The 135,257-nt window shown below is 41.8% G+C and overlaps 2 protein-coding genes and 1 long non-coding RNA gene across 4 annotated transcripts; 2 read left to right on the forward strand and 1 right to left on the reverse strand.

The window, feature by feature from the left end:
* Nucleotides 1–15,711: 15,711 nt before the first annotated feature.
* Nucleotides 15,712–16,700, reverse strand: LOC126640518 (uncharacterized). 2 transcript variants are annotated; one of them, XR_007629082.1, is made up of 3 exons: nt 16,565–16,700; nt 16,045–16,179; nt 15,712–15,910 (listed from the first exon to the last, which is right to left on the reverse strand). It is a non-coding gene; the product is annotated as an uncharacterized LOC126640518 (long non-coding RNA). The 2 variants fall into 2 exon arrangements; XR_007629081.1 differs by having other exon boundaries at nt 16,050–16,179; nt 16,565–16,699.
* Nucleotides 16,701–23,605: 6,905 nt separating this feature from the next.
* OSTM1 (osteoclastogenesis associated transmembrane protein 1) lies at nt 23,606–33,670 on the forward strand. The gene is made up of 6 exons (XM_050316353.1): nt 23,606–23,944; nt 26,771–26,885; nt 28,368–28,465; nt 29,453–29,617; nt 30,433–30,598; nt 30,905–33,670. Exons 1-6 carry the CDS (start codon nt 23,606–23,608, stop codon nt 30,958–30,960), a joined length of 939 nt encoding a protein of 312 aa, XP_050172310.1. The 3' UTR covers nt 30,961–33,670.
* Nucleotides 33,671–59,728: 26,058 nt separating this feature from the next.
* On the forward strand, nt 59,729–121,582 carry SEC63 (SEC63 homolog, protein translocation regulator). The gene is made up of 21 exons (XM_050316348.1): nt 59,729–59,920; nt 78,821–78,920; nt 79,706–79,820; nt 83,491–83,603; nt 86,199–86,260; nt 89,332–89,390; nt 90,107–90,157; nt 92,734–92,842; nt 95,343–95,437; nt 98,040–98,172; nt 99,345–99,437; nt 105,262–105,416; nt 107,244–107,391; nt 109,163–109,245; nt 110,786–110,845; nt 111,059–111,217; nt 112,065–112,223; nt 113,152–113,253; nt 118,298–118,396; nt 119,230–119,334; nt 119,905–121,582. The coding sequence occupies exons 1-21, from the start codon at nt 59,797–59,799 to the stop codon at nt 120,046–120,048; spliced, it is 2,268 nt and encodes a 755-aa protein (XP_050172305.1). The 5' UTR covers nt 59,729–59,796; the 3' UTR covers nt 120,049–121,582.
* Nucleotides 121,583–135,257: the final 13,675 nt, after the last annotated feature.

Consider the following 135,257-nt stretch of genomic DNA (forward strand, 5'->3'; position numbering starts at 1 on the left):
TCTCAAGAAGATTTATATTTTTAGTAAATAACTGGGTGCCAAACATGTCAGCATCAGCTATAAAGAGAAGGATGGGAATATTCAGCAGGAAGAGATGTTGGCCTTTACAAATAGAATGAAGGTAGTTTGTAATCATGCAAAATGTCCTTAAAGGTGAATTGGAAGGATCCCTGCTTAGGGAAAAGCAAAAGGGGGAAAAAAAGTACCTCCTTCTGTTACTTACCACATTCTGACCATGAGATGCTATGTTACAGGCTTGCCAAGTAGGCAAATGCAATTCTAAGTTATATCAAATGAGCTGTTTCCAGTAGAGAAAGGAAAACAGGAATGCTGTGCTCTGCCATGCACTGAGACTTCCTGTGGAATTCTATGAACAAAACCTGCAGAAATGGAGGCTATCACAAGCAACTAAAATGAGGTCTAAAGACCCGAGAAAAGAGCATGAGACCTTGCAGAAGGGATTAAAGCAACATCTGAAGGCTTTGCTGAAAGGCTTGGGAGATGGCCTGAGACTGGAGGTAAAATTTTTTAGGGGCAGCAGAAGCTGGAACAAGTTCAAAATAAATGAATAAGGAACCAGTAACCAGATGGCTGAGAACCAGCAGCTTTTCTGGGGACAGGGAAGGCCAAAGAATCTTTGGCAAGCTTGGAGGTTACTAACTGAGCAGGACAGCAGCGAGGATTAAAAAAGCTAAAAATACCAACAGCACAAGGAAATCAGAAAGTTGCAAAAGTCAGAAACCTGATGTGGAATGAAGGCTGCCAGAGGACTTCTGCTGCCTAGCCTCATAACACTGTTTCAACTGCAGAAACTGGAAGGGAAGAAGTTGAACAAACTGTACCAATACACAAGAAACTGGCTGAAAAAGTTGCAGTGAATGATCTGAGAAGGCATGACCGGAACCTTTATGCCAGAGACGATGGACAGCAACAGTGTTTCCCAGGAACCAAACAGGTCTGAAACATTACCTGCAGGGGAAAAAAAAAAAAAAAGAAAAAAAGGAAAAAAAAAGGCACAGCTTAGTTCCCAAATTGGGGCACACTTTCTAAAGCCAGAAACCATAAACCAACCCAGTTGACTGGGGCTCAGTAGGGGTCTTGGAGAAGAGAAGGGGAGAATCTACCTAAGCTGAGGAGAACCTGAGGAGCCTTCTCTCCTGGCACAACTCCAGCAAAGACTGCCAAGATGCCTTGGCCATGGACCAGTTTAGAGGGACTCAGCTGGACTTGGCGTGGCCTGCAAAGACCAGTGAAAGGAGGCCAGAGCCGTTCTGAGAGGTGCTGGAATTTGTCACGGGGCTCAGCTGCAGCTGTACACTGAAAGGGGACATTACTGTGGGAGAGAGAGAGATGCTCAGTGCTGCAGACACGGTGAGTATGGGCAAGAGTCGGACACACAGGATAGGAATCCTCCTGATGGCACTTCCGAGTGACTAGAAGGAATGGTACAGTTGGTTTGTGTGACTGGGAAAATGGTTGCTAAGCCCTGTTAACTGTGCACTTAAGGGGGGGGCAGGTAGAGAAATACCACAATAACCATAGTCTGGCGTGTGGCCAAAATGGAGTAATTGGTGGCACCCAGTGAAAGCCCTTGCCCACCTTTGAAGAGGAAGAGGTGCAACTTCTTGACTGAAAGTATAAGGAACTACAGGGGTCAGAGCTGTTGACCTAAACATCTCAGGAAGGTGTGTTGGCTGTGGCCAAATGAGTGAGGGCTCACCAGTTGTAAGTACAGTGGGTACCAGCTGAGCATACAGGTCATTGGGTGGGCGTGGGCTGAAGTGAGGAGAGACCACAGTGGGCACCATGCAGCCCACTCTGCAGCTTGTTGTGAAAGGCCAGTGTCTCAACAGTGGGGTCTAGACTGTGTGGATGAAGTAGATGAGCTAAAAGATCTGATCTGTAGGGCATGAATGACCTTGCTTAATAGGAGAAGAAGGTGTCACAGCAAAGACTGCACTCTGCTAGTAAAAGGAAGCTGAGGAGGATCCAACATGTGCCTTGAGAACTGGGAAATCTTGTCAGTGAATGCTGCTGTGGGTCAGGGGTGGCACCTGCATAAGCAGGTTGCTTTGGGGCAGCAGTGCAGGTTTGAAGCTGATCCCACTATGACCCCCATTTGCTGCAGGCTGGCTCAGTGACAGAGCTGCCCTAGTGGGTACGAGCTTGCCTTCTGTCAGAGAACACTACTCGGGCAGTACCACTTGTGTGGTGGGGTGTTTGGTCCAGAGAAGCTGGACCCAGCCTCCCCAGGCTGCAGGCAGTGTAGATTTGGAAACCAGTAATTGTTTCGGTCCCCTGTTGAGCCAAAATTCTTGCTGACACCAACACAGCCAGGACATATGGTAACTGTGCATTTGTGAATTATGGGCAGCAAACAGAGAGAGGGTCAGCGCTGGGTCAGGACATCTTTTAATGACTCTAGTTAATGAAAAAGGCTATGAAACTGTGCCTCTGGTAAGGGATCAAGGATAGTTCCTCTGAGTCCTGAAGTCACTTGTTCTACTTCATAATGAAGACTCAAGGCTCATCTTTAGAGGCATTGACCCATTAAACTGCCCCACACTGTCTGGGGAGAAGGCATTGTACAGACCACTGAAGACCTAAAGGTGCCTTCAGCAGTAACTTGGATGTCGTCCACAGGTCTGGTGAAGGGAGGCAGTAGTGCGTGCCTCAGTACAGAGTAGAACACACTGAAAGAAATAACACCGTGGCAGGTGCAGACACTGTCGTGAGAGGATAACACCTGGGATATTGCGGTCTGGTTTCCATACTCGGTTTTAAGAAGAATTGGCAAGTGGCAGTGGAAGCAAAGAGCAGGGGTGAAGGGCAGGAGACAGCATTTCTACTGCGTCAGTAAGCAGCACTTGAAAGTGCCGGCTCCTGGCTGACACTGAGTGATCTTGGAAACAGTCGCTGCAAAATAGGTCCCTCTCAGCCTGTCTGCTCAGCTGAGATGGCTCAGGGCACACTCAGAGGCTGCTGGTAAGAAAGACTGCATTTACAACTAGCCTGGGATCAGATCAAGGCTACCACTGAACTTGAGCTTCCTGAAATGAGAGTTGCTCTGAAAAGGGACTACTTCTCATGGACACACAGCTCAGCCAGAGAGAGTTTTCTCTCACAAAAAGAAAAATATGGCCGTGCACAGGACTGGGCAGTTTCCCAGGCAGTCACAGATGTGCAGAGTTTTGTGGGGCTCTGCCTTTACTACGAAGGCCTTGTTTGTGGATTTGCCAATATTGCAGACTTACTACCTAAACTGGGTAAGAAAGAAACACCAACTGCAGAGGCATGTGAGATTTAGCCATTTCAGAATTAGGGTTTTTCTTTTGTCTTGGCAGATACAATTTGAAAACCCCTTAGGGGTTTGTAGCCCCTGTGGGTCCATTTGCAGGTCCCTGTAAATGGGAGGCTGCTCTGAAAAAAGAATACATAGGCTATGTAAATGTGAAGATTTAATATTTAATTTGTATCTAATATCAACAATGATCTAAGTAATCTAGAGCCATTCAGAGAGGCAGGTTGCCTACAAATGGGAGAAGTAGTGGAATATATAGTCACACCCATGCCCTGGAATAAGAAAAGTGCTACAGACAACTTGTCCCAGCTGCCTAGTGGAAGTCAGTTTCAAATGTTGCCCTGATAGAGATTGCTCAAGAGAGGCACTCTAGGAAAGAAGATAGTCCCTCCACTTCCATAACACGCTCAGGTTGAAAGTTTTCTGATGCCTGTCCTGAAAACTACTACGGGATCAGATATGCTGGAGAAATGTAAATACTTCCCAAAGTCTCTGCCTTGGATGTAACATGTTGAGTAACTAGAAAGTCTGTTGGCAAATGTTCTCATCCCTGAGTACCGGAGAACTGTCACTGTGGGAGATATTAAAGAGAAAATTATGTAAAAGGTGGGAAAACTTATCTAGAAATGGTTCTGGTACAAACTGATGATCCTAAATATCTCATAGCTCAGTCCTGAGTCACACATGAGTTTTGAAACTTCCAGATATGTGGAGAATGCAAAAAATCTTAGACAAATATTAGAGGACTTGTGCTCAGTAAAATACCAGCAAAAAGCACGAAAAATTTGGCAATAAATAAGGTCTTTGCAATAACTAGGCTGTTGGAATAGAATAGATGTATGGATTAAGGAAGAAGCTGGCTAAGAGTTTATTAGAGAAGGGATTTAGAAAGGGAGCTCAAGAATTTCTTTCAGTCTCCTGAACTCCCCCTGCAAACAGGAACATCCCCAATGAGGGAGAGAGTCTGTCACATGGCTGTACATGGCAAGTGTTATACAGCTAAGGTCACGTCATCAGCTGGGAGAGAGCAGCACAGCTTCATTTTCTTTAGTGAAACAGCACCCGCTCCCCCAGCTGCAGATTTGATTCCTCTGTGCTCTTCTGCTCCAATAAGTGAGTAGGTTTTCCCAGCTAACTTGGTTTTTTGGCTGTTGCTTTCTGCTGTGGGCATTGGGAGGAGAGCAAGATGCATCTTCCAAGAGCAGACTTTGAAAATAAGAAGATAACTCCTTACACAGCCACCCTTTTGCCTCCTTCTCCTTCACCTGAGGTCAACACAGCATGCCTGGTTAGGGCAGTTCTCTTACACTCTGCTGCAGAGAGGGAGCTACCTTCCTGACTCCTGTCAGCTCTGCAGTGTGTTTAAGACCTTAATCTCAGTCTCAGGAAGAAGAAAATTTTGTTTACTTTTTTAGGGAGTGAAAAAAAATTGAGATGGATTCTCTAAAGTTACCTTGTTCTGATCAATCCAAGTCCCTATCTATCCCTCCAGAGCACACAGCCAAAATAAAGTTATGAATAGAGTGAATAAAATGTAACCCCACCTGCTGCTGTGGGACTGGATGAGAGGGAAGACTGGAAGGGGATAGAATAAACTGAGAACATGAGGAGAAGACAGTGAAGGGCAGAGACCAGTTTGTCTCCTACATCCTGTAGACCACCTCACCCAATAACTCTGACAGCCAAGGGAGTGTGAAGCTTTTCTATGGCATCTAAAACTGCTGAGGGAGTTTTGGTAGGACTAAAGATATGGAACCATGTCCCTTGAGCTGGGGGGATCTGGAAGGGGCAGAGGCACCCACAGGGGAGGGAACAGAAGTTGGTAGGTACAGATTGAGGCAGGATGGCAAGTAGGAAGGGAGTGAGAGTATGTCCATTTTGCAGCACTAAGAGACAGTTCTGGGGATGGTTCTGTGGACCCAGTTGATGTGGAAAAGAGAAATCTCTGATTGAAAGGAACATCTGCAACTCAGTGTCTCTCCATTCTGACTCTGTTCAGCAATGTCTTCTGGTACTTCAGGATGAGGGCAGGAGTGCTGCTGGGAAACCTCCTTACGCCCCACAGGGGTTGCTGCCTCAGCTCCCAGTCCTTGCTCTGGCAGTTCCTGGAGGTCCTAGGGGAGCTGGGGGAACCTCTGTGCTTAGCATCCTTTAAATGTTAAGTGGGAAGAGGGGAGAGTGTTGCATGCCTGGGAGGGCTGTCCTGCTCCAAGGAGACCCAAGAGAGATACAGGCTTGCACTGAGAACATGCTGCTTCTCAATCAATAGCACTTGCTCTAACAGCCTGCAGAACAAATGCTACTTCCTACCACGCCATATTGCTTACAATATTGCCACATATCAAATAAACTGAAATTCCAAACTTCCCAGGTCGTGAACTCTAGGCTGTTGCGGGCTGTGCCAGGGCACGCTAAAGCTCAGAGCACAGCAAACCTCCCAGAACCAGCAATCACCCCCACAGCCCGAGAAGGTGGCTCACTGTTATCCAGAGAAGCTGAGGAAGATCCGTTCCTTAACTCCGGTGGGCTTGGGATCAGGTTTATATTTCTTTTGAAACCCTTGCCACATGTGCAAACAAGTTGCACTGGGTGGTGTAATCTGAGAGTGAAATTAAATGAAGAGGTGACGCGCCAACTGCATACACAAAACAAGGAAAGCGTTTCCAAATCACAAGCTGCCACGGAGCAACGAGTTTTTACATAATAACAAAATTAGGGTTTGGATGACTGGTATTCTTCAACAAACTTTTCAGAAATATTTCCTGGAGCAAACCCAAAGAGAGAATCCTCATTTACCCTATTCCTTTCAGAAGTAATTGAATTCACTTGTTTAGGGTTTCTGCCTCCTCCACCTTTCATTCAATGGCAATGTGAATTCTGCTAATCTCTCTACAAAACAGTCAATCTCCTCTAGTCTCACTAACCATCATTCAGCCACCCAGTAATGAAAAATTGCTTTGATCCTCTCTGTTTGCTTCCTCTCACAAAAATATCTCCATTTAAAAAAAAAAAAAAATTAAAAATCTTTAATAAACTCTTCCACCCAAAGGAATGTCTATGATTAGTTCGGTGGGTCTTTTTTTTCCCCCCTTGCAATGGGTTGTTTGAGAAATCCTGAGAGCTAAGAAGATTGCAAAAGTGGCTCATAGCTTTGGGAAAGCGTATACAGTGTTAACATGGGTGTCCAAATGGTTATGCAAGCCATGGAAAATTACGTAGAGGAGAAGAGAGAAAATGCAGGGAGCTGACTAGTAAGCACTCTTTCTGGATACCACATTTACAAGTATATGGGGGTTACAGATTTTTCAGACTACAGCCTTTCTGCTGTGTGCAGCTACCCAGTACTGTATTCACACCGTAATATCCTTGGATAAGCAGGACGGTGCTTTCGACATCTATTCGAGGAGGAGATCTGAAAACCATCTCCCCGGGAGATTACATTACTTGTCAATCATCTATCTACAAGCCAGAAACTTTCCCCACAATTTTTTTCAGGGCAGCTTACTGCAGCCTGTCCATCTTCATTGAATGTATACTTTTCTACTGGTTCATTTTCAAATATGAATTTTCACAGCAATCAGAAGAAATTAAAACCTGTTCTTGAAAAAACACCACACTCCTTCTTTGTTTTTCTTGGGAAAAGTTCAGAATTGAGGAAAGCATGAAAAATACTGTACTTCTGTCTGAGAGGAAGTAAATAAAAATCAATTCCTCCCAGTTCTCATTTTGTCCAGTTCTGTGGAAGGCACAAACACAGTCATTTCTTCACTAGTGAAAGAAGGTGCTTTTTCTCATTCCCCTTCATTCCTTGGAAGAGAGTACAGCCAGCCTCATACAACACAAATCTCTGTTAATTTCTGTGATGAATTTACAGGCTAATTTCCTCCTGCCTACTATTCTGAGCCATTAGATCATGAGATCTGCTGCTGTAAAGTACTCTGTAACACCTGGAAAAAAGTTACTGTGCTTTGAAGTCATGTAGCACTCTTCAGGAGAGAATCGCAAGGCACACTGCAAACACTTGGAGCCAGATCAAGGGAACGCTGCAAGTGAGTCATTTTACTTGAATGAAACACACTTTCATTCCCCACACAAATATGTGTCTATATGTGTGCTTTTATTTTCCTAGACACATTAGTTTTAGTTATTTACCCATTTGTGCTCCAGATAATTACATGCTGTGGATTCAATTGGATGCAGATTTATTCTTCACTTCCTGTCCTAAATTCTCTGCAATTAAACAGCTGCTGTGTGCTTGGTGTAATAAATTTACACAAAATCTGGGATGGTTTGGCATAGCAGAAAGGTTGTTTGGCACAGGCTTAGGACAGCTACATTACATACAACTGGCAACCCCTGTGCAGGTTATGCTTTCTCTAGCAAATGAGAATCGCCCTACTGCAACCAGAACAGGCCATTTGCATGACAGAAATGTTTACAAATTTATAACTTGTTTTACTTGGCTGCTTTGAATGTTCTCTCCCAACCTGAAAAAGAAAATTTCCTTGGCTTTCCTGAGTTAAGTCTTTCGAAAGACTTAGTTGAAAAGGAAAAAGAGGACTAAATTCTTCAGGAACTCTGTGTCTGCAGAAATACCTCCACATTTTATCAGGTGGAGCTTTCTTCCTCCACTGATGAGAAGGGTGGGAAATATGGGAGGGGCCCTTTTCACGTGTTTCTGTGTACACCATAATATTTTCCAGCATTTTGCACTAACATTAGTCAAACACACAGATCAGATGGTGACCTTATCCTTTGTTGGGGCACTCGCTGGCCTCCACCCTGTTCTGATCCTCTTCCCTTGGGAGCAGATATCACAACCCCAAGTCAGGAATCTCCCCGTTGATATGTGCCCATCATCCACACAGCATCCTCATCTCCTACGGCATTTGTGGCCCCAAATGGCTGTGGTCTGTGTGCCAGCATGAGCAACACACAGTTCTTTTGCGGGAGCAGATGTAAGGTCCGCTCTCATGGGGCCTGCAGTCTGGAATTAGAAATGTACTTCTGTTTATGAGTTAGCACACGTGTCTTTTTGTTTCCTGATACCTTCTGCATAATGAAGTCAATGAGAGTTAAACTCCTCAGCTGTGATTCACATATTCATTAATCCCCTGCAGTAACAAGTACGAATTTTACAGCACATACAGTGTGCTTATTACCAGTGTAAACAAATTGCTGCATCCAAAAAAAGAGTTGAAGGAATTAGGTCCCATTGTATCAAAGTGAAAGGAAGAAGGGTTAGAAAAATATGCTATGCACTGCTACCTAGTCCAGAACGGCTGTGATCTGGTTATTGCATGGCAGTAGTTCTGGATCTTGGAATGAGAGCTGCCCCACGGTTTCCACAAGTGTCTTTGGGGTTTGCGGAGGCCCTGCAGGAATTAACAGGGATTTAGCAAAGCACAGGAGTTGCTAAAAAATGCCTAGAGAAGCAACACATCTGAACACAAGACAGATTATTCATTTAACTTATCAATTCAGTGGTGAAATGATGTCCAGGCAAAAGTGGAGGGCAGATCATGTTGGTCTTCTTCAGGAGGAGTTCCAAGGTGGTTTACTTTTCAGAGGTCGCCCCAGAGACTGACTTTTTGAGCCATATGCAGAGGCATATCCCTCTCCCAGAGGGCTCTGAAGGCATTTCTGTGCTGTATCTGCTCCCAACCCATCTCCACAGAGTACACTATTGTGGTTCCCTTCAGAAACCCACACGTGGTACTCATGCAGCTGCAGGATCGCAGATGCCTCTGGGATTAAAGGGAATATGATGTGCCCAGGGTAATCTTTCATAGGAAAGGCTGAAGAAACTCACTTCTTTCAAAGAAGAAACATCCATCGCTTTATTCCCACTCTTTCCACAGCCTGTGACTGTTTCTACTCCTTCCCTGGGAAGATCCATGTTGCTTTGATTTAAATAAACAATAAGTCAAGCACCCCCTTGGCCCTTGGACATTTGATAAAGGATCATTTTCCATTTCCCAAACCATTTTGACTCAGGTCCTGTTCAGATTATAGAGGATTTTCCCTACTTTTTTCCCCCCAGCTGAGCTGAAGAGGAACAGGATCAGGCTCATGATATGATACAATTTCTCTTGTGTGTTATGCTCTTTAAAGATTCAACTCTAATCCACATTTTCTTCCTCTTGTGAAATGAAGTCAGAATTATCAAGTCTTCTGGTCCAGCTACGAGGAAGGTCTGAACCACATAAAAATACTGTGTGGATGGGAGCAGGTAGCAGGTTATTAGCTCGAGGCTGCCTATAAAGATGTATGGAGAGGAGCATCTCTGCAAAGGCAGCTGACATGTTTAGTGACATAAAGTGGCTTGACTGTTAGCTCCCTTTTTTTTTTTCCCTTTCTAAATGACAAGACAAAGCCACCTCTGCTCTCCTCCAACTCCCCTCACCCTCCCAAGCCATCCTCTTGCCCCTAGATGCTTGGTGTTTCTTCTCTTCGAGGGGAAAAGAAAGAAAAAAAAAAAAAAAAAAGAAAGAAAGGGAGAGAGACATTTTCTTTCACACAAGCCCTCAGAATTACAGTTCATGAACTATTCAGTAAACTGACCGGCATGAACCTCCCTTCAACGGCCTAATCTAAGGGGTGGATCTATGTGTTTTGTTGCTTGTCAAAAACAATCACTGCTCGGCCCATTACATTTACAGCACGTCGTCCTTTAATTGGTGTAACACACTGAGGGCTGAAAGGAAGAAAGTCCTACAAAAGCCCCCGAGTGAATGAACCCTGACTCACACAAAAATACTCTTCAGAAGTTCAGAGCTGGGCACTAACAAGGGAGGTAGAGAGTTAGTTTGAAAAGGGGTTAAGTTCAGAAATGTGCCACCTTGAAGACCCTCCCATCAAAGCCATGATAGCATTGACAAGATGCAGGGGGAAAAAAGTTAATATTCCGGCCTTTCGGGTTTGAAGGGAACGCAGGGAAGGACTGGAGATTCCTCCCGGCTCTCCTTCCCGGCCTAACCCTTTTCACTTCAGGGCCGTTCTCATTGTGTCCTTCGACTGCTTAAGAAAAATACGAGAGTAAAAAAGAAAGAAAAGAGCCCCACGAGACGCGAAACGCAGCCCAGGCCGGGCCGGGCCGGGCCGGCGGAGCGCTGACCCAGCCCGGGACAAAGCCCACTCTCCCCGCAGAACGCCACCTCCCGCCAGGTTCCCTCCCAGGCCCGCTCTCCCCGGTCCCTAATGATTAGACTAATTAACAAAATCGATGTTTAAACGCCCGAAGCCACACTTCAGGGGGAGGCGGGGGGGCTCAGGGTGCCGGGCCCCGGGGCCCCACCGCTGCTTCCCGACGCCCCGGGGAGACCGGCGGGGGTAAAAGGGCTCGGCGGGGGCCGGGGCAGGGCCACCTTCTCTCTGGCCCTGTATCTCTGCTGACTCCTTCTCCTTTCTTTCTTCTTTCCCCTTCTCCTCTCCTCCACCTCTTACACGGACCGTTGCTGCCGCGGGATTTTTTTAACCTCTCTAAAGATACAATAACTATTTTGATGTAAATGGCGAGCCTTGGGTGGGTCCCTAGGGTAGAGAGTTAATGATTCTTCTTACACCGGGCTGTTCTTTCACTTCTCCTGCGCGCACCATGTTAATAAATTAATGCACCTTTCATTACTCCTACACGCATCAAACCTCAGCTTTGTATTTTGCGGCCTGACCCTCGTTCCTACACTTTTGTGAGCAAGTTGCCCCCATCCTAAGGCTGGGGCGCTTTTAAATGCAGTCCCATAGTCCTACCCAGGTTTGTAATCCGTCAAAAAGCCGTTGATTGCTGCAAGCGTTACTTTTCATTAAGAAAACTTAGAAGCAATTTGGAAGAACCCTTCTCAATGAATACATTTACCCCCAAATGCTTTTTATTCTTTGCCTATACTTGATGAGTTTCTCTGGCACAAATCAGTTCTTACAGGCACAGAATGGGCAATCCCCTGATCCCCATCAATTGTCATCCAGAGTTTGGGCCACTTTGACCGCCAATAGTGGGGAAGTCAGAGCTAATCCTCAGAAGGAATCACGGGAAAAGAAAAGCAACAATAACCAAGTCAAGCGTAAAAAATGAAAGAGAAATCTCTATTATCACTCACTACATTTCCCAGCGATGTACTGAAAAAATCAGCTCGTTTGTCATTCGAGTCAGACACCCGGAGAAGAATATGGGGTCGTGGTGGGTTGGTAGACTCACACGACGTAAGGAACAATATTTTAGAGCAAAAGGCCTCTTCATTTGCCAAATCCTCCTCACATCCGCCATAACCATTAAATACAGACTGACTTTATTCTCTATGGGAAGAACAAGGGGAAAGGAGCCTTCAGCCACATAGCCAGACAAAAGTCCAAAGAGCCGGGAACCGGGGAGGCGAGGCGGGAGGATAGCGGCCACCCTCCTCCGCACCGGCCCCGGGCCCCGGCTCAGGGGGTGTGCGAGGGTACAGGGGGTGTCGGGGGTGGGAGGAGGTTTGTGAAGCGGGGTAATTGTCTGTCTGTCTGTCTGTCTGTCTGAGGGCGTGTGAGCAGGTGAGCTTGCAGGGAAGGTGGGGCTTATGTGCATGTGAGTGTGCTGGGACGTGCAAGGGGGTGCCAGGAGGTGCACGTGGGCGGGAAGGGGCTTTGGGAATGCGAGGAATCTGTGCACCCGAGACGGCGACGCGCTGGTGTGCACTCTTGCTCGCGAGTGTGCAAAGAACGGAGGGGGAGAGGGACTTTCGCGGGTGGATACACGGGCGAGGATCCTGTTCGTGAGCGGGAGATGCGGGGTGGGTGAGGAGGGACACGTGTGCAGAGAGAAAGGTGTGAACACAGGTGAAAGTGAGAGGAGGCTGTGAGGGGTGGGTGTAGCCGGGGCACCTGGTCCTGCGTGTGCAGGCAGGGCTGTGTGCGGCGGGGCTGGCCGGGGAGCTGCTGGGGGGCGAGAGAGACAGTGAGACTTTTGAGAGGCGGCAAACATTGCCGCTTTCCACGCTGACACCTACAATTAGCCCAAAGAAGGCCGTGAATCCTTTACTCCCCGGCCAAGCGAGGGGCAAAGTTAGCGCTGACAGCCAGCTGCCAAGCCTCCCGCGGCTGATACCTTTCGAGCAAGTAAACAAGTCGATAGCCATCAGCCCACTGCTGGCCCCCCGGCTTCTGAGGGAAGCTTCCCCAAAGCCCCACGGGTGTCCTTCCTTCCCGGAGGGCTGACTGAAGCTGAGTAGTATTGCTCGGGTTTGGGTCTGTCTGTGGGAGCGGGGGGGGTGTGGGGGGTGTGGGGTGTGAGACAAGACAGGGGGAAAGGGGGAAGACAGTAACCACGATGAAAGGAGGGGGCGATGGCCCCACTAGTGCTCCGTGGGGAAGGAGGTGCCCGGGAGCCCGCAGGCAGCGGGAGGGACTGGCGGATCCCAAGCTTGTCTCGCCTCGGCGCGACCCCCTGGACTGTGGGATCCTGGGGGCGCTCCCCGTTCTCCACAGGGACGCGAACCCTGCTCGCAGGTCGCGGCGAAGCGCTCTCCCTAGTTTTTAGCAACCCGCAGGCTCACGGGCTACCTTAGTGCAGATTCTATTTTTCATTGGTGTGAGGCTTATTTGTTTTCACTTTTTTTTTTTTTTTAATAGAACCTACGAATAAACTTTTAAGCACAGCTACGGGTTTTATTTTTGTTTTATTCCCCCTCCCTTTTTTTTTTTTTTCTTCTTGCCCTGTTGCCCCACCTCGCAGATATCAGGGCAACCCCGGCACCCGCTGCAGCCGTGTTTTCCCCGTTGTTGCCCGGGCTGCTCTGGGCAGCCGGCGTCCCGCAAGCTCCATGCGGAGGCGGCCGTACACACCGGAGCCCGGAGAGGCCCTGGGGATCCGGCCCGTCCCCGTTCGGCAATCCCTGCCGGGGAGCAGCACCCCGGTCGCGGTGTCCTGGCCTGGATTTACATAAAAGTGCGGTCTCTTTGCATCATCCCTCATCTCGAAAGGGTGCTTGAAGAACTCGAGACACTCTGCAGTCCTAATTAGTGATTTTTGTCCTCTTGTTACGGGGCTCAGCATCTCATGCAAATGAACTCTTCATCGCCGTCACCATTACTACTGCGCCAGAATTAACTGACTCTTATCTTTAATGATATGCCGCTGAACTTCTCGGAGCCCGGCTAGCTTTTTATCTTGATTACTCTAATCAATAAGAAATGATAGAGTAAAATTATAAACTCTATTGGCTTTTGAATGTTGCCGACAAGCCCTCTAGATGCGCTCCCCTTTCATTGTTATTTATTAAAATGATCTTTAGCTAACTGCGGATGCAAATAGAGAAATGAACTGGCGAGGGGGCCTGGCACGGAGGGATCCCCCTCCCACTCCTTTAGGGAGCCCCGTCGGGTGGGCTCAGATAGGGGCAGAAGGGCTTCGTAAACAAATGGCTCTTTTTTTACCAGAAGCGCGAGTGGAAAAAAAACCCCAAACCAACCCTACAAAAACCCCAAACCAAAACAACAACAAACCAAACCACAGCCCCCCAAGAGCTCTCCTTGACAACAAATTAGGACATAAAGTTTCCCCTGCTCCCCGAGGCCCGAAGCCCACGGGAGCTGCCCCGCGGGAGGGGGCGAGGGGAGCAGGCATGGGTGGGAAACAAGGATGCTGCCACTGGCTGGACTCTTCCCGTAGGGGCAGCACACGCAGGGCCCGATCCTGGCCGACCTCCTCCCACCCTAAAGGAGCCAGAGGCAGGAGTGCAGGATCCGGCCCGACCCCGCTGATTCCCTCAAGGCCAGCAAACACCCGCTCCTCGCCGGCGGTAATAGGGGTTCAGTATTAAACCAGCAGCAGCCATAGTCGCCGTGGCGGAGACCTTTCCCCAGACTGATCGGTGCAGGGCTGGCAGGGAATGCGCCCCGCACTCTGCCGCCCCCTCTCCAGCCCCATCGGTCCGCCCGAAAACATCTTTTCTTATCTGTCAGCAGTAATTAGATATCCTTGTGGTGACAGAGGGATGCACGGCACCAGCACTTTGTCTCGGGGGAAAGGAATACGTGGATGTGCTCGCACACACACATAAACAGAGAGCGCCAATTTTGCTGCTTTCCTTTTTTTTTCCCCTCCTTTTTTTTTTTCCTTTCCCCCTCCTTTTTTTAGCCCCTAGGAGTGGCACTGAGCGGGTCCGGCGGCTTCCCACGGGTCCCGAGGGCTCCCAGCGTCCTCTCCCCGGCGGCCCGAGAGGCTTCTCGCCCGCAGCGGGGACAGCTCCTGCGAAGGAATTTGGGTACATCCCGGGCTGGCAGCACGGATCGGTGCTCCGCAGCCGCTCGTCTGTTCCTCCCCGCTCCTTTCCTTCCTTCCAGCGAGGAGTCAGCTTGCTGTCAGTGCTCGAGATTTTAGCTAAATTGTTGGATGAATACGAGGAGTGGATTTAGGTGAAAATTTTTAAGTCTATCGAACAGAAAAGGATACATTTAGTTATCTGCATGAAAAGGAAACCTCTCTAAAACGAATTTCTAGAGCAGAAACACGTTGACTGTAGTAACAGTGGTCTGAGGGCCGTCATTTCGTCGTTGATAGGCGAATTTCACGGCATTTCAGAACGGGGGGCTGAAGTTCTCAAATTCCCAGCTCTTTACGGTCACCCATCGGAGAGACTCCACATATTTATTTCCACTCCTAGTCCTTAAGCCTGTAGAATACCAGCGCCTGCCGCTTTTTTTTCCTTAAGAGTTTAACTACTTTAATATTTTCAGTATAAACCTGTTCTTATCTCTTAGGGAGAGAATTAATCAGAGCAAAGAAAGACTCACAATATCCAAGATGAGTTGGACGGCTAAAATAAAACTAGAAATCCATGAGGGACAAAATTGTTTTTCTTTCCCTATATTGGACACAAGGTGGGTTATTTTCTAAATGTTCAGACGACACACAGGCACATAAAATATGTAATTGGCGTATAATGGAGTAGTACACAGGGGAAGATTAACAAAGTAGTCGTAAGCATGAAAATTGAAGTTCTGTGCCACAAAGGCAGACCCTTCCATGGGGGAAGGGCTGAATGTAGCAAAATCATGTAAAAATCTCTGTTCTCAGTAACATCTCGTTATTAGGAATGATGACTAAACCTCCAGGATTATTCTGGACTGTAAGTTATCAAGAGCCCACTAATTTCACATTAAAACCCATTGACTGCAACAGCGTGATTGAAGGGTTTTTAACAATTAACATAATCAGAAAATGAGCGGAGATAATTTTTATTCAACTCATTACTTTTTAATCATGTATTTCTTTTAATTAATATCTGCTCCGTGAAAATAACAAAAAGCCGAGTCCCAGAGCGGCCCCGGGCAGGGGAGGCGACCCCGGCGGCGGCGGCGGGGCGGAGCCGGGGGCTGGGGCGGCGGGCTCGGGGGGGCCCGGGGGAGCGGGGCCGGAGGGCGGCATTGCTCCCAAAGCCACCGCCGGAGCCGCTGCCACGGCCGCTCCTCAAAACAACCCCCGCCCCATGCCAAAAAGGCCCGGCTAGTATCGGGCTCTGGGACCCCCGCCTCCCCAAGCCCCGACCTCAAGGGGCGCAGGACAGCCTGGGCATATTCCAGATCCCCGACGCTGCACCGAGCGAGCTCTCCCCAGCCTCTACCCGCGGCCTTACCCTGCCGAGGAGAAAGGGATGGAGGGTTTAGAGGGGGAATGGGAAGCCGCCTCCAGCCCCGGGAAGGCTGCCTGTGCGGTCGCCGGTGTCAACAGGTTGCTGCTGCCGCTCAGCCCCACAGCCCTCGGAACGCACCTCACCTGTGACAAGGGGCAGTGTGCCCGGCTCCCGTGTGCGTGAGGCTGAGGGGAGGGGGCCCGTGTAGCCCTGCGTGCGTGCCGGGTTTCATCGGCGCTTATCCTTTCCTTTCATGAGCTGTTTAAGCCTCCCCTGTGACAAGTTCAGTTGTTGTTGTGAGGAAAGGAATACCTGACTTGGAAAAAAACCCCCAAACCCCCTAAATCTGGGCTCCGGATATCGGCGCTCCGAGGGAAAAAAAGTCACAGCAGTTCTCCAGAGGTCTGCGTGGGAGTGAAACCCGGTAGGCTGCCCCAGCACTGTCCTCGTCGAGACAGAGCCGTGAAGAGGGGAAGGGTGCACCTGAAGTCTGTCCATCAATCTGTCCATCCGTCTGGATGGACATCCTATCTATCCTCTCCACCCCCACCTGCCCCACTGCTCGACGCCCCCCGGGGTGCGCGGAGGGGATGCGGGGGGAGAGCGCCTGTGCTCCCACGGGCGCAGGAGCTCCACGCGCGACGCCGGGGCCACGCACCTTGCAACAAGGAACCATGGAGGGAGAATTCCTACGGCGGGTGTCCGGCAGTTGGACGGAGCTCACAGAAAGAGGGAGCTGGCCCCAGTCGGTGCTGGGACTGGCCGATGTGTGCGTGTGTGTGTGTGTGTGTGTGTGTGTGTGTGTGTGTGTGTCCCCGCTTTCACCGCGAGCGAAGATGTTGAAAATCCCGTGGGAATTTTCCGGGATCAACCGTTCCTTATTTTTTTTTTTTTAATCATTTGTCGACAAATGTACCCAGGCTCTGAATAGCTGGAAGACAGTGAGACATCAGTGCATGTAAGACAATCTCAGACATTCACAAACTCGTGCTGCTGACAAAGGCTTGCCCAACATGATGAAGAATTGACAAGTTCGTGTTGAATAAGTAACTCCTCTCTTTCAAACACTTAATACAGTGTAGAAAGAGTAGGGAAATCAAGATTTTATTCTTTTATAAAACCCTCACAGCCTGACCTCTTCTCTGTCTCTAGAGCCTCTTCTTGAAAATTTGCTTGGGGTCCTTTGCCCCTGGAAGGAGCCAGTGCAACTGTCACCTTAAATGTGGATTAGAGCTAAATCCTGCCAGCCAGAGACTTCAGGGGTGTGGTGTGGGCAGGGTGGCCAGGTTGCCTGCACTGGCCCTGCAGGTACATTTGTACAGTTCCGCCCAGCAGACAAAGATTAAGTATGCAGTATTAGATCAGTTTTAAAACTGGAAATGAGTTGTGGGTTTTTCATCTGTTGCTGTTAGTCAGTTAGTTTGGTTTTTTTTTTTTTGAGAGGGGGTGGAACTAGCTTTTTTTCTTAATAAAAACACTCTAAATGGAAAAAAATAATTTTAAAAAGAAGCTATTACAAGTAAAACACCCATAAATACAATCTCAGCACTGTGAGTTACATTCAACTACATGTGATGTTTACAACTGGGACAGTATTTGCTGTTTGGTTTTTTTAATATAAATTCCATGTGAACTCTTGGAAGGCGGTAAGTGACTTTCAGGCCACAGCAGCAGGCTGAGGCTGAAACATGACAATGAACACTGTGAGGTGTGAAGGCAACTGTTTACAAAATTTCATCCAGTCTTCAACTGCCTGTAGCCTTTTGGAAGTGCCTGTTTGTTCCTGCTAGCCATCTGGTACTCAGCATTATGTTTATAACCTCTTGACCAGAGCACACTCCCTTTCTTGCCTGCATGCAACCTCGGTGAACTCAGCTGAGCAGATTTGCAAAGTCACAGATGAGGAAGTTTGGTCCTTTGTGGAAACCACAATGGACCAGTGCTGGTGACATATCCCAGTGCAGGAACAACGCTTGGCTCTTCCCAGGTTCCTCACAGCTCACAACAGTGCGGAGCTTACAGCTGACCGAGGCCTGGTGGGACAATAGACTTCTCCTCCAGAGCTATCTCTGCCAACTCTTCACCAGCAGGCACCTTGTTGTTACAATAACCTAAAATTGTGCTGAATATTTCTATATTTTTTTTTTTTTGCTTTTCCCATAATCAACATAGATTAGGATAAGCAATGCTTAAATTTCAATACCTTTACTGAAATAATCTGTCATGTTTATGCTACTTTCTCTTATGGCTCATCTTGCTGTGATCTTTTATCCAGAGAAGAAAGAAAAAACTTTTTTTTTTTTAGGAAATTATATTAGTAAATAGATAATTTTCTACTATAACGGATGAAAGGACGTACCTAGGTACAATGCAAAGAAGAGATGTAAAGAAAGAACTCACCAGGACAGACTTGGAGACACCTGTCAAAATATTCTTTTTCCCTTAGCTGATTAGTTCAGATGTTCATGTTGGCTCCTGCATCTTTCCTTCAATCCTGACCATGTAAATGCAGGAGGAAAGGACTTCTGCTTCTGGAGCGTGTCCTCCACTGGCTCATCCTGGGGGGGCTGTAACACAAGGAGTGAAACGTGATGGGTGCACAAGTGGATCCAACATCTGCTGAAGCCCAGCCATTCTTTTCTCTTATGAGCCATGTTTTAGGCCTGTGCTTTGGGAACTTGGTAAAATTCAATGGATATATATGACCAGCAAGAAACAATCTGTGCAAAAGGGAAGAACAATTTTGGTTTGCTTCCTACTGAAGAGGAGAGTGGGATGATACCACACTGACTCCAGGGTTACTAAAAGCAGAATTTGGCTCACTGGATATTTTTTGAACATGGTCAGTCATCCACACTATGAAAAGAATATACCTTTCATATTATTTGTGTCAATCAAGAAGTTATTTGTGGTAATTTCACTATTATGGTGCTTCTAATGTTTCTGCTATGTTTTAAACATTATCTTCAAATGTTTTTTCATTCCTGCATACTTTTTTCCCCTATACATTGGTAATTTCATCAGTATCATCCTATTTTACTGTCATGAAAAATATGCAGTCTAACAGCTCTTCTTTCATTTCATAACAAACAGCACAATTAAGACTTAATTAGACTTAATATGAGTAAGGAAATGGCAATGCCACCCAGAACCTTAAATGTGATATCATTCAATTGCTCAAGTGCAGTATCCTGAAAAAAAAAAAAGCACCAAACAAAAAATCCCATCAACTTATTTCTAACTGTATCTTTACAGACTGGCATGATTGTCTGCTGTCAATTATTGTTTTTCTAGTCACGATTCTAAAAATATAATGTACTTTTTTTTTCCTTTCCACAGCAAAAACCTCTGACAGGTGCATGGAAATGATATTTCTCTGTTCAATGGATTCATAGAGAGGATAATACGCAAACATTTAAGGTCTAGGCAAAGATCATACAGCACAATATATGATTCCTGAAGCTATGATGTTGTTATACACTTACAGAAAATAAGAGCCTTCATACAAAGATGTGGGGTGGTTTTCTCTCTTCAAAAGTGTGCTGGTTTTAAATAGGAAGCGGGTTAGCTGATGTCTGTCTCGGTGTTCTCGCTCTATCTCTTTGGGAATGGGGAACTTATTGATGGCTTTCTGGCTCACCATCACAGGTCACTTCAACGCCTCCTGATACCTTAGCCACAGGGTCAGGACAGTGTCCAGGACTCCTCTGCTGAGTTTGTCCCAGCTGAATGTGGCCTAAGTATTCACAAGAGGCTACAAAGAACATAGGCTTCAGAAGCAGGTGGATATGGCAAATGGATCCTGGGTAGTCTCTAGAGGATGTTGGGTGGAGGTTCATGATTCTCCAAAACGAGAATGTGGTGATTTGGCTTAGAAGAGCAAATAGTCTGCTTCACACTTTGCCATATAATTGCCCAAAACAAACACATTGCAGATCCTGGTTGAGTTGGACAGCCAGGCACAGTAGATGCAGTCCCACCTCTTTGGAAAACTGTGATGCTATTAGTCTTTCCTTGTTTCATTTGGCAGTTCTGGGAATAAAATGATTTTTGCAGAACATTCTTGAAAGAGCATTCTGTATGCGTCACTGACACACTTTTTCCATAAGTCTAACATTGCTGAAGTTTTAGTTGGTGCTAGCAGTTTCTTGAACTCACCCAGAGAACGAGGTTCCTGAGTTTGTCTTCACATTTGGAATGGACTGGATGTTGATGTCTGTGTGCCCTTTATTAATTACATATGTGGTACTGTTTTCTGGACCACTTTCTGATGCTCTGTGGAATCTGGAAAAAGTCATTTTAATTGGGATACCTGTTGTTAGGCTTTGACATCAGTCACAGCCAGCACATGAGGGAGCCAACACTGGCCCTGTGAATTAATAGGGACATGAAGAACTGTAATGGTGATGGGGAAGAAAAGCTTTCCATTGGCAGGTTGCTCAAAGAAGATATAATACACAGATCCTTTGTTCATGTTAAGCTTTGTCATCTTTGCAATAAAATTGGTCAAGAGATTTCCTTTTTCACAATGCCAGAAACAGCTCTCTGTGGATAAACCTCACACCTTCCTGTTCTTGCCAGCCCCTATTCTGTGCTGCAGTTTCAACTTCGGAGGCAGAGCCCTTTCTCCCCTTTCTTCCTGCCCTCTGAGCTGTGGCTTGCCCCAGTCTCCCTTTCTGAGGCAATACCACTCCCCAAGCACTTAGCCTCCCAGTCATGCCTGATTCCTTTCTGTCTTAGCCATCACTTAATTTTCTGTCACTACCTTGATATTTATGGTCTGATCCTCTTTTCCCAGCCCTTTGATGAAAAGGCTTTATCCAAGCCACGATCCTTCAAAGATAAAAAGAAAACTTGAAAAAAGAGTTTGGCTCTCAGCTCACAGTGGCATAAAGCAGGAGAAAGAATACTGAAGCTAACAGAGAGACAATCAGAAGTGAGAACCAGGTTCACAGCTTCAAACTGTTAGTTTTCCTTGGTTCACACTGCCATCTCCACAGATCCAGCAAGATGGCATAGGAAATCAATACTCATTTGCTATGTTCAATTTCTGCACTTTTAAGGTAAGACTCTTCCTCCTGCTGAATTGTAGTCAGGGTAGGTATTGCCAAACACACATGGATGTGTTTTCAAGAATAATTGGGACTATATAACCTCACAAGGTTTCTGATATTCTTAGATATTTCTGAGATCTGCTGGCCAAGGCCAAATTCTGCTTGCTTTAGTTGTGAGCACAACCCCTTTGATGGGGCTGAGCAGTAAGGTAATTTCACCACTTCTGCCTCACAACAAAATTCATCTATTATCAGAGAAGGGGTCCATGCCTTCTTTAAGTCCTAGTTCTGAACCATAGCTGAAAAAGTTAGTGACTTGCTATTTTTGCTTTGTAATACCATGTTTATTACTGATAATAAGGAGAAGTATTTAATGACCAGACACCTTAGAGGTCTGCAGCAATGCATGTATTAATGCCAGAAATGTTTATACTCCAGTTATACTTCGGAGATTTCATCTGAAAGTTTTGAGCTTGGTTGTCGGGGTTTTTAAATTCTCCTCCCTCCTCTTTTTCTTTTTTCTATTTTTTCTTTCTCCTTTTCCCCTTCCTTTTTTTTTTCCGTCTCCCCACCCCCTGAGACCAGTTTCCACACGGAGGAAGAAAACGTTCTCTCGCAGAAGAACATTTAAGTTTCTCAAGACGTGGGTAAACGCATCCTCCTTGACCCGCGAAGATGAAGGTGCAGCTTTACCCTCTCCAGCCGGTCTTCCCCTGTGCCCGTGCAGAATCACACGACGGATATCTCTGGTGAGGATGGTAAACGAGCCGTCCGGGCGTTTTTCCATCTCTTCCTCGGGATGCAGGTGCTGTCGGGGCTGTGTGGGACACGCCGAGGGCCCTTTTTAGCCCCCCGCCGCCCCTCGGTGGGCGATGCGGGGGAGTTCTGCTGCCCTCTCCCGGGGGGATGCGGGCAGCCCGGCCGTGCCTGGGGTCCGCACTGCGGGGACATCCCGCTCCCTGTGGCAGGACAGCGGGGGTCTTTGGTCGCCGGCTGGGCCGAGGGCGGCTTAGAGGTGGCAACCGGCCCCTGTTCCCGTCTCCTGGCTGCGGGCGCCGGCTTGGTGCGGGCAGCACCGCCGCCCCAGGCTTTCTCGGTGCTGAGGCTGCGCCCCTGCTAGCGAGCTAAGGAAAAGTGACCATCTTCTGGCCACGCGGCCACCCGGCCACACGCGTCCTGCTAAGCAGCTTCAGGCTTCCACACGTAGTAGCCTTGCTAGACATGGTTCCCAAAAGAGCAGTCCCCGTGCAGGAGGGTATTGTCTGGCGTCGAACAAAGTCTCGGTGGGACCCGCTCGGAGACCGGGCAGAGGGGCTCTGGGAAAGTCCAGGACCCAAACTAGGGCTCTCGCCCTGATCATTTGCAAGTACAAGCAATGTGATACTTTTTTAATCAACTCTCGCATTTCTCCGTGTCAAACTCATGATGTGGTTTTCATTTGTTTTCATTCATTGCTTTGGAAGCTGGTTCTTCAGAGCTGAGGCATTCAGCCCACTCAGAGAAGCCAGATGCTCTCTGTTGGGTGCTCTTCAACTGCCTGATGGCATCTTTATTGCCTTTGCTGTTGTGTTTTCACAAATCTATCCTGGATATTTACATGCTGTGACATTAGCTACATGACTGGCATAAGCCAGCACTGGGTGGGCCGGGTGACATGGAGCTGCTGGAGCTGGGTACAACTGTGTCTGTGGGGAGTTTCAAACAATCCTGAATTCCCAGCAGCTACCACTGTTGTGGCACAGTCAGCCAGCACTGTCTCCTGTCACCGGTGCCATGTGTGCAGTACTGAATCAGCTGCAATAAATGGATGGGGCCATTTCTGCTTGGCTCTGTTGTTCCTGAAGGCACCGTGCTATGGAATTGCAGGGCTCTGCTTTGTCTCTCTGGTGCGACTGACCAGAGCACTATAAACCCCAGACTCAGTCAGAAGCCCATGGAAATGGCTGAAAAGAGTTTTAGTCGGATGGGAGAGGTATGGGGTCAAGGTGCTGCCAGATAGCCTGGCACTTCAACCCCCAGCGAGGGGTTACCTACTGCTCTACTCTCTTCTCCTGAGTTGAGCAGAAGAGTTTTCCTTTGATGGCTGCGGTTTTACTCAGAATCAGCCACGGGGAAGTTTGGAGCTAGGTACCAACAAAGGTGGTACCTGAACAAAGGTGTACAGCTCCAGATAAGATGCGGGAAATACGTTGCCTGCAGAAAGTTGCAGTTTATTTCTCCATCATCAACTCTTTCTCTGTTTGGGGATTTTTTTTTTTAATTATTATTTACTGCTGTATTCCAGCATATTTTGAAGTCGCTTCCCATGCCGCAGATACCCTTCGATTCCCTTCGGTTGGAGAGCGCGCTAAATAAATGAAACGCACGTCACAGACACCGCGCTCCACGCGGAGAGGACACGCATCCGAGGCAGGTGCATCCCGTGGGCACAGGTACGCGCTCCCGGCCCTGCGGACGCCCCTGGACGGGATCCCGGTGCGGGATCCCATTCCGAGCCCCCTCCGCTCCCGCCCCGCCCCGGGCCGGCCGGCCGCCGCCCCCGCCCCTCGGCCCCGCCCTTCCCACCGCGGCCAATGAGCGGCGGCGCCTGCGGCGGGGCGGGTCCTCTCCCGGCGCGGCACTTCCGGTTCCCCGGCGCGGCCGCCATGGCGCCGCCGCGGTGCCTGCCGCGGGTGCCGCTGCTCGCCCTGGCGCTCGCCCTGCTCGGCCCCGCCGCCGCCGCCGCCGAGGGGGAGCCGCGCTGGGCCCCGGCGCTGCAGGCGGCGGAGGGGCTGGCGGAGGAGCTGTGGGGCGCGGGGCTGCCCGGCGACCTGCCCGAGCTGGAGCCCGAGTGCCGCAGGCTGCTGGCCGCCTTCGCGGAGGGCAGCGCGGCGCTGACGGACTGCCTGGGCCGGCGCGCCCGCCCGGTGCGGCTGTGCCAGGGCTGCCACCAGCACTACCGCCGCCTGCTCGCGCTGTACGGCGGCATCGCCCGCGCCGTCGGGGTGCGTCCGCCGTCAGGGGGGTGCGGGGCTGCCGGGGCGGGGCTGCGGGCCTGGGCCCTTCCCTTGGGGCTCCCAGCCGTGGGAGTTCGGTGCCGGAGCACGTCGGGTGGAGGTGGGAAGGCAGTCTGGGAGCCTCACCGGGGTGCGCAGGGCAGTTTGGCGGAGGCTGGGAGTGTGTGGGACTCGCTGCTGCCGGTGACGGCCGCCTCCTGCTCCGTGGGACGGCGTGGTCCGTGTAGCCAGCTCGTGGCGTGGCCAGGGGCGAGTAGCTCCACCTGCAGAAAAAAGCTGTGCGAGTGGAAAAACTTGAGTTGTTCTTGCTGAGGTAGCAGTGACTGGAGAAGTGCTCTGGCTTACATGTCGTACAGCACTAATGGGGAACGCTGCCAGAGCTTATAGTTGCCTGACACTCCTTGGAAAATGGATGGTCTCTGTAACTGTGCCGAGTGATGCACATCATCTGTGAGGAGCCATGGCATGGTTTTCTTGGCTCCGAAGGTGATGGGAGTGTGTGGCAGCAAACTAGAAATCTTGAGCCCTGGCTGGAGTCCATGCACTCTCCTGGTGGGAGAACCTTGACTGAAGCTGGGGGTCTTCAGACTTTGATCATACTTTGATTAGGTTTTTTTTTTTCTTTCATTTCTTAGTGTTGGATGTGGTTCATGGCTTGTTTTGTTTGCTCTTTCCCAGTTTATCCATTTGTAAAAGTTAGCTCCTGGGATGATGTGAGGATGACATTAGTGGGTCAGAGGACCTTTGATCTGTGATGAAGTGGGTGCCCTGTTAAGAGAGCACATTTATAGCAGTGTGCACCCTGGACTGTGCTTCCAGTCTTGGGATTTCTGAATCCCAAAGTTTAGAATTGCCACCGACGAGAAAAATCTGTTGGTTTTCAAACGCAGGGAAACTTCAGGTGCTGCAGAGTCCAGCTGCAAAGCCTTTCACAGCTTAGTTACCTGCTGTTGGAAAAGTGTTGCTTTTGGGTGGTGGTGGGTTTTTTGCCCGGTTCCTCTCACCACCTTGTACTGGAAAAGTGCATGGATGTTCACTTGGTAATTGCCCTTTCCAGGGCAAATATGTAGTCACTGGTCTCTTGTTTTAGTTTGCAAACATGTAGTCTGTTTTATCTGTTTCTCTTATGGAAACTGTTTATACCAGTGACTGGGTAGTGTGGAAGGGAAGAGTTTAGTATGCAGTTCTCATGGGTACTTTTAGCATGATATTTTGGCTAGGAATAGGCTGCCAAACGTATTCCAGTACTTTGAATATGTATGTACACACTGTAGCTGCTGTGCTTGAGCACTGGCAGCCTGGGAGGAGCACCGGTCCACTCTGTGGTCTGGAAGACACATCTGCGTGAGAGAGCATTTGTCTTTCCTTCTGTGTGTGGATTAACTAACCAAGTAAATAAAGGAGGTGACCTCTTGCAACCTCAGTCCACGATTACAAGTAGTCAGGTATCTGGTGTTTTTATCTTAACAATAGTTAGAGTGCAACGTGACAAGGGCAGCCAACTTGAGCTTTGGACATTTCTGAAATGTAAAATCCTCCTCACTAGGCTCATTAAAGAATCAATTAGGCAAACATACTTAAGGAATTATTTAGGTCTGCTTGATTCCGTTTTGGTAAAGTGTTTTTTCCTATTCATGAGCCCAGGTGGTGAGGAAATTTCACAGTTAGAGGCCTTTGTGAAGCAACCAGAATTTCCCAGATAAGCAACGTTCTTTCATATCTGTCACTTAGTAGAAATGAAAGTCAGCGAACACAGGAGTTACCAGATGTGGCAATATTTGACTTCTGCAGTTGAGCCTCCAAGGGAAAGTTCTTGTTTAACCCACCCCCCACCCCATTTTAACAAAGAGAGGCAGAAAGTGGATCTCTTGTAAAGCTCTGTAAGGAACGAGTTTCTCATTAAAGAGATTATTTTTTTCTATGTCCCACGTCACTTATCAAAGAGGCTTTTGGCAGCTTTGGCAATTTTGAGAAGTGCTTAAGTCAATTTAGCAGCCAGAAACCAGGAGCCAGAGCACGGCAGTCAGCTGACTGGAGGTCATGGTTCCGTATCTGAATTCTGATCAGGAGACTTCCTGTTTATTCTGTAACTGCTTTTAGAGTCGATCTCCACTTTTTTATGAGCTTGGTCTAGAGAATAAGTTGCTGTATGAGTTGTGCCAGAGCCTGCTGTGAGGTGCTGGGGTGGCTTGCTGAGAGAGATGAGCTTGGTGCCTGTGTGTGGGGAGGCTGAGAGCCCGGCCTGGGCAGAGACCTGGGGCAGTGAGTGCAGGCGCTGCTTCACAGAGGACTGTTCCTGGTATTGCTGCACTGGGGGGAAGTTTGCTGTCGGTACAATGGTTTTGGAGGCTGTTTTTCTGCTGTTTGGATTTGGTTTGTTTGAGGCCACTCCATTGCTTCAGCTCCCTCAACTGTTTCTTCTGTCTAACGAGAACAACCCTGTCCTTTTCTCTGGCTGCACATGCCTTGAACTGGCTCCTGGGGTAGCGGCCCAGGAGTGGATGAAAATGAGCCACCTGGCAGAGAAGGCCCTGTCTCTGTGCTCGTTTTCTTTTTCTTTTGTCATGTATTTTTGACTGACTTGTGTGCATTTCCTAGTAAGTCTTCAGAGACCATGTGCAGTAAGCTGCGTCACTCATAGTATGAGTTGGAGGATCAAAAGATTTTTGTTCTGTCAGTTCTGCCCTGCCTTTTCTGGAAATATTGATACAATGTGTGATTGTTTAGCTGTGCTTGTGCAAAATATATTTAATTTTTTTCCCTTCGTATTTTTAATACTTTTTCGCTTCTTTTGTTGCTTCCTTTTGTTTCCAGAATTCTTCTGAGAGCCACAATTGTGCCAAAAGCATCTTGACCTCAGACAGGCTGCAGATAGTTGTGACCCTTTCGGAGTTCTTTAACGAAACCTGGGAGGCAGCCAACTGTGCAAGTACGTGACTCGTTCTGTAGCTTTTGTGCTGCTGTTATGACTTAGCCCCAGAATTTGCACAGGTCAGAATTATACTTAATTATTTGAATACAGTCAGTAGATAACATGCAAATCCTATCCTATAGCCACTCCAAGAGTGTTTTCTTCTGTAAGGGCCAGAATTTGAGGGCAGTAATCTGTTGGAAAACTTAATTGTTATATAAATATTTCTTTTAGATTAATCTTTCAAAAAGTAGTCTTGCTAGTTTTCCTTGTGATTTACTTTGCTGGAGAATTTTTTTAGCTTCATTGTGGTTTCTCTTTTCCTATCTTTCTGTTTTTAAAAAAAACTTGCAAAAGAATCTTTTCCTTGTTTGTTAGTAAAGTTATTAACTCTGGGATCCTTACATGTTGAACAGTACCTGCCTCCACAGCCATGCTTTTGATTTCATTTTATGGGTGGAGGGTGTCTGAGTGTATGCCTGCATCTCACGGCCCGATGCTGATGCTGCTGTGCCATGCTAGCAGCGAAACTGTGGCTGTTTGCCATTCCCCTGGTGTGCTAGGTGGGACCCTGCACTAACAGGTGCACTAGGAAAGAGTGGGAATGGCACTATGGAGTTGAGCGTTAAAGATGCTGGATTCGCTGCAGAATCTCTTGAGAGCCCAGGAGAGTTTGTTCTTGTTTGTGAGTCTGGGCTGTGTGAGGGCTGGAAAGGCAGAACAGGAGCAGCTCTGTGGACTGTGCTGTCCTGCCATGCTTAGCCTGTGACCTGTGTGCTGCCTGCCCAGTGCCCAGCTGAATGCTTGCCCTCACTGCTGATGATGCTTGGTTCTTTCAGGAGCATTTTCTAGGATGTTGGCTTGCTCTCACAATGCTGTTGCTGAACACCTAAATTCCCAAATACTCTTGTTTTCAAAAGTTTGGCTGGTTAGAGCACCTAAAGCAGGGTAGGATGGATGGAAGCAGTAACATGGTAGGGTTGAGCCTATGACTGGGAGGAATGCCCCAGAGCTCCTCTCAAAGCTGATGAAAAGCTCAGCTCTTTTCTTAAAGAATAATAATCTACACTGTGATTTCTTCTATTGTGTTTGTGGTCTAGCTATTTCCTCGGTGCTCTCCGTTTCATTTCCACTGCTGGTGCACAAAATGGCTGCTGCTGTTGCTGGGCAAAGCCAGATTTGTAGGCTGGAAAATAAAAGTAATGTCTTGTTTTATCTCAAAGTCCAAAGATAATTCAGTCCCCCTCTTCAGAAAGCTCTTGATGATAGTCTTCATCTTTCACTTAATCAAGGCCAATTAATTCTGAAAAGTGTTCTCGATGAAGAGTTAGGTCAGCAGGTCTGAGACATCAGTGGCAGGCAGATGAGGAACCGCAGTGTTGACTAGACCTGTCTTTTATAGTCGAGAGCTCTTTTTACAGGACTGGAGTGTCTGGGGCTTGCCAGCTGTAGAAATGTTAGGAATTAGAATATCCTGATGTTTTTCTTTCTCTTTGACAGATTGTTTAAAGAATAACAGTGAGGGATTATCAAATTCTACTGAAGAATTCCTGGATTTATTCAATAAATCTTTGACATGTTTTGAACATAACCTTCAGGTATTTGTGCTGTGTATTTAAGAGAAGCTCTAAATCCTCTAATTGCTACCAAAATCTTATTGATGTTGAATAATCCACAGATACAGACCAGACAAATAAATTGCTGCTGAGTCTGTGAACTGTAGGCAGATAAAGCAATGATCTGTAAAATGCAGTTTACAGATTGAGAGCCTAAAATTAATTCTAATTGATACTCACCTTGACTTCATTTTGTATGTAATTGCAATGCTACTTCACATCAGAATATCTGAACTCACTGTAGTTGATAATTATACAGTAAGAAATATCATGTCTGCATGCTGTAAGTCTCTTTTTCTTTCTTTTTGTAGAATTGTTGTGTTTTGGCATAGAAATTCAGTCTATCCTTTTGATAATGTGGACTAGTTCAGAAAGGCCAGATACCTTAAATTGTTGTAACATTTCTTTTGACTCGTAAAATTGGGAGTAGTTGAAGTTTGGCCATATAGCAAAAGCAATATAGCTTCCTTAGTGAAATAAATGTGGTAATTATCCTAAGAGAAAATGCCCTATTATAGCCTAAGAAACAGTGCATATTCCATTTCAATCAGAAACTAGCCAAGTTATGGGATCATTCAGTAGTAGAAATGGAAAATGATGGGTATGGGACAATCTCTGAGGAAACTGCTTCTTTATTATTAATGCTTTCTAGGAAATGTGCCTTTATAGGCTGTGTTCATTTTATAGGCCTTGTTCTGCGTATTGATCACTTCAAGTGTCTAGACTAGAACTTAACCCCATGGTCAGTGGGTAGCTGATACAGCCATTACTGTGTTGAAATATCTTCAGAGATTGTGGTTTTGTTTTTGAGTGCATTCAGGAGGTGCTGAAGGCCACAAATGAAAAGGGTTACTTAGTATGACACTGTCTGTCCCTGTCAGTATAGCTCAGCAGTAGCAACCTAACAAATCAAACCAATTTTTTTGTAGTGCCTTAAACCAGCATTCACACAGAGTTTTATAACCCTAGGGACAAACCGTTTATCTGTCACCGAATAACTACACAGAAGTGTGTAAGAACTGCAACGAAACCTACACAAAGTTGAATGACCTGTATAACAACTTGCAGAGGATGAACAGGCAAGGTGGAGAGTCTGGGCACTCGGCACACTTGTGTATCGACGTGGAAGATGCAGTAAGTGTTCATTAAGACTCAACACGGAGGCGTGGGGGTCTTTATTAATCTCAGCCATTTGTGCTTGTCTGGCTAGGGATTGCCTTTTCCCTTTGGGTGTGGGGCAGCAGTGCCTTTGGCAGGCTGATGTCCCACGGTGGGAATTTAGCTTGGTGGGGCTGCCTTGCCGGGTCCTGTCCTCAGTCAGGGCTGCAGGAGCGTGACTGAAGCTCCTGATCTCTCGAGCGCGTTCCAGTTTGAACTGAATAGCTGCACTTTCATTTCTTGTTACTGTTAAAGGGATGGATTTAAAAAACAAAACCCCAAACCAAAACTCCTAATCTTCTGGCTTTTCATACGAAGCTTTACTGCTATTGTTCTAGCTGGTGTATTAATTGATTCCTTATTGCAGCAGCTGTTTCTAGAGGTCCTCAGCACTGATGACATATGTTTGGAAAAAGCTTCTGTATATTGTGGGGGTTTAAGTGGCTGGGCTAAAGGAGTGCTTGTCAAAAGTATGGAATTAGTCCTGTCCCCACAGGCTGTCAGTGAGGTTTTTGCCACATGCCTGTTTCCCAGTGTCTGCGTGTATCTGAGTAAAGTTGTGTTTTTGAAGCTGGTTAAAGTTTTGATATGAAATCTTGGCCTTGTCTAAATTGTCTGTTTCTAGATTTCCTGGGATTTTCTTGCTTTTGGGGGGAGTTCTGTTAAAGTGCTGTTTTCTGAGGTGGTATTTAAACACTTGAATGCCTTGAGGTCTGAGTGTTTGCCATGCCATGCTGCACAGAAAAAATGCATGTGCTTGTTTTCATGGTTTGCTTATGTTTTTCTTTTAGATGAACATCACTCGGAAGCTTTGGAGCAGGACTTTCAACTGTTCTTTTCCCTGCAGTGACACAGTCCCAGTGATTGCAGTTTCGTCCTTTATTCTCTTCCTACCTATTGTTTTTTATCTTAGTAGCTTCCTCCACTCAAAGCAGAAGAAACGGATACTCATTTTGCGTAAGTGGTGGTGTTGGCATTTCACTGTAAGAGCTGGGTGGTGCCAGGGATTCGCTTGGCTCGTGTGGGAGAGGGGCCCAGCCAGATCTGCCTGCAGCTGTGCTGACGGCGCTAATAGCAACTATTAGTCTGCTGCTGTCCCCTGAAGAAGGGTAGTAAAGAGCTTCAGCCGCATCTTTTCATTAAAGTTTCTGGACGTGAACAGAAAGCTGTTTGCGAGTCTGTGTCGGATAAATAGAGGGAGTGGAGAGACTGGTTTTGTGGAATTCTTAGTGTTTAATTTTCATATAATTTTTCCCTTTCCAGCCAAGCGCATCCAGTCAAATGCCAGTCTTGTGAACATCCAAGAAAAATACAGCTGAGCTGCAAAACAAAACCTGAGAACTGCTGCTGGTATACAGTGGGTACAATTGTGTTGGAATGAGGCCGGCACAAAAGAGGAGTTAATTATGGTTTAGTGTAATGATACAGAGCAACACAAGTTAAACAAAATGCTGTCTGACTTCTAAGCGAGGGTATTAACAAACATGACAAGGCAGGGCTGTGTGACACTGTATGGACTCTGGTTTTGAAAAATCTTTGGTGGTGTTTTTTTTTCAGTCTCGGGCTGAAGCGGGTGTTTTTCTGTTTCTAAGCTTTTGTAGTTCACATCAGGAGACCAGCTACACTTTCCTTGCGTGGTGTTTTCCTATATTCATCATATTTGTTTCACAAAACCTGAGATTTTGAATCCTTTTGAGGTGATTTTGAAAGACAGACAAAACTTGAAATAACGTTTGATGTTCCTGCTTAAAACATTATTTCTAATTTCACATAATAGTCAGAATTAGGATGGACAGGAAACCTTTAAAAAAGAAAAAGTTCCCATCTGTCCTATACCACTGTAAAGTCAAGCTTTAAAAGCATGGGATCTGTTAAAAAAAAAAACCAAACAAAACAAAACCAAAAAGGCATGAAAAATGAAGAGAAAGTGGTAATATGTAGTGTCCAAAACAGCAACAAAAGCAGCACAACTGCTAGTGCTGGACTTGAATAGTAATCATTGATGGCTACAGTATTCAGTTATCTCTGGAACAGGTGGCATATTTAGTCTTTTGCACACTTTAACCACTAAAATAATTGCTTTTCAAATGCTATATTTTCAGAGGTTTATTTTACGTGTCTGCTTGGGTAACGATGTTTCACTGTCTTTATTGTGCCATTTCCTTTCCTTTTTAAGTATAAAATGTTCTGGGGTTTTTTAATGTTTTTGTAGAGGAGAAGTGAGGTAAAGTCAAGTCACTGGAGATGCTGGATTTCCTGTTCTAGAACTTGCTATGGCTTAATACAGAGGTGTTTACAGGAACTTTGTAGGGGAGAAGTTGCCTTTTCTAGATAACATTTGTTTTAGCAGTAAGTGAACCAGAGGGTTCTCTAACTTAAAAAGTGTTCTGAAGGACAATGAATATACTGTGCTGGAAATTAGTGACTTTCAAGAAATAGTGTAAAAATATTATTCCTGTGAAACAGATGGATGTTAACAAATTTGAGCTTGCAGAATTCCAAAGCTGATGGAGAAATTAGTGCAATAACTGCAGGAATGGGTCGTGCTGCTGTCACTCTGTGGGCACAATTCAGTGGCTGCAGCAATACTGGCAGTTCAGTTTGTTTATTGTATTTCTGATCTGGGAGAGTGGTGGAATTGAAATGACTTACAGCAGTACCTGGGGTTAATGAATGTCAGAGTCTTTGCTCCAATTTTTAAATGTGTTTTCTCATCTTGAGATTAAAAAATAATGGCCATTACAGCTAAAAAAATTTAAATTTCTCTTGCAATCTGTCTGATGTCTGTCAAAACCCTGCATGAAATTGTCTTATCTATTTGATTTGCTTTGGAGCCCATAATGTTAAATTTTTTCTTTACTCTAAGGCTCAAATAAATCTATAACAGTGTAACAAAACAGTCCTAAAGCTCTTCAAATCATCGGTTTTCTTGTTTTCTTTTTTTTTTTTTGTTAGGACATACTGTTTATTTTTGTTAGGACATACTGTTTATTTTGAAGTCAAGTTAACAGTATATTTAATAATAAGTAAAATACTGTGTTAGCAATTGGTCCCACCCACAATTGCCTTTTTGTGTTTTACCAGTAAGAAGTATCTGTCTCCTGCTGCTTAACATGTGAATTATGAGATCAACTTTGTTTTAGGTAGCTTACAACAATAATATAAAACTGTTTCTCTTGCTTATTCCATGAAGTTATCTTCACGTGGCTGGGAGACGCATGCTGCCTTTAAATTAAAAAAAGATTATTTTTTTATATCTATTATTCTTAAACTTCAACTTTCTGGGACTTAATTCAGCTGCCTGCTCTAATAGCATTACATTGATTTGGGACATCATATGATTGAGAGCTGTTCAAAGGAATCTTTCATTCGTGCAGATAAAGCCAGTTTGAATGTGCAGCATTTCAGAATGACAGCTTTTATACTGTAAGCAGTGGCTTTTTGAGCACATTCATGTTAAGTAGGTCTGAAAGTCATTACTTTTGGATATGGTGGTTAAGCACTTTAAAAAAAAAAATCAGCTTTTCTTATTTTCCTCGCTCCTAAGCCAAACGGAAATACTCATGTGACTTTTGTTGTTTCTGATTTTAAAGCAGCAGCAAAGTTTACACTTGAGATTTTTAATAATACATCTACTATTTTCTCCTTTTTTCTTTTTTTTTTCCCTTGCCCCAAACTTTGTACTATTAACTTTCTTTACACAGTGTTATATTTTTGGTAGGATATTTCATACATGAATTGATTGAATTATCTTTATACTCTATTTGCTAGAGAAATGTGGAAGCACACAGACTGTGTTGAAAGAGAAATAGAATTCTTTTTGCTGCTAGTCTTTCATCTTGGTTTATTTTTTGCCTTTTTGGTATTACATGTATTAAGTAGCATAAACTTTGAAATACTGATTGTTTGTATCTTTTCTGTGCAAATAAAGATTTCTTACTGTGGGATAGCACTTTGATTCATATTTATACTTACTAGGAAACCTCTAAACATGGAAAGTCAGCTGTAATAAAGATTGTTGATATACAATGATCAGTGTGGTTACTTATTTGCTTCATCTATAGTAGTTTTATACTCCTGCTCTTCTGGGTTTGTGTCCAGAAGCACCTGTTTATTATTCCCCAGTATCCATTTGCCGGGAAACAGCATCAGAAAGATGCTTTCAAAGCAGTGCTGTGCTGAATTGCAGAACAAATCAATGGCAACCGCTGAGAAAGGGTGGAGTTTAAGCTGGGTCAGAGCCTCCTGAAGTCTATGGAAAGGCTCCTGTTAGTTGCAATGGAGTTTCTCGGGTGGGTGTGCGTGAGTAAGGCTGGTGGGGATAACTTACTGTCCTCGTGGGGAGCCTTTTGGTTGCCTGCACTGGCCACTTTCAGCTTCAGCAGGCACGGTGTTGGTGTTGGATTGCTGTTGGGCTGCAAGAGTTCTTTAAAAACGGCGGTGCAGTGCGTCACCTTGGAGAGAGCCTGGTGTCTCACCTGAGGGCAGGAGCCTTGTGCGCTGGTGTTGGGTTGTGGATTTCTCAAAGGCAAATTTAACTCTTGCAAGTGTATCCCTTGCAAGGGGCTTCCAGGAAGGCTGGGGAAATTGTAATGCCAGTGCATGAGGTATGGCTTCAGCTGGAAAACTAGGAACGGTTCTGGTTGCCTATATGCTTGGGGAAGAAGCTTGGAAGGGAGTCAGCTCAGGGGAAGGGCAAGTGGGAAGAGCAGAGGACTTAATTAATGAGTGGAGCAGGGGCTCTGAGAGTAACTGGTGAGTGGAACTTGGCGTCTGTAAACACACATGGAACCAAGTGCTTCTGAGGGAGAGGCTGCTCAGGTGCACGGGTGGTTGAAATATCCTGAGAAAAGAGGGTAACGAATGGGACCTTGATTGCAGCTGAGCTGGAAGGGTGATGCTCTGGCTTCTTGGTGGAGGTGGGCCTGGGGCTGGAGGTAGGGAAACAGTGCAGCTGAGCCCCAGGTCCTCCACTGGTCTGTGATGGGACATGGCATACGTAGGAATAGGAGGAAGTAGTAGGATGACAACAGGGACTTGCTTCTGAGTTACTTAAAAGCAACTGCTTTCTTCTGGTAGGACACCTGACTTGTGTGATGGTGTCAAAATAATCCTGGTTCAAAGGTTCTTTACAAAGCTTCTGTTCTATTTTGAGTTGAGTGAGGACTCCTGTTTAGCACTAAACAAGAGACTTTTCAAAACAAACCAGAAATAACTGGTTTTTTGTGTAACGGCTGTTCTTTCCATCCTTATTAAATACCTGCTACAATCACAAAATGGCTTCAGTTCCTAATGTTTTGTTTCTAGTGCTTTCTGTCCGGTTAATCAAGTACCGTCAAATCTTTTGTGTTTCTGCTAATTTATACCTTAGTTTTCGTGCCCTGAATGTAGAGTTTCTCTGGAATGATAAAATGTGTGATTAGCAAAATCACTGCACTCCTAATCAGAATGTATGAGTAACTTACCAATTTTGTTCATATTTCATTGTGAATTTTCCTTCGGAGACTGTTGTAAGCTTTTTTTTGCCTGATCTTCATTGAGTTTGTGCAGGATGCACATTCTGTGTCTTTGCCAGTGTAAAAAGTTACACACTGGAAGAGCAAAAGCCAGTAAATTCTGCAAGCTTCTCTGGAGCATTGCTTCTCCCAGCATTGTGATAGGTGTCTGTTGCTACTTGTTGGAGTCAGCCAGGATGATTTATGTGCAATTAGTGCATTAATGTGGCCTTGTGTTGTGCTGAGAGTTGAAATGCAGTTGCTATCTTGGAGGCCCTGGTCTAATCTAAGGCAAAAATAACATGGAAAGGAAGAAAACGGGAGGTGAAGTGATCAGTGACCACAATCAGCTGTGTGATAACCTTTTCCAAGCACAGGTGTTTGATACAGATACTAGCACCTCTGTTGGCCATTGTGAGGGTTCCTGGCACGGTCTGTACCCAGGACTGTGTGTGGGCTTAGGGAGCTGTCAGACCAGTGTCTTCTGCTATGGCACACAGCTTCAGTGCTTTGCTCTGCTGGAAAGTTGGTGCTGCTCCAAGCTGGTTTCCCCCAGCATCTGCTTTGGGCCAGAGGTGGTGCCTGGGGCGTTTCTGATTTGTGCTGGCTAAGGTGAGTGTATGGGAGCATCCATGAGCAGGCACACTTCTCCAGAGGTGCAGTGGGCTAAGATGGACCTTCATACCTTGCACAGGTTAGAGGTGAAGGAAAAGGGACGTTGTTGTTCTGCGGAGAGATTTTGTTACTTTCAGGCTTTTACAGAGAAGAAAGTGCTGTATTTTTTTGCCCCACAGACAAAACAACTTCCCACTGAATCCTTGCCTTGGTGTTTCGGTGTATGCTGTGTGGGACAGGAGCTTGATTACTGCAAATGTCATTGGTGTTTTACCCAGAGGTGTCCACTCTACATGGACAAATTGCTGAGGCTGAGGGGAGGCAATGGGGAGCCCTTTGCTACTTTACCTAAGCCTTAACTGTGTTTCTTCTGCTGCCAGCCCTACTTTGAGACCCCTTAAAGGTCACTAAGTTGCTGCTCAAGTATGGCCATCGCCAAATGGACAGACTCCAAAAGGACTCACTCCTCTGAACTGTGGCAAGGATAGTGCCAGGGAGCTGGTGCAGTGTGGGAAAGCAATATGGGAATACTCTGCAGTGTGGCTTTGAGAGGAGCCTGTTGCTTGAAGTGTGAGCTAGGTTTGGGCTTTTTTGCTTCTGTGCATTGTTTGCAAAGGGCATTGGGCAGAATAGGGCTGACTGGGCACAGGGGCAGCAGGGACATGGCTGCAACGTTTTGCCACGTCAGAGGGGCAAAGCTGTGCCAAAGTAAACGATAACTACTTTTTAAAAATAACTTAATTAGTTGTGGTGGAAACAAGTTAAGTAGTTACATGAACTCGGAAATCTTCCCTGCTCCCATCTGAAGTGAAAATACTGGAAAGCTTTTTCAAATATTTAATAAAAGGGAGATACTCGCTAGTGGCTTGGTTGAAGTTTTAACTTCTAATACTGAAAATTCCCCTCTGGTGCCAGCACAGTTAAGTATCATGGATTGCTGCAATTAAACCAGTGCATTAAGTTATTCATAATACTCTTTCTGGGCAGTGTTCCCACCTGCTTAATCTGTGCTATACAAGCGTTTATTAGAACTGACTGTTGAAAAACGCCAAGCTAAATCGGACACTAAAAAAAAAATATTGAAAAATCAATATGATGCCCTAAACTGGTTTAATATGTCTTTCCTCTTCAATAATCCTACATGTTACTGATTTATTTGCTGTAATGAACATGCCATTCAACCGAAACAAGATTAGCTGCTTAAACTGCAGCATTAAGCACGGAGCAACTTTAATGCTGCTTTATATTTCATTTTAATGCTCACTGCTTACAGTGGTGTCTCTTTCTCTCCTCTGCAATAATAAGTTCGTGTGAGGATCACGGAAGGCTCCAGAATGATGTTTTGATAAAGCATTTGAAACAGTAAATTTGAGTTGGGGGGGTTGCAGCGTGGCACCTCCTTCATCCAAACCTAAGTGGATCCAAACCAGTGAGCAGGATTAATGCACAAATTTATATTCTCTGCAGGATTTTTCCGGGGCTAACCATGAAATAAATGGCTTATGTCAAACTGATCTAGGTTAAGACAGAGAGAACAGCCACTGGCTATTCCTCTGGACTTCATTCAAATTTTTTTTTTCAAGCATTCCAAAGGGTAGCAATTTACTGTGCTGCAGAAAAAAAAAACCAAACTGCAAGGAGCAGGTATCTTGGCTTTGCAAGGAAGAGTCCCAAGATAGATGTGGTAAAGACTTAAGGTTTTCAAAGGGGTTTATAGCAGGGGACAGGGAAATAAGAGTGATACTGGTATTTTATACCTGTTCAGTATTGTATAATAGAAAGTCTGTTCTATTGTATAATACTAGCCAGGTCTGAAAAGCTTAAGCTCTCCAGTTTCCAGGTAAAACTATGTGGTGTTCTCTTCCTGATACAGGGGGTGACTTCAACTGGGGAGTCTGTAAGTCAGTGGGTTTCAGTTACTGTTTTGTTCTTTCCCTCTGTCATGAAAAGACATGCTTTAGATAATTAGCTTCCCTTCTTGTTGATTAAGAAGCAAGTTGTACTTGTTAGGTCATCAGTATATGCTCCATAGTTCTAAAGTTGCAGTGAATTTTCTGTTTGCAATACAGTGTTATGTTTCTTTTTCTTTGGAAGATTATGATGAGTTGCCAATACGTATTTCAGCAGCTTTTTAGGGTCTTGGAGTCAGAATATGAAAACCAGAGAAATGGGTTTCAACGTATTGCAGATGTGTGCTGAGTTGAGAGCAATTACTTAAACATGTAGAAATGAGAGAGAATGTGAAAAGTAGTGCATTTGCACTGTGCTGGAGTTGGTTTTCAAATGCAGGTGGTGGTTCTTACTCTGGAAGGTTCATGTTATTTCTGGTGAATGCTGCTTTTCTCCGTGTGACCAGAACAGAGAATTGAAAGTGATCTGGCAAAGGGATTGTTGAGGGATCGAAGCAGGCTATTTCTGAAGAAGGAAATGCACTCTGGAAGTCTGTTAGGAGGAGCAGCATCACTTTGCATTTTTCCATTAAAAAAAAAAAAAAATAGCCTGACGATGCTTTCAGAACATTTGCTTGAAGGGTGAGTACTGGGGTGCACAGAAATTTGCCACTGATATGACACTTCTTCATGGAAAAACAGAATCTCAAGGTGAATGTGATGGAGTGCCCTAAAAGGAACATGCATGCTTCAAGGGGAAAATAATGTCCTCAACAGCTCACATGAGCAACTGTAGGTCCCACAGTCATACTTCATTCAAAGGCCAAGTGATTTGTGTGCTCTGACTCACAGAGATGGAAGCATCTGGACTCACCTGTTTGATGTCCAAGCAAGCATCAAGAGAAGGGACAGTGAGAAGGAAGGAATGAGGGAGCAACTGTGAAACTGAGCAAGAGAAAGGAGGATTGAATAGTCCTGGGAAAGCCTCTGCCCTGCCTTGGCTTGTATAATGGGGGCTTATACAACACGTAACCCAATCTGACCCTTACCCTGCCAGTGCTCAGGGACTATATTTTTACTAAGATTAAGCTTTTCTTTTCTTTTCTTTTTTTTTTCCTGGAACAATTTCATTGGCTTTTAGCTTGCCTGTTGGCTGGCATGGCCAAAGCAACCTCGCCTGTTTATTTCTATGATATTTAGCCAGCTGCTTTCTGCAAAAGGCATGCACACAGCTTGCCCCCTGGAGTTCCACAGCAGCATCTCATCAGGGAAGGCCGCTGCCAGGAGGTTCACTACCCACCAGAAATGCTGTCTGTTCTCTGCTGCCAACAGCATTGTTGGGGAAGGAAAGAAAAATGTGGTAAATATAACAGCACCCTCCAGTTTAGCAAAGCAGCTGTAAACTCCCTAAGTCAAGTGGGTCTCTTGTTTCTTGAAATGCTACAGGAGTTGCCAGAGTTTAATTCCTCCAGGAAGCATAGGGTTTTCTGCCTTTTGGATTTTTATTCATGGTAACATGAGGGACTGGAGCCTCTGGCTTCAGCCTGGTGTCAGCAGCACTGTGGCATCTTTGTGCACTGGGAAGCTACTGGAGTCCAACAGACTGATGGGCCATGCCAAAGCCCAGCAGCTTTCCCTGTGACAGCTGTCCCGCCCATCTATTGCATCCATGAGGCAACAGCTAGGATTTCTGAGGGAACAAGTGACAACCATTTTCCCCATTAGTGACTTGGAAGTCCACACCTAGCCTTCAGAAATGTATTCAAACTCCCTGACCCACAGCACAGTGTAGCATCCCAACAGTCAAGCCACTTTGAAAACAGGACTTGGGCTCCTGTGAGACTTACTATTTTTGAATAATACTCCTTCTTTTTCAGCTGTAAGATGTTTTTGAAAATACTGGGTCAAGTTCAGCATTCAAATGGTCTTTAGTTCCTGCCTGTCAACCTTATTTCAATTGATAGTCTCCTGTTTTTTCACTAGTGGGGCTTTGCACTTACTTTATTCAAAGTATGCTGTACAGGTATGTGAACTTGCTTTTCCTGGTCACCTCCCTGGAGACCTTCAGTGCAATGTGTGGCACAGCTGAGGCTGAAAACCACAGCTCTAACTCAATCACAGGCCGTTAGGGTCAATGCAAGGGGAAGCATCATGACATCCCTGACTGGTGCTCCGTACCAGACCATCCTTCTCTGACTGTTTCTTCTGACTGTAAAATCTACAATCAACATCTTTCAGGTGTTCTGTTCTCCCAGGACTTGGTGTCACATCTCCTAGCTCTAAAATCCATGATGTCTGGTGGTTCTTCTACCCTTATACTACTGCAACGTGATGGAGTAACCTCTGCCATCTCAGAAAGAGTTTCTGCACCCTGTGATTGCCGCTCTATCTTTAATACCTGCAATCCTGATTCAAGCAGGGTGGGTGCAGCTTCACCAGATGGGAGCTGAGTTCTCACAATACTGCAAATAACTATGGCAGCTTTCCCTGAGGATGTGCTATCCAGCTGACTGTGAGGGACAGGATAGCAGAGATTCATGGCCACTAGGGTTGGGAAGAAAAGAGAAGTCCATGACCTTTAAGGATAAGAAAGGCTATTGGAGATGAAAGCAACTTTGCACAGACTGTCTCCCAAAGATGATCTTAGAGCAGAATCCCTTTAACACTTGATGTTTTGCAGCACAAGCAGATGGTGTTTTATTAGAAAGTGTTATTTATCTCTGTCTGGTATCGAAATACTTAAAAAAGAGCTCTACACCTGAACACAGAGATTCTCTTCCCAGTAACACAAGTTGCTGAATGCTACAAATCCTCAAGCTTTGCAGTGGGCTGCAGAGTGCTGGAGCCCTTAGTGAGAAGAGGCTGTTCCTGCACACCCACGGTGCACAGAGCTGCAAGAAAAGCTGCCCACAAAGCTAGTAAGGAAACTTCAACGTGGCTCTTCCTGAGCAGAGAGTAGGGAGGCTCTCCTCTCCTGCCTGTTATTGGTTCAGAGGCTGAAGCAGTGCTGACAGATTTCATTTTCTCTGCAGAAGCACCCGGCCTAACTTTGCAGTTTGGTCAGCCAGAGGCTCCTTGCCCTGTATGGCTGCTGCCAGGGCTCTAGCAATGATCCCACTGCCCATACCTGAAGGAGGGTCACAGGCACCAGAGGTTCACTGTGTGCTGTGCAGCACGTATCATAAAGAGGTTCTGATATGTAAGCAGACATCCAGGTCAGTAATGATAAGACCAATTGTTGGCTTTACATGTGAGTAGAGGCTTAGACAGTCCCGAGAAGCTGTGCCATCAGTGTGCATGTTTCTCTGCACCCTAAGAGCCATACAGCAGAGGCTGCTTTGACCCAGCACCCCTGAGTATGTCAGCCTTGCTGGGGAGTGTGTGGCTGTCTCACAAAACAGCTGGCTAGCAAGGAACCACTCCAAAAATGGAGTAAGTGAAGGGGCTTCCCATGCCTAGTTTCTTTATATGGCCTCTCTCTGGCTTTCCTTGGCAGAAGGAAAAGCTGATCCCCTGTGACTGGTAGCAGGGGCAGATTTCTGCTGCTGATGCACACAGATGTCTACTTACTTTAGTTCAAGTGAAAGCAACGCACTGTAATAAGATGTCGGAAGTAAAACCACGTGTTCTGCACTTTCTGACAACGATGCAGAGGGACTACAGCTCTGGGACAGGGACCAGGCTTCTCCCTCGGGCTTGGGAGTTTATCCCCAGGTGGGATAACTGCCCTGCAGCGCACACCTTGCTATACAGCGGTCAGCAGTCTTACATACAGGTACGTAAGCTCAAGAAAAAAGCAAAGCATATACAGCTGTGCTCTGTCTGATCTCTCCACTTCTCAAGGTTTTTGCTGCTGCCATGTCTAGAGGTCTGTAAGCAAAATGGCCACATCACAGAGATTTGGATACATTGCTGTTGAGCACAAGGATGCCAGATGTGACCCATGTGCTCTGCGCTTGAACCAGCTCTTCTAAATCAGCTTTAAGATCTTGAAGGCACTTAAACTGGGCAAAAACATGTTTTCTTCTGTGCTTTGGTTTCTATTTCTGAACATTTTAATTCAAGATCTGCAGGTTCCCCCCGCCCCCAAATTTATGTTCACCCAGCTGTGAGAGCTCAGTAAGGGAATAGCACCATCCTTTATGTGGTTGGGGCAGAAATCAAGCTGTAAGTTATCTTTATGGTCTGACATTATGAAACTCTCATATTTTTACCCTGGAAACTCATTCCAAGGGGACAATAAGCATAAGACAACAAGGACAGGTATGGAAGTAACAGATGAAGATGTCTAAAACACATCTATAAATATTTAGAATCTAATTCTTTTTCCTCTTAAGTTCACCTTCTTGATTTCAGAGCACATTGTTTCAAAGCTCCTATGCCATGAGTCAGTCTGTGAAATGGGGGTGCACAAACTTCTACTGTACTTGCTTCCAGCATCTGAGAGGGAAAATGAGGTAAAAGGGGGAAAAAAAAGCGCAGAGATTGTTAGACCTAAGACTAAGAAACCCCATATTACTCATTGGTAGAAAAAAATGCGTATGCTGTTAAAAGGGGATAAAAAAGAACATAAATTCCAGTCAGATGTACCTCTTGTGCAAAATGACTAATTAAATGACATTGGTAGCCTAAAAATAGACCTTGCTTTAATGGGAAAATAGTTTAGAGGTCATTTAGAAAGAAATCAAAAATCCAGGAAAGTTGAAGAGAGTATGACTGCCTGCCTGGGCTTTGTTATTTCTTAGAAGTAAATCTCATTTTGTGGGCAGCTTTCAGGAACAGCAGTTAAGCCCAGCACATGTACAATAGCCAGCCTCATACAAACAAGTGTGGTCTGGGGCTCACAAAGGGGCTGCAGAGGTCAGAAAACAAGTGCTGAGTCATTGGTAAATTAATTCAGCCTCTACTGACCCTTGGGCAAGCCTTATGGCACCTACCACTTTGAGACATGACCCACACAAGATTCGCCCCCCATGGAAGCAGGAGCCTCTCTGCCCTTACCCCACTCAGGGAGGCAGAAAGCTGCTGGCTCTCTGCACACAGTGGCAAACCCACGCTGGCCTGAGCGTGGCATCAGCCTGGGAGTGGCCAGGCAGAGTGATGGCTGCTGGAGCAGCCCAGCACTGCTCATGCCATGTGTAAGCACGGCGGGGCCTCTGCGATACGTTTCTTGCGTCATTGAAACATGGCCTGGGCATCTGTGGCTTCCAGGGATGGGTTTTGGGGTGACAAGGGCATAATGCCCACTGAAGAGAGTAGGTCATCTCAGCAGCCTGTCTCCACTGTGCCTGCCAGTCTTGGTACAATGGGGTAGGACTCATCATTTTTTTGTTCTTTCTCTCTGTGCTGGCTGGGATTTTCTAAGCCTTTGCTGTTCCTCTTCAGTAGCACACATGCCCCAAATAACTGTTTCTCAAACCGTGTGCTTGAACACCTGCAAGATGAGATTTTTAAAAATTAGTTTATATACTGAAAACATGAAAAGGATTAACGCAAAGGGGAAGCGTTTGATCTCTTTCACCAAATAACCATATCAAAAGCTCTTTTCAACGCCTTTTGTTGAAACATATAAAAGTCATGAACTCCTTGGCTGCTAGCCAGTGCATCAGAACATTGCCTGGTGTAAACTAATGTTGCTCTGTTGATCTCCAAGGACATGAACTGACTCTTGACATGCCCAGATTCAGCCTCTGGGGATTAACGGGGTGTTTGTATGTCCGACAGTGCTGCATGTTCTGCAATGAAACGGGATAAATATGTATGAAAACCTGTGAATGTATTTGAGAAGACAAGCTAGCTCCTGAAGTACAACAGATATTATCTCCAAGAGAAATAGGTTGATAGACTATCTTTGAGGTGATTAATAGGAAAAGAAACCACACTTTTTTAAAATAACCTGGGAGTTTTAATGAAAACCAGGCTTTGTTCCAAATACTACAATTTTCATGTCATGGTGCTTGCCAGGAAAGGCTGCTCTCCAGGAGAAGTTCCCTTCCAGTCTTATTATAATAACAGCAAAACTAATTTATGGGAAATTCTCCTTCTCTTTGCCTGAGCTGATGGTTCAAACAGAAAGGAAGACATTTCCTACTTTAATTTTTCACTCTGTGTTTTACTTCAGTGCTATTTCCAGCTAATTTGGAGGGGTACTGTAAATGACAAAGTTAAAATTATGAGGATGCTTTGCAACTACAGTGAAGTTTATTACCACGAGCAGGTAATGGCACAATCACTTGGTAAACATCAAGCAATCCAAGGAATCTCCTGAGTGCAGCCAGAAAAAGTTGGTGGGAGAGATTAACACTGATAGTTTTACAGGTCCCAGAACAACCACAGTCACCACAGTCCTGTGCTGCCAGCCCAGGGGCTCTGACCAGGAACCAACAGGGAGCCCAGGGAGCTGTAATGCCAAGGAAATCACTGCAGAAATGGGCAGGCACACGGAGGGGAAGCAGAAGCTCTGAGAGGTGCACAGGTCACTCAGGATTGGGTGTCCCAGCAGTGTTCCACTTAGGGCAGGACAGCCGGCATAGCTCCTGGAGCCTGCAGGGTGGGAAAAACTCTTCACTGTGTCCTATAAGCAGCTTCCTCTGCTTGCTTTTCAAACAAGTCCTTGGTTCTCCCCCCTAGTGCTTCCTTGCAGCATTTCAGCCATGTCTATGAGTAGCCCTTCATTTGCGAGCACCCAGGGTGGCTTTGAAGATTCATCCGTCATCACTCATAGGGTGGTTTAATTCCAGAATCACAGTCCTTACTTCGTGCAGGCTATGAAATAAATCCACAGCTCAGTATTGTTATACACATCAAATATGCACTGGTCCTCCTCACAGTATCACAGAATACTTGATGATGGAAGGGACCTCTGCAGGTCACCTGGTCCAACTCCCCTGCTCAGATGGGGTCACACAGAGACAGATGCCCCAAGGTAAGTCTATACTGACCTTCTTAGTTACCTGCTTTTGCAGGGGCACCTCTGAAAGTGAGCCCAGTGGCTCCAGGAAGGTGCTGAGAAAGGACTGCTGGAGGTCAGATCCCATGCCCAGCTCCTTGCTGGGGCAGTATTGTGTCCAGCATAATCCTACAAAAATCTCTTCTGGGCTACCCTGTGTCCTCCAGGAACTGTGGCTTCTCCTGCTTGTTAACCCCAGTCCAGAGTGAGATGAGAGCACCTGCATGATGGCATTCCTTCGTTTTGGGGCCAACTCTGACCCAGGTCCCTTCCTCACCATGACAGAAGCTGCTGCTGCTATTGCTGCTGAGTGACACAGTGCCTATTGTAAACATGGGATGCTTAAAACTGTGCTCTTTACATGGTATTTGAAGGGAAAAAAAAGCTCTCAATGAATGGCAGGGCAAGAACATTCCGAGCTTGGCTTTCTGAGGAAAAAAAGCTTGCATCTTATGGGGTTTGAATGAAGATTATGATCTCCTACATTTTGAATCTCTTGGCAAATCTTAATCAAACTGGACTCAAGGGAGAACATGCCATAGGAGTTCTCACAAGTTTGATGAAAAGGGCTGCTGAGGAGAGGAAAGAAATTACCCCTCAGAAAGGCAGCAGCTTGACCTCTCTGTTGGTTAGCTATGACAAAATCCCACAAGATGGAGCCTGTAAAAGCCCCAGCTGCAGGAAAAGCTAAGGTCAGATTTTGCATCTTCCTGGGCACCAGAGTCAATTGACCACAGGGCACAAGTGTGGTTTTTTTTAGTTCCAGTCCGTGAGGGCTACCTAAGCCAGCTTACCTGTTCTGGTTTACCCCCAAGTCTTTCTATGCCACACTAGCAGCCCTGGGACCCTCCTGGAGAGGGCAAAATAACCAACCCAAGGTAGTGGTGGAGCCACCTGTCTTTGGTAGGATCTTGGAAAGCTGCAGTCTGTCAGAAGTGTATGTGCCCACAGTGCTGACTACTGCTGTGTTTCTCAAATAAAAGGGGATTTTCTTTCCCCTTGGTACCAAGCAGTTCTATGCTGAGTTGACTGATTAAGACTTTTCGGCAGAATAACTTCCCTGAAATATTAGGAAAGTCAAATATTTCTTAAGATCTCTATCATGTCTGAAATGTCTTTATCCTGCATATGAATTACTTTTTTCCTTTTAAACCAATGCATGCACCAAACGTGAACCCAATGCTTTCCCTCCCAGCTGCTGCTGTTTAGCTACTCCCTTCTCTACTTAGAAATTTTTAGTTCATTTTTTTTTTTAAGGTGAGAGCCTGAGAGAGGTTAGCTGGAGCGCAAGTGCTCTGCTTTTCCCTTTAATTAGCAGAAGTGATGGCTACACATGGATTTCAAATTTGTTTCAGCTCTTACTGGGAGCTCTTTGCAACCTGAAGCAGGGATTGATTGTCTGTGAAGAGGCTCTGTGACAACAAAGGCAGAAGTCAGGCAGGGAAGGTCTGACATGTGAGCTGTCAGAGGTGGTGTCACTGCCAGCTGACCCATCATAAGACTGCCGGGAACAGCCAACCGGGTGCCCCGCTCGGGAGGTTCTAGTGCCCTGCTCCCTGCTAGTTTGTGCTTGGAAACAGATTGACTAACATAATAGAGTGATTTTGTAATCTGTCATAATACCATAAGCTACAGATCCACAGACTTTGACCCCTCACAGGTATAATGAGCTCCTTTATTCAGCTGCACATGCTCTCTCGATGGGGGAGAGAGAGGGGAGCCTTTTCTAATTATATATCCAAAGCATATGTTTTGCCCAGAAACAAAGCATTATATTCATTAGTAAAATCCTATAAGCTAGGCTCTTTTTATTAGCCAGTTAACTAATTGACAGTTAAGAACATGTATTAATATCATGGTGTAACCATGCAGTCACTTAATCTGACAGCTTTATTAAAATCATAGCATTGCTCCTCTAAGTTGCTACAGTGAAGGGCTGTAGCATTTGCATTAGAAACCCTGGTGTTTGGAGTTATATAGCTCAGTTGTGAGAAAAAAGTCAACAGCACACACAAAGTCTCAGCCTGGTGTTGGTCTCTGTTAATCCTTTGTCAGTGTCGGAGAAGAGCGCTAAAGGCCCTTGCATTGATCTTTAAAAATCTGCCCAATCAATTTAAAGTAGCTTTAGGGACATATGAAAACATGTGTTAGTACATTATCCTTTTCCCTTACTGCATCAGAGAATTATCTTGCAGCAAAATGCAGAGCATTACACATCTGCAGGAATAATGTGAAACACTTGGTGCAGTTCGGGCAGGGGGTGTGTGTCATGCCAGTGAGAGGGGAAGCCCAAGTACAGCTGTGGTTGTGGCACTGAACACTTCCATTTCCTATGATATTTTACAAAGATAAATGACCTGTAAATGGAAAAGCTTCGAAAATAAATAGTGGTAATGGAATTAATGTCATCACGGTATGATGACATACTACAAATCAATCTTACATCCTCACCTCACCAAAGTAATACTATCTATAGTAGCCCACGTCTGAAAAGGTTGAGGTTGCAGATTTTTGTCAAGATGTGCCGTGCTTTCATGAGGAATGGCAATAAAAGATCTACAGAATCACATTACTCCTTTCATTATGCTTGCACAGCCTCTGCATTTGGTTTACAGATCTTTATCATCTGGTGCCTGACATATAAGAAAGAGAGTACAAAACACCTCTGGGTTTGTCAGATTGGAAGCTACAGAGGGAAAAAAAAGTAAAAAAATGAAAATCAGAGAAGGAAAAATAAATATGAAAGCAGAGCTTTACTTCATATAGATTGGCAGACATCATGGCAAAAAAACCCAAAAGCTTTAAAATGCACCCCTGCTTAGCAGCAAGGCTGCCCACTGTCTGGGCCTGCCTTCCCCACTGCAGCTGTGAGAGTTGTGTTTGGCTGGGCTGCAGCTACTGTGCATTTACTGGCCTGGTGTGAATCACTGTGTGGTCAGGACTGCCTGGAGTGGTGGTCTGGCACTATTCATAGCAAAGATGTGCACTACCCCATCCTTGCTAGGCTGGGCAAAATCCCTCTGATTAAAACATCTACCTGCACTCTCTGCCCTCTGAGCCTAAAATGCCCATGACCATTATTTTAGCTCAGCGAGCTAGAAGACCAGAGTCTGGCACCAAAGGCCATTTTACTCCTGACACTGTGGGTATGAGAGACAGGCAGGCACTCAGCGTGCCCAAGAGGTGAGCAGCTATAAGCTGCTGATGTTCTGTTCTGTCATGTGTTGTCCCAGCCCCATATGGGGAGAGTCACAACCTGGTCTGCTGCTCTGATGCACCGAGACAGTTTTAGAGCACTCCTCGAGTCCACCGCTTAGAAAAGAGGCTCCTCCCCCTTCTTCATTTATTACAGACTTTCTGTCTTTTACCATGGGCAGCATAGAAATACACATCACAGAACTGTGTAAGCAGACTGATCTCACAGCCAGTTCCTGTTGCATGAAAGATCTCATCTGGAATGTTTTAGGACCAAGTGGAAATCATGGTGGCTGAATAAGATGGATTTGGGCTGGACATTTCTGGTGCAGAAACAGAGAAGTCGAAGTGTTTACTAGAGATTATTGATTACACAGCAGACAAGAAGGTTGTTCATGAAAAAAAGGTTAATGTTTTGAAGCAAAGAAACCTCTCCACCAGAAGTGGGCTGAAGTCACATGGGTACACATGGATACAAGCACACATGTTTGTTTTCACGGGGCCAAGGCTAATGGGAGAGAGCACATGAGCCTTGCCATCTTCTACAGTCCATCCCCCCCTTTCTCTGATGCATCTGGTGCTCCTGTGCTAGGGATATTCAGGGATATGTCCTGGCCTAGTCCTTTTAGTATCCTCCCATGGATCTATTGTCCATCTAATTCCTTTATCAACTTGCTGACAACCTGCCCTTTCTAAGCCACTCCCTGTGCAGAGTTCCAGCCTGCCTCCTTACTCCCTGTAAGATAATCTTCAGATGATCTCCTCGATCATTTAAGTTGTGCTTCCCTGTAACCCTGTGATTCCTCTAGTTCTGCTTTCTATCAAGAGTATATATCAACAGGTGTCTGCTCTAGCCACCAGTGGTAGGTGTAGATCAGTTTAGCCAGAAGGTACAAATGTTGAAGTCCCTTTTTTTCTTGCCATGACTTCTATTAGGCATTAACTGCTTTTTAATCTTAATGAAAAATGGTTTTTACCCTTTGCATTCTGACACGTTCATCTAAACCCAGACACTCTTGCCCCTTAAAAATAAGCAAAGACAAAGTAAACCGGGGAACTGTAACTAATTATAAATGGTTGATGAAAGCTAATAGAAACTCTCTGGAAGCCAGCACAAGTCTCTGTGCATAACATTGGTTAACACTGACAAGACCTGAGGGAATGACACAAAGCTGTGTCAGGGGAGGTTTATGTTAGATATTAGGAAAAGATTTTTCACCCGAAGGGTGATTGGGCTCTGGAACAGGCTCCCAAGGGAAGTGGTGACAGCACCAAGCCTGACAGAGTTCAAGAAGCTTTTGGACAATGCTCTTGGGCACATGGTGTGACTCTTGTGACTGTCTTGTGCAGGGCCAGAAGCTGGATGGGTCCCTTATGGGTCCCTTCCAACTCAGGGTATTCTATGATTGTGTTCTATGATTCCATTGATGGTTTTATAACCATTTCTTCAACAAGTCTTGAACTGGCAGCAGACAGGCAATGGTATCAATGTGAATTTTGCCTGATCACTGGCAGCATGAATGAGATTATTAAGGAATAAATAAAATGTCAAGGAAAGCCTCTCTTAAACATTCAAACAACATTCATTAACAAAGCCCAGCCATGGTGAACAGACAGCTGCTGTGTATTGGAACAGGCTTGTGGGAAGGACCATAATATCACACTTCCTGAGCATTTTCAGAACAGCAGAGGAGTAAACAATACCTCTAATGCGAAATCAGAGGTAAAATGAATTAGGTGGTGATAACCCTTGAAAAAGAAAAGGTATTTTGTGAGTTTCTGTACAAAGACCTTTTGAGCTCTAAGCTTCATAATCAGCTTGGAAAATAGTTTAACTTGCAGGAATCTTTGTGACTTACTTCTGTCTTCCCCAGTTTGCAAGGTCAACTATCAAAACAGATAGTGTTTGGAGAGCTCTGAATGACAATTGTTAAGCGTAATTTGCAAATGATTTTCCATTTCTAAAGGCAGTGCTATTGCATCATTTTGGGGCCATGGTTAACAATATGGCATAAATAGTTAATTTAAACAAAACCGGGAAATTCAGAGGGAAAAAGTGAGGGGGAGGACTTTTCAGATAATCTACTTACTGCATCTTTGTTGTGCCTATCCTCATAATACCCCTGAGTCCCAGTTGCTGGATTTAACCATAACACCAATTTCCAGAGAAGCAGCAGCCATGCTCTGGCTTTCATTGCTAATATTCCTGGCATTAGTGCCCTGTGAAACCCTGCAGCAAAGCCTGCACCTCCTCAAGGGCAAAACCCTCCTGTCCACTCCCCGTATGAAGAAAGAGGAGAAAGGTCAATACTTTGGACCTAGGTCAGTGGAAACCCTCAACCTCTAAAGCACTGCTCAGCTTCAGTATTGCATGCCCACAGTTACTCAGGAAAGAACAAAACAGCCCAAAATGCCAACCAGTTTGATTCCTGATGTAACTCAACCACTGGATTTCTGCTAAGGGTAAGAATCCAGGGAATCACAGCCCAAATGTCACGATGAACTTATGAGGTACGTAAGCTCTTATCTTCCCACTTTCCTGGTTCTTCTGGTAGGACTTTATTCAGGAGCACTGTGGGGTTTTTGGACTGCCACTGACCTCTACAATCTTGAGATACAAGCTGTCAGCAACTTGCTCTAGGACCTTTTTCCCAAATTTGTCACCTCTCAGCTGGAACTCCGCCCTCAATTCACTGTCATCTGAAATTACCCACCACATGAAATCCTGAAGTATTCAACACACTGCCCAGAAAAGCTCCATTTCCCCTTTGTGTAGGTTCTGGCTGGAATAGAGTTAATTTTCTTCACAGTAGCTGTAGGGGCTGTGTTTTGGATTTGTGCTAAAAACAGTGTTGGTAACACACAGATATTTTAGTTACTGCTGAGTGGTGCTTGCAGAGAGTCAAGGCCTTTTCTGCTTCTCTCTCCACCAATGGGGCCCTGGAGGTGCACAGGGAGTTGTGAGGGGACACAGCCGGGACAGCTGACCCCAACTGACCACAAGGATATTCCACTGTATGGTATCATGCTCAGCATATCAAGCAGCAGGAAGAAGGAGAAAGGAGGGGATGCTCAGAGTGATGGTGTTTGTCTTCCCAAGTCACCATTAAGTGTGATGGAGCCCTGCTTTCCTGGGGATGATGGAACACCTGCCTGCCCGAGGGAAGTGACGAATGGATACCTTGTTTTGTTTTGCTTGCACGTGTGGCTTTAGCTTTACCTGTTAAACTGTCCCAAGAGTTTTCTCACTTTTACTCTCTTGATTCTCTCGCCCATCTCACCAGAGGAGCGTGAGCAAATAGCTGCATGAGGCTGAGTTGCTGTCTGAAGCCAGTTCTGGTTCCATCACTGATGTTCTTGTCCTGGGTAATTTTTACTGTCATGTGGTTGATGAGGCATAGAGCAGCGATAGCAGTGATGACATACAGTATTATAAAGCAACTGCTCACCACCTTCTGACCAATGCCCAGCCAATTCCCGGGCAGCAGTCCCCAGCCAGCTTTCCCCTCTGTGTGTATACTGACTCTCATCCAGCAGTGCCTAAAGCCAGCTGGATAGCTTTCACCTCTGCAAACCAATAGGATTCACCTTGTCCTTCAGCAGACAGCTGCGGTTAAACCACGACATCCATCCTACAGATTTCCACACCACTGCTCCCAGTGCTTTGGTTTATTGATTCAGTGGAGGCCAAGTCAAACTCTGTTATGGTGGCTGCTATCGGTAATTTCCATAGCAGTTTGCCAACCCAGATGGGACTCCAGGCAACCACCACTGGATGTTGGATGCTCTCACCTCCAAATGTCCAGCTGCTGACATCGGGTGAGTTCATCTGGGAACTTTGGAGACAGGAGGCACTGACTGACCATTGCCAAAATTCCGCTACTAAATTCTGGACATTCTGGCTTCAAGTGGGTTCAAGTCCCAGTTCAGAAGCACGCTAGGAGAGGTATGCATGGCCTGATCAGAGTAAGGCACACAAATTTGGCATACAGGAATGGGGAACAGACCTGGGATAGAGAAGGGGATGCCCTTAATTGAGGTACTGGAAAACTGGAGGAAAACAGACAGCACTGCAAGTCCATCAAAAACCTGAGCAGTAGCAACGGGCCAGGATAAATAGCTGACAATGACAAGAAGCAGAGGGGTGTGTATTGGTGTGGCCCTATGAAGGATTCTTTGACCAAAAGAAATTAACTTTACTATGGCATATAGTGGGATATTCAAAACCTTATCAAATGGATTTTTGGCATGTGTGGGACAATTGGGCCTACGACTGCAGTAAAGGTGGTGGTTGGAAAAGTTCACAGAGAACCTGGGTTATGAATCCAGCTGCAGCAGACATAAGTGATCCAAAAGATATGCTTGTGGAACCTGCTCCACCTCTGCACTCCCCTCTCTGCTTTTTCTAACCCACGTTTTACTACTGCTTCTGCCACTCCTCCATCTAATGCTTATGCTAATGGTCTGCAAAATCCTGTAGCAGGGAAAACTAACACTCCTCCTCTAGCATTGCATGTACTCACTAATCAACCTTGGAATCCTGGAGATCACAGAATCATAGAACAGCCCAGGCTGGAAGGGACCTTGAAAGTTCATCTGGTGCAGCATTTCATGGAAAAGAGAGCCTAGATGAAATCATCTGTCTGGTCACATCTTGCAAACCTCCAGAGATGGGGACTCTACCATGTCCCTGGGAAGGTTGTTCCAGTGTGTGATTGTTCTCACTGTAAAATGTCTTTCAGTGGCCAACACTGTCACAGAGTTTACAACTAAAAGAGTGAGGGAGGGGATTTCCCTCTTGGAGAGAACAAAACAGAGCAGAGGCAAGCCAGATCAGAGATTTGAAAGAGGAATGAGAAGACATGGGATTAACTTGGAGGAAAAGTATCATTACTGTGGAAAACTTGGTCACTGGCAAAGAAAATGCCCACTTCATCCATGGGAGCTTCAAAGGGAACTGGACATGGAAGATTTAAGACAGGAATCATGAAGTAATATGCAATGACTGAAGGCAGGGAACTCAGAAGACTGTGGAAATTGGAGTCTATGGCATGTAGAAAGCTCAGCTGAATCAAAAGGGACATAAAATTAGGAAAACAGAGGGAGAGGAAGTTGAATTTTTAGTTGACACAAGAACCAACACTATCACTTAAATTTTGCACCAAAGCAAACTGTATCACAGGACAAGGTTTTAATTCAAGGAGTAACAGGAAAAACAGAACATGTTTTAAGTAAACTATTACTATCCACAAGAGGAAATAAAGGGCTACAGGGAAGATCTGTAATACCAGAAGTGTTCCCATCTTGTCTATTAGGAAGAGAACTCCTCTAAACCCTGGATGTGCATTTACATCTATCACCCAGGATTACCAATTTGACAATCGCAGGGGTATGAGTAACATCTGAAGCTCAGGATTCTGACCTGGAGATACCTAAACCCCTGGAAGCTGGTGCCCGCGGAATTGCAGTCAATCGGGAAATGAAGCGGGACTGCTGGAACACGCCTGAAAACAAAGCGAGGCGCGCCCTCTGCTGTGAAACAGCAGCCCATCCCCGGGAAGCAGGGAAAAGTATTCAAAAATAAGTAGCCCAGCACCCTGTCCGAGGAATCTTGGAAGTGTCTGAATTCCCATATAAAACCCCAGTGTTACCAGCAAGAAAAAACAGACTGGAAAAAGGTGGAGATGCTGAGTTTTGATTTGTTCCAGATTTGAGAGCAACGATGTCATTGTCTTACACCCCATAGCGCCAGATCCCACTCCTGTACTCTTGCAAGTCCTGCACTGGCCTTCGTGTTTTACTGTGACTAATTTGACTGCACTGTTATTCAGTATTCCCACAGATGGAGAAAGACATCCCTTGTTTGCATTTACTTAGAAGAGATGACAGTTGACATGAACTTGGTCTTCTCTATGAGTTTAATGGGTCTCCCACCATATTTTCTCAGGTATCAAAAGATTTCAAGGACATTGAGTCACCTGGTGAATCAGTTTTAGTGCAATATGTAGATGCTTTATTTACTAATAGCTAGTAGAAATTGTAATGACTGTTTAAAAGATACTATACATTTAGGTACTGCTTTAGCAACCAAGGACCTATCTCCATCCAAGCTCCAGCTGTGTCAAATGGAAGTATAACATCTGGGATTCATTTCAAAGGAAGGGCAGCAGGTAACAGATACAGAAAGAATAAAAGCTATAAATGAAACTCCTCTGCCAGTTACAAAAAAACTTCCCAGCTCTGAGGGTTTTGAGGTGCAGCTGGGTTTCGCTGACCATGGATACCAGGATTAGGGGAACTAATGTAATCTCCAACAGAAGCAACAAAAAAAAAAAAGAAGAAATAGAACCCATTATATGGAAGTCTTGGCTTTGTCTCCAGCTTTAGGATTTCCAGACTACACAGAGCATTTTGAACTGTATATACATATGAGAAAAAAAGAGGCTAGTGGTGTTTTAATGCAGAAATTAGGACCCCATCAAAGACCTGTGGTTAGTATCCTCTCCAACTGGATCTAGTGGCATCTGGAGCTCCATCATGCACTAGATCAGTGGCAGTGGCAGCTGGAATAGTAGAAAAAATGTCAATCTTTAGTATTAGAGCACTTCACCCAATTACAATCTGTGTGCCACATGAAGTCAAATTACTTCAGAAACACTGTGCAACACAAGCCTTGTCTCCCCAGTGAGCACATAAATATGAATTAAATCTTCTAAATGCAGATAATGTGACTCTAAACAGGTGCAATACATTGAACCTGGCAACACTATTACCAATACCTGGAGAAAGGGAAGAGCATCAGCAATGTGACACACTAATCCAGACTGTTAGTAAGGCATGAGCAGATCTCACAGACAGAATTCAGATCTTGTTTTATTCACAGATGGATCACCCCGCTCTTTACATGGGCAATCAAAAACTGGCTAAAAAATGTGGACCAGTGGAAGGTTGCAGATACCAGATCCCTTCCAGACACAGTTAGTCCTTAAGGGGCAGAGTTAATTGTGTTGGCCCGAGCAGCTTGCCTGGGAAGAGTAACTGCCCATATGGATTCAAAGTGTGCTTTTGGTGTATGCCAAACAAAAGGTGTATTGTGGAAAGAATGGAGGTTTCTCACCTCCTCAGGAAAAGCTATGGTTAATGGAACAGAAATTTGTACTTGGTGGACACAAACCCACTTCCCAGAGAAATTGCTGTGATTTGCTGTCCAGCCTGTACAAGGGACATTACTGTAACCAGCAAAGGGAGTGCCTTAGCTGATGCAGCAGCAAAAGCCATGGTTCATCAGCCTGTGGTGAACATTATGGCAGTTACTTCAGATAAGAGCTCATGGCTAGAGATGCTGACCATCCAAAAGAATGATACCAATTGATACCAACTGATAAATGAAGAAAAGAAACAGTGGGAAAAGTGGGAAGCAGTGGAGGATTAAGATGGAATACAAACAATAGGGACAAATCCTGTCTTACCGAAGAAATACCTGATAACTGGATGTTTCCACGAAGTTGTAAGAACTGGTAAAATTAATTCAATAAGTACAGCTGGACAATACTTCAGCAAGATTCCAAGAAGTATGGTCTCTTCTTCACCAGTACTTCACCATGAAGGATTGGGTCACCTCCTGGGTACCAGATTAGAAGCTTGGACAAAATGAATTCTTCAAGGATTATTTCCTTTTTTTCCTCTTTGTTTGTATTCGATGTTGTAACACTTGCTGTACTCAACTGTGCTCACACCTTAGGTGATACAAATATTCTGGTCCCATGTAACAGGAATGTTAATAAAAGCAAAAGAACGTGCTAGTTTAAATTTAGCACTAGAAGCTTAAACATTAACAGCTAGACTATGCAAAGCCGATAGACTGTGGTATATGAACTATAACAACCATATTACAGCATGTCGAATAGCTAACTACAGAACCAGATGAACACAACCTAAGAGGATGTGAAACAGGATACAGAACCACTGTATATTGTATAAGAAGATGATCACTTAGCAAGTGCTTAGTAATGAAACAGCAAGAAAATCAAACCAATAAAAAGCAAGAAGATCCCAGACCCCAATATTACCACTTGGACAAACCGTCGTGTGAGAGGTCAGCTTGGATTGTAAGGGAATGATTGCCCAGGGATTTCTTTGTTTGGGCGCCATCATCAGGGGTGCCCAGTTCGAGCTGTAGCGCTTTTGATAAAAAGGACTTCATAGAAGAGTCTCTTTTTGACTTACGGATTCAGCGGAAGCCGAGAGTCGAACCCTGTTAGGGTGGCTGCTTCTCATGATCTCTGGAGCACCATCTGCCGGCCAAACATTCCCTCCGGAGATCCCCGCTCTCCGGACTGTCAGCTGCAGGAAGGCACTCCACCAACTCACAGAACATTAGGAAGGTTATGACATGTGGGACACAAATTCCCCCAGCTGTAGGCGTATCTGCTAGGTTGTAATTTCCATTTTTACACTAAAATAACAAAGTTTTCCATTCTGTTTGGAAAGCACGTACCTGTTACGGCTAAATTGTTCTAAGTTTCATCATTCCTATCCACTAAACCAGCCTGACTGTCATCTTTGGCACCATACCAGGTTTGTAATTGTTTTTCTTCCACAGATATTATGGGATCTTGTCAAAGCGCACTTTCTTCTGACAGTGATTTGCGTCTCTGGCTTCTGTGGTTAGGAATTAAGGTGGGATTGAATTCAACAGCTGCAGAACCCATCCCTGCAGACCCTGCCCATGTGGAAAAGCCCACTATGACACCTAGTAGCATGATGGAGCTGTGTTGCAAAAAAGGCCACTTCTGTGAGTTGATACAACAGGTCCTTAAAGAATTTTGAGAGCATCTGGGGAAGATCAAACTCCTCTAGGTTAGAAATTATTATCTACTTAGGAGATGCTATAATGGTATCTTCACCTCCAGTGGACCAAGTTGCTCCTCAAGTGCAGGCAGATGGGGTTTATTTTGCCTGGGTGACCTTCCAGACAGGCCACGAGTGGCAACACCAACATTGGTTCTTCCTTTTTCCTGGGATGCAAGGGATCACCATCACTTTTTATAGGAAAATCAAGTGCATAAGGAATGGCACTCAAATAAACTGCTGGTCTTTAGGCTAGAATGGTCTCTGTTCACTACTATTCAATCATGGGGCATCCCCTCTCTTGGCTGGGGAAATCTGCATACTGGAGCCGACAGTAGGAATTATTTTTTTCAGGCCCTCCTTTCCAGTGGCTCCAGGCTAATGGCTAGAACAGGCTGGCAGGGAGAAAGCAGAGGCAGGATGAGGCTGAAAGCGTACCCTTAGGATTCCCTTGCTAGGTTCAGTTAATGCCATGGGCAACCAACACTCTCACATCGCCAGTGGGACAAAGGAGTGATGTTGCCAACAATGGTTAGAAAATCTGTAGCTGGGTTCTGAAACAATGGCATTAAGAAACCACCTGATTATCTGCAAGGTGAGTGATGCCGGCTTTCCTCCTGCTCTGGCTCCTGTGATCAGCTGAACGCATGGATTAGGGATTTTCTACAGGGCACTTACTCACACTGCCTCCCATGTGGATTTTACTGTGTCTAGTAAGATCTTGGCTCACCTACTGCTGGTCCTTCAGGCTGGTGCACTCATAAGCCTTCCTCATCTAACAAGTTGCTTTCAAAAAACCTGTAAGGAATGTAATCGTCTTTGAGAGTTTTGTCCCTTTTTTGTTCCTTTATCTGACTGAAGTAACAAACTCAGCAGATGAGCACAGCTGGAGAAAGAGCATTTCCTCTGCTTACAAAACTAGGGTTGACTATGAGTGTATGATTTTTACCTGTCTTACTTTTTACTTGCTGTACAGAAGCTTTTCACTGCCTCACTGTAAAACATTAAGGACTAGAAACCCAGAGGGAGGTGAGTTTCATGCGCTCAGGTGTCTTCCAAAACAACTACTGCAAGAGTTGCCATCACTGCAGAGCGTGTGCAATACTCAGTGTATGTAACAAAAGACATAGAAGGAAATATCTTAAACTTTGCCTGTGAACCTTAAAAGGATCTAACCGGGAGCAATTACAAAGAGTATCAATGAAAAAAAATAGGATCTTTTATTTTAAAACATTTACATTAACACAAAATCCTCTCCCAGGAAAAAATAGAGATTTTTTTCCATTTGTGGATTACCATATCATGGCACGAGGACATTTGGAGCCACTCACTGGTTGTGGCATTGTGTTACCTTTATCTCCACTTCCCACATCAGTCTTTGTTAATGTTGGGACAGAACTTCTTTCTAAGGAATGCCTAATGCTCCCCTTGCACATGATCATGACTTTGGTGTCACATTTTCCCATAGCCTGAACTTACAAGTACTAAAGCTGTGAGATCTGTAAGAGATTGTGGTTATGAGTGGTCACATGCTGGCCTGTAGAGCCACAGAGATGGGCACATTCTCATGAATGGACTTGATTATAAAGCTTGTTTTCCTCAAAGAGGTAACTTGCCATTAATGGTGCGATGAGTCACAGTACCTGCCTTCTGATTTCACACCTTTAAGGTCACAGCCCCTTGTAGCGCTATGATCATTCCTGCAACTGAATTGAGAATTAGACATATTTTAAATGTTTGTTCTCACGTGGCTGCTGAGGATCCACCCTCCAAATCCTGAGAAATTTATCGTGTCTGAAATACTTTCTTTACCCCAGGCTCTTCTCAGCTGTGCCAAGCAATAGGACAAGAATCAACAGGCAGAAACTGATCCACAGGAAGTTCCACCTGAACATAAGGAAGAACTTATTTACTGTGTGAGTGATCATACACTGAGTGATCTGAACAGACTGCTCAGAAAGGCTGTGGAGCCTCCCTCACTGGAGATATTCAAGAACCATCTGGATGCAATCCTGTACTGCTGAATAGATTCAGTGGGACCTTGATACGCTGGAGAATCGGGTGGAGAGAAACCTACTGAGGTTCAACAAGGGCAAGTGTAAGGTACTGCACCTGGGCAGGAATAACCCCAAACACCAGTACAGGTTGTGGGCCGACCTACTAGAGAGTAGCTTTGTGGAGAAGGACCTGGAGGTCTTGGTGGATGACAAGTTGACCACGAGCCAGCAGTGTGACCTTGCAACCAGGAGCGCCAGTGGTGTCCTGGGGTGCATTGGGAAGAGGGAGGTGATCCTTCCCCTCTACTCAGCCCTGGTGAGGCCACATCTGGAGCGCTGTATCCAGTTCTGGGCTCCTCAGTACAAAAAAAGGCAAGGAGCTACTGGAGAGGGTCCAGCAGAGGGCCACGAAGATGATGAGGAGTGTGGAGCACCTCTCTTGTAAGGAGAGATTGAAGGAGTCTAGAGAAGACTGAGAAGTCATCTCATTAATGCATGTAAATATCCCAAAGGCGGGTGCCAATGGGGTGGTGCCCAGTGACAGGACAAGGAGCAACGGCCATAAACAGCAAGTTTCCCCTCAACGTAAGAAAGAACTTCTTTACACGGAAGGTGGCAGAGCACTGGAACAGGCTGCCCAGGGAGGTAGTGGAGTCTCCCTCTCTGCAGACATTCCAAACCCACGTGGATGAGTTCCCGTGTCACCTGTTCTAGGTGTCCCTGCCTTGGCAGGGGGTCGGACTGCATGATCTCCAGAGGTCCCCCCCAACCCGAACAGTTCTGTGATTCTGTGCCATGTGCTCCAGGTCTGCCCTGCCTGAGCAGGCCGGCCGGACCACGCGCCCCACTGAGCTCCCTCCCAGCCTTCCCCATCCCGCGATTCCGTGATGGATCCCCTGTTCCCGACGGGAGGGGCTTTCCGATGAGCCAACCAGCGGCCGGGGGGGGGCTTTGTGCGGGCGGGCCCGTGACGCCACGGTCTCAGCTATGGTGGCTGAGCAGTGACACGTCTCCTTCTGGCCCGGGAAGGGGCGGGGGAGCGGGAGCGTGGGATCTCGCGGGATCCCGGCGCGGCTGGATCGGCCCCGGGGCGGCGACACCGGGGGGCCGCCGGCGGCAGCAGCAGCGGCGGCGGTGGGGACGGACACGGGCGGCCGGCGCGGCCATGGCGGGGCAGCAGTTCCAGTACGACGACAGCGGCAATACGTTCTTCTACTTCCTCACCAGCTTCGTGGGGCTCATCGTCATCCCCGCCACCTACTACCTGTGGCCGCGGGACCAGCACGCCGGTGAGCGGCCCGGCCCCGGGCACGGCCGGCTCCTCCTCGCACGCTCCGCCCGCCCCCCACCCCGCCGTGGCACAGCGGGGCCGGGCCGGGGCCGCGGTGGGGCCGCCCCGGCGGGGGCTCCCGGGCGGCCCGGCCCGGCCCTGCCCCGCCACCCCGAGGGGCGGCGGCGGCCCCCGCGGGGTGTTCGCCGTCAGCCACCGAGCGGTGCCTGGGGGGTCCGAGGGGCCGCCCCCCTCCCCGAGCCCGCCCGGCTCCGCGCCGCTGCTCCTGCAGAGTCATCGCTGCGCCGGGGTCCGGGGCTTTGTTCGGGGCTTGGGTTTTCCTGCCTGCCTTCCCGGAGTGTTTCAGGGCGGGTGACCTAAATTTTAGCCACGGGGAAGAGAATAAGCTATTGAGTTGAGGCCGGAGAGGAAAAGTTACTGGGCTCTGCTTTTATGTGCCATAAGGTCACGGCGAGTGTGAAAATCGGATTTAGTTTTTTCCCGCTACGAGTCGCGGTTAAATGTCCGAAGGGTTACATTTCAGTTCCAGCCTTCGAGGTGATGCTTTGTGTCACCGAGCAATGTTAGAAAGTTTCTCCTGATAGTTCAGAATTTCATTTCCAAAGTAATTTTAGTCTTTGTCTTTTCTGCATCCCTCTATTCTTGGAAGGAGAAGGCGTTTTGGTATATGGGCTGCACAGGAACACATTTTTAACTGCCGTTTTGAGATTAAAAAGGCTGTAGAAATTGTATTTGAAGGCCGGATAGTAAACGCTGAGTAAACCAGGGATGCTTGAGGCTGCTTCCCACGGCTGAAACCTGCGGACCTCTTAAGAACACTTGTGCCTTGAAATCTGTGAAGAATCCCTTTTGCTCCCTGCATCTTTTTACGTTCAGTATCTGGTGCTTACTTGGTGTTTTTGATGCCGTTTTAAATGGCTTGCCAGTTTCTGCTTAACTTAGTTTTATATATAAAAGAAATACTCAGCAATGAAATCTTAATCCTGTGCCTTCTGTTGGGGGAGTAAGACAACAAATGTTTTGGTCCTAAATAATAGCTGTTCACAGTCTCGATTGCTGACAAGATGTGCCTGTGACTTTTGACAGGGCCTCTTTGAAGGATTGGTCTCTGCTCTCCAGATACTGCCTGTTGTATGGCTGAGGTGATAGTGCTTTCTGCTGAAAAGAAAGGTTTCTCTGCCTCATCTTTCTGTGTCCTGACTGTTGCAAGAGGGAGGCGTTACTGTTGTTGAAGATGTTTTGTAATCTTTGGGTTGTATCTAAGGAGCAGGGGATCTGAGAGAGAAGATTACTTCTGTAACCTTTCTCCAAAACTCAGTATTTTTGTTTTATTTTTGTTCTGGTGAAGGGTGGGAGGCAGTGGGGGAGAAAATTGCTCTTTCTCTTGAATAATGCTTTATTTCCTCTGTAGTTCTTAAGAGCTGCTTCTTGGGAAAATGGTTGTGACTTACTTGAGATGCTGTGCAGAATGGTGTGGCCAGCAGGCACACTCAGTGATGTTAACTTCAGTTTCAAGGGGCTGACAGAAGCAGGAAAAGCTGTAGAAATGCTGTCAAACTTGGAAACACTTTACTCCCCTTACATATTTGATCTTCAGATATCCTTACAGAATGGCAGGAAGTGAGAACCTGATTTTGGAATATGGCTATATGGATTTTACTCAGTTTTCAAATAGGCCTGCCATTAAACATTACTAATTTCTTTCCTCTAGCCAGCATTGTCCAGTATATGGAGGGCCTGTTGCATATTGTTCTGCAATTAGTGCTAGATTCTTACAAGGCTATATCAAACCATACTTTCCAAAACAAAAGATAAATTTTATTATGCTGTTGGTACAAAAAAAAAAAAAAAGAATCAACTAAGTGAAAATTACCAGGCATAGCAATGAATGGAAGTGAAAGAATGATATCTGCCTCATAATTGTCTTCATGGATTTTAAAATGTAAATATAGTCCAATTTTTAGCATATAGATTAAAAGTGTGACCTGCAGTCTCCTGAGTGAGGTCTGTTCTGCAGACTCTTTTTAAATGAAGAGTTGAGGTGTTGTGCAGATCAGCATCAGGAACTAATGTTGATCTATTAAGTAAGATCTTACTAAGTAAGTCTGCTAAGTGGTAGAATATTGTGTTGTTTGAATTGTTTAAGTGTGTGGCATCTCCAGCAAAATCCCCTCAGTAGTTTTCTCACAGCTTTTTGTATTATTTCAACCATACCTGCCCTGGCATTTGAACCAGATTTCAAGAATAAATTAAAACCTTGTAATGATGCCAAGTACGGATTGTTCAGCCATAACTTTATATTTTCAGAGTAATTCACTAGTTTAAAAAAAACCAACAAACCAAGTCAAAACCAAAACACACATTTCAGAAACTGAGAGAAGGCCTATGTCTTGAGAAGTTTTCCAGCACTGTTAGTTCCTGATTCCTTTAGTGAGCAGGAATATCTGGACGTTGATATGAGATGTTTATTTTTATGTTCATTTTGAGCAGGGTTTCCAACTAGAGGGGCACAGTGCTGGGCCAAATTGAATAAGCTCTGCCAAGACCTGTGCTCTCTGTGCATAGAACTAACTAACATTTTTGTTGTGGAACTGTGTTTTACCCTGCCTGTGCTAGAGAACCCAGCCTTTGTGGCCCTGGGTGGAGTTGGTGAAGTGCAGCTGGACAGGTGAGCTGTTTCAGCTGCAGCTGGAGGAGAGCCTGCAGGCAGAGAAAAGAGCAGGTCAGAGGGAACTTTTGAAGCAGATCCAGATGCCTGCCCTCCTTGCTTCAAGACCCTTTCTGCAATGCAAAGCAGAGCGTCCAGAAGACACAGACCAGATTCCTTTTTTGGTAAAAACTAGGTTGGAAGATGAGCTTCAGCAACATTGTTTTGTAAGAGGAGACCAGAGCTAGTCTGAAGCAAGAGCGAAATGCTTTTAGTGTGGAGGTTGAACCGTTGGTGCTTGCAGTTGCCTTCTACAAATGCACTGCCATGGATTGCTTGGTATGTGATACAGTAGAGAGTGCCAGTGGAGGGAGAGGAACAGCAAAAATCTGGAAATTGCTGATGGCCTGTAACATTCTAGGATTTGTTCTGTACTGTAGTTTTGTAGTAAATGCTCATAGAATAAATAAAACCCCGAAAACCTCAGTGTTTGTTTTTGCACTAGTGAAGATTGGAGAGTAAGACTGTATCTATATTGCTTTACTACATCAAGGAAACTCAAAGTGTGTTGCCTGATGTTAGATTTTTAGTAGGATAACCATTAAGATTTTGCTGTTAGTGCTTCTTAAACTTCTGAAAGGCCTTTTCAGTACTACTCTTGGGAAGAACAGCATGATTTGTGTCTCAAAAGTCCTGAGTAAAATTTGAGCTGCTTTTATTTCCTGAGTGTCTAAACCTGCCTTCTCCAGACATTCTGAGAGTCCATATGAAGTGTTGCTGCAGCTTGCAGTAGGGATCAGTACTAATATTTGGGAGAGTTTTGCTGTGGTGTGCTAGTCACCCTGTGAACTGTCCTATAATTTCATTACCTCAGCTTTGATAAACTAAACAAGCAGATAATTGACTTTTTAAACTGCATTTATCCCAATGACTTTGCCTCCTCGGTGTTCACTCTAGAGCTAATAAGGATCTCATAAAAGGTTAATTGTACAACTTTGTGTCTTGGGCTGCAGTTTCATAACTACATCAAGGTAGTAGTGCTGTAACACAGTAAGTCTTGTTTCTCACCCTGCCTTGTGCCAGATAGAGCACTCGAGCAGTGTGGGTGACTTGAAGAAACTTGTTTTAGCTAAGATTAACTTTTGGCTTCCCCCCCCCCCTCTTTTTTCTTCTTTCAGTCTTACTTTTGATGTGTGTGAGTTTCTTGGTAGGACTTTCTGGATGCTGGGGGTGGTGCAGGATGTGACAGGTGAGGGAAGAAGATTGATGCTTTCAGTGGTGGTGATGGCTTCAGGTGATGGTGAAACTGCTATAATTGTTTATCCTTGACTGGTATCTTGAGAACATATATGTGTTTTATTACTGAAAGAATTTAATACTTTTTCTGGATCACCTCTGTTTTGGGAAAATACTGGTATAAATTTAGCCTGATTACTGTGAGGAAAACTATTGCAAGGAGTGCTCTCAATTTGGAACAACAAATATGATTGCTAAAAAGTTGTGCTGGTGCAGATTCGCTTCTTAATGAGAAAGTATTTTCTGCAAGGGGAATTTTTAAGTTGTCTTTCAACAAATTAATTGCAAGAGTTGAAGAAAAGATGTTTTTTTTTCTCAGCAGTTTGGGTGGAGGAGTGCCCATCAAAGTATCTTCTTATCGTTGGACTTGCTTTGAACCAGTTTCAGTGAAGGCTTATGTAGATTAAATGTCAGAATCTAGAAAGGAAATGGAGAGCAAGAGGTGAATGAGTTTGGTTGGATATTTTGCCAGTTGTTGCACAATTCTGATGTGTTTGCTGAACTTAGTGTACTTCCACCTGTGCTGCTGAACTGAGACTCATAAAGCTGTGCTGAAACAGGTGGTCATAGGCTGTGATGTGCTTTGTAGTTAGGTGCATCTATCTGGAAGTTTTTCATTTTATCCATTGTTTTTAGTTTATTTAGGTCCGTGTTAAATAAATTATCCTGTTTTAGGGCATTTGGTATTCATAACGTATTACAAAGTTGCTGGAAAGAATAAATGTCTCTATCCTGAGTCTTTTACAGTAACTTGAACAAAAAGATGATGTTGAAAATAGTTCAAAACACCCCAAGAATAACAGCTGTGAAGGCAGGGATACCATTAATAAAAGTTTGCAGTCTCTAATAGAAAAGAGGCTGTAGCAACTATTCTGCTTGGAACACAGATCTTTCTTCTGGAAGTGTAACAATAGAAAAACCTGCTGTAGGAAAGGAAAAAAAGAAAAAAATAAAAAAGATCTGCTGCATTTTTGTATGTAGGAAAAAGTAATAATATGAAATGGATAAAAGCTGTTCAGTGTACTTTCACTGTAATAGAGATCCATACAGAGTGTGTGTGTGTGTGGTTTTTTTGTTTGTTTGTTTTTAGTTGGTTGTTTGTGTTTAGTTTTTGTTGGGGGCGTTGTTGCTGTTGTTGGGGAGCCCTGGCTATATGCTGTCCTGTTGCTCTTTAACCTTTTTCCCTTGCACTCTACCCTCAAACAGAAACAAGTGTTTCTGTTTGAGATGTAGTAAAATTTTTTTGAAGAGCACTGGGTCAATACAAAGAAAACCTTTAAAAAAATCTGGCTAAAAGAGGCTATTCCTTGCCAATCTTTGAAGATGCCATGCCTCTAGGAAGTAGCACAGGCAGTTTGAGAGCTCTGGTTCTAGGCCAGCCTTTTTGCTTTGAGGCTGGGCAGAGTGCAGAAACATTTTAAAGATACAGCTTACTAGGTGACTAGTAAAAAGGGGGACTATAATGTAACATTGACATCTAAACCTGTTTTGTTGATTTTTTACTGTAATACTGTTTTGAAGCAGTGGTGGTTTTTTCATACTTGTGTAGTTAAGCAGTACTTGACACCCACTTTCAAAACCTTGAGTAGAAGACCTGAGAAAGATTTTCTGTATTAAGAACCATATTTCTCTGTATACCTGCCCACTATACTAGATATCTCTATGTAGTAGTGTAAATATGAAGGTTTCTCTGTAATTTTTTGGTACATTTTTCATCTGTGTATCTTGAGGCTGTTTTCAGAGATTCATATTAATCCCCTGCTTTAAGAAGGGAAAGTAGGGAAACGGAGGCTATAAAGTTTATTTGGCTCTCTAAGGACAAACAGTGAGTCTGCAACTTAAATGTTACTCAAGCCAGTGCAGAGAATGCAGGCAGTGATTCTTCTATTTTATCTGTAATGGATTAATGAGCATTTCTACCCCACAGCAGCTGGGGGAGATGATGCTTCCGCTCCTGGTAAAATTCTTCTGTGCTGCTTCTAATCCTCTGGTTTGAGATAAGATTGGTTGGAGTGGGTTATTTGTGATGCCTGTTTGTGGCCACAGCTGACTGAAATCTCATTAACCTTACTCCAGAAGTATTTCACAGCATTTTGGTATTTGGTAATACAGGATAAAGTACAGGATGCTGGTAAAGGACAGGATAAAAGGACAGGATAAAACCACAGGATACCACGCTCATTGCTACTGCGGTGGATAAGCACGAGTGTGAAAACTTGATATCTGTGAATATAAGCATTTTGTGCCCATATGTGTGTGTGCTTATCGTTTCCTGTTAATATAACCTTTCATCATTGTGTCAGGAAGTGGGAGGAGAGTCAGTGAAACACAGTTATGCATTTAAGAACTGTTCTTACATATGAATTCAGATTTTTGAGGTACTGAGAGGTTGAGTGTACCATGGTTGACTTAAACCATTTTAAGTTCAGAAAAATACAGCTTATTAGGTGACTGTTAAAAGGCAGAACACAATGTATTTGTGATGCTTAATGCTATTTTGGTAATTTATTTTACTATATTGCTATTTTGAAGCAGTAGAGTTTTTTTGAGAAACATTTGAAGAAGGGGCAAACATTATGAGATGTCACTAGTAATGCCTAGCAATTATCTCTAAAAATATTTTTCAAAACAAAGCATTTGTATAGAGTTATCCAAACTGCTCTGTTATTTCTGGGGAAAATAAAAAGCCTGTTATTACATGGAATTTTTTAAGTATTGTAATGTTATTATGAGCACTGTGGCTTCCTAGCAGTAAAATAAAATTAATAGCCCTTTGTTAGAGATTAGTTGAGCAGTTTCAAAACTGTCCAGAACACTTAACTCTGAAGAGCTTTTTGTGGCAAGTTGAAGACCAAACTATTACAAGAATTGTACTTCCATTGCCTGCACACGAAAATAAAGTAGTTTCTATTTTTAAAAAATTCAGCTTTTGTTACGGAAGCTTATGTAAACTGTGTCCTAAGTTTTATTAAACACCTTTTTCATTTAATACTTGCTGCAAGGGTATCTTCATTACTCACACAGATGATGCTAAACTATCAGGACATACAGGCTATGTATTAGAGAATTCAGGTTGGTGCTATCTAACCTGATAAATTCAATAGTAAATTGTGGTGATTCAGTTATGGTCTCAGGAGCAGTTAAACCATTCTTGCAGGGGGAGCAGGAATTTTGAGAGAGGAGCAAGGTAAATGACAAAAAATGGAATGAACGGTGATTCTGTAGGTTTTTTTGTGGTTGGTTGGTTTGTTTCGTTTGCTTGATTGTGGTGGAGTTTTTTTTTTATTTTTTATTTTATTTGTTCTTCAAATTCATGCTTGTGAAGAAGGGTTTAGATCTGCTGCAATTTGAATAAGTATAAACTAGGCTTCTGCTGCGTCCTTGCACCCTGCACTGCTACCTTCTCCCACTGTGGGGTTTGTAGGCCTTTCCCTCAGATATTAACCAGGACCTGACACCCACGTGTCTCTGTTTCGTGGTGAGGGGGGTCGTGCTGGCTAGAACATACTAAGAACAGGGAGAAGCCCCAAAATAAGTACTTAATTTCTTGCCTGAGCAAAAAGATTAGTGTCTGCGCCAGTTTTTAAATAATTGTACAATTAAGAAGATTGAAGAGGTGTTTTCAGATTTTCACTTAGTATTCCCCTTTACAGAAAATTGCTTACAAGCTTTTCAAATTCAGAAGATTCCTTTATCTTGCTTTGCTGGATGAACTGTTTGAAACTAGAATATTTGCAAGGATTGTGGCTTCTGTGAAGGCTACCAATAAAGTTTCAAATACCCTTTTTCCTTTAGAAACAAAGGAATGGATATTCCAGGTCAGGTCAGGTGTCTCTTTTATGCGGTGTTACAGAAGTGTATGCCTTAAGGAAGGAATAACAGGACAAGCATAAATGCTGCTTCCTTTGCACATTCTCCCTGTTTCCAGTGGTTTTCAGTTCAGCAGCTCTTTTATTATAGCATCTCTACCATCCTATGGCAAGGGGATCACCAGCTCAGCTGCCCACACTGCAAATAATCCTCTTTTGTTTTGCACCATCTTCTGATGTTACTTGACGATCCTTATTTCCTCTACTGGAAGAGGCAGTAAACGTTCAGTTCTGTCTGTCCTGGCCGTCACTTAGGTTTTTTACAGCCTTCTATTACCTCTCCTTGCACTTGACTCTCTCCCAGCTGGAAGATTTGTAGCTTATATCTTGGACATAAATCTTCTCGTATGTTTGATGACCCTTGCTCACCTTAATCGAATGTTTTCTAGTTGCCCCTCTTTGAAAGGTGGGGACTAGGACAGGGCATCATACTCGAGGTATGTACAACCTCAAGCTTGTACATGCCTCAAACTTATGTGGTGGAGTAATGTTCCCCTCCTTTCCTCATAGGAATGCTCTAAACATTTGCTGTGATTTTTATAACTAATAAGCATTCAGCTGAGGTTTATACAGAGCGGTTTTTCACAACACCAAAACTGCATTCCTGAGAGATAACGGTCAGCCTCAAGTTCACAGTGGTATATATAACATTAGGATAGTTCCCATTGCTCTTCACATTTTCATACCCTGAATTTCACGTGCCATTCTGTAGTGTACTCACTTGATCTTTACGATTCTTAGAGGATGCCCTTGTCCTTGTTACCCAGAGTAAGTTAAAATCATCCAGAAGCCTTATTTTACTTCTCACTCTTTTACTCAGGTTACTTGTTAGTGAAATGTGAGTGTTGTAGGTGCAATTCCTGCAGAGCTCCTGGTGATTTCCTTCTGTTGGCCGTTCACTCTGTCTTCTAGTCACATATTTATTTCTGCAATAGTTAGATGGTTGTCCTGAAAGACTTCGACAAGGAACCTTTCAAAAGCCTTTTGGAAACCACAGACTATGTCAGTAGTATCTCCTCTTCCATAAGTTTACTTCCTTTAGAGGATTTTACCTTAACAAAGGCCCCACTGATGATAAGTGGATGTATGGTACTTATTCCTGTGTCCACTAATTTGATCCTTTATTATAGTTTCTTTGAGGTGTGCATCAGAACAACACTGAACACAGGCATTTTTAGTGATTGGTGATATGCTAAATGACTTTTGTCGACATTTGTTTTGGATTGAATGAACTGTTTCCTACCACGCAAAACTGATAAAATCAAGCTGATAATTAAGAATGTGTATTCTTGGAGCCCAGCATTATTGTTGTTGGCTTCATCTAAAATTGTTAACCTTGACCCACGTGGATGTCGTTCCATATTAAAATGGCCAGTTTTCTGATTTCCTCTCAGATTCCATTAAAGTTTTGCAATACACATGTAGGTCCAGCCCTACTATAAATGTGATAATTTAGGTGATGTAACTTAAAATTTAGTATAGTTGTTCCCACTGATGGTTTTGTCAGTGCAAATAAGACAGTATACTAATAGGAAAGACAGGGTTTGGAAATGGCTTGATTAGGAGTAGTGCAGTGTGGAGCTGTGCCCTGAGACCAGCAAGGCTGACTGTAAACAGAAAGTTTGAGTAAGTAAACTCTGAAAAGAAGTTAACTTGCAAGATGTTGAATCATCTTATGTTGCTGCATATTAAAATTTTTAGTACGAAATGCTATCTTTTAGTCGGCACCTATGTGTGGAACTGTGTGAATGAAAGGTTACTTTTTGTCCCTTTTGAGCTCAATCCAGTTGCTGCAAAAGATGCTCTGGAAAAAGCAGCCTTTCTACTTAAGTCTTTCACAGGACTTCTTGTGGTTTATGGACTGCTTGGAGCTTTAATGTGACTCAAAACACGTGCTATTTTCTTGATTATTTCTATGAATATTTGCTAGACAGAAAAAATTTCTTTGAAAACAACTAGGGTCAGATTATTCAGTTGTAAATGTTGTAGTGAAGAGGCTAACTTGGACAGGACCTCTTTATAGCTAAACTCAAGGTAATGACAACAATTCTTACAGTAATAGACATTAAAGTTAGAAAGCAGATATTAGATCATTTCATTTTTCACTGCTACGGTCAGTACAAAGTCCTGAAACACACTGCTTTTGTCTTGTTTTTCCTCCTTTTTTTTTTCCTCCTTTTTTTTTCCTCCTTTTTTTTTCCTCCTTTTTTTTTCTCCTTTTTTTCCTCCTTTTTTTCCTCTTTTTTTCCTCCTTTTTTTCCTCCTTTTTTTCCTCCTTTTTTTCCTCTTTTTCCTCCTTTTTTTCCTCCTTTTTCCTCCTTTTCCTCCTTTTTTTCCTCCTTTTTCCCCTTTTTCCTCTTTTTCCTCCTTTTTTTCCTCCTTTTTTTTTCTCCTTTTTTTTCCTCCTTTTTCCTCCTTTTTTTCCTCCTTTTTTTCCTCTTTTTCTCCTTTTTCCTCTTTTTTCCTCCTTTTTTTCCTCCTTTTTTTCCTCCTTTTTTTCCTCCTTTTTTTCACTCTTTTTCCTCCTTTTTTTCCTCTTTTTTTCCTCCTTTTTCCTCTTTTTTTCTCCCTTTTTTTCCTCCTTTTTTTCCTCCTTTTTCCTCCTTTTTTCTCCTTTTTCCTCTTTTTCCTCCTTTTTTTTTTTCCTCCTTTTTTTTTCCCTCCTTTTTTTTTCCTCCTTTTTTTTCCTCCTTTTTTTTCCTCCTTTTTTTTCCTCCTTTTTTTTTCCTCCTTTTTTTCCTCCTTTTTTTCCTCCTTTTTTCCTCCTTTTTTTCCTCCTTTTTTCCTCCTTTTTTTCCTCCTTTTTCCTCCTTTTTTTTCCTCCTTTTTTTCCTCCTTTTTTTCCTCCTTTTTTCCTCCTTTTTTTTTCCTCCTTTTTTTTTTCCTCCTTTTTTTTTTCCTCCTTTTTTTTTTCCTCCTTTTTTTTTTCCTCCTTTTTTTTTTCCTCCTTTTTTTCATCTTAATGAAAGCACTCTTGGTCATTTGTATGCCTCTGGATTTAAGCAAGTGCATTTTAGAACACTTTAAAATCAATTTAATTTACTTCATGCCTCTTTAATTTGAAGTTTTTCAGTAGAAGTCAATCCTATTATAATAAGGTTTGAAATTACTTAGTACTTCAGAGGAGATGCTGACTTTGTGAGTTACTGTGAGTTTGAATCCTGTCTTTTAGTTACTGCTTTAAAACATTGTTATCAGTGTTTATTAGTAACTTTTTTGTAGTGTTTTTTCCTAACTCTGTGATTTTTAAGTTGTTCTAACAGTTACCATACCGTACTTAGTTACCATACTCCACATATGTGGATTATTATTTTATAATAATTATCAAGGAAAATAGAGTTAAGCAAAAATGGCCTAGTAAGGCAGTAGGGTAGCCTTTTCATAGTTGTATTCTTCAGCTTTTATCTGAGAAACGATTCAGTACTTAAAAAGTAAATTTGTTCCAAGATCTTCAGTTCAAGACCTCAGTAAATAAATTATTCATACAATTGTTTAATTTCTGTGATTGTTGAAGCAGGAAAAAGCCCAAGTCCTCAGATTTTGTGTATGGATACATATACATAACTGTTGAAAGTAAATGGGAAGAACCTATTTAGTGCATGGTTTAGAGGATTAAAACTGTAGAACCCTGAATAAAAACCAGCAAACCCAGAAACTCAAGAACAGTGTTTCTATTGAGCCTGTTGCCCTCTGTTTCAACAGAACAGATTTATGTTCAGGGCTGCAGTACTCTTGGGTTGTAGCCTTTACTCAAGACTTGCATGCTGTGTGTATTACTTACATCTCTTGATGCTTTCCACAGTACATTTGAGTGTAGAGAGAGGATGACATGCTGCAAATAAGTTTTGTGAAAGTTTGTTTTTAAAGTGATCTTTGCATATCCTAGGACTGCAGAGCTGTGTCACTCTGTGTTCCTTGCTGAAAGATGTAATTTTCTTTCAAAACCAAGCACCATTCTCCTTGGGATGAATTGTCTGCATCTGGTGGTCAGAAGGTTTCATGTGCACCTCTTCCTTCCTATTTTTCTTTCTCACAGGGTCCACTGGAGCTGTATTTTAGGCCTTCTGCCTTTGCTTGTTTTGGTAGCCTGGAGGTAGAAAGGACACAGGAGGCTAGGATGCATTTCTTTTCTGTCCTGCTGTTCGAGGTAGAATGATGGAAAACCAGTGGCTTCGGTGTATTCTGGGTATTAGATTTTTGGTAGCTTTTGGCTGTCCTACAAATTAACTATGATATTTTTAAACTTTTATATGCTTTATAAGCACTGATGCCAATAGTCTTATCTGTGGTATTTTTTTCCCTGAAGCTGACCTGTGTTTGTTGCAGCTAAAACAAGATTCTGGAGATTAAAACTTTTCTGTACAATTCCATGTGTACCTCTTTCCATTCTATCACTTCTGAAAGATTTGCCCACTTCCAATAAGTGTGTAATTCTTGTTTCTTTCCTAAGGAGGATGAAAAAGAGTCTCCCTTAGGTTTTCTTTTGGATCACTTCTTGGGACCTCCAGAACCTGGAGGTTAGGTCTAGGTAGGGATCATTTGTTAAGCATTCCTAAGGATTAAGTGTATCCTCCTGTTTCTTTGGAAACAAATATATAAGATGGGTGAACTTCAAAACCAAGCTTAAAAGTCAGATGTGGCTCAGTTGTAGACACAGTCTATGGAAACAGCAAATCCAGCCTGTGAATAGCTTCCCTCTGTGTTCATGTGTACTCTGTTCTTCACCCATTGTGTGATGGGTGAATGAACAGAGCTTGAGACAGATACGAGAAAAAGTGTTGCCTCATGAGGATGATCAGACTGTACAACAGGTTGCTCAGAAGGACAGTGAGCTCTCTGTCCTTGAAGCTACTCAAAGGCCTGCAGCCAGACCGTGAACAGGTGCTTTGTTGACCCTCTGGAGCAGCAGGATTGGATTAGGTGATCTCCAGAGGTCTCTTCCAGCCTGAAGTGTTTAGTTGTTCTGTTTTTACCCAGGAACTGTGTGGTCTAGGTTACCCACCTAGAAAAAGCAGATACCTCTGCATTACAGACCTGAATATTCCAGAGGCGTATGTAACTTCTGATCAAGGGGAGTCAATTGTTTACTTAAACATTCTCCACTGATACCCATGTTGTCACCTGGAATACAAAGAAGTGACTGCAATATCAACAAGGGAAGACCAACCTATGTCATCTACCTAAACTTCTGTAAGGCCTCTGTGACGGTCCCACACAACATCCTTATCTTCAAATTGGAGAGATAAGAGTTGAAGGCTGGACTATTCAGTGAATAAATAATTGACTGAATTGGTGCAGCCAGAGAGTTGTGGTCAATGACTCTCTGTCCAGGTGGAGGCTGGTGCTGAGGGATGTCCCTTGGGGCTCTGTCTCTTCAGTATCTTTATCTTTGACACAGTGAGATCGAGTGCACCCTCAGCAAGTTTGTAGATGACACAAAGCTGAACAGTGCAGTTGACACTCCTGAAGGATGGGATGCTATCCAGAGGAACCTGGACAAACTTGAGAAGTGGGCCCATGAGAACATCATGAGTTTTAACAAGTCCAAGTGCAAAGTGCTGCACCTGGGTCAGGGCAATCCCAGACATGAGTACAGGCTGGAGAAGAACTCATTGAGAGCAGCCCTGTGGAGAAGGACATGAGGGTTCTTGTGGATGAAAAGCTGGACATGAGCCCGCAGTGTGTGCTTGCAGCCCAGAGACCCAACTGCATCCTGGGCTGCCTCAAGAGAAGTGAGACCAGCAGGCTGAGGGATGTGGTTCTGTCCCTCAGCTCTAGTCTTATGAAACCCATGTCCAGGTCTGGGCTCCTCAGTACAAGAAAGACATGGACTTGTTGGAAGAAGTCCAGAGGAGGGCCATGAAGATGATCAGAGGGCTGGAGTGCCTCCTTTATGAAGATAGTGTGAGAGAATTGAAGTTGTTCAGCCTGGAGAAGAAAAGGCTCTGAATAGACCTTATTGTGGCTTTTCAATACTTAAAGGGGACTTAGAAAGAGTGAATATAACTACCACACAAGTGAATAGTTAAAGGACAGTGTGTCTGTGTGTTTTTAAAACAAGGAGAGATTTAGATTAGATGTTAGGAAGAAATTTGTTACTGTGAGGGTGGCAAGGTACTGAAGGAGGTTGCCCAGGGAAGTTGTGGATCCCCTGTCCCTGGCAGTGTTCAAGGCCAGATTGCACAGGGCTTTGAACAACCTGGTCTAGTGAGTGGCATCCCTGCCCAGGACAGGGTGTTTCAGACTAGATGATCCTTAGAGTCCCTTCCAACCCAACCATTCTATGGTGCTTTCTGAATAAATGACAGAGATGGTACACAGATTTTCTTTTGTGTCAGTACTAGTTGTATTTCTTGAGAACTTGAGAAGTGTGTTAAGATGTAGTTTTGGCTGGATATTCACATACATTTGTTAAGGTATTATACACAGGTACTTGTGAGAACCCTTGTGAGTCAGAATTGTATTGGCAAAAATCTGCTTGTGTATCTCAGGAACTTTGGACGTGTCCGGAAGAATTTGGAGGGAAATAAAGCAAGCGTGGGATGCTTCCCCAGATTATTTACAGAAGTGAACTGCAGTCGGCATCATCATCTGAGAGGGTGCTTTAACAATATCTTGATGAAAGGGTTGTTGTTAGTGAGATTAACTCAAAAGCCCAGGGATGTGTTATGCCTTTGCTTTTCAAGGCTGTTTAATACCTATTTTAAAATGTAGGAGAGATTCACTGTTGTTAAGGGTTTTGCCTGTCGAATGAGAAGTCGTTTTGACTGAAGGAAAAGCATTTCCCCCCTCAACCCCCCGCTCCCCTCCACTTGTCTCCCTGTAAAGATGGATCATCAAAGGATGTTGTCAGAAGTGCTCTTATGCTGTAACGGGGAGCAATGATATGGACCAACAAGAAACAGGAGAACTCTTGTCTGCTTTTCAAACTCTGAACCTCTTTCCCTGACAGAACAAGGATTCCAGAGCTAAAATCCAAAGAAGGTACAATTCACATTTCACTGCAGAACTTTATCTTGAGCGCTATGTAATGGTCCCTTTTTTTTTTTTTTTTAAATTTCCTGTCCTCTTTTTTCCTCTCTTTTTATCTTTTTTTTTTTTTTTTTTTTTCTTTTTATTTTTCCTGCAATCTGTGTCTTCCTAACAAGATAAGTGTTTTCTTTGCTGCAATCACATACATTGTCTGTAAATAAACAGGAAGCCTGTTTTTCCTGGATACAGTAGGAATATAGCTTTCTTACTCAGTATGGTATTTTGCCAGAGGCTTTCTGCCTAAACTGGGAGGGATACTCTCTGTACTCCTTCTTTTGCCCAAGTAACTACCTGTTTTTGAATTCCACAAGTTTATATGTGTTAATGATGACATGTGACAGAGGAAGTGCCTCAGGATACCTCTGAAGAATTTGAGTAGTCTGGACTTTAGACTCAATTTGAGTAGGATTTTATTCTTTCTTTGTATTCTGAACAGATAACTGTAAACAATCCTTCATCTTTTCCCTTCTTGGATTGATAGTCAGATGAGACCATTGCCATTCCAAGATCAGAAAGAGATTAATAAACTGCTTTTGCTTTGATATTGTTTAATGAACTGTAATTAGATTTGATCTAGAGCTATTCAGATGTGTGTGTAAAAAAGGCAATGGCTGCTTAGCATCATGCCTTACTTAATTCAGTATTTGGCTGAAGAGGTCCCCCTGTGCAGCAAACCTGCTCCAGGATTCCGTTTCCCAGTTTTTACCTGACTTAGGTGTGTGCTGTTTACATATTCACAGGGCTTAAATTTTGCATACACCACTTGCCTTGGGTTGGTCTTTTTGTTTTTCTTTTGGTGCTGTTGTCAGACTGGTCACAAAAAGTGTCTTCTGCAGCTGTTACTGCAAGACTGTTCCAAAACCTCAATTCTCTGATGATTATAAACCACAGTTAGTGGTCAGTTTTTCTTTGACTTTATGCCAAGTCTTCAGTTTATCTTGCACAACTGTTTTATGTTTCTCCAAGGTGCCCTTCTCTAAGGCATTTTTGGAAGGTTTTTGCACGGTAAGGTAAAGGGTACTGGTGGTTCTTGCAGGGAGGATGCTGAGTGGGGAAAGGAGAGAGTCATCTGGTCCTTGCAGGGCTGGCCATCAGCAGGTTTGAGAAGCAGGGCATTGTGGTGTAGGTTTATACAGACAAGGCACAGCAGCTTGTTAAAACATCCTAGCAAAACACTAAAAGGAGTCATATCCTGTTAGGCTTAGTTTTTACATGATTAAGTAAACAGAGTTCTGTTAGTCACCTTCTGTTTCTCCAAGAGCACTGGTACTGCATTTTCACGTTGATGTTAGGTATTTCTACAAGCAGTGTAGTCAGGTCAGTCAGGACGGTGAGCAAACAGCACTGCCTCTTGGTTGTGCTGCAGAAATGTCAGTGGGACTGTGATACAGATTGGAACAGGCTGAACTGCTGAACAGTTGGTTTCATCTTGCTTCAGCACCGAATGACTGAGTTCATCGACAATATTTGAAATGAGGGTTTTAGGCTTCGTATAAGCACGTGTGTCTTCTGTGACTGTTGTGATGCCCGATTTGTTCAACTATAATCAGTGACTTTTTCATAAAAGCATCACACTATGGCTTATAGTTGTCCAGTGACCATTGTGTAGCAGAGCTTTTTAGTCCTCATAAGTTGTGAGTCTAGTCTTTAATGGCATTATTTTTTTTGATTTTTTTGAAATGCCAATTTTATGTTTAGTTCTATGTCTCTTCAGTTTTCCTTTAAAAATTGTAGTTTAATTCTAAGTAACAACTCACTTCTGGTTTTGCCGGATCCAGTTCTGAATCAAGAGAGATCTCCCACAATTTTTGTCTTAAAAAAAAAAAAGAGAGAGAAAATGCCAAATGAATTTTTATTCTACCAGTAGGTAGTCATTGTTGCATTTTCACTGTCTACTGAACTTTTCCTTCACAGTGTTTTCTAAAGCCTTACATGAATAAAACTAACTGGACAATTGCTTAACCAAATTTTAGTCATATCCTTTCTGTACCTTTCAGGTACTAACTGTAGTACTTGTTTCAGGTATGTGAAGAATCTTTGCAGATCAGGGGAGCTGCACAGTACTTGTGTAGTTTTTCTGTTGCACAGAATAGTGAGGCAAGTTGGAAGCTTATTTTGATGCACTGCAAGAGTTGGTTCAGATGCAGGGGATTGAATTCTCCTCCTCCATTATTCCCTCTTTGGGGGTGATGAGACTACTAATAGTCTCAGGAATTGCATCAAGTTGTTTAATGTCATATTTTGAGTTTTGAGGAAGCTATACTTTATAGGCTTAAGTAGTTCAGAATAAACTGATGCACCTTTTTTTTTTTTTTTTTTACCTGGTTCTGGTACCTTTTCTCTACAAGCTTCAATTTTTGTCTGCTTTACTAATTAGTGGGTGGCCACGTGTCATCTGTGTTCCCACTCTCTGCCAAATCAACCAGAGTTTGAAATAACATCCAATGCTCACATCTGATCTGCCTTAAATCTGAAGTCATGGTTGATGTGGTACACAGCGTTGGCACTTATGGTCGTGTTTCTCTGCCTCAAGTGGTTTGGTGACTGCAAATTGGAGTTCTGCATTTTTCATCTGAATTACATTCTTGTTTAGAAATTCGAGTAGATCACTGAACACTGTATCCCACCTCCCAATACCTCCAGAATAACTAAACAGAGGTTGTCACTGCCTTCCATAATAAGTGTTTCCATGTATCATAACTACTGTTTTAGTTGAGATGAGTTTAAGGTCAGGGTGGGGCTTTGAGTAACCTGGTCTAGTGAAAGGTGTCCCCACCTATGGCAGGGAATTTAGACTAAATGATCTTTAAGGTCCTTTTCAACCCAAAGCGTTCTGTGATTCCAGGAAGACATCACCTGGTCAAAAGGCCAAAGGTGAGATTTAAGACTTAGTAGGATGTGATTGACATGTGCTTCAGATCAAAGTTGTTAATATAATTCCCATATTTAGATAATTCACAATTGTCTTCCTAAATTCAGTTCACCAGCAATATCTAAATGTATTGAGGCAGGATGAATTTTTTTTTCTCTTATTCCTTTCTCGTTTAGTCTGAAAAGGGCTAAGTGATCTTGTTCTTTTGCAAGCAAGGTAATTAATAGTGACCTCCTCACTTCAGAAGTGCTGCAGGATCAGAGTGCATAGTTTATGGATAGACAAGCTACTTAAACAGGACTGAAGTCACTTTTGAACATGTAATTTCAGTACTTACAGAAATTTTATACAAGCTATTTGCTTTCCACTGTACTTTTCTTAGCATAAAAGAATTCCTTGGCCAAGGCTAAGTTGGTCTTGATTAACTCTGAAATACAATTAAAGCTCTTAACAGAGAGAGCTTCCATGCCTCATCATGGTGAGTTTGACAGTATAAATACAATTTCCTTCCAGCCTTATCCTGTCCTAAAAGGACCATGGGAGGAACTCTTTTTGCCTACTTTGTCATGTGGATACTCCATTGCCAAGGGTAGGGATTACTGAGCTACTTGGCTTACAAGTAACTATTAATCTTCTTTCCTTTTCCTGTTCAACAGAAAAACACAAATGAAGGCAACTTATAACAGCAGATGTCACAAAGAACAGGAAAATGCATCATATTTTGAATTGAGGAAGGAACTGTTACTCTTGCTGCACTCTTTAGTTGTATACAAACACCAGTTTGGATGTGGGTTAGATTCTGTTTGTTTTCCCTACACGCAGCAGTTGACATACGGAAATGGGAAACTTGCTGGAGTTGAGTATAAAATGGCAGAAGCAAATTTTATAGGTGCATATTAGACAGGCAAAGGCTGGGCTCACAAGTGGTGGTTGCTGTGTGGCATGTGGGAAACAGAATGTGTTCCTTTTAGGTTGCAGAAAGTAATCCGACCCACTTCTTATGATTATGGATGTGCAGTGTCACTTCAGTGGATAAAAAGCATTCTTTCCTCCAGTGATACTGGACCTTTTGGCAGTCCTCCAACTGACCTTGTACTGCCTACTCCAGGGTGAAGTGAGCATGTTTGTTGTTCTGCGTTTTGTCAGCTTGCTTAATCACAATCTTTCTCTTAATTTTTACAGAGCAAATTCGATTAAAGAACATAAGAAATGTATATGGAAGATGCTTGTGGTACCGTTTGCGACTGTTACAACCGCAACAAAACATCATTCCTACAATAAAGTACGTATGTTTCATTTCCATGACTTTCATTAAAGCAGTTCTTACTGTTTTTATAAATAAAAATATATTTTTTGTAATCAAAGCAGCTGGAATTAGTTTTGTAGCATTGGCTTTTGTGTCACTAAAAAGACATTTGCAATTTGCTGTATTTGAATAATTAATAGTTAATCATTATTATTTAGTAGGGCTTGAAATCAAGATGGATACTGTTTGTCCTCTGTAAAGTACCTTCTAAATGAAACCAGTGAACCTCAGCAGTAAAAAAAATAAGTAAACAATGCATTTATTTACTTAGAAAAATAATTCTCCCTCACTGAAATTAGTAGTGCTAGGGATGTGTTTTGATTTAAATATTTAATATCTGAACATATATACTCAAATATAAAAGAGTAATAATTTTGTATGTTTGAAGTCAATAGCTTTATATCCATACTCCCACTCTGAAAATATTTTTCTGACTTTGTCTAGGATTGAATCGTCCTTTAAAAATATGAAATACTATTCAACTATCTGCTAAGGACAGACAGTTATAGAATGGAAAGATTCTTTGTGAGGGTGGCTTGCCTTTGTTAAAAACTAGGAAAAGAAATTAATAAGAAATCAGAGCAGCTCTTATCTGTGTCAAAGGTGGTATTGTAACTGAATTATTAATACCTGCTTTAATGTTTTTTGCTATTTTAGTATTGTTTCTTGAAGAGTGATATCAAATGGCTTCTAATGTTATTTGTAGAATGGTGCTAGAGCTAGTGGATTTCTGTATTTAAAAAATTCTTTCTTCCAATCAGGAAAATAGTCCTCCTTGCTGGCTGGGCATTATTTTTGTTTCTTGCATACAAAGTTTCCAAAACTGACCGAGAGTATCAAGAATACAACCCTTATGAGGTGTTACATTTGGATACTGTAAGTAATAGCATCTTTCACTAGTTTGTACTACTGTAATTGTATATTCTATGTCTAGATGCCAAATTTGAGATTGTTTTTTCAAAGTTAACTTCAGTGAATATATCTACTGTTTTTGTCCTTTTTTGACCTGGAAAAGTTGCTGCTGCATATTATAAAGTTAGTCATTATGTTTTTTTTGCCTATATCTGTACTAATTTATAACTTTTGTATCTAACTCCTTCAAAATTCTAACAACTTAATACAGTGAGGTGGTTTTTTTAACCTATTTTGAATCTTATTCTGATGTTGTTTTCCTCTCTTGGTACAAGAAAACAAAACAAAACCGAAATTCTGCATTGTACGCCCCATGAAAAATCTTCTCAATAACCATTTTTAAGGGTGCTGAAGAAACTACATAAAAAGAATGTGAATTCATTTGATTTACAGTTGTTGTACAGCAGTATTTCTCTTGTAAATGAGAGGTTTCACTGAAGAATGTTGGCATGCACATTTGATGTAGTAAAGGTTACCTTGAATGTTGCTTGTATCCATGAATGCAAACAACAAATTCTAAATAGCGATACCAGCCAATGGGTTTATTAAACTGGGAAAAAAAGAGAGATAATGCTTGATTAGAAAACAGATGCAGGGCTTTATTTATATTGAAGGACTGACTCAAAATGGCTATAAAGAATTACATATCCCAAGGAGACACATAGACCTTCTAAACAGCTCTCAAAGTCTTGTTTAATCTAGTCAAATTCTTCATCTTAACCGCAGTACCTCGAGCAAATTCTCTTCTTATGTTAATTATTTCCTGATCCTAAGCTCCTCTTTTGAATAACAATATAGAGTCATCTTTTCAGTTCTGAAGTCTGAGATAATGTTTAACTCTCATGTCTAAGGAAGTACACTTGTGGATACAGCTTAACGCAAGAATATCAATGAACTTTGAATGTACCTGCTTTGATTAAACTTGATGTATACTATTAGTGTGAGAGAGCTTAATTTGTATATGAACGTTCACAAACACATCTCTTACCATTAGTGATATGGCTTGTCAGCATAGAAAAGCAGTACCTTATGCTGTGAAAGCCATTATAGCAGATAAGTAAGTAGTCTGTAACCTATTTCTAGCTAGACAGGTGTAACACCTGCCTGCCATGCCTAGAGGCAAGTTATTTAAATTCAACCCCTGCTCAGTTCCTCCATGACTGACTGGTTGCTGACTTGAGTTCTCTCACTGGTGCACAGGAAGGAACAAGATAAATTTTTACTCTTGAATGGTATCTATTGGACCCGTGCAGTTTAAATGTACATAAATCTGTGTTAACTTTGATTAAACAAACCAGGCTAGGGATTAGGTCTTCTGAGGATTTTCCTTTGTCATCTTTGGCAAATTTCTACAAATAACAGCCCAGAGGGCAAAAAGGTATGTATGTAGTGAATTATAACTTCATGTTTATTAATGAAAACCTGTACACATGCGCAAGGCAAGAGAAAGAAGACAATATTGGAATGTCTCAAGAATGGTGGGATGGAGCATGTTGTCATAAGGACAAGGTGAATGAAAGCCAGAGATGTTACACGGGGAACTGAAGCGATGGGTTTGAAGATAGGCCGTTGAAGTAGGGCTCAGAATAAGAGTCTGACATCCCAGAGTGTGTCTTATGTATTTCTTGCTATCAGGTGATATCTGTTAAATCCTCTTGAAAAACTTTTAACTTGGACTACATGAAAATTAACAGCTTTCTTTTGTTACCATACAAGTGGAACCTTGAGAGTTGTTGCCAGCCCTCCTGATAAAGCGACACGAATGTTGAAGTGTTGTTAGATAATGGAAATGGTATTGTTGTTTAAAAAAAAAATCAAAAAAACGCAGCAACCCCCCTCCCCCAAACTTAAACAAATGAAAAGGTTGCAGATTCAAGCACTTTAAAGTTTTGATACACAGTAATTAATTTCCTTCTTTGCATTCAAACTCTGGTCAAGATTAGGTTTTTTTTTTTATTTTATGTTAGCATATCAGTTTATAACAAGAGGAGAACCACAACACAGACAAAGTCCACATTATGTCCAAACAGCTTATTTTATATATAATATCAGCACTTTCTTTTGAACATGGTATAGCTCTTCTTGAAGCACATCACTTAAATTAACTAATACATAAGCCACTCAGATATTACTGATTTATTTAATAAGTATCTGTACTGCAGTTTAGAGATGGGATCCGAGGCATAAAGGATGAAGCTCAAAAGTGATTATAATTTTGATTCTTTAAGTAAGAAAATTGGGGCGTTACATTTTTTTTTTTTTTGCAAGTGGTTAATATAGGGATGCTCTGTGTTCCAAGCAGAGTGCTGACACCAACTGTCCTAGGCTACTAAGCATTTCTGTAAGTCAGGCCTAATCTGTATAGCCTAGCTTTTGAAAATGAGGAGTAAGCAATGAGTGATAGATAGAAAACTTGTCATCAGCTTATCGGGGGTCATATGCACACTATGAGTCAGAGTGAGGAAAGATTAGTTTTGTTTTTTTATGGACAGCATTCATGTGAGCTATGAAAACTCGTCTCTACTCAACCAACTTGATTCCACCCCCGCCACTTTCCAGATTCTGCTGCTCATCTGGCATTCTTCATCTGGTCTTGAAACACCTGTTTTTACTTGAAGTGTAATTTATTATGGAGTAAATTCATCCTGTGCATTAAATGAGGCAGGAATGCTGTTGAAAAATAGTGTTGGAATATGATAGACTGCATAAAGTGAGATAAAGCAACAGCAAGTGAAGCCTCAGGGTAGTTCAATTTCTGGTTTAAATTTATTGAAATAGTACCATCACCTGTAAATAACTTCCTGTGTGTTTATTATGCAGTTAATGTCAGCATACTAGGCTTCTCTACCACAAAAAATTGAAAAGTCACCATGGCAGTGGTTTTATGTTAGCAGATAAAGTTTCTTCTAATATGTTATCTGAACTTACTGTAAAGTTTTGTGGGTTTTCTTGAGCAGTGAAGTTCACAGTCCAAGCTGAAAGTTAACTCACAGGGGATTGTGTTGGTGGCATTTAACAATGTGCTGTAGTAGAATAAAAATCGATCTTTCTCAGGTATAGGTAATGTATTCCCTTTGTTCAAGAAGTTAGAAATAATTTATGGGTAGGATGATTCTAGTCAAAGGCATTCTTAAGCAGCAGGGAAACCCGCTGTTCCTGGTGACTGACAGATTTATTTCTGCAGGCAAGCTGCAAGTGAACCATCATACTTGATCTATGAACTCTTGCTTAAATAGAAGAAGTCTTGCTTAAATATTCTCACTGCAAGTGAGAATTCCTCATATTCATGAATATGTTTTAGAAAGGATAAGATTTGGCAAACAGATAAGAAGTCCTTCCTTTTTTCTGTAGACAGATGAGCAAAATAATCTGGGAAAAACCAACACCCAGTCATCCAAATGTCTTTTAGATTGTGACTTCTATCATGATTTAAAAATATAATGGGTATAAGAATGCTATTAGAAAAATAACATAATAACATTTTCATGAAATATATATGTAGTTTCGTGATCCTATATTAGAACATAATTCTTTCGTTCAGAGATATAATGTGCAGTGTGTGTTAGAATTACATATATAAGAATGAATTTTATGTAAGATATTTATTGATAAACTCAAACCTTTTCTTTTTAAGGGAGCAAGTTTGTCAGAAATTAAGAAACAGTACCGTGCGCTATCGCTAAAATACCATCCAGATAAAGGAGGAGATGAAGTTATGTTCATGAGGATTGCCAAGGCCTATGCAGCGTAAGTTTCTCTTTTGCTCATAAAAAAATGGGAATGTAATGTTATGGAGAGGGAAGCCTTTGTGATAATAGCAAGAATGGTTGAAGCAGACAAGAATAAGTGTGTTTGGATATGGAATGCAAGTCAAAACATGTCTCTGTTAGTTCAGTGAGTGTTTCTCTGTAAATATTAGGAAGGATAATTTGTTTTGAAGCTGTCAGAATATTGTAAGGTGTTTGATCTTTGTTTTAAACTTCTGTGTCAGCTAGGAAAAATGTTTCCAATGCAGCACATATAAAATCTTAGAGATGACAAAGAACAAAATGGGTGTTGTGGTTTTTAACCAACCAACTCCATCGCAACAGTCTTGAAGCGATGCTTAGAAAATAAATACACTGTTTATTTCATCTGGTGATAAAGCCAAGGAGTGAGAAACAGCATTTTAACTCTGTTCCCATCTAGTGACAAAGTTGTTTCATTCTGGTTCTGACTCAGTTTTCTCTCAGCTTACCCGTCTCCCTTTCTATTTGTGCTTGCCTTGCAGTCCTGATTTTTTATGTGGTGACTGTTTCACATTACCTGTGCAGTTCTTAAAAGCTGAATCGTTGAGTCTTCTTTTCCTCTAGAATATTTTTTGATCTTACCTCTACTTACAGCTTTTTTTTTTTTTTTTTTAGTATCTGAAAGAAGATATCTAATATTAGAATCTGGTATCAAGGAAATCTCTCTTTATTGATTTTTTTTCCATAATCAAGATGTGGTTTGGTTTTTTGTAATGCTGTTCATACATGGAATGTCAATACAGCTTTATAATCTTTTCTACTCTAAATGATCATCTGTCAGAGTCTAGTAGTCTCTGCTCAGGTTCTTTTAGATATTCCATGTGTGGAATGTTTAATATCAAATTTGCTTAGAAGACAGTTAATGTGACACGTGATCTCTGACTTAGTGAAGTGATAAATTTGTATTGTGCTTTTAGTATATTTTAGTATATTTTGCAAATCAGACTTAGCAAAATATAGGAATTTCAGTACACAGTTCAATCACGATACCAGTGTGATTCCCATTATCAGTCTCATACACTCACTGTCACACTGCTGGGTGTTCTCAGGTGATAGGAAGGTTGAGCTTGTTGTTGCCTTGAAAATTCTTTTGCTAGTTGTCTAGTTTCTAGACTGTAGGGCTGAGCCAGGTGTGTACTCCCCTCATGCTGGTCTCTCAGACTTGAGGAGACATTCATACTTTTTTAATGCACTCGAAGAAACATGTTGATAGGTGTTTTGTCTAAAACAAAGACCATTTTCGTGTCCCCGTTGTGCTGAGATTGCGTCAGCTTCTTTGTAGCAAGCTGTACTGAGTCACTGTGGTCACTTAGTGGCATGGCACACCGCCCTTGCCCATCCCTCTGAGCCATCTTCCATTGTAGGGATTCATTGGGTCAGTCACACCATCAAGAGCCTAGGAAGTTGGTGATTTCTGCTTTGAAGCCAGGTGTCTGTGTGGCTGACCTTACTGACAGAGAATCCTGTTTGGGGCAAGGTGAGAAGGAGAACCAACACCATGCTCACTTGAGCAGTTTTGAATTCTGCTTAAACGCATCTGTAATCACTATGGAAGTCTCTTCAGTAGCAAATTCTGGTATGGCTTTCTGAACTACCGAAACATTTAAATTATTTGCTTTGCAAGCCAGCACTCAAATGCTTGGTGCTGGAGTTTGATACTTTGAACACTAGTGCAAGGGCTGTGGCAGAGGCATACCTTGAAGTAAATGATGGTGAAGTTCCTTAGCCATGCTGTCTTGAAAGAACATAAAATCTACCCATCAAGTGAATCTGATTGCCAGCAAATGTGAGACTCAGAAATGATCAGCAGATGCCTGGTTCGTTCACTGGGTTTCTTCTATGAGACAAAGTCTTCCATATAGCGGATGCCTGGTATTTTGTTTTCTAAAACAATATTCTTCCTTCTAATAGGGATTCTGCTGAGGTGGCATACTATTGCCAAGAAACTGGCATTACAGAACAGGCACTGAAACTGGAAGATTTAGAATGTGGTATCTTGTTTAAGAAGAGAGAATTAAATTGTGAAACAGGGGAGTCTCAGGGAAAAAAAAAAAAAGCCAAGAACCAAACACATGCTGTCAAAGGCCAACAGTCTAGAAAACAGTCGTTAAAGGCCCATATATGGACCACTTGTGCTCTATCAATTCATCTTTCATATTCACCTTCCTTCCAAAAACCCTAGAACGTTTTCAACCTCTATTGTCTTTCAAAATTTGCTCTACCATAACCTTGCATCAAAAAGTGCTCTTTGCTGATGGTTATGCAGTCACTGTTGTGAAAGGGAGATGTGATTATTCTGTTTCCTGCACATGCATTTTCTCTGTCTGATTTCTTTTCCTGTCAGAGTGCTAAAAGAATTTGCCTGTGTGTTATGAAGGAGTCCAGCAGTATTGTGTCATATTAGATTTCACACAGAAAATAGTAAAACCTGTTTAGCTTGCCCAGCCATCTTAAAAGGGTAATACGAATACCACATTTTAAAATTTCTGTATGTTGATGATTTAGGGGAGTATCTTTACTTCTGTATTAACTTTGTATCTCTTCTTGTAACTAGCTTAACTGATGAAGAATCACGAAAAAATTGGGAAGAATATGGGAATCCAGATGGACCACAAGGTAACAATTATGAATGATAGAGTTTTACAGATTGAGAGCTAATATCTGATCAGTTGATTAGTGCCCAGTTCTTTATATGTTTATATATAATAACTTTCTCCAGTGTTTTGAAGCAATGCATCTGATCAATTCTTTGCTTGTCAAACTGGCTCTGGGGTGATGGTGGCGGCATGGAAAAGCAGGAAAGATTTTGATTTTATATTTCTCAAACTTGTTATTATGTTAAAAAGAGAAGGGTTATTTTTTGACTACTCAGCTGCAGGAGGTATCTAGAGAGACTTACCAGTAATAATTAAAGTATAAGAAAAAATAGAATAATACTTACCAGGAACTTGTCAATTTTAAACCTTTCTTGGTATTTATGATCAAATATTGTAGATGTATATTGAAAAATAAACAACTAGTAATAATGCAACAAACACACTTTGAAGGGATGTACATGAGGATGTGTATGTACTGAAATAAATATTGTACACACATCTGCCTTCCATTTGCTGAAAGCGGTACTATTTGAATGTAGCCCTATACCTCCTTCATCCTGAGGAGTTGAAGTGATTATCCCATTGTAGATTGTTCCTGGGCAGGTAGCTACATGAAAATAATCATGATGATGGTGTGTCAAAGTTGCACGGTAGGTGATCCAAATTAAAACAATTGAAGCTGAAAGTTAGTAGTTTTTTTCCTTGTTTGCGGTTGTGTGAGTTGCTTATAAAACATTTTTTTGACTGTTGTTGAAGTGGCTATTACAAGCAAAATTGAAACCTGCCATTTGTTAGGGCAGGCTTCCATAGATCTGTGCTGTTGATGCCCTGTATTTTGGGGGACTAAGTATATACTACATAGATATGTGGAATGAGATACAGCCAGCTTGGAAGTAGTAAATGGGATTTGTAACTTAACTGTGAAGTTACAGTGAAATGAGGGAACTCTGTGTTGGAAATTCTTCTTCTGAATTGTATCTATCCAACATGGGAAATTAATTTTTAAAGGAAAAAAAAATAACCCCAGCTCTTGAACCAGTGTTTCAAAGAAACAAAAAAGAAATCTTCCCTCTCCCTTCAAAAAACCAGCTCTGCCAACAGTCTGACAAAGGCATTTTTGATCGACTAAGGTGGTGGTTAACTTTCTGTAACCACTGTGTTTTGTAACATAGCAGATTTCTTTCAGCTCCTAGCTTCTTGTGGTTCCCTAGCTGTGCAAGTAGGAGGTCTCTGTCCCTCTTGCTGCAAAATACAAGTAAAATCTTTTGTCAGAAATGCTGTCACAATACTGGCAAAATGGTACCGTAAGTTTTAGACTGGTATACGCACAAATAACATTCCTAGGACCTTTCTTGATGCCAAATTGGTTTTTTTACATCCACAAACTAATAACTTCATGTTGCTAAGGCATAGGATTTCAAGTTCGGCAGTATGTCAGTGTCCTCGAATGGACCTGAGGCTGTGACTTAAAAGAAAACTCAGCCAAAAGTTGAGAATTTAAAGGCATGAATATCATTATGGGTTTGGCTCAGTGATTGTTTTCATAAATTTAATGGACTTTGGATTCCCAGAGGGCAAAATGAAATGATTCTTTGATAGGGCAGCAGTTCATACTGTGAGTGTGAAGCCTCTGCCTTTTCTGAAAACTCTGCTTCAGACTACAGTGGAATTAGAGTTCTCTGCCTTGTTTCTAGACCTCTCATTACTGCTTTGTCTGAAGGGTGGGAGAAGTCTCTTAAATTTTCTCTCTCCCTTCTCAATTTGTAACCTTCATTTCAATGTTCCAAATTGAGATGTGAGGAGCTTTCTAATTCAATGAAATTTGTCTTCATTTCTACATCTGTAACGTAAAAATCTGTATCCAAGCTCTGTACTCTAGTTTTCTAGTTCTGTATAGTCAAAGAATGGATGCTGTCCCTTATAGAGATATTTTCTGGGATGAGATGAAGCACATCCTGGTGTTAGACACATCTAACCAAGTTAGATTTGGTACATCCCCCCCTCTGTGCCTTGCGCAGAGGAACAGTGAGAAATATTCCTCTCTATCCAACTGTAACTTAATGTGGTAAATTCACTGGGTGTTATTCTGTTGAACTCCTATGCTTGAGGTATGGTTAAGTATGTCAGATGTTTAATTTGAGTCTCAACAAATTATAGTTTTCAACTTAATTATAGAATATTAGGCTTGTACATAACAACTGTTTGTCTGACTTGATGGCTATCACGATCTGCTGGAGATAGTATCAGAATAGTAACTAAGTACATAGGGATCCTAGTCTGTCCTTATTAAAGACATTACTCCTCATTGATACCTGCTAGTACTGAGGAAAGCATGTTGTTTTCCTTTCAAGCAGGTTCTAGAAATCTGTAGTCTTTTTTTTTTTTTTTTCCTTCCACCCCTTAATTTCATAGAACATTTAAGTATTGGGATAGATAGTGTTTGCAAAATTTAATTTATTACCACTAAAGTGTCTGAAGACAAGCTATTTTATGCTATTCTGCATTCAGATCTGTATGCTGCAGATGTTACTGTTGGAGAATCAAGTCTTCCCTTTTGTGCAGCCTGACTCCTTTTGAACTGAAAAATGTTCCTTTCTCTTTCTTATCAATCGAACAGAAATTTGAAGTGACAGAGGGTTTTGTGTTTACAATTTACATCTTAGAACACTTTCCCAGAGGTACAAACTAATAAAACTTCCTATAGAAGTGATTTACTCAGACCATTTTCATGTGTTTACTGAACTATATGTATCCAAACTGCTGAAAACTCTGCAATGCAAAACTCATCTTTCAATCTGTTAAATCTTTTTTTTTAAATAGGTAAGATTTATTAATATATATTTCACTACAATATGTTAAACTAAAATATTTGATATTTCAGGTGTTGTATTTAAGTCTTGTTACTTATTGCATACTTGAGTGTATTTCTAATAAGTTTCTTGATTTTACTATACTTGTTAAAATTTTGCTTATTGAAGTGGTAAACATGAATTTTTGTTGTGGGTTTGTTGTTTTGTTTGTTAGGCATAATGTGACTTTAAAACTGTTCCTTAATATTTTATGGTGAATTTCTTTTCTTTCATCCTGCAGCTACAAGCTTTGGTATAGCTTTGCCAGCTTGGATTGTGGATCAGAAAAATTCAATTTTGGTGAGTCAGCTTACTTAGCTTAAGATTTTAAGGTGAACTTTCAAGTGTTCACCTTAAAACGTTTGTGCCTAATACTGTGCATTTTTAGTCAAAACACGTAGTTAATAATGCTTTGGTCCAAATGCTTATCTTTGAAGCAAATGTCAGGAGTCATAAATATTAGAGTAGCTTAAATCTAATGTTTGAGAGTATTAATATACTTGGAAGGATCTCATTCCAATGATAATGGGGCTCTACTATGGTCATCCCTGTTACAAAGCGTGTGTTTGGTGTTTCAAGAAAACACATATGGAACTGTTTCCTGGGTTTCTGGAGTTGCATTTGGTTTGTTAGTGATGCTATGATCACACAGTGACTAAATGTTGTTATCTGTTGCGTTTGTTGCTCTAAGGTATTCGGCTTAACCACTTGACTTCTTTTTAATCATTCTAATCCACTGCATCACAGTTTAGCTGCCAACTTTTTAATTATTAAAGAAACTGTCCTGAGACAATGCATGAATCATTTAAAAGATTACTCACACTAAACTGATACTCCTTATTTAAACCCTACCCATCTAATTATATTACTTGTAAGTTGTTCTTCAGAAATGGTGACAGGTATTATGCAATAAATTTGCTTTAATTTGTAGTAGGCTTGTGGTAATAATACTTGACTGTATTTAGAATAAAGTTTTAAAAGTATCTAATGCAGTGTATTTCATGTTTTTTCTCTAGGTTTTGTTTGTATATGGATTAGCATTTATGGTTATTCTTCCAGTTGTTGTGGTAAGTATTATCTAATTAATATTCTACCCTTTAAGCTTTAAGTTACCCTTTTAAACAAAACTGTCTTGGATACAGAGTTGCTCATTCTCGCCTCTCATGGAGGAGAGTGTAAGTGAGCTTTTTTTTTTTAATGCATATGGGTTTTTTTTTATTGTGAAAGAAGTGTAGCTACTGCAGAGTTTCCAGAGAAATGCAGTGCTGTGATAGAGAGGGAGCTGCAGGGAAAATTTTAGATATCACAGAAGTTACTTAGTTATCTGTATTGTACCTTCTTTCATTCATCTGAAGAAAATTATTATGAGGGGATGAGCTCAAGAGGATATTCAGTGGTGTCACAGTAGAGCCAAGACTGAGATGTCTGAAGCTGGTGGTGCTAGAATAATTATTGCACATGGAACAGGTTGTTGATTTGGTTTCTCCTGGCTGGCTTTGTTTTCATAACTTCAGTTTTTATTGATCTTCTGTACACCATGAGAAGTCTGCCCTTGAGATTTCTTTGTGTGAGGAATCAATTGCTAGATGAGTGTTATTTCAGGGATTGGGTTTGCCCTAGAGTGCTACTTTTGAACAATGTCCCCTTATCCAGTGATTGTGCATTTGGGGTATGGCATGAAGAAAGACTCAGAAAATTGACACCCAAACCCCTTCATGTTCTTGGGAAGAAGATTTTCATTTGAGAAGGTGTCCTGAGGTCTTGGCAGCTGCATGCATCCATGTGTGCAGAAATTCAGCCAGACATTATCCCTTCCCTTTGAGAGTCTTTCTGTGTAATTGAAGATTTAGTGTAGAAACTTGAATGTGGTGATTTCAGCAAGTTGTTGAATAAGACGTCTAAAATCCAGGGTGCGACGTCTACATGTTTTTCATGTCTCTCCTTTTAGTTTTCTCCTTTTTGGTGTCTGTTGATGCTTTTTTGCATACTATACTTTTAGTTATTTATTCCAGGTTTATCGTAGCTCAAGTGAAAGTAAACATCCTTTGTGTTGTACGAAGAAATGTTCTGAGCACAGAAAAAATAATCTGCCTCTTCTTGCCCCATACCAGATGTAGGCTTCTACATTCACACTTGTCACTGTAAATTTCTTTTATGGTCAGTGAAGAGGAATAGTCATTTTTATGGAGCAGGTTATTTTATCATTTCATTCTAAAGTAGACATACAAGATGATTCATGCCTGCAATGGGCCTCTTTCTCTTTTATGAATCAATAAAGAAGTCGAGGTTGACAACAATGTAGTCATTCTATAGTTGATAGACAACTAAAATAAAGTAAGGTTACTTGGACCCTTTGAATTCAGATCAACAAAAAGGAAAATACTGATAGTATTTCTATCTGTGGTTCTTTCCAGATCTCCACTGACCTAAATAATATTCTGAGTATGAGGCAAGAGACATGAGCTACATCAGAAGCAGTTAGGGCAGCCTCTTTCATGGAGATTTAGACTGACTGTAGCTCTTTTTTTCTTCCAATACCTGTACTTAGACAAAAATTTGACATCTGTGGGATTGTAATCTACATTTTTCTGCAGAAAAACTTTTTATGAAGTTGTGTACTGTTTTGTGTCAGGGTTCATCTATTCATGGAAGAATCAAACTTAATTTATTAAGAAGTTTGTGGGGAGACAGTCCTATAGCATTTCCTAAGTAATTAAGTAGATTGCAAGGTTCTTGCTATAGTTACCTATTAAATTAATAGTTAGTAAGCATCACTTACTATTTTACTGCTTGTTACTCTTCACTAGTGGTAAACTTATCAACAAATTGAGAAGTATGTTCAAGGGTTTTCCTCATGTTAAGTAAGCTTTGGTTGCAAGGGGGAGTTTAATAAAGAGACTGCAGTTTATAACCCATCACACCATTTTTCTGAAAATATATTATATAGTACAATCACTGTAGAGGGAGTTCAATAATTTCAGGCAGTGGTGTAATGCTATTTATTCAATTATTGGAGTGTTGCTGAAGGTTTGAAAAACTTTGTCTGTCTGTCTGAAGGCATATGGCTTAATTCTGAAAATCTACAGCAAGAGCATTGTGCTGCCTCCAGATTCCTCTTCTCAGAAGTGTTTTCTGCTTAGGTTATTTAATTTTTTTTGGGCAATTTTTCTCATGGTGAAATAAATCTCATATTTGTTCTTGGTTTGGCCTCGGTCTGACTAAAGTGAGTTTGATTTGAATGCTGTGTTGCACTCTAAGGAGTTACCATGTATATAGAGAGTGGTAGATCTGTGGATTTACTGTTTAGTGAGTTCACTAAAACAACATCAGAAATAAACAAAGCTGTGTATATGTGTGCAGGTGTATATCCTTGGGGGAATTCCCTAGGCTAGAGGTCATCCAAAAGCATATAGCATCAGATTCTCTCAGATGAATTTATCACTGTGCTTTTAAAATTTACATCAGCAAATACTTTTTTTTTCATTTCTTGCTCCTGTCAGAAAATCAGTTGGCCTTAACGTTGGTAAAATCAATTGGGCTGAGTTACCTGGTTGTCAACAGACATGAGGTCAGCCATCCAGTTTTGTTGTGTTTTGATGCTTCCTTATATCTGACACCAGCTTGTTCCTGTTGAATGTTTCAGGGCTCCTGGTGGTACCGATCAATACGATATAGTGGAGATCAGATTCTCATTCGGACAACCCAAATATATACATATTTTGTCTATAAAACACGGAACATGGACATGAAACGTAAGTAAAAGCATCTTGCAATGCCGATGTGTTCATCTGGAAATGTCAGTCTGCTGATGTTTAAACACTCCTACTTTATAAGCCTTTGTTAGGTCAAAATAATGGTTCTGGTTCTTCTAGAGTGTTTTTAAAACTTCATTTTGTTGCAGGTGAAGAGTAATCTAAGAAGACTTAAGTATTTGGGAGAGGGAGTTGTATAGATCTATATTTATGTCCATCTATACATTAAAAAAAGAAAGAAAAAAGGATATTGCATGTTGGGAAAAATATGCTGACCTGCCTGTAGCCCTTAGTTTACTACGTGGCCATTAGAAGCCAACCTCTATCTGTGTGTTTTTTCTGTTAGTGTAACAAAATAGGCTTCAGGAATTTTCTAGGGGCTGTCATAAAAAATTTATATTCATAAAGAATGAAATAGCATTTCTGGTTCTCTAATATTACTTGTTGTATTAGAGCTAAATTTCTGTTTAAAAATTTTGCTATCAATTTCATGTTGAGTTATGACTTGTTTGTACTTTTCAATATACTTATTTTTCTTCTCACTTTTAAAGGAATTAAAAAACCCTTTTTCTGGGGAAATCTGTAGATGCATTACGTTGGTGCAGAATTTTACCTTTCCATTTGGGGGCTGGCATGGCCCTGAGGAATCAGCATAGTACTAGATAGTTCTGGATTGGATTTAACTAGATTGCTTGCTCAGAGCAATTGAAAAGCAGAGTAGAAGAGTCCCTAAAACCTTCTAAAAAGGTTCATTGAAGTATTTTCTTACTCCTCTAAATTGCATTGTTGTTCAGCTTTAGATTTGCTGGATGAGTGCTGAAATCTGCTCTTGATACATTCTTTTCCTACTGAGCAGAAGTGCTTCACAGACAGTCCAAGAGGTGTAGGAGATAAGAGTACGGAAATATGTTAGCCTTCTACTCACAGCACACATGGATTTATCTGTGGGATTAGTTCAGACCAGTTTATATTCTTCATAAACCTTATTCTTTATAATCTTATGCTTTTTCCTCTCTCCAGCTAGGTGAGAAAGGAGGAATTGGGAGAATAGGTGAGACATTAGAAGCTTAGGGAGATCACTTCAGACTTGGTCTCTCCTTTCTCCAAACTTGTTGTCAACAGTAGATTATTTCATGTTAAACCTTGCTCAGAACCATAGGTTTGAGGCTTGCCTTGTCTCTCCTACAGATTTAGTTAATAGGCTAACCCTAGGTTTAAGTGGCCTTATTTAAGGACTTAACACTTTCAGGTAGTCCTGGGATCAGGGCCAGGTCAGTTTTTTTTGTACTGAGGTGCATTGTGCAATCTGCATGAAAAATGAGGTTCAGCTGAGGTGGCTTAGACAAACCACACAGTGATCAGGTAAAGCTTCTGCTTGGTTGTGAATTCCACGGTGGTGTGGTATCAGTGCAAAAACTCAGGGCTTAAACCTGGGCAAATGTAATCAAACTGGGCTAGAAAAATGGTGGGATAGAACTTCATGACTTGCCTTCTTTAAGGTATTTTTTCAGGCTTCAGGCAAACTCTTTAAAATTTCCTTTCCTGAGGATCCACAGTTGTTGATCTTAAATAATGGGAAGATATTTATAGTTGTCTGAAACTCTTCAATATGCTTTGCTCAGGAAGTGAATAGATAATAGAAGGCGGAAATGAAAATTGATGCTCAGGGAACTTGACTCATTTTTAGTAGCTGGAATTCACTGGGCACTGCAAGTAGGCAAAAATAACTCTGATTGCTCAGAAGAAAACTTGCTCAAAATTTAAGAAAGAAGCTTGAGTAACTATTGCTGAAAATGTTATTTTAACTGTAGCAAATGATTCCCTGAGCTTTCTCTGCTTGTTTATGGGTGAGGGGTCTTAGATGTTTATGAGCAGAAAGCTTATGATGGGACTACAATACCTGGTTGTGTAGGGCCTTTGTCCTAATTACACAACAGATTGTTTTGTGTGAATTTTCCTAATCACATTAGCAAAAGAGCAGTCCATCATCTCTGTGCAATTTTTTGCAGGGATATTTATTGAACTGCTTTTCTAATAATTAAAAGAATTTTTTGGGGTGAATTTTCAATGCTGACTGAACAGAAAATTGAGTTGAAATGTTATCCTTTCTGCCTCCGCCTTCAGTACACATCATCATACTGCTGCAGGCATATGGATTGCTGAGAGCATGCAATAGTAGTCAAACTGCTTTGCAGTGATGTTTGCTAGTCCTAAAGAAGCCTAATTTTGTTTTTGTGAAGACATTTAGTGTCAAATGCTGGACCTGATGCTATGCAAAATGGAGGATTGAGCGATCTCCTTTGTCTCGTGCCAGGCATTGATTCTTTCTTCCACTTTGCCACGTGGCAGTAGTGACGATTCACTAAGCAGAGAACATGGGTATTCATGGTTGTTGGAGGAAGAGTGGGAGTAAGTTTTATGGCTGAAGGTTCTGAAGAATCAGTCAATGGCTTAGGATGTCGTTGACATTTTCTTTGTCTGACTCCAAGTATCTTTGCAGGGCTTATCATGGTTTTAGCAGGGGCATCTGAATTTGATCCTCAGTACAATAAAGATGCGACGAGCAGACCAGCAGACAACATCTGGATACCACAGGTCAGTTATAACGAGATGTTCAATAAATAACTGACCCCTTCAAAGGAAGAGGGAGATGGTGCTTCTAGGTGACCAGCTGACAGAATTCAAGTTCTCAAAGCATTTATTTTGTTGAGATACAACTGTATCCCTTTACTTATGGGAATTAGAAGCTAGACTTGATTTAAACTTTTTTAAAAGAAAAGATAACATTAATTGGTACTAATGCTTATTTTAAATGGAATCAGTTTAGTATATAGACTGCTGGGTTCAGCTTTCGGGGAGGGGTATACTAAATAAAAAATTAGTGTCAGTCCTTATAAATTTTGAGTATTGATGTAAGGAAGTGATCACCATTTGGTAAAGTTCTTTTAAATCATTACCACAGATCTAGTTGAGTGTGTTAATACTGAAATAAAGTTATTATCCAATGTCTGAATTAATAATGTCTTGAAATATTATAAAGATTCCTCCATGAATGTCTGTTCCCCTCTGGTTTCCTTTTATATTCATTTCCACTCGGTGTTTCCAACAGAGATGCCATAATGCATACTGTGGCAAATAATTATTACTGGCAGAGTTTTGGAAGTCTTATTTATCAGGAACTAACACTTGGCTTTTAAGACATTTAAAGGACAGTATACAAAATGCTCCAGTGAAAATGTTTTGAATTGGCAAAATGAGGGAGGTAATCTCACAGTTTTAACCTTTTATACACACAATTGAATTTTCATATTGTAAATGTATTTTCATGACCTAAACCTAAAGCAAATAGACTGAGATACCTCTTTACTTAGTTGTCTTTTTCTCTTTTACAAATTATTTACTCTGCTGTGGACTTGAAGAGTAGGAAATGGAATTGTGGTAAGGTGAGGTTTTTCAGCAGTTGTAGCAAAGGGTTGGAAAAGATCACCTTGATCTTCGGTCCTTTCCCCATGCTGTTGCAAGCATTGGCATTTTGCAAGCGCTTTACATTTAATCATTCATTATTTAAAAGGCAGTCAAGTCTCCTGTAACTGTATCCTACTGAGAAGCTGTTCCAGAACTTGCTGTTCTAGTGGTTAGGAGTCTTGTTTGTGACCAATTTAGAGCCTTGGTTTTTATCATCACTATTCTGGAGTCAAAATGATTCTTGCTGTCTATCCTTAATGCATCTGTAGACAGAAGCAATAGCCCATTTGTTATCTTTTTGTCTTTATTTTGCTAAACTGGAAAAGCTGCTGTCTTTTATTCCTCTCTGTTCCAAAAGGCTCTTTATTTCCCTCCTCCTACTACAGGCAATATATTTCTAAATTTTGCATTATTTTTAATTTGCTTAGAATTTTCCACGGTTTTCTATGTTAGGTCTTAGCAGTGCTCTTAGTCAGTGGCACTGAATACTGTTCCTGTATTTCTGCAAGAAATGGCTTTCAGTATACTGTTGTCCACAGCTGTTTCATATGGTGGTTAGTACAGTTAGAGTGGGATCTCAATGTTTTCTGGATTTTCCTTGTCATAGAGTGTCTCTGTTTTCCAGCTACTGTCTTTGAGCTGCAGTTCTTGTTAGTATGCATGTTTATTGCATTTTATACCATTAGATTTTGTTCCCTTTCTAAAGCTCCAGTGATCAGTGTCATCTGGGTTCTTTTTTTTCTGAACATATGGCAGTACAATTCTCTGAAGAATCAATATAGAAGGGTATTGCTAATAATTTTTGTTAGTGTATCCTGCTTTTGGGGCCGTGATCATTGTTCCCATTTTTATTTCACTGTTTTATCCTCAACCAAGTGTTGCTAGTTTTTACAACATTTTCTTATCAAAGTTTTACTACTCTTGGTCTAGTGTTATACCAGGATGTGCTTTTTTCAAGAGCAAGGGAAGAGTGGTCAAAGGTTGGTGTAGCTAAGCTGTTGATACCCAGACTTCTCTTCTTGGCTGGAGATTTTGCAATCTCTGTCTTTCCTCAGGTAGCTTTTTAACCTAAAAAGTGAAACTTCTGGGCCATGTATTGGTGCTACTTTATCTGAGCTCCTGTTACTCAGACCTGTTTGAGCTGTGGCTCTTGGTCTGGTTGGGATCAAGAAAGGTCATCCTGAATAAAGAACACCATACTTTTTTCAAGCTGGTGCAGTTTATAAGCAAGTTAAAATGCTTGATCTTCAGCCTAAGGGATTTCAGGCTTATAAACCTCCTTCCTGTGATAACTGAGAGTGTTCCTGGGGAAGTTTGCTGTGTCTTAGATGGATGAAAGGTCTCAAGGTCGTGCTGTTGCTTGTGTGTATCGAATTTAATGTAAATGCCTTAGAAGTATGGTTGAAGCTAGTAAACCTTGGCAATAAAATGAGATTTAAAAAATATTTGTCTGCCAATACAAATTTCCTTAAAGCTATTCAAGATGAGTTTTTGCTACCCTCCTGTACTCCCCCCTCATTTCCACATTGAAACAATGCATATAAAGACACTTGTTTACTTTGTGGAGCTGGGTTATGAATAAAAAAGGGAAATGTTTACAGAAATTTCCAGGGAAAAGTTACTTAAAGGCTTGCTTTTGAGAACATACCCTTTTTTCCTTGTAAACTGTTCTCCTATATTTGCTTCTCTTTGGCAACAAAATAGCTGTTTATGTTTGACTGTTTAATTTTAGCTAATCAGAGAAATTGGTGGCATAAATTTAAAGAAGAATGAGCCTCCTCTCACCTGCCCTTATAGTCTAAAAGCCAGAGTTCTGTTGTTGACTCATCTTGCCCGGATAAAAGTTCCTGAGGTCCTTGAAGAAGGTAATGGCTTTTCCTCTAATCAGATATTATTGGAAACAGAGCAAGATGTTGCCTCCTACAATGCTTATGATTCTTGTCTATTAAAGAGTTGAATGGATCTCTGCTTAATAGCCTATATGCAGGCTACTTAGTTTTTCAACTTTAATGACTCTTTAGAACATTTACTTAGCATTTACTCATTCTCCTGGCAGTCCTGTAATACTGATATCTTGTTTTTTAGTGCCTTTGGCTGCAAATATAGCTAAGATAAACTTTTTTTTATCTTTGTAATAGGGTAAAAGGTAAAACAAGTGAAGTTTATTTGCTTTTTCAGAGCAAAGAAATCCAAGACAAGCATAATGCTGCTCTCTATAACATTTCCATGCATGTTTATTTTTGGAGGTTTTTAGCCCACTATGTGAAACAAAGAAGACAAGACTAGAACTATCTAACAGTTACTTGTGAGCTTCAGTTTGTGTTTTGGAATTTTTCATACTTGTAAATATTCAAACTGAAATGTTCCTAAATGCAGTTCTTAAGTGTAAACCATGAAAGTCATGGTTTTAGACTGACCAGCAAACTTGAGATGTTCTACATTTTAGTGCAAATTAAAACCAACCAAACAAACAACCCTCCCCCCAGCAAAACAGGGAAGATGCTTTGGTTCAAGTTTTTCTTCTTTCAAAAGAAAAATAATCAGTCTTACATAGTCACAAAAAATGTCTCATCTTCCTTGCCAACGTAGTTACTGTTTGTACTTACAACTTCATAGAACTGTATTCAAAAGTAGTTGCTCCTTCACAAATAATGTTTTTTCCCCAAATGAGTGTTTCACTTAAAATTTAAAATTCTTTTTTCTTAACCTGTGATTACTTTAAAAATTCATGCTATTTTACTATAACTGGTAAATTGTCAGTGCCATTCTGTAGCTTTTCTTAGATGAATCTATTAAGTATTTCTTTATTTGGTGTGGAAGCTGGTATACAAAATTTGTTTCCTCTTAGCACACACTAATTCCTGTTTTGTTGAGAAATGCTACAGATGGATGTCTCAGTGAGAATAAAGTGGTATTTTCAGTAGTACAAGGATAAGTAGAAGTGAAGACCACACCATTAAAATGTCCAGTTCATGTAAACTAATTTTTTCCGCCCTTAAAGTACTACAGCATAATTGCAGCCAGTTTTATCTTGCAGATCAGCAGTTTATCCTTAAAAAGAGTCCTGCACTACTTCAAGAAATGATTAATGTGATCTGCCAACTAATAATAATGGCTCGAAGCCGGGAAGGTAAGAAAAGAAGCCGTATAATTAAACCCAGTAAACATGTTTCTTCATGGCAATACTTCATAAAGTCTTTGGTTCTTGTGGGAAACTTAACCTGTGATATTTAGAAATGTGTAAATGCACTTTTGCTCTCTTTATTGTAATGAGAGAGTTCTCTGTTTTGTTGGTTGAAATGCTGCTGCCGCTGCCAGGCTCTGCTCTGAAATCTTGAGTATGTGAGTTCTGCTTGTAATTTTTTCAATTAAAGTTTCTCCTTCAATGCAATTGAAAACCTTTTCTTAAAGATCTGATACATTTTCAGTAGCAAAGCACTTTGTATAAGACCTTGTGTTCATCCATCTTTCCCTTTGCACTTTTACATTTTTTCTCTCCTTTTGTGAGTACCACTTCTTTTTTAGATAATTTCTTTGCCATTATTTCATTGTTTGTTGCTCATATTTCTCCATTTCAGGATTCTGTACTGTTTAGCCTGCTATGTAGTTGCACTCTGAATTTGTAGGGCAGATGCTTAGCTGTAATTGCCATAGACATCACAATTTAATTGAAATGTAATATTTAAGCTTTTTTTCTTTTCACTGTAAAAAGGCAACTACTCTGAAGAGGGTTATTTGCAGTGTAAGGAAGAAAAGACTTGGATATCATTCCTTTATTCCAACAAAGATAGGCAAGGCATTTTTTTTACCCCAAGCTGGTGACCATTTTATTTACTGTCAAAAAGTATGTATTGGTTGAACTTTACTACACCAAAACTCCTTTAATGAGCATTGATACCCTCCTAACAAGAACAGTTTTGGGAAAGATATTTCCCAGCACTATTGCAAGTGGTGCTGGAAGTTGTGCTTCATAACAAAATGAAGTGTGAGAGGGGACATGAGCAGATAAGGATGTTGTGTTCTGGCTTACATGTCCTATTTTAGAAAGATTAAGTGTATTTCTGTTTCTCTTGAAACCTTATGTTGACTAACCCATGAAATGGCTGGGGAGAAATCTTGAAATCTGGAAGTCTACAGTAGCCGTAGTTTTTCTTGTAGAAGTAATCTTCACCCAACATTAGCTTACATTTATTAACGAGTATCATATTACGAACTCAGCTGTGGATATAATTTTTGTTAATATTTTCCAGACTGGCACTGTGACAAAGTCGCAAAGATATGCTGTGAAACTTTGTTAATCGTTTATTTCATAAGAAGCTAAGTAGTTGTTTTTGAAAGGGTGTGTGTGGTAGTTCTGTGGGGTTTTTTTGAAGTTTTGCTCGCTCAGCTAGGCCAGGTCCACATATTACAGCTAATTACGAAAAGTGCTTGAATACTTCTTTATAAGCCCTCTTATATGCCAAATGTGGGTGTGTCATCTTTTTGTCTGTATTGTAGTTCATAAAAAATACTTGAACCTTTGAGATACTGTAAAATACTTCAAAGCTCTGAAAGATGTCTTCTAGGATGAACTGTGTATGTATCAGTCAACTAGTAAATGCTTGTTTTCTTTTGTGCGAAATGAAATCAAAATAATACAGCCTTCTTTTGTGCAACAGTACTGGAGATCTTGAAAAATTAAAAATACCTGTAGTTCTTCTTGTAAAAGCTGAAATAAGATGCTGAGCATGAATACATGACATACCTTGCAACTTAAATGACCTCGAAGTAGATGTATTCTTCTCTGCTTCTGAATGTACATGGAGATAGCTTTTTAATATGAGAGTAAAATGATCATTTATAGATGCAGTGTTTTTAATAAATTGCTTTGAAGTTCTGGAAAGTTTAGATTTTAGCCTAAATTAAAATAAAAAAAAAAAGAAACGTTTTTTTTGGAAGACAGTAGTGTAAACTAATTTTCCAATTGCATGTGAAATGGAAGTGATGGTTACCTATAAGCAAAATCTGAACAACCTCTGCAGCTTACAATTTCTGGAGATCATGATCTCTTCCAGCCTCAGTGAGTCTGTGAAAGTGGAAGAGAATTTATGACTTTCATTACGTACAGTAGATTTGGGAAAAAAAATAGGAATGTATCATAGGTGTAGTTGAGGACTTGTTTGGTATTTCTTTACAGCTTTTCTCAAAATTATTTCCAAAGTTTGAAAGAGACAGTTATTCAGAAATTTGATCTAAAGCAAAATCACTGCTTTTACTATTTATCACTTAGCAAATGTGACACATTGACCCTATTTTTGATGAGTTTACTTGTGAAGTGAACTTTGCTGCCCTGCTGACTGTTCTTGGGAAACAGCTGGAATTTTGTTGAGTTTGTTTGGGTTTTTTTTTGTTGGGGTGGATTTGGGTTTGTTTCCCTTTGTTGTTGTTGTTGGTTTGTTTGTTTGTTTGTTATTTTTTATGATAAGTGTAAAATTGAAGTTAGATTTTGAAATTTTTGAGAGACTATTTTGTGAAGTTTGTGTATATGCCAGCGTAATTTTAAATAGCTTGAAGCTTAACTGAAGGTGGTTTTGGGTTTAGCTTTAATTTTCACTTAAATCAGTCTTGGCATAGTACATAAAATTATCACATTCTATAACTAGCCATAGTTTTTCAGCAGACCTCATCTGTGAAAATACAAAGATGATGGCATATGTTAATACCATCTAAAGAAAAATTTTGGGGACAAATCTTACTTTGTGAAACCCAAGTTGGTGGTGGGACCAGGAGTCTCCTTTTGTGCTGCATTTGTGTCTTTCAAATATCCTGAATTGTTTTTGTTATTATTAATAAGCTCAAAAATGTCTGTATCCATTTATGCATACTTTGTAATCCAGTCTTTTGAAGAAAAGCACTTGGGATGAATTTTCACAATCTTGGCACTTAGCTTTGCTTTGTGGCATTCATTGCTTGTATCCATTGTTCTGTGGCAATTAACTGATGGCTAATAATCAGCAGGTCTGAATTATTTTCATGGCTCCTTTGAGATCATCTTTAAGTATGTTAAGTAGATAGCTGTCTTGCCAAATGACATAGAATGTGCTCTAGTAACTGTCTGCAGAAGAGTTAGACATCAGTTCACCTGTCCAGTCAAGGCACATTCCTTAATTCAGGTCGAAAGCTGCAGTGTAATGTAGAGGTTGTGGTTTGACCCAGGTGTATACCATTCTTTCACAAGCAACTATAATTTGCAATTAAATTTGTGTTTGACTGCTTTGATGTCATATGTTGGGTTTTAAAGGATGGGTTTACATAAGGAAGAAATTCTTCCCTGTGGGGGTGGTAAGGCACTGGCCCAGAGAAGCTGTGGATGGCCCATCCCTGGAAGTGTTCAAGGCGAGGTTGGATGGGGCCTTGAGCAACCTGCTTTAGTGGAAGGTGTCCCTGCCCAGGGCAGGGGTTGAAACTAGGTCATCTTTAAGGTCAATTTTTGGATGATTTTATAACCTTAGATTAAAGGTCATCTTTTGTTGTGCACATTGACAATCAGGAGATGTCAAAATGTGTACAGCAAAGGCATTAATTTTATGGCAGGGGCATCTGGGAGACGTTAAAGGCTACACTGTTCTCAGGTCCACTCTCAGGGAATACAAAGACCTGTGTTATTTTCAGGAAACCAAAGTAATAATTTTCCAACTTTGTTGAAATATTTTTCTACTGTCATATGGATGATGGGTCAATGCTTTAAGGAAGAGAATATTTTCTACTCTGACTAATGCTCTGTGGTCTCAAAGCTGTAGGTAAATTTCCAGCGAAAGCCAGTTTGTCAGACAATATTTAGGATTCTTTTATTGACTTTTGCAGTGTGTTTTTTTTAATTTAAAAAATCCTCTGACTTTCCTTAGCAGCAGCCAAAAAATTTACAGGGGAGGTGGAAGATAGGTAAGATGGAAAGTAAACGTGGTGTTATTTAGTTGGAAGATTAGTCTTTCTTCTTTTTTTTTTTTTTTTTTTTCCCCTAAAGGTGGAAGTTACATCTTTCTCAGTTACCAATATGTCTAGCCAGGTAGTTCCATTCCTGTGTTATATGTCTCATTGCATATAATCTTCACAGTATTTATTAACATACTAGATTTACAAAAAAATCCTGCCATGTAATTTCATTTGATAGCTGATTACATTTATAGCTTGGTGTAATTAGTGAAGAAATAGGTGATTTGAAAGGGAGAGAGGCAGGTGCAGATTTAGTACCTTTCATATTTCCTCTTTTAAATGTTTTAAAATTAATTTAAACTTGCTTTTTATCAACATACATGGCCGTTGACACTTAAACATTTAGCAGTTGTGGCTTTGGTACCCTTTTGGTCAGGTGCAGGTAATAAATAGCCTGTCTGCCTTCTCACCCAGGTGTCACTAAACCCACTTTTATCTGCATCTCTAATTGCCTTGATAGTGTGCTAAGCTTGATCACACAGCCCTAGCAGCGTGGGCTTATTCCTTCTGACCATTGGTCTAATTAATCTGTTGAAAGATACCTCTGTGCCTCTGTGGTAGTGTCCCAAATATACCAACCAAATATGTCCATACCAAAGTTATGTATTTGTATACATAAATGAGTATATTTCTGTATGTACACACAGACATTTGTATTTATGCTTACATTTGTATGTTTATATGCAGAATATACCTGTAACAGTCAAGGTAATCAAAGTTTAATTGTTTCTCAGAAAAGGTTTTAAAGCAAAGGAGAAAACATATGCCAATTCTTAAATGAAATGACAGGCATCATAACTTACAGGTGCCTTCTGTAATACTTGTTTAAAATGGCCTTCAGTTCTTTCATATGCCACATGTAAGGTCAGAAAAAGATTTAAGTAGCTTAAATTACACTTGGCTCTCTGAAGAGGACCTAACTTATTTTTCTGTTTCATGGTAAAGAACATATAGAGTGACCCAAACATGGCCAGTTCTGGACTTGCAGCAGCTCTTGAGCTGCAGGGGAACTCTGAAATGATTTCCTTGAACAGGGTTAATGAGAGGTTTCATTTATGAATGGATGGTTGTCAAACAAAATTATGTAGCAGTACGTGTCTGCTTTGCTTTTTCATTTTTGTGCAGATATGATGAAGAGTATTAAAAAGACTACTTGTCTTTTTGGTTTTTTTTTTTTTTTGGTTCCTTTTGCTCTGTTTTGGCTAGGACTTTCTCCTTGTTTATCTTATAATGTAAATTATGTGCAATGTAGGTCTTTTTGTACTTGAAAATATTAAAAGAATTATATGTTATTTCTAAAGGGAAGGTCAAATAGGTCTTTGCTCAAACACTCTTTTTAACCTTTGTAAATAAACCTAAAAATCACGCATTTGATATTTTTCTAGCTATTCTTGCTGCCTTCTAACATAATATAATATGCTCTGCTTAGCTTCACTCATACATAAAGTTTTTTCTTTAATGTAATAGGCTGTTATCTTTATGTTCATCTCTCAAGATGAAAATCTTATAAATAATGTATTATGTTGTAAAAGATTAATGTTTAATGACAAACTATATTTAATTATATACTTTCAAAGTAGAGCTAAACATGTTATACAGACACACATATATAAAATAAACAAATATAAGCCACATTTGTTTTGATGCTGCAGTTTTTTTACTTAATTGGTGGAGTTTTTATCTGTAATAATTGCATAGATACAGTGTGCTGTTGTTCCCTGAGACACTGTTAGATGGAAGTCTTTCCCTTTCTTAGTGTTCAGTTGTGACACTCTAAATAGAGGGAAAAAAATGTCTGCTGAGCTGTGTGACTGCAGTGAGAGTAAAAGGAATGCCTGGTTAATGCTGAACATTTTAGATGTCTCTTCTGCTTGGTGGACTGAAAACAAGGTTTTCTGTGGTTTATAATACAAGTATACATTGTAAAAGTGTAAGAAGAAAAAAAAGTTTAAAATTATGTTGTTTGTTTCATTCTCCCCAAGAAAGGGAGTTCCGTGCTCCATCTTTGGGATCTTTGGAAAACTGCATGAAGCTTTCCCAGATGACAGTCCAGGGGCTTCAACAGTTCAAGTCTCCCCTTTTACAGCTGCCTCACATCGAAGAGGACAATCTTAGGCGAGTTTCCAATCATAAAAAGGTATAAAACTACAAATGATAATTGTTAACTTCTTAAAGTGCTTTCTGCTCCTTCTTCTAACTACTTTCCTGTAAGGAAGCAAGGTCATGAATTAGCTAAGAAAATAGAAATAGATTTGTTTCACAGCAATTCAATACGATGCCTCCTAGATCTGTCTACTTTTTGTTTCTTTAAAGTCCATCTCAGTTAGGAGGTGGAAATTAGGATTAGAGATCTGGTAAATGTAAATAAGTGTAAAAGATCAGTCTATTTTGACCTCATAAACAGGAGAAATTGAATTTATTTATTAGCACAATGTACTATTTAGAATTTTTCCAGAATGTGTCTGGAATATCCTACTGGGACTTTTTTTTTTCCAGGGTGGCTGGGGGCGAACAGGGGAAGCTTGTTTGGCTTTATGTAATTCTTAATCACTTTTGATAGAAAACAGATTCAGAAGCTTACACAAAGGAGTTCATAAAAGTAAAAAAAAAAATCAATTGCTGTGGGAAGTATTTCAGGTTTTGTGATCCTTTACATTTGACAGAGGGTGTCTTATAAAGCTCTTGCTGTGCAGTTGTAGTGGGGAAAGTGTTGCTATTTGTAGAATTTGAGGATGAAAAAGAATAGTCTTGTTTGAATACCTGCATGTGTGTCTTCGCTTTGTTCTACTGCCTGTCCTGTATTCAAACCTGCTTGTTGGTTTGGATCCAGTATATCTTCTAGGAATGCCTGATTAGAAACAAGCAGTTGTCTTCTACTAGAAGCTGTTGACTTTTCTGATAGTTTTATTACAGTGGTTAATTTGGATAGATCTTGAAAATATCTTATCTGATGGAAGTTTTGTTTAGCTTTAAATACAGCCTTAGGGGATGTTTAAATGCTTCTGTGTTACTGTGAAGACTAAGAATTCTGAGGTAATCCTTTTTTTTTTTTTTTTTTAATCCCTTTTGAAGATGCTTGTTCATTAAATATTTGAGTAATGTTATCATTTGGGTGAAGTAAAAGAACCATTCTCCTATAGGTATCATTAAACTCTTTTTTAATGCAGCTCTAAACTACAGGGAGTATAAAAAATATGCAATTTTAGATGCATTTTTTGACATGTGCAGTGTAACTAAGTACAAAAATCAAGAATTTGACTATGTTATAATCCCACCTGTCCTTGCCCTGAAAGAGGGAAGAGACCAGTTTATTAGATTTGTTTGTACATTTTCCCATGCTTAGAGCTCTTCAAAAATACAGTGCCCTAGATTGGAGGTATGGTCAGTCTACCTGGATGCATGAAATTGTATTTAATAAAGTACATACATTTATAGTGGTGAGATAATCAAGTGTTCAAATCTGTGTTTATTTTATCCCTTTAACTCTGCTCTTAAAAGGATCAGGTTTAGATTCATTTCCAGTTCAGTTAAAAAAAAAAAAGTAACTTTTATTTGGCTGTTCCTGCTAATACAAATCTCAAAGCACTGAAGTACTCTATCTAAATAAAAAACCCTATTAGTAAGATTTCTTGGCTCAACTTTTTGAAAAACCTGGCTGAAATAGTAGTTTTATAAGAAACTATAAAGTGCCATTTCTAAGGGGTGACACATACTAAGGAACACGTCAATGTTCAAAGCAGTGTTATTTAGTAGGTTTTAATGCAACCTCTTAGGTTTATTGTTTCTCAAAATATATGCTTGCTAGTTTCCTAAAGTGTGGGGTTTTTTATAAGAACAAATCAAGTGGTGTGAATGTATTAGTAACATGGGGACACGAGTGGTGTGTTATCAGGAGTTTATTTGTGGTCTATGTTACGTGTGCTACCACGTGACTTCCTTTCCTTTTTATTTTTTTTCATTTCAGTATAAAATCAAAAGTATTCAGGATTTGGTGAGTTTGAAAGGCTCAGATCGTCGCAATTTACTGCACTTCCTAGAAGATAAGAAATATGAAGAAGTTATGGCTGTCCTTGGCAGCTTTCCATATGTCACTATGGATATAAAACCACAGGGTGAGTGGGAGGTCCTTTTGTTCTGTATATGTCGCTCTTCTGACATTTTGATGGTCTGTTGGCAGTAGGCTTTTAGAGGATCCTGAAACACAACTCACTGTTATTTATGTGGCCTGGAAATTACATACTTTTTTGAGTGGCAGGTTCTTGTACATGAGATTTATAGTCTGAGGAGGTAAAGTACACTGAAACATTTCACAGATTCCCAAACCAGTCATAGTTTCTCCTAAAGGAGCTTATCAGATATTTTGTCTGTTGTTTTAATATTTCATGAGCAATGTGGAATTCTGGTTGAAATACCAGCTTTTATTAGCTATCTTTAAAAGTTCTGCTTATTCCAGAACTTATACTCAGCTTACTCCAGCATGGAGAGACCTTTGTGAGATTTTGATTTGGAGACCCTAAAGACTAAATATTCATGGGTTCCTTTGTGATAATCCTTGTATAATTTTTATATCTGGCAGAATTTGTCTGTGCTATGCTTAGCTACCTTTTGTGTGCACTGTTCCCATGAATGTGTAATGCTCTCCCCCTCTGAAGATACTAGGTATATTGTTAAGCAGTTCCTGTTAGGCAGCCTTGCAGTGGGAGGTGAATTGATTCTGCCTTCTCCTTTCCTTTGTAGATCGGTGCTAGTAAATGTGTGATATTTGAAAGGTTGTTCTAATTCTTGTTTCTAGTTTATGTTGTTACTGTGATAGCATTGATCAAATTCAAAATGTGATATGCTTTGCTTGAGTAGCCTAATTTGTATTTTGGCTTATGCATAGTCCTGTAAGAAGCAAATGTTAATGGAAATATCTGTTAAGAAAGCAAATGTCTCCAATTCTTGGTGTTTCTAAATGTTGTTTATAGGTGTTTTTAAAAACAAATAAACAAAAGACTTTATCTTACTGTAGCTCAGGATTGTATACAGTCCTGTTAATCTACTTAAAATTGAGTCTTGGAGTACTTTCCATATTTTGGCAAACAATCCTTTTTCTCCCTGTAGTCTTCATTTGTCACACAGCTGCACTCAGGTGTGGTATGAAGGATTAAACAATGCATATGTATTTCTGTTTAGCTCAGTATTGTCATTATATAAACATATATTTAAGACTAGTGCATAGTAAAACTGCTTTCTCAGGAAAGGGTTGGGAGGGAATAAACAAAATGTCTGCACTGGGGTATAACTATTCCCTTCCAACCTACGATTCTCCAGTTTATAGGTCAGAAATATAAACTCCTCAATGGCTGTCCTGCAGGGTTTATGTTTGATGTTTTACTTAAACTAATCATTGCTGTTCTTTTATTTTCCTTTGCCTTCTCCTTAAAAAAAGAATTAAATGCATGATTGTTAATGTGGCATTGAAATTGAGTTGTTAATCTTATGAAAGTCAGGAAAATGAAAATTACGATTCCCAGAACAAATATAACGGAGTCCCTTTGGTCATGTGCAGTATTTCATGTTTCTGAAGTTTTATGCTTTAATATATAATGCACAGTATTACAGGGTTACGGTTCCCACAGCAGCTATAACTTTGAATTTTCTAACTTTCATGCAATTAAAATTTCAAACTCAATGTTGCAGTTTTATAGTTTGCTGAATTACCAGCCCTCCTCCTGACAGTATATTTGAGGTTGTAAGAGACTTATTAAATAATATTTTGAAATTTTGTTAAAAATTCTGGAATTTGTATGCTTATATTTAGAAGTGGCAGAAACAGTGTTTAATGGAAAAAAAAGGTTTTAAAGAAGTCTAATAGATGTATTGCTTTTCTTTTTATACTAGTTTTGGATGATGAAGACAGCAACAATATTACAGTAGGTTCTCTTGTCACTGTTCTGGTCACACTAACAAGACAGACCATGGCAGTAAGTATTAAAAATATTTGTTCTTTCAGGGTAACTGCAGATATATACACTAGTAAACAGGCATTTCTGCTTTTTAAGCTAGCATAGTGTTTTATAAATATAACTGTAAAGTTATATTGAGAAATTGAAATTGAGAACTTGTGCTCTTAATCCTTCCTTATGTTTTTGTTTCTGAGTGAGAAAGTTTTCCTGGAATAAAACCAGAATTCAGTCTGACCCACTGCTGTTGTCTAGGGAATGGTAAAAGAATATGGCAAGTGATACTGCTCTGAGGCTTGTAAATAACAGGAAAAGAGACATTCAGAGACTTGGTTCTTGAACTAAAATAAAGTATTCACTCAAGTCCTTAGGACAGGGTTTGATTTCACTTTATGTGGGCTCACAGTGTTTCAAATCTCCTGGGTGTTTTAGATACTTTTGAAAAGAAATTCAGTCCAGCAGAATGCAGAATATGCATAACTTTAATAGAGAGGAAGTACACCAGTGCTACATGAAGAAAGTGGACTACTGAATAAATAACAGTGTGACATAACCAAAATTATGCTACACCCTAGTAGTTAAGCTTCTGACTTATGCTTATTTTTGAGCTTAAAATGCAGTACTTTCTTGAACAAGAAGCCTTAATGCACAGGAACTAAAGTCTGAGTTATGCCTCTAAGGTAAGGCACACAGTCCATGAGTATCACACTTGCCACTGAAGCCAGTTCAGCTGACAGTCTCTGTATAAAAGTACTGTGTGCTCATGCTGTGGTAGCTGAGGGTACAGCAGGTAAAATGTAAAAGCACTGTATCACTACGCTGGAATGAAAAAATGAAAGAAACTGAAAACTGCCATAATACTGGACTGTACTTAGAAAGGAAGATGTCCAACAGCATATAGTAAACTCCCTTAGGATGTTTCCTATGTGACCTCCACTAGGCAGTGTGCCATTGAAATACATGACTGCAAAACTAGAGCTAGACTTTTTTGTACGGTGCTTTTGTTTTTTGCAGTGTTATCTCCTATTGCCATCTTTATATAAGACTGTTTTGGTTGGTTTTTTTAATGGCATATAGTATGTTTTGAAGAGAGAAATGCAAGGAAAAAAGATCCATTTTCATAGAGATGTCCTAGTCTACAGAATACTGACATTGTGTTGTGTCTTAATGTTTCATATTTCTGGTTTGATTTGTTGTTTTGTGTCCCTCAGTAACAGAGCAGCTGTTGAAGTTTTTAATGCTCTGACAATTGGAGCAGAACTGCTTTTGTGATATAGGACTTCTATGCTTTATAAAACAAGTAGATTCTTTTGAACAAGGTGACATGTTGCCACTAAATTTTTTTATAATACTAGTGATGGAAAAATCTGAGACCAAACATTTGAAATAGTGTTTAATTTTCATCTGTTAGTCCCCTGTGTGTCTGTCACTGATAAAAGAATTTACCATAATGAGTAAAACATTCAGACCTGATTAAGCTGATTAAGTTCAAATATGAAATAATAATTTGCTCTTTTGGCACAGAGAGGCATTAGTAGTTTTCACATCTTTCTCTAACCAGGAAGTGTTCGAAAAGGAACAGTCTATATGTGCAGCAGAAGAGCAACCAACAGAAGAAGGGGTAAGTGAAGAGTGAATGTTCCTCTTGCTAATTAAAGAGAACTTTCTCACAGATCTTGAGTTGCTAATTGTGTGCTTCTCAAGCATTTTTTTTTCAGAAATGCCTCCTGAAGTGCCTTTTAATTTTGTTTCTCAGCTTAAATTGCTTAAACTACAGTTGAATGCCAGAAATTTTATGAACAGAATAAATATTTTAAATACTGCTTTCCTACAGCAAGGAGATGTCAACAAAGTTAAGAGCAAAGGATGGCAGCAAAAGAATAAAGGCACCAAGAAAACTTCGAAATCAAAGAAAAAGAAGCCATTGAAAAAGAAACCTGTACCACCTTCATTGCAACCAGCGAAACAGCAGAAGCAAAAACAAGCTAATGGGGTAGCTCATAGATTCAATGATATTTTATAATTTTATTAAGTTTGTCACTGCTAATCTGAGGCAGGTTTTATATTTGTCTCTTCAGTTTGTGCTTTTGTGAAGTGTATCTTCTAAAATAGCATTTGTTCTCTTTACATTTAAAAATTACTAGTAAAGTAATCAGGGAACCACCAAGGTAATGTTTTCAGTGGCCTGCTGAAAGTTGTTCTCAATTATTTCAGAAATCTGGCTTCATAGTCCCTTCTTATTATTAGTTCTTGTAATGTTGCCTTCTAGGAGGTGAATTGTTCTGTAACTTCTACTTTTCCCTTAAAAGAAAAAACTGAAATGAAACTTTCTTCTGATAAATTAAGTAGCTTTGGTACCTTTATGCTTCCACTGTATGGGCTGTGTTGTAGGTACTTTCTTAAGTTCTCTGTGATTTTCTTAAGGCTTCTTGAAATGCAGTCCCAGAGTCATGGAATGGTTTGGGTTGGAAGGGACCTTGAAGATCGTCTAGTTCCAACCCCTCTGACATGGGCAAGGCATGCAACCCACTAGACCAGTTTGCCCAGGGCTCCATCCAAACTGGCCTTGAACACTTCCAGGGATGGGGCAAACAATCCAGGAATCAAATACTGCTTTTCCCTGTTCCTGTTGTGGGTGCCATAAGGAGAAGGAGAATTGCTTCCTTCCTCCTCTTAGCAGATGATGTGGAAAGGATTAACCTTCGTTGTAGACAAACTCTGTGATACAAGAAGAGTGTAGATCGTGTGGCCCTAGGACAGGTGCTGTGAGTGCTGTGTGCTACAGTAATGCAGACAAACTAAGTTAGAGGTGTTGTCTTTTTTTTTTTCTTTCCCATTAGGAAGTTGTTGTGAAGGAAGAAGAGGAGGAAGTCTCTGATAAAGGAAGTGATTCTGAAGAAGAAGAAACAAACAGGGACTCTCAAAGTGAAAAAGATGATGGAAGTGACAGAGACTCTGACAGAGAACAAGATGAGAAGCAAAACAAAGATGATGAAGCTGTAAGCCTTACTTTATCTTGAAGGGTAATGTTGCCTCTGGGGTTGACAGAAGATGCATTTAATTTTCTAGCATCCCCTCAGGTCAGGCAGCACTAGGATGAAGGAGTAATACCAGTTCTCCAGAGGTTTTCACACCTCATTCTGGTGTAGAGCTTTGTCACTTCAATTTGTTTCAGAGAGAGTACTGAAGGGTCTTTACAGCATAGTTAGAAAACTTAAAAATGACATGAGAAAAGTTGCTAAACTTGAGGAAAAGATCGTAGTGTTTCTTTTAGCTTAATTTGATTACTAGATGCTGCAGACTTTGTGAGATAGTCTTGAACTATGTTCTTGACAGGCAGTGGCTGTTGCACGCTGCATAGTGCATGTTCCAAGCATGCAGTAGTTGAACAAACTTGTGCACGTGCTTAGTAAACCATAGTCACTGTTAAGTTAGTCACTTGAAACTGTAATTGTAATTGAGAATGAGGCATTGGCACGGTAGAATGACTTCTGCACCATGGGTCTTACAGTGAAAGATTTGTGTGAAAGGCCTATACAAAGTGAGAATAAGCTTCTGGTGGGAAAAGAAACATCAAACTTGTAATCAGAACTGTTATGGCTCACATAGTGAGTGTTTGCAGATAGTGCTCTAGAACTGAGTTTTGAAGAATGTGTGCAAACCCCACAGGGTGGAGTGTGTTTTTTTGGTTGGTTGGTTGGTTTTTTAAAATAATTACTTAGATGGTATCTAATTTTACTGTCACTTGGGGTTTTTTTTTGCTTTTGATTGTACTGTATTACTCAATCTCTACATGCTTTTCCCTTTATCATATTTAGTGTAGCACAAGTACTTGTCATGTGTACCATTTTCATGGACCAAAATTTCTGTCTTTTTAATGCAGAAGATGGCTAGTGCACAGTTATTCTTTAACCTTATCTTTGACAGGAGTGGCAAGAACTACAGCAAAGTATACAGAGAAAGGAACGAGCCCTTCTTGAAACGAAGTCAAAGATAACACATCCTGTTTACAGTCTTTTTTTTCCTGAGGTCAGTAATGAAAAACGCTACAGTTGTAAAATGTGAGAATTAATAATAATACAAATAAATTGTTCTTTTTGTATTTTTACTGTAAATACTGTGCTTTTAAAAAAGTCTTAATACTTGAGAAAAATCTCAACTTTATAAAGTCTTAACTTATAAAATCCTATTAAACTCCTTCAGATACTTTTCTAAAAACTTTTAATTTATTATTCTTCCTATCCAGTTCCCAGAGACTTGCAAACTTGTATAAAATTTAAGGTTCCTTTTTGATAGCAGTAATGCTAAAGTGGTTTTTTTTTCTACTGATCTGCTACATATAGGTAGATTATGTCTGAAAGCTTTTAATCTGATAGGTATGAAATTTATAGTCCTTTTCTTTACCTTTTTTGGTCATTTTGCTATGGGATGTGAAAGCACAGCTCTAATAAAGAGCAAGTAGTATTCTACCCTTAACTCTATATCTAACTGCAAATATCTGTTACTGGGGGAGGTCCTGACCTCTCCTGTGTTAACAGTAATGACAGGAGAGTTTGGGAGGAAGCAGATTCTTTTGGCTTACTGCTTAAGTCTCAGTGCAACAATGTGGTGGCAGCACACTGTGCAGCTGTGGAAGATGGAGTTGGTTGGCAAAGCTATGTCTTTGTACCTCAGTGTGGTCTGGAAGTGGTGGAAGCCAACTGTGGAACAGTCTTTCCTAAAGAGCTCAAAAATACAAGTCCAAGTGTGAATGGGTATTGGAGGAAGGAATGTATTTGAGAGGGGCGACTCGAGTGTCTCTACAGCAGCCTTTGGTGTTGAAAGTATGTTGTGATGTTGTTACTTACACAAACAACAAACCACTCAGTAATTGTCTGAAAACCCCTTGCAGCAATGAAACCCCGAAAAAGATGGGATTTTTCAAAGTGTGGGGTTTGTGTCCTGAGCAAATAAGTTAGCTGTTTGGGAGTGACCAGACTGGAAGGAGTATTTGGCCACATTTTCTTTCCAGGCCAGTGGCTCAGAGGTTTCCTTTGTTTCCTTGCAGTCTGACTAGGGTACTAATCTAGGATCTATTCTCTGTTGTTGTGCTATCTCCAATAACAGAGGTGGGATGCAAAGCTTATGCTTCCTCTTGTGGTTTAGAGAAGACAAGTGAGATGGGGAAGAAGAGTAAAACATAAGAAAAAAGGAAGATACTGTGTATATTTGCTCTCTCTTCTCAGTCCCCAGAGCACTTTACACCATAAAGCTTGTTGCATGTGCAAACATACTCCATTGTCTACATGCTTGTGATCGTACTGTTCTTGCTGGTTTTACCTAGCGTAATCATTGGAAAGCAAATTGTGGGAAGCAAGACCCTGTTCCTAAGGACCTAGGGAGGATATACAAATAAAGCAAATACATTGATTTCCTGAAGGCCTTAGCTGAGAGCTGTCTGGCCTTTTGACATCTAGTTTTGTAATGGCTGATCTTAATGCTGTATTTTCCTGACACTGTTGTGTATGCTCTCATCTCTCAGTACAGCTTCCAGAAGTACACCAGCATAACAGAAAAAGGTGTACTGGCATTTTGCTCTTCTGGCTGCCTTAGATCCTGTCAAATATGCTGCAGAGTCTTAATACCTCCTTGCTGTGAAGGCAGCTGGCTTTGGTCATCAGTCAAAGTTCAGAGATTGAGTATGTGCAATGCCCAGTGCCTCAGGGGTGCTATTTATATTTCTCTTTTGATGCACTTGAGGGTTCCTTCTGAGATTTTGCTTATACTTACTCTGTACCAACCTGCATAAGCTTCAGCTGCATCTACCCAAGCTACAGATGGGTTTTATGATAAAACCTAAATACAGTTCACTGCTAGAAAAATTCTAGGGCTGAATGGAATGCTTGAACTTGAAAGATACTTGTGTATTCTCTCACGGCACTGCAGTTGTAAATTTGCAACTTTTCTTTAAGGGTTTCATGAAAGTTGAATGCAGCTGTGTGTGGTGCTGTAGCTGCAGTTGGAGCATGTTCAGATAGAGGTGATCTGCAACATCCAAAGAGCAAAATCTGTCGTACTCGCTGGGGATTTTTTTGCATCTGTTATTTAGAGTATTGCACGTATTGTGGTCATGGCCAGTTCAGAGATGCAGAGTTAAGGATAAAATGGTGTATTCCAGAACTTGCAGATGTTTAAGCGTAGCTGAGCCTAATATACTCGTCCCCAGGAGAGAACCTTATTGCTGTTTCATCCAAGCTTTGGGGCAGTTGATTACTCTGCCAGAGATGTGTCTTTAATTTGTGCAGGTTCCTAAATAATTATCTTTTGCTCCTGAACCCATGGATCCAGAAACTGCACAGATTGTAGTTTTGACATTTTTAGGTAGAAACTGGCCTTGATGTTCCAATTTCATGAACATACTGGTTCCCTGGCATGCCAAACCTTGCACCCATCTGTTAAAGGGCATTTTGCCCACTTGCCTGTTAGTTTGCCAGATTCTCACAGGCATAGACTTTAAATTCCACCCAATAAGAGAGAGGAAAATGACACTCCTACACAGTTGTCCTTTCTGTAAAAAAGCGATGGCACTTTGGGGTCAGTAGCTTTGCTTCCAAGTGGTTTGCTAGATAGATTCCTTGATCATTAGATCAATGAATGTCATTTGACCTGGTATTTTTTCCCCCCTTGGTTGTTATTTTTTAGCAGTTTTTGTGAAAATCCACTTGGCAGTTTTGATCTTTGTTCTTAAAAAAAACAAAAATTCCTTTCCATTGGGAATGATGGAAGCATACACAATGTATAGCCAGTCATCCCAGTGTTTTGGTAACATCAAAAATAATGTATTGATACAACTGCGGATGCTTTTTTCTCTGGTGAGAGTCTTTATAGGCCCAAAATGCTGAGTAGCCATTCTGTAATGGATCTGGCTTGTGGCTCTTGTTCATCTGTATTATTTATACTGTTCATCTTTCTATTCCTAGAGGCCTCTTGGCTAGGAAATAAACACTCCAACTGCATAAGAACCTTCTTTACTACTACTGTCAAGGAGATTGACAGTATATTTTCTGTTGAAACTTACAGATAAAGTAACTTCTACTTTTTAATCACATGGGGTGGTTTTTCATGAAGAAAATCACTTGGAATAGTTGTAAGAATTTAGAATGCTACATATTGTGGTCTTAAATAGTATAGGACTAGGTTTTTGTCCTGTTCACAGTGCCAGTTCCAAAACAGAAAGGAGAACTGTTGCTTTACTGTAATGCAGTTGCTTTTGCTTTTATACACTGTCAAATGGTCATTTAACATATTGAGTTAATTTTACCTTTCTGTGTTCTGGGACTCAGCAGTGCTAATCAGGGTGTTTTGATGGTTGGTGTGACTGTCTTGCTGTTGTAAATAGTTGAATATTTCAGTGAGATTGTGATAGTTATTACTAGCATAACATTTAGTCACCTCAAAAGAGAAGAGGAGTTAATTTATCTTTTGTAATTTTCAACGTACATTATTTAAATTTCAGATCACCAGACACTGTTTCCTGAAATGTTAAAAATATCTTAAACTACTGAACTTCTGACTCTTTCAGCAGACACAAAAGTTCTTTAAGTTCTACATATTAACAGCATTTACTTCCCATCCGTGGAATTTAGAAGATGATCAGTGGTGATGTTGAAGTCCACTGTATCCATTAATTCATTCCTTCTAATGTTGTTAGATTAAAAATTAAACAAAACAACCGCTTTTTATGTGACACTGAAGCAACTACCTAATTGGTTTTGGTGTAAATATGTAAAAATTGGCCTCCTGGTTTGGAGCTTTGACTTGTAACTATTCTGACGTGCACTCTTTAGGGCTTCAGTCTGTTATAGATGTGATCAGTTACCAAACCATCAGGGGTGGATAAAAATTGTTTTGGAAAAACAGATCAACATTTGAATTGTGTAAAAGGAGTGTATGTTTCCCCCTTTTTTCCCTGAAGGGCAAGGTTATGCTGTTATGACTATTACCTATCTACTAAAATACTTCATCATGAAGAAGTCTTCCCCTTCATGTCCCCACTATTCTCACTTGTTTTAAAAAAAAAAGACTTAAGGAGATGAAGGAATGGAAACTTACTTTACTGTACTAAACTAGCTTTTTTACAACAAAAAGGTTTCAACTTCTATGAAAACAAGGTGGATTTTGGTTAAAATGAGTGCCAGAGGGTTAACCAAAGAGGTGTAGTGTTTAAATGAAGAACAGTCGATGCCGAAGAACTGTCTTTCCCATTTGAGATTCATTGTGTCTGTGCTGCTGGACTGCACCACAGTATTAAAAATATGACTCCAATTGAAGGAAAAACTATTATTTTTTACAGTGTTTCTGTCCTTTATGAAAGACCACACTCATTTAATTTCATTTAATTTAAGAACTCTGCTTTGGTGCTTGCAATGGCAAAACCTTTGAGACCTCTAGCTATTTTGAAAGCTGTGTGTGATAGGCAGCAGTTGTTGGGTATCCTTTACAAACATAAATCAGTATTGACTTATATTGAGTCACTTCCTTGAAGTGAAATCTCAGTAGGTTCAAATTTCATTTTTCAGCAGATTCCCACTTTTTGGAGCGGGGGAGCCGTGGGTAAAGTACACTTACCTGAAAAAGACTTTACTGGGAAGAGTACTTTATCTGTCTCTGGGTGTTCCTTGCTTTATATGCTGAACTTTTTATCCAGGCTGGATTTCTGTAGAAGGATCTAAGGTAGTAGTATATTGCATCAAGTTGCTCATCAACCCTCAGTGAACGCAATTCTTCGGAATGGTTCCATGTCCCACATAGTAGTTCAAGTTAAATATATGGAATGAAACCTTTGGAGACCAGAAGTCACTTGTGATAATCTGTTTGCCTTTAGTGTACAGTATATACTGTATATTTTATTCATGCATATCCAAGAGCTTTAAAAACCCACAAAACACAAACTGCTTCCTTTCTGTCTGTATTACAAGGATTCAGTAATTCCTAATTACCTGTTATAAAGTGCAGGGGCATAATTTTCTATGACTTCAATAATCCCGGTGTTTTTGTTTTCTTTTGTTTTGTTTTTTTTTTCCCCTTCTGAAAGGAAAAGCAAGAATGGTGGTGGCTCTATATTGCAGATCGGAAGGAGCAGATGCTAATATGTATGCCATATCACGTTTGTACACTAAAAGATAAAGAAGAGGTAAAGTACTGGGAGAGTTTTCTTTTTGGAGTATTAGAAAAGTGTCTATGGTATGCAAATACATCTAGATTTTAAATTTTTTTTATACTTATGTATTAAGATGGAAAACAAATTTTGCTCTCCTGATAAAAGCAGGGAAGAGCCTTTTAACTGTGAAAATTGATAATGGAGAAAGAAAAAGTAATTTAAGATGACTTTCAAGTTTCTTTGCAGATTATGTTTGGGGATTTTTTTCCCTGATATCAAAAGCTGATGAAACCCAGTATTCATATACAATGACATTCTTAAAGTTATTAAAATTTGTTAGAAATATTAAGTGTCCTCTTTCTTTAAAGGAGAGACTATGACAAATTAATTGGCTTTGGCTCCTGTGAACCTTTCGGAGACTGTAACCTTTGGCTGTGTTCTTCTTGATACTCAAAGGAAGACTTAATGTAGTTGTTCTTCCAAACTAGATGTTATGTTCAATTTCAAGTAACAGTAGAGTTAAGATAATACTTTCAGCAGACTAAATATTTTAACCTGTTTGGGTTTTTACGACTTCGCATACAAGGGGGTGAAATTGTGTACTTAATGTAATTACTTGGTCTAACTCAGAAAACATGTGACTGATTATTCAGCAATGTTTTGTGCTTGGGTATTGCGAGTCTTTTCTGTGTCTATTTTATTGCGTAGAGATTTTCAAGGAAATGTCGCTACTAAGAAACTAAAACTTTCTAAGAAAAAGGTATTATTCTGTAGTAGTATTTATTGTTCATTGGAGTACTCAGGTACTGGTTTTAATGTGTCTTTTGAAAGCAGTAAGAACTTATGGTGTAAATTCTATTTTGTAGGTAGAGCTGAAGTTCCCAGCACCAGGCAAGCCTGGAAACTATCAGTACACAGTTTATTTAAGATCGGATTCATATATGGGATTGGACCAGATTAAACCATTGAAGGTGATGTTTGACTGTGTTATGTATTTGTATTACACTGAAAGCTACTTCATATGGTTATTAAAACCCCAGAAGTTCCTGTTATCTATAAGAATTCAACCTGTCCTAATTTTAAAACAAGTGGGAAGGAGGGAGTTATAAGTGGTTTCTGCCTGATGTCAGTAGTTGCAATTTTATGATGGATTAAACAGGACTAAAGTTTGTGATGCTTTCCAGTGCCTATGTATTTTATTCACATTTTTCTAACATTTATTCAATTTCTGCAGTATGGTTGGCGCTGGCTTTTTATACCTTGAGGTTTGCCATGGCATTTCTCTGCCCTTAGTCCTAGATTCATACAGTTAATGAGAAAAATCTGGCATGCTGTATTTCTGGAAGCAGCTCTTGGTTTTGTTTTGGATTTTTGGGGTGAGATGGGATTTGTTTTCTTGTTTGGTTGGTTGGTTTTTTGACTGTCCTTTTTGTGTGGTGTGTCACTTGTTTTGGGTGGGTGGGTTTGTTTGTTTTCCTGAATTGCTGTTTATTGTCTGTAACCTTTTCTTTCCCCTCTTCTTTTTCCTTATCCAATTGCAGCTGGAAGTTCATGAGGCAAAACCAGTGCCAGAAAACCATCCACAATGGGATACAGCAATAGAAGGTGATGAGGACCAGGAAGACAGTGAGGGCTTTGAAGACAGTTTTGAGGAGGAAGAGGAAGAGGAGGAAGACGATGGTTAAACAGTACTGTTGATTGACTACAATATCTGCGCATACTGCAAACTCTTGGTCTGACTGTGGAACTTGTAAAATAACCAAGAAACACAGTACAGAAGCTTTGAGAAGGCTGAGTTTAAATTTTCTTTACCAATTAAGAGTGCATTATGTAACTTCTCAGTGGAGGTGAAACAAATCTGTTGCCATTGATTCACCTTGGAATATGCTTATGGCTCATTATAGCCTTCAAAGTGCAGGATGGTGCATTTGTTTCAATTGAAAATAAAAGCTTTTTTATTATAAATGTCCAAAAGTGTGGGCTATGTATTGTCTGATCAGTTTAGGGTCCAATTTAAATAAAAGGTACTATTAGCTAGGAGCAAACTTTCACAATTTTTCTGCATTAAGAATTTATTTTAGAAAATTTTTTGGTATATTTGACATTACAAATCTCTGCTGATTGAAACAACATCTGCTCAACTTTCAAACTGGATTGGTTCTGTGGTATTCATTAACTATTTTGCTGTGATACTGCTCACATCATTCATAGCTTTAAAAATCTGTTTTACTTAACGTGATCATTATAAATTGGCATCATACCCATTGCCACATTCCATATATTCTGGAGGGCTGCTTTTTTTAGGACTGTTGCCTTTTTATGCCCGAGATTATAATGGAAATCATAAACTTTCTTGACTCTGCCATAGGATACTTATTAATGGCTTAAAACATTTTTAAGCCTTTATTTCATCAGGTCAGCAGATGATCTGAGTCTTTTGATAAACAGAATGTCTGAAAAGTTTTGGGACCATGTGTTGTATGTAAGTAAGCGGCTTTTGTGTAATACCTTTATAAAAGGTACATCCTGAAAGCTGAAGTATATTCTGAATCTACCTGAAACCGTCAGAAACGTTCTAAGGGTAAAATACAACATGCGTAGAGGGCATGTTTTGTATCAATTTTGAATTCCCATGAATAAACTGGACAATTTGATGGCTGTTTGCATTTGTAATAGTGTGCCTCTTTGTCTGAGTTGTTTTTGTTTTTGGTTTTTTTTTTTTTACCTCAGTCTCCTGCAGGATTGTAAACAAGACAGATTGTTTGATTCTGTCCCTACTCCTGTTTAAAAAAAAAAAAAAAATCAAGTCTAATTAGAGAATAATTTCAGGGAGGAGAGAATCAGGGCTGTTAGTGTATTGTATGACTTGACAAAAGCCACAGATGGATTCTTCCTTTTCTTCCTCTCAATAAAACAAATGAAAATTACTCAAAATGTTGCATTTCTATACTTCAGAAATACCTGTGAGTGTTCTGCAAGTAGGAACAGATCTATTTCTGTTCCTGTGTATTGAATTAGGAAAATGCAATGCTGTAAAATGTGACAAGTTACCATGAGGGAAAAATTCCATCCTATGAAAATTGCCCAAAGCCGGAATAGGTGCACACTAATTTGTGACCTTGTTTATTAGAAAAGGTTGTCACTTTAAATGCAAATTTACATTGTTATATTCTTTGTAATTGCAATAGAGCAAATAAAATTTGAAGATGTTCTAAATGAGATTATGTTATCTTTCAGAGTACTTTTGAAGTGCACATTGTGCAGAAAAAACTCTTGAAAACCATAAGCAGTGTCAGGTGTTCAAACGCAAGAATGAAGAATAGCTTTAAATTAAATGGCTTCTACGCTTGATGCCTTTTAACTCCGGTTTTTATTTGCAAAATACAGTAGGAAAATAACAACAAAAGCTCGAGTTGCATTCCATAGGCTTCTGAGCCAAATTCTGCACTGATGAGAGAAATGATAGTGAAAAAATCTGGTGACTCTTTCTCAAGCACCTAGGTGAAGTGAATGGTAAGATTACATCGTTCTGTCAGAACAACTCACAGTGAAATTCTGCAGTTGTTAAAAGCAGGAAAATTATTATAGTTAGGAGATATAGTTGATAATAAAAGCATAAGGGGGGATGGGGGTGTTGGGCTGTGCTATGACCATTGTTCCCTAAATTTTACTGTTTAAAGGCAAGGCATATACTGGCAAGATGTGAATGTACTGAAATGATTTCAAGAAGAAAAAAAAAAATAATCATGTCCCTGGTCTGAACACTGAACTATTTTCCTCTTAAAGATCAAAGCTGACAGCTGGGATTACACTGAAAGTTTGCAAACCAAGGATAATTCTATTGAGCCAACAGAGGCTAAATCTAATACTTCTTCAAATATGTGTCTCCTGTATAGTCAAGGTAACTTAATAGAAGATGTGAGAAGAAAAATTGTGGTGGTATTGGAAATCTTGATAACGTGAAGAAGGCATGCTGATAATGTTTCTTTTAAAAATGCTGGCTGTGTAGTTGTGCATAATTTTACACCACCTTCCAAGACAGATGCAGAAGTGGGGCTGGGGAGGTATTTAAGAGCTTCACAGTGTTGAAACCCCCCAACTGCAGATGCCCAACATTACTGAGTTGTTGGTTCATCTGTTGTGGGGTGTGTCTATTAATAACCATTTTGTAATAAAAATGTGAATTGTCATTCAAGCATTGACAAGCTCCCTCTTGAATAACAGTTACCGGGATGGGAAAAGCGCTTTACAGGAAGAAGCAGCATTTTTTGCTCACTGTTGTGTATATGCCTCACTTTCTGATAGGGTTTAGGAATGAATTTGGCCAGTTTTGTACCTTCTGAAACTCTGGGCTAGTAACTGAAGAGCAAAAAAAAAAGTTCTAGAAATAAAATCTGCATTGCTGCTTCCATCCCTGTGCGACAGTGACCCAAGCATAACTGGGAAACAGCTGGTATTCTTTTGTGTGAATAGATTTGCTTCTGCCCTGCTGCTGTCGTGCTCCTTTTCGTAGCCCCATATTCTAGGTCAGAGGGGGCAACTGCAGAGCCCAACTGTCCACCCAACCAGCGATGCTGCGAATACCTTCGTGGCTTGCAGCACTTCTGAGGGGTAAAAATGGGACTTTGCTGGAATAGGCAGGAGGGTGATGGCAGTGTGACTGGCCCTGCTCCTCCTGGCCCAGCTCACGTATGGGTGTGGGCTGCTGTGGCTGCATTTGTAGAGAGAAGCACCATGAATTAGATTTAGGGCAGATAAATGCTGCTTGATGAAGCAGATGGGTGTAGGAAGAAGGAAGAAGTAATAAAAATGAGGTTTTTCTCGTTTGTTTGTGTGATTTGATTTAACCTTCTGCCCTACAAAACATTGACTGAGTTTGATTAATATTAAAAGTAATTAAACACTAGCAAGTACCTGTGAATTGGAAAACCCTTGAGTTGTAGGGGAAGAGAAGGTGCTTTTTCCCAAGGAGCGGGCGCAGTTCCCGTCTGCGTTCAGCAGGGGGAGGCAGGGGCATGGATTTCTTCAGGAAACACTGGGATTCTTCCAGGGGATGCTTACCGTGTTTTGAGCTGTAGGTTTGGTTTTGTGTTTCTCCTTTCTGAAGGGGGAGAGGGCATAGACAGAGATTTATCTATCTTTTTTGTTTTCAAGAAACTCTACTGTTACATTTGCATGCCCTCTATTTCTGTATTTGTTTTTTCCCCCAAAACTGCTTGCTGACTCTTCATTTAAAAACTGCTGAAGGAAACCCATTTTAATATTGGAATTATTACTACTATTATTAAACTATTTTGGAATAAAAACCTGCCAGAGAAAGAAAGGCAGAGCTTCCTTTTTTTTAGGAGGAAATGGGTTGTAATGAGTGTTTTGAGCTATAAACATTGCTTTGGAAAAGTGTTTGCATAAGATGGTCATTGTGAAGGTATCTCTGATTCAGCTGTATGTTAAGCTCTGCAAGGGGAGATGCATTAGTTGGTTCTACCATGAGGATGCCGTGCCTTGAAGAGCCGGTTTGTGGGATACCAGGGGCGCCTTGTGGGCATCCACAGTGTGCCATGATCACTCGAGTTTTATGTTCTGTGCAGGGAAATGTGAAAATGCCCCTGGGAGTATCATCCTCAAAATCTGTGCGTGACAGTGGTGCTCTTTTTTTCTTAGGCTTTGTCGAAGGCTTGGCAGAGCACCCAAGTGCTGGATTAGAGGTTGAGGGTGTGCTTAAACTCATTTCTATTCAGTAAGGTAAGCAAGTGCTTGTTGCTGTGTTGGGAGCAAACAGAAGAGAGAGCTTTGTGTGACTCCAGTATTGATCTCTAGCTGGGATACTAAATTGGTACGTCATAGTGATGTTCGTGGTTTGCACTTCATTTCTTTCATGTTGGTGTTTTGTTTCAAGATGCAGTTTGAGCCCACACTGACACTATTTAGATGGTGGAAATAATTTTCTGCCAAAATTGTTTATGTTTATCGTTCAGGTAAGTAAAAGAACTGTTATTAGCAATGAAACTTATTAATAAATCTAATTAGCACAATAGATTGTAAAGCTAATGATAGTATTTTTAAGCCAAATTGCCTACACTCTACCTAGAATTTGATTTCATGTGTGTGCTGAATCAGGAAGCACTGAATAATTTTCAGTCTTTCACTGTGTATAAGCCCTCCACATTATGCTCTAATCCCTAAACAGGGAAGAGGTTATAGTTACATTGCATGTGTGGAATTTATTGGCACAAAGGAGACTGCATGGACCACCTTGAGCAATTGCTTTTAATTCATCCACCTTTAAATTAAGGTGTGAGTGCTTTTCTTTATTGCAAGCAACATGGCTAGATGCTTCATAGCATAAAGCTGGAGGCGTTCTATGGAGAAACCCTAGAAAACTGGACATCTTGCAGGTATTTCCCACAGGGTAGTCCCTGATCTGGGAAAACCCTGATGCCTCTGGGACATTTCTGGTCTCACACAGGCCAGTGAGGATCACCCAGGCATTGCTTTTGGCTTTGCTGGGGCATGGTTACTACATACTCCAAAGTCCAGGCTGTTAGGAGGCCACCTTTAACTTCAGGTACCTGAAAATGAAATGCTATCCTTGTTGCAAAAGGTGGTCCTGGATTTTGCATGGTTCTCCATCACTGGAGTTGCTCACAAGTATGCCACAGATACAGCAGCTTTTGTGGTCTTTGTGACCTGTACCGTTATACCCCGTCAACCCACTCTGCTCTCTCTGAAGGATACACACCCCAAACGTAAGCAGGGATCAGAATGAGGCCATACTCACCAATATGCCAGGCTGATGTTTCCTGCAGCTGGGAAATGGGATAGCAGTGACAGTGGGACTTCGCCTTCTACCTCCAAGTATCCAATCTGAGATTTGTTTGCAAGCCTTCCTCCCACTGAGGAGACACTCACGGAGCGGGAGGTGTGGAAGACCAGCATTGTATTGTTTACTGTGTGTTTTATTTTTTTCCTTCCCACCACACAACCCTTTCTCTGTGCCTGGATTACAGCTATGGAATTTGTGTTTCCTAATATATGTGTGTACAGTAAATTAAACTCGAATGACAAATTTCCTCACCACTGAACCTCCATTAATTACTATGTGTAAATCCCATTACCTGAGATTGGGTTATAATGGCTGTAAAATAGGCAGTGTCCATGACAGGGTGGTGAGGTTTGGAGACCCAGGTGACAATCACTTTGGTTGTTTGAAGTGAACAGATGAAGTGAGATAGCTCTTGCTTCATTCTGCACCCAGATGTTGGGCCACCCATGTCACCCAGCTGCACAGGTCCTTCCAGATCAGTTCAGCCTGTTCCTCTCTCAGCCTCATGTACAAGGCATGGGTGTCAGCTTCCCAATTAGGAGGAAATTTGAGCTACCTCATTTACACCACTAGCTTCTCTTAAACATCTCGGGGCAGAAGGGACTGCTGTGTACAGGTACTTCTTCCTGAAGTTATGAGGATTTACTCTTCGCAGTTAACTTCCCCACATAAGGTTTTATCTTGGTTGTATCTTTTTATGATTCCCTTCTGATGTAGATTTGTTAGGTGTATTTGATCTCTCTTATTTTTTACCCCCTTCATTGCAATGGGGACTGAGGAGTTCATTCATAAGATAAAAAGCTGCCCCATTATATTTTACATTCAAATTCATATTTAATCTATAGTATGTGTGCTAAAAGTTACCAGTTATTTCAAATATGGAGACTCCTATACATGGTTCTTCATTCTTCTGGCCCACCTCTCAGAAAGCTTATAAAACTCGGAGGTGATCAGGCAGGGCAGCTGGGGCTGGAGCTTGCAGTGGGGTACAAGTGATCTGTGTGACCTGCTTGTCCCCCAGCCCATCCCCACCCTGAGAACCAGTACCTCTGGGTCCAGCACTGGGGGAGGAGGGTCAGGCTCTTTTGGATAAGTGAAGAACCTCTTCTCTCCTTTGGTGTTTTTGCCTGGTAACCATGGAAGTCAGGATGATGCCCCCCCCCCACACCTCCTGAAGGATTGTCTCTTGGAAAGAGGGTATTAGTGGGGGGTGGCTGGGTGCTGCTGCTCCTCGCACGATGACATTGTGTCCTCGCAGTGACCCCAGAGCTGGCTCTGCCAGGCACACAGAAACAGGCAGGGTGCTGCATTGAGCACTGTGGAAGCAAAGAGACAAGCTGAGCATTAGAGGCAAGAGGAGGACGGGTAGTGAGGCAAGGGGGACCATCTTTAATAGAAGATGGTCAATAGAAGCACAAGGCTTAAAAGAGAAATAACTGGGATGAAAGCAACTTAGCTTGTCCAGTCCCTTGTTTCCTTGCAACATCAATGCTGACATTATTCTTGCCTGGTTCACCTCTAACCTCTTTCAAATTTCATGTCTTGGGTGGTGTCTGTGAGATGTCACTGGGGCATCAGTACCAGGCAGCAGCCACAGGTCAGCTCCAGCTGCCCGCACGCTCCTGGACAGCCCTGCCCAGCACAGCAGCTTCTGCGCTCGCTGCTAAAAGCCCATTAAAACAAAAAATAGGGCAATGTTGTTCAAACCCCTGTGTCTCTTAAAAGGGAAGCACAGACCTCTTGGTCAAATGTGAGCCTGGGAGACTTGCAGGAGTGACAGCAATTAATCACCACGCTGCTTTGAATCTTTATGTAAGGGCTCAGTGTTCAACATTTCAACGGCACTGATGTGGAAGCTGACACCAGCCTTTGTAAGCCAGGTCTCTGTAGATGCGAGGTTGTAGGCTAGGCAATAATAAAATAGTTCAGCTCGTTAGGCACAGGCAAGGCTTTTTGGTATGCACGTCATGCCAGCCTCAAAAATGATGAAGTGTCAAAATAGCAGAGGAGGGAAAATATAAGGAAAATCCTAAAATCAAGCCTTTATTTAAACAGTATCACCACTAAAATTAGGTTAGTTTTATTATAATCACAATATGATTTCTGAAGTTTAGCATGTGAGCAATTAATCAGCTAGATCAGATTACAACTGAGAAGTATGTTTTGGTTCTGATTTTTGTTTGGTTTGTTTGTTGTCTGGGTTTTGTTTTGTTTTGTTTTCCCCTTTTTTCTCTGTTGGCAGATATTTCACATCTGGAAAAAAGAAGAACTTGTCCATTCTCTGGCATACAGCAGAGGCCATTTGCAGAGTCTAAACCTCCTTTGCTAGTTCAGTTATTTGCTCACCTGTGAAAGGCTTCAACAAGTCTCTGCAGAGTTACATGTGCATGAAGGACAACAGAGCCTGTCCTGGGATTCTGAATTTCGCACGACTTTGGGGTGCTTTCAGGCTAAACTGTACTAAAAGTACTTCCTCCATTCCCTACTAAAATGAAATCCAGATACAGATCATCCTCAGAAGCTGAGGATGCTGAAATTTTTATATATTTCTGATCTCTGGTAGTATTTTTATTTTTTTTTTTGTTAAAGAACAATAGTGTATAGCTAAGAAATGTAGCTGTTGTCAGTTTTGTCAGTGTGGTGAACTTGTGTGTAGGTACCACAGCTGCCTGGGTGGCTGCACAGCTGCATTTCAAAGAGCCCTGCTCCCTGGCCCTACTCATGGATATCACAGCTGATGGAAGCGTGCTGGGGTGCCCTGTGCCTCTCCAAACCATCACTGACCTCCGATGAGCACATGGAGAGGGGTCTCTGTATTCCCTCCAGCCTGGGGACACGCATGATGTACCCTGGGCAGGAAATGGCCTTTGCAATCAGTGTTGGAGGTAGTGCTTTGACTTACTGACCAAGGAGGGACACCTGTCCCATGTGTCCATCTGTCAGTTTTTTGGAAGTGGAGAACTGCATTTATGTTCCTAAATGCATGCTCATCACCGAAGTATCCTCTTCCACCCAGGCCCCCCTTTTCTCCTCCAAGTGAGGAGCTGTGGCATTTGAGCCCTTGGTTCAACAGGCTCTAAACTGTACTGCAGTTTGGCTCCTAGGAAGGGTCTGCCCCTCTTTGGTTGTACAAGCAGATGCTGTGTAGGGAAGTTTCTTGACTGAGTTTGTATGCAAACAACATACAGCTCCTGACTGCTGATGGCTATCCAAATCCCCAGCTAATTAAAATCTATAAACTATGCTGGCATATGTAATTTAAAAAATAGCTATGCTATAGTATGGCTATGCATGCGTGTTGACTAAAAATAGCACTTGCCAAGAGAAAAACAGAGATAATTACAGTGAATTTGGATAGCAACAGATTTTATTTTTTTTTATTGAATTAGGAAAAGGATATGCAAACATAGCTTATATAGAGACATATATCTTTACTGCTCTTTTTGCTATGGAGGAAAACATAATCTACTGGACCTGTACATTTGATAAAATTTTATTATATGAGGTTGCTACTAATGGCTTTCTCTCTGATGAGTTTGGCTTTAGGTTGGCAGCTCAGCCCACCCCTGCTAGTGAGATGCAGTGCTCCTCTGGCAGGAGGTGGCACCATCACACCTTGTTTTTCCTCTCACTGATGTGCGAGCAAGTGTTCAGTCTGGGGAAGAACAGCTTTCTGTGTGACATGGACATGCAGTGACTGTTGGGGAGGACCTGCCGTGGAAGCACAGATTCCTCCTTGCAGTAGTCTCAGTGACTACTAAAAGACAAACTTTCGGGACTGAATTCCTGGCTGGGAATGGCTTTCTTGACCTTCATCCTCCTCAGGTGTGACATTCATCGGCTGTTTTTCCACCCTGCCTATCATCTTCAGCACTAATTTCTTTCAGAATTTCTTTGCTAACTTGCTTTCAGAAGTGTCTTTTTTTTTTTTTTTAATTTATTTTTAAATGGGAATAACATCGTGCTTTCCTAGTGCCAGAGCAGTTTTCCAAGCCTAAAGAAAGGGAGGAAGCTGGAGAGGGTGTGATCCTGCCCTAGCCCGAGGGGGAAGAGCCCACACAAAGGCATGGTATGCACTGTGGCAGCTGCTGGGGAGGGGGAATGGCCCCCTCTGCTGAACAACAGCTTGCCTTTGCTTCTCTTTTAATCACATCCATGCAGCAAGCCCAGCAGCTCGGGCTTTGCACCTCTAAGGCAGAGAGAGGCTCACAGGGAAGCAGACCACGGAGATCTGTGCTGAATGGAGGCTCGATCAATGAAATCTGATGGCATCTCACCCAGGAACGGCGTTTGCTGGCCGTGGTCTCCCACTGGAGAGTAGGGAGCTGCCGGCAGCTGCCATGCTGTAGGTGTTTAATTGGTTAAGTCCCTGGAGAGTCTCTGGGGTGCAAATGACTGCAGAAACAGCAAAGTAATCCAAGGAACAAAAACCCTCAATTGGAGGATTTTTTTTTTTTTTTTAATTACTGCTCAGGCCCAGTTATCTCTAGTGCAGAAAGTTAGGCTGTTTGAGACAAGTTATTTGAGAAAGGTGCTCAAAGATACATCCCCGTGGGGCCACCCCTCTGCCACTTCTGTCCCTTCACAGGAGAGTTGGCTGGGCTGCTGACAGCACGGGTGAAGCCTCCATTGACCTTCAGGTGCTGAACGGTGAGGCTGTGACCCCGCAGGGTGACATGCACAATGCTGGAAGTGGGGCCAGGGCTGAAGGGGAGAGCAGGGCTCCTAAATATTTGCAGAAAAGCAAGTTAGTGTTTTGCACTCTACCCAGCACTGATGCTAGCTCCTTGCTCCAGACCTGGAGGCACACCACTGTTTTATCATCCCTGCTGACACTGGCCAGACAGAGATGGTCCATGGCCAGCCTCTTCAGTCACATGAACAAACATATCACATGTGTGTCAAACACCTTAACCTCGGGGGATGAATAAGGTTTCCTTGTTTCTTAGCTGCAGCAGGTTGCTTTGGAGCTCCTGAGTTTTGACTACAGCTTATTTCACTTTGTTCTACCTGCCCACTCTGGGTGCATGGGATTTTCTCAGGCACTTGGCCTTTTGGGTGTAGTTGCTCTTGGGTTTTTTTTGCTTGAAAGAAACTCAGAAGGGAAGGGAGAAGGCATGATTTCTGCAGCTCTAGGGATTATTTCTTTTATCACTAAGGATGCTGTGTGGCTTTATTGCCTTTCTGAGCTCTTTAACACAGCAATAAACGAGCCGTTAAAATATTTTAAAATCAATAAATGTAATAAAGAACCAAGCAAATTACAAAGCGGCTCCTGATGTTTAGTGATTTGCGAAATAATCATGTCCTCAAGCGAGCAGTGAGTTGGGGTGGGGAGGTAGCTGGGTGACCTTGCAGGGGCTGCTGTGCCAGGGATGGAGGAGGCAGAGCAGGTCCAAAGCCCATCTAGGGGGCAAAGGGGGAGTGTGGGGTAGTCTGTGGGTGAAGGCTGGGCTCAGTGTGGATCTGAGTGGGATGGGAATCCTGTCCTGCCACCCCTTGCCCATCCAGGCTGCTGCCAGGCTTGTATTTGGGATTTCTCTTTGCCTTGGGCATGTGCTTAATTTTCTGAAAGTCTCTGTGGCTTTACTTCCATTTAGCAACAGTGCCTAAACAAAAGGTGACCTCCGGGGTTGGGCTGGGCTGGGCTGGGCTGGGCTGGGCAGGGGGTGACTGGCAGTGGTGTGGGGGCCCGGCAGCCTGGGGATTTCTTGCTTGCCCAAGAGCTGCTGTCACGCATCAATTCCTTTGCTGGGCAAGTTGGAAGGAGTCGGGGTGCGAGCAGGGAATGCTGGCAGCCAGGGCTGCAGTCGCAGCTCCTCTCACGGCTGTTTTCAAAGGTTCACGTGTCTAAATGACTTCTCAGCAGCTGTCCTCCCTGGAGACCCGCTTTCTTGAAAGATGATACTGCTCTTGTAATTAAGGTAATTGTTTAAATTCATTCCCTTAAACTGGACCCCATCATAACTTAACCAACTGTATCTGTGCAAGCATGGGGGGGGTTGAAGAGGGTCGGGGTGGGTGTCATGAGTTTGATTCATCATCCGGAAAGATTTATAGGTAAAAATCCTGTTAAACTGAAATGCCTAATAAAGATGCAGAGGAAAATCACATAGAGGGCATAACCTGGGCAGGCAGCTGCCATTTGTGCTGTGGTGACTGACAGGGGGAATGTCACCCCTGCAGCCAGGTGGAAAGATGTGCTCCAAGCCCCCCCTGCCCTGCTCATCTTCTGCCCAAATAGCAAGTAGGACTGCACACACTTGGGCTGTTTTGGGATATTTAATTTCCTTTCTCACTTACCACGAATGCTTTCTGATTTTGTGGAAATCTGAAGGTAATTGAATGTAATTGTTTAAAGAATCAAGTTATTTAAATTATAGCGTAATGCTCGAAATAAAGTGACAATCTGTAGGAGTTTATTAATGGTGGTGGTGGATGGAGAGTGGTGGAGTGATGTGTGCCAAACTGCCCAGCACAGGGCTGCAGAGCTGGCAGTGCCACGGAGCCCATGGCTGAGGTGGGGCAATGGCACAAGGTCAGGATCCAGAATGGTCCTCAGTGATACTCAGCAAAGCCCAGATCACGGCCAGGTTTGTCTTCTATCTGAAACGGCTTGGGCAGTTCAGCAAGAGCTGGTGGCTCAGCCCAGTTTGAGGCTGTTTCAGGGCATCTAGGGGGAATGACAGAAATCACCCTGGGGATAAGGGCTGTTCCCCTACCCGTTCCCCATTGCTACATGGGTGGCAACAGTGCATTTGAGACCCCAACCAATGGAACTACCAAAAGAGGAGCCTACAGCAGAGAGCAGAGCAGGGCTTTCATGTGGCTGCTGGTATTTCAGATGTGATGGCAAAAGTTGTGTATGTGGCACAGAAGGATACCCACCTAGTCTGGAGGCAATCAAAGCCCTTGTGCCCAGGAAATCAGACAAACTAGGGGCTAATCCAGCACTAAAAAATCCGTGTCCAAACCCTGGGTGTTGAGCTGCCTCCCTGCTGATCATTAAAACCCTGGTCCTTCGTCCCTCACCATACTATCACCTGCCCCAAAAGCTTCACTTCCACATCAGGTGGCTGTTCCTTTTCAGAGGGGGCTGTGAAGACAAGTAGTGGAGGGAATGGTTGAAAAATAATCAGTGCAAAACAGGTGAAATACAAACATCAGGGTACTGATGAAAAGAGCATGGAGGTGGACGGAGGACACAATGAAGAGGACTTGTATTTTAAAAAATTAATTCTGGAGATTGATGACAGCCTGTGACTCAAATAGTTGGGGAAGCAGCAACAGGAGGCAGGAGGCTCCAGTTGTGTTCCTTGCTCTGCTACTGCCTGCCTCTCTGTGCAGAGATCCTTAATATTCCTCTGCAGCGTCATCTTCATTTACAAACCTTACGCTTACAGAGGAAAGCATTTCATTGTTTTTGAGGCTGAGTGACATCTAATGCCTCACATAAGCAAGATCTTTTCTTTCCCCTCCCCCCTAACACCCCCAATTTATAATCTTTTTCCACTTTATTTGGAAATGAAGCAAGTGATTACATTGCTTAACCACATTTCTGGTGTTTGGTTGGCAGATTTACTTGGGCAGCAATTTAAAGCTCCCCTACCTCCTCCATCCACTCTTCTCCTCACCCCAAAGTCAGGCATGTCTCTCTGCATGTGTGAGGGTGGTGTAAACCAGCCTTGGGTGGCAGAACCAGCCTTGGGTGGCAGGTCCAGCCCTGATTAGAAGCCACCAGTGGGTGACGGTGGCTGTTCAGACGGCCCCGAGACTCACATGCGTATGCCACAAGCACACAGGCAGACTGTTCCCCTGCACCATCCTAGGCACAACCTTCCCCTTGGCTCCACCTCTGGCTCCTCTCTCCGTGCCCCTTACTCCTCTCTTGTGGAGCCTGAGGTCTGGGAATGAGCCTTGCTTTTGACTCCATAGCAGATGTAAACACACTGAACCATTCCCCCAGCACTAATCCACCTGCCCTTGCTTTCAGCTGTTAAGCTGCTCTCCAGACCAGCTGTATGTTTTAAACCAAAATTCAAGATTCTTTAATTTAAACTTTAAATTCAAGGCTGTCAAATGAGCCCTCCAAAGAGCACAGTCCAAGGAATTCTTCAATCCCTCCCTGAGCAGAACTTGCTCCCAAAGCAGTGGGTATTTGGCTGGTTTGAGACCTGCAAAATTACACACGGCATTAACCACAGCAGTGATGAAAAAGCAAAATTTCCACTTTGCTCTTGTGTTGCATTGTATTAATATGATTTTTTTTGGTGAGAGGCCACAGCTGATGCCTCCGTGCTGTGAGGTTGTGCCAGCCTGCCCATGGTAAATGATATCAGTAACGTGGTGTGACACAAACAACAGCACCGTGTGTGACAAGCCACAGCAGAAATGCATCTGTGGAGGCAATGTGAAATGACAGGGATGGTTAAGACTCATGCTCAAAATGTTAAATGGCTTTCAAGAGAAGTGAAGCTTTTTAAAAGATCCTGTCCCAATTTTTTGTAATCACTAGTACTTTTCCCCATTTGTCCTCTTGGGGAACTTGAAATAGGAATTTGCATGGTGTTTCAGTTGCCTCTGTTTTATCCTGGTGTGGGAATCCATGAATGCTGGCCCACTGAAAAAAAAAAAAAAAAAAAGAGAAGAGGGAAAAAGAGGGATTACAGGTCTTTGCCAGGACAAAGCTTGGGCTGAGGAGCCTTTGTGTACTTACCCAGTGTGTTCATGAGCACCATGGGTTTCATACCACAGTAGCAGGAGACAGAAAACAGTTGTTCCAATTCTGTGTGAATATATTTTTCACACCTACAACGTCTGTCAAGTTTGTACCAATGCAATGAAAAAAAAAAAAAAGAATAGATGCCACTTTGTTTCTCCTGAATTTTCCAAACCACTTTTTTTTTTTTTTTAATTTAAATGTACAGAGTTTTTCTCTAGCCATGACTGTAAGAAACAAATAATACCCTGACCATCCTCCTGAACTCGCAAGGGACTGGTGGAGTGAGCTTGAGCATCTCACCTTGCTCAGTCACCTGCTGGGCAGGTGCTTGCCCTTCTCCCCTCTGCCAGGGAAGGGCACCAGCAAAACCCAGGCTCTTATTGCTACAAATGTTCCAGGATTTGTGGTTTCTTGCTTTCTCTCTTCTTCCTTGGTAAATAAAACAGGCTTAACAGTCATCTCCTCTTCTGTGGTGGCAAGTCGAAAGTAAAATCCATAAAGCCTGACTAGCACAAAACCAGTGTGCAGGAACCACGAAACCAGCAGAACCAGTGGCTGCGGCTGCAAGCCTGTCTGATGAGGCACTCGTGGGACTGGAACGAAAGAGGTGAGGAGCACATTTGGCTTGCCATGAATACTGAGTAACAATATATGTGAGCATGTGAAGTGGGCAGCGGGGAGCTGTGCAACACTCACAAACAACTGTGACAAGCCCCTTTGCTGGGATAATTTGATCTAGCGCAGTCAATGGAGCATGGCAGGATTATTATGATCGTTATTTATCATATGTACTGCAGAAATTTTTTTTTTTTTTGATGGTGAGAGCCGCTAGTGCTGCGCTAAATAAGGGAAGATCTGGTGCCTTCCGTGATGAGTGACTGGAAATTCAATGAAAAGCCACTCCTGCATTCTGTCCAAATGCCATGGTGTGGCTGCGATAACTGATATTTTTGTATATTATGCATATCATTGTCTGGCCATACCTGTAAGATTCTCCACACAGCCGACTCAGTGTGCTTGCGTACAGGTACACGTGTGTGTGAGTGGACAGCACTGTACACACACACCTAGTGTTGCCAGCAAAAAGACTCCAAGAGCTATTCCCCAAATTTCCATGTAAATTATCCAAAACTAAGTGAGTGGTCCTTCCCATCCGTGGCACATCACATAAGCTCAGCATCAGGCCAGGCTGCTGCAGGAGTGGGACAAAGGGCTGATGCCACAGTCCGGTTTCCATGGCAACAGAGGGGGGGTAGTGAGACCAGAAATGTTGCAAACACCCCTTCTTCTCACTGCAGCCCAATGCACTGTATTGCAAAAGATAGTGCTGTTTTGAGGGGGGGTTGAAG

This window comes from Myiozetetes cayanensis, unplaced genomic scaffold (genome assembly GCF_022539395.1).
Source record: "Myiozetetes cayanensis isolate MyiCay16 unplaced genomic scaffold, myiCay2020 scf2-11, whole genome shotgun sequence".
In the NCBI taxonomy this organism is placed as follows: Eukaryota; Metazoa; Chordata; class Aves; order Passeriformes; family Tyrannidae; genus Myiozetetes; species Myiozetetes cayanensis.

Bases quoted from the DNA above. Each gene is read 5' to 3' on its own strand.
- OSTM1 (XM_050316353.1), top strand. From the start codon at position 23,606: ATGGCGCCGCCGCGGTGCCTGCCGCGGGTGCCGCTGCTCGCCCTGGCG. The intron at 26,886-28,367 runs GTACGTGACTCG...TCTCTTTGACAG, and splicing joins GGAGGCAGCCAACTGTGCAA to ATTGTTTAAAGAATAACAGT. The intron at 30,599-30,904 runs GTAAGTGGTGGT...TTCCCTTTCCAG, and splicing joins GAAACGGATACTCATTTTGC to CCAAGCGCATCCAGTCAAAT.
- SEC63 (XM_050316348.1), top strand. From the start codon at position 59,797: ATGGCGGGGCAGCAGTTCCAGTACGACGACAGCGGCAATACGTTCTTC. The intron at 86,261-89,331 runs GTAACAATTATG...TTCATCCTGCAG, and splicing joins GAATCCAGATGGACCACAAG to CTACAAGCTTTGGTATAGCT. The intron at 113,254-118,297 runs GTCAGTAATGAA...CCCTTCTGAAAG, and splicing joins ACAGTCTTTTTTTTCCTGAG to GAAAAGCAAGAATGGTGGTG.